This window comes from Ziziphus jujuba, chromosome 5, assembly GCF_031755915.1.
Source record: "Ziziphus jujuba cultivar Dongzao chromosome 5, ASM3175591v1".
Taxonomy (NCBI): Eukaryota; Viridiplantae; Streptophyta; class Magnoliopsida; order Rosales; family Rhamnaceae; genus Ziziphus; species Ziziphus jujuba.
Window position 1 is genome coordinate 28,146,249 of NC_083383.1, and position 115,512 is coordinate 28,261,760.

Genomic DNA, 115,512 nt, shown 5'->3' on the forward strand with positions numbered 1-115,512 from the left:
GTAAAAGTATCACAACTATATAAAATCGTATCTCTAAAAGTCGAATATGAAGAAGGCAACGAACATAGCAAAATCAACCCTAAATCCTCATTCTCGTACTTAACCTCCATGGCCTCTAAATCAGCAATAATTTCCTTAAAGACAATTAAGTGATCAACCAAAGACATACCTTCAGACATACGATGAGAATACAATCGTTGCTTCAGATGCAATTTGCTAGTCAAAGTTTTTGTCATGCACAATTGCTCCAATTTCAGCCATAATGCAGTGGCAGTTTTCTCCTTCAAAACGTCCTGCAGAATCTGATTAGAGAGATGAAGTTGAATTTGAGTTAGGGCTTTACGATCCTTCCGTTGTTTCTTTTCCGCTGTCCAAGACGAGGGCATTTTATCAAACCCTAATAGCACATCTTCCAAATCTATCTGCGCAAGAACAGCCCGCATCTTAACTTGCCATAACGCAAATCTAGTGTCGCGATCCAATAGCAAAATATCATACTTCACGGATGCCATTGTCAAAAAGAACAAGCCTGGCTCTGATACCACTTTTTACGAAAAATAAAATAAAAACAATAGCAATAGAAGAATAAAATAAAACACACAGATTTACATGGAAAACCCTTAACGGAAAAAAAAACCACGAGCAAAGAGAGGCAAGCTTTTTTTTAATGAAGATTAGTACAAAAGGTGAGCAAAATAAAGAAATTAAAACCCTCAAAAATACAACCGAAAAACCCCCCAAAAATATATATATATATATATATATATATATATATATATATATATTGTACAGACGGAATAAACCAAAAAATTGGAAAGGCCCTTGACCTCTGCTACCACCATAGAGTCCATTTTTTCTCTCAAAATAGATTTCATCAAGCAAGTTGCACCGCGAGCTTTTCGGATCGGGTCAACAATAATTCGGATCACCAACTCTAATAATCCGCTTCAAGCACTGAGTTCCACCCCCAGTGAGTCACGAACCCTCCCACCAATTATTTCTTCAGAACTTCCACCTGCGGTGCCCAAGACTTCACCACCATGCCTCTGTCTCATGTCCTCTCCAAGAACCCTTCTGGCATCAAACCTTCCAAATCGAAATTGGCAACAACTTTTTCGTTCTGCTTCGTTTTCTCGTCGGCCGGAGGCTCTTTCACCACCCATAGAAACCTTTGGCCGCTGTTTTGTAACCCTTTTGCTATCTCTTTCACCTGCAATGCGCTAAACAATCCCCGGCTTCCGAAACACAAGAACATCACACTTCGAACCCGTTGCTTATCGGGCCATAACAAATAGGAAGCAGTTTCTTTAGGTTCTTGAAGATGATCTTCTCCATGAGTCTCTGCAATTAAAGGACCGATGTAGTGCACAGAGGGACGATGATTATCAGGAAAACAAACACCATCAAATATTGCCTTCATTGCAACTGGTTCAAGACCATCAAACGTGTTCGAAATAATCCCATTTGCTAATGGTAGATTAGAACAGAAGTAAAGCAAATCCCACTAAGCAGGGTCATCTCTGTCGAGCATCGGTTCCGGCATGAAAGTATCCTTTAATGGAGACAACCCGGGGAAATGGAAAAAGGTATCTTTGAGATCCTTGAAGCTTTTATCTGTTTGTTCATGGATTTTAGGGAAATAGAGAAAAGAAGTGAGAGCTACAACACCCGAGGTGAAGAAATAGTATGTTGGCATTTGAAGTTGTTTACCTATGGAAAATGCAGAGGTGCAGAAAAGGTCGATGATGAAAGCGCGTACGGTTGATGTTTTTGAGATTTCTTGGAGAGCACTGCGGATGTTACGATGGTTGAGACGGTTGAACTCGAAGGCCATGGCTGCTCGGCTTCTAGTGGGTGTCATATCGAAGAAGGTGAAAGGAAATCTGCAGGAAAAGATGGAAGGGTTGGATTTGGAAATGGTTTGGATGTAAGTGGATATGGCTGGGGTGTCCAAGAAACCTGTGGTGTGGAGGATGATGATGGAGAATGAGCTTGCCAAGCTCCACCATGGAGATTAAATGGCCCACTGAAGAAGATGGATATAGAACAATTGTTTCCTGCATATTGCTTTTTATTTTTTGCCCCCTCTCCCTTCAACTCTTCTTGGCTTTTGTGTGTGTGTATGTGTGTGTGTGTGTGTGTGTGTGTGTTTGAGATGATGATCAACTTAAAAGTAATATATATTTGAGGTTTTATAACAAAATAAGAAATCAATTCGATGGATCAAAGATTTACATGAAATGACATGCTAACACAATTCGATGCCGTATTAAATTTTGGGAACCTAGAGCATTAATTATTAATTAATCAATTAATTAGTGAGCGTTTTTTTAAAAACTGCCCAGGCTATGCCTGGGACACATCTTTAGGTGAGGAATGGCAAAAATGCTTTGAGGTTTAAAATTTGGGATATTAGGCATACGATATTCCAGGAGATAATGCATACGGCTCGGACACAAATATGTTTTTTTTTTTTTTACTCCTTCGACACTAAGGCATAAGCCTTACAGGTATAAATAAATCTATTTTTTATTTTGTAAAAAATTATTTTACCTTTATAAATTAGAAGTTGATATTTTATTGTATATTTATTTATAATTTGTTAATTTCATATTTATGTACACTTTAATTGATTTATTTTTCAGTTCAAAAAATTTATTTTATATTTCTATATTTTAATTTCATATTAATTAAAATATAACTATGTATAATTTTTAATATTAAAATTTAATTTTCAAAAAGCTTCCGCAGTTCAAAAAATTTATTTTATATTTCTATATTTTAATTTCATATTAATTTAAATATAACTATTTATAATTTTTAATATTAAAATTTAATTTTCAAAAAGCTTCCGTCCCAATGCCTTAGAGATTATGCCTCACCTCATAACAATGAAAATGCCCCTCTTGCGTTTTCGCCTTTTAAAACTTTGTTAGTGAGTGAGCTTAATCGATGTTGGATTTGCATTTTTTTTTTTCTTTTTACAAAATTGATAAGAAATTTTTTGTGTTAAAAAGTACTGATTTGAATAAGAGACTATTTATGCGAAAAATATCAACAAAAACACAAGTTGTACTAGTAGGTTATGTCCAACAGTAAAACCGCCAGAGCAGCACATTTCTATCTTAAAATCATGACTGATAAAAATCTCTCTCCCCAAAGCTGTAAAAAATAAATAAATAAATAAATAAAAGACAAGTTATTTAGTTCTATACATAATTAAATAAGGATTAATTGAATTTTAACACAAAGTTTTGCAATTTAAATCTTTAAATTTTTTATTCAACAAGTTAAACTCTCATTTTTTTTCTACTTAATACAATTTAAACCTTTGGACTATGATGAACGAGGTTTAACAACAAAAAGTTTATGGTTGAATTTTGGGAGCTATTATTGGAGGCTTAATGCTTCATGACTTCTGCATTTTTAATTTCTTTGCTTTTTCTATATGTCAATAACTTTGGGCTTTGTATTAGATGGGGACTAAGTATTTCACAGTTGGCTAAGAGCATCACAATATTGCTCCTTATTGGGGAAAAAAAAAAAAACATTTTTTTTATTAATGAACATTTTAAAGAATTTTCAAATGTAAAAAGTGATATTTACAAAAACATTTCAACAATGCCCCTTAAATTAACATATAAGAATAATGATGCGTAGAAATATATAAAATAATAAATGAACATGTAAAATAGCATGCATAAGAAAATATTCTAATCAAAAGCATGCATAAGAAAATATAAAGTAATAAATGAAAAAATATAAAATTTAACTTTTTATATTTAGAAAATCCAATTAATTCTCTATGTTACTTTTTGAATTTATAAAACGTGTTGCAAAATTTTAAAATAAAATAAAATAAATTATTAAAAAAAATATCGGAAATGATATCATGTGACAGAGTTAAAAAAAAAAAAAGAAGTATATATTGACTTTTTTGTCCCTGAAAATGATATGAGGTGACAGAGCTAACAGAAACTTGTATTGACTTTTTTGTCCCTTTAATTGACTGTTCAAGACATATTGGACCCTCGATTTTGAGGATGATGATGTTGATTTCGTATGTTCGATACGTCATTTCAATTTATGTCATGACATCATAAAATAAAATAAATTATTTCATCTATTTATTATACAGATTTCAGAAAAAAAAAAAATAGTTATATATATTAATTTTTTCTGGCTTTTACATGGAAACATATAAAACTAAATACAGAAACGTCAATATATTATCCAATATAAAATAATATATGTCAGATTTTATAACAAAATAAAATTAATTCAATAGTCCAAAAGAATCTCATGAAATGACATGCTAACATAATTTGGTGCCATATTAAAGCTGTGGTTTTTTGTTTTTTTAGACAAAATTGACAAGTAATTTTTTTAGTTAAAAAGTACAGATATTTGGGAAAAAAAGACCATCCACACAAAAAATATCGCCTAACAGTCAATTTAGTAAGATCCACATGCGATTAATTATGTCATTTGACACCAAGCAAAAAGTAAAAGAAAAAGGGATGCTAATGAACATGATTTCCTTTAGATTTCGTAGAATATGTCGACATGATAGAAATGTGCTTGGCTGTAGAGCAAAGGTTTGGTTTTTTTTTTTTTCTTTTTTTTTTCTTTTTCTTTTTTTTCAAGAAATGTAGCAAAGTTCTGCATTGAGCTTAATTATATGGAACTTTACTGTAATTTTTTTTTTTTTTGGTGAAATAATTCTAAGAAGGAAAGCCTGTGTACATGTTTGGAAAATGACCTCTATCAAAGTAATTAATTAAATATGTAGTCGGTGGTGTTTGTTTAGATGCCTTTTTCTTTTTTTCTTTTTTTTTTTTGGTTGTTTAGATGTCATATATCAAATTAATTTGAGACTGACACTTCTAATATTGAGTATTTTAACGTTCTACTACGTATCTATCTGTACCTATCTGCACCGTTTTAAATCGAGTTTGTAGATGCAAAAATGTATTTCAACTTGTTTGTATCAAAATTTTGGGCGTAGACATAGGGAGGTAAAAAGATTAAAAGAAAAAAAAAATTAAAGATTGGTTTGAGAGAAAAACTAAAAATAAAAGATTTGTGATTAGGTTCTATGATTCTATCGACATAAATAGTAGAAAATGACGTAAAGAATTGTGATTAGGCTTTATCGACAATTCCGAAATGTAACAACTATAGATTTAGGACGATTAGTAGAAAATGACAAACTCCAACACCCACACCAACATACCCATCCTAAAATTCAAGAAAAAAAAAATAAATTAATGTTGAAGATTGAGATAAACTTATGAAATTGAGAGAAACCATATGATTGCTCAGTTTCGTATTCAGGAACTCTGTAAAATAGCCAACGGTTAAAGGAAAAAGGAAAGCAGATGGTGCTGCTGGTTAGATGGTTCGGAGAAGAAAAGGAATAGGCGGTATTTTTTTTTTTCTTTTTTTCTTTTTCCCCTTTTTGAGTAGATTATGTTTTAAAAATACTATAAAACATAAAAATTAAAAACTAATTGATTAGTTAGGAAAGTTGTTAGTGATGTGGCATTATTAATTGGAATGCCATGTCAAATATCATATTATTTGGGTTATAATTTTAGTTAAAGATTTGGTACCCATGGCATTATTGCTATTGTTAAATACTTAAGTCGTAAAATAATGCCATACCATTTAATAATTAATTTGGTAAATATATTTTTTTTTTTTGTGTCTCTAACATTATTGATTTTTAATTACTTCCTTTCTTATAGGATTAACCAAAGCCGTTTAATAATATGGTGTAATTTGCTTATTTCAAATTAGTTAATTGTAGTTAAGAGTTAGGCATCTAAGTTATAAAATTGAGAGACGAAAAATAGAAACATAAAACCCAAATTAAGCACAATTTCAAATTGTAGTAGTTTTCGGTTTTTTCATTTTCTTTTTGTTCTTTCTTTCTTTCTTTTTTTGGAAGTTTATAGTTTTTAAAGATATCTTATAAACTAAAATTACTACTAATTAACGTTGGAGATAAGTCAATTATTCATGATTAAGTAAAAAATAAAAAAACAAAAACTAAAGGCATGTTTGGTATATAAAATCATTCAAAAAAATGTGAAGAGGAAAAAGGAAAAGTTATTATTATTAATATGTTTAGCTCTTATATTGAATTAAATTAAACATTTAACATGTATAAACATTTTTTCTTTTTAAAAATGTCAAATTTTATACATAAACACCTCTTTATAGTCTACTGTTAGAATCAAACTAATTTTATAACTAAGAGGAGGTTATAACCTAAAGGAGATTTAGTTAAAAATTTATTGTCTAATGTTGTGGTTCTCTGACCACTTTAGAGAAGAAATATGAAAAGAAAATAAAAGAATTCTATTAATCTCTTAAAAATAGAATACAAAAATAAAAACTTCTCTCATGGAGGATTCTCTCTTGGAACCTCTCTCTTCACTCTCCAATTCTCTCTGGAATTGCTCACTCTTCTCTCAAGTTCTCTCTGGAACTTAAACAACTCTCTCTCTTGGAGTTTTCTCTTGCTCTCTTGGCTTGGTTTTCATGAAATGGTAAGGAGCCTATTTATAGGCTTACAAGGCCACACTTTTCAACATCTTAGCCCACAATTGTTGATCAACAATGGTGGCTGTCAACAATGGTGGCTGTGGTTGGTGAGGCTGTGGTTGGTGAGGTTGTGTGGTTGGTGCGGTTGGTTGGTGCGGCTGGACTTCACAATTCTCCCCCTCCAGTCGCATTTAAAACTGATGGTCATCTGCCATCTATTCCAGCTATGTCTCTGCATAGCTTCAGCTTCTCTTGAGCAACAACTTTTGTTAGCATATCTGCTGGATTCTCTTTTGTGTGAATCTTCAACAGTTTCAGCAACTGTTGACCTATTACTTCGCGTATCCAATGATAGCGAATGTCAATGTGCTTTGTACGGGAATGATACATTGAGTTTTTGCTCAAATCCATGGCACTTTGGTTATCACAATGTATCTTGTAGTCTTCTTGCTTGATGCCCAATTCTGTGAGAAAACGCTTTAACCACAACATTTCCTTACCCGCTTCCGCTGCGGCAATGTACTCTGCTTCAGTAGTGGATAAAGCAACACACTTCTGCAATCTTGACTGCCATGACACAGCTCCCCCTGCAAAAGTGTAGAGATAACCTGATGTAGACTTTCTATTATCAGGGTCTCCGGCCATATCTGCATCTGTATAGCCTTCTAAGATTGGGTCACCTCCCCCGTAGCACAAGCACAGCTTCGATGTACCTTTAAGATACCTGAGAATCCATTTGACTGCTTCCCAGTGTTTCTTTCCAGGATTTGAAAGAAATCTGCTCACAACACCTACTGCATGAGCAATGTCTGGTCTGGTACACACCATTGCATACATCAGACTTCCTACCGCTGAAGAATATGGTACTGAAGCCATCTCCTCTATCTCTTCTTTGGATGAGGGGCACATTCTCTTACTCAACTTAAAATGATTTGCAAGTGGAATGCTGACCGGTTTGGCTTTATCCATGTTGAATCTCTTTATCACCCGTTCAACATACTTCTCTTGAGATAGCCATAACCTTCTCTTCTTCCTGTCTCGGATTATTTGCATTCCCAAAATTTGTTGAGCTGGTCCTAAGTCTTTCATATCAAAAGACTTAGACAATTCTTTCTTCAGCTTACTAATCTTCATTGCATCTTGTCCAACGATCAACATGTCGTCCACATATAGCAAAAGTGCAATGAAGTTTCCACCTGAAAATTTTTGAATGTAAACACACTGGTCTGCTGCAGTCCTTTTATAGCCTTGACTCACCATAAACGAGTCAAACTTCTTATACCATTGTCTTGGTGCTTGCTTGAGGCCATACAAGCTCTTCTTTAGCTTGCATACGAGGTTTTCTTTCCCTGAAACCTCAAATCCTTCTGGCTGCTCCATGTAGATTTCTTCATGTAAATCACCGTGAAGAAATGCTGTCTTCACATCCATCTGCTCAAGCTCTAGGTTTAGACTTGCTACTAAACCAAAAATGACTCGAATTGAAGTCATTTTTACCACTGGTGAAAAAATCTCATCAAAGTCAATTCCTTTCTTCTGAAGAAATCCTTTGACCACCATTCGGGCTTTGTGTTTCACCACCTTTCCGCTGCCATCTTTCTTGAGCTTGAACACCCATTTATTCTTTAGTGCCTTCTTTCCTGTTGGAAGCTTAACCAACTCATAAGTATGATTTTTCTGCAAGGATTCCATCTCATCTTGCATTGCTTGCAGCCACTTTTCCTTCTCTTGAAGAGAAACAGCTTCCTGGAAACTCTCTGGCTCCCCCTCTTCAGTAAGCAGAATATACTCAGATTCTGGAAATCTCTTTGATGGAATTCGGCCTCGCTCAGATCTCCGAACTTGTAAACCACTGGTTTCAGGAGGTGTACCATCATCTGACCGCTGTGATGGCCCTGCAGCTGCTTGAGAGGATTGAGTCTCCCCCTGCTCATTATCCCCTTCTTCCTCCTGGTCTGCTTCTGGTATATCTTCATGCACCTCATTATCCTCTGTGGCTATTTGTGCTGGTGCTGGATTAGGACAAAAATTCTCGGCACTAGAACTATAATTAGGAGACATTCTGGGCTTTTCAATGTCTTCCATTTTCTGGTTTTCTTGGAATACTACATCCCTGCTTCTAATAACCTTCTTGGTTTTCGGGTCCCAAAACCTGTATCCAAATTCTTCGTCTCCATATCCTATAAAGATGCATGGAGTAGATCTTGCATCGAGCTTCTGTCTGAGCTCCTTGGATACATGTACATAAGCTATACAACCAAACACTCTTAAATGAGAGTAGGAGGGAATCTTACCCGACCACACTTTCTCCGGAATTTCAAAATTCAACGGTACTGACGGTGATCTGTTGATTAAGTAACAGGCGGCACGAACAGCTTCTCCCCAGAATGGCTTTGGCAGCTTAGCCATACTGAGCATACTTCTGACCTTTTCCATAATGGTTCGGTTCATTCTTTCTGCTATTCCATTATGTTGTGGGGTGCGAGGGACCGTCTTCTCATGTCGAATGCCGTGTCTTCTGCAGTAGGCATCGAACTCCTTGGAAGTATATTCGCCTCCATTATCTGAGCGGAGACATTTCAGCTTCTTTCCTGTTTCACGCTCTACCATGGTATGAAACAGTTTGAAGTAATCCAGTACCTGGTCCTTTGTCTTCAAGAAATATACCCACACCTTCCGTGAAGCATCATCAATGAAGGTCAGGAAATACTTGTTGCCACCTAATGATTCCACCTCCATGGGACCACAAACATCAGAGTGCACCAGACTAAGCAACTCTGATTTTCTCGATGCAGAGAAACTGAAGGAGACTCTATGTTGCTTACCAAACAAGCAGTGATTACAAGGATCTAGCGCAGCATCCTTGCAAACAGTGATAAGCTTCTTCCTTGCCAAAGTGGTCAATCCTTTTTCACTCATGTGACCGAGTCTCTGGTGCCACAGATTTTGAGACGCCTCTCCTTCTGCAATATTGAGGCTGTCTGCACATATCTTCACATGAGTCTTGTACAACGTTCCACAAATATGTCCTCGGGCGACAACTATGGCACCTTTCGTCATTTTCCATGTGCCTTTGCTGAAGTAGTTGTCATAGCCTTGCTTGTCTAAAGCTACTCCCGAAAGTAGATTAAGCCGAAGATCTGGAACATGACGGACATCCTTCAAAATGATTGTACAACCAACATTCGTTTTTATCTGAATATCACCAGTTCCCATAATCTTTGCGAAACTGGAATTTCCCATCTTTACCGTACCAAAGTCTCCTGCTTTGTACGTTTTAAAGAAATCTCTGTGTGGAGTGACATGGTAGGATGCTGCAGTATCGACTACCCACTCAACATCTTGGGTTGATATATGAAGGCATGTCTCTTCTTCGGTGGAGCAGAGCGCCACTTCTCCTGTACAAGTGACTAGTGTCTCTCCATCCTTCTTCGGCTGATTACCTTGGAGTCTCTGCTCTCTCAACAACTTTCTGCAGTTCTTCTTCATGTGACCCTCCAGGCCACAATGATAGCACTTATACGATGATTTTCTGCCATCTGTAGATCTGCCTCTGCTCTTGCTCCTGCCTCTCCCCCTATCTCGACCACCTCTTTGCTGTCTTCCTCTCTCTGTGACGAGGGCATGTGACTGATCCATGCCAATGTCCTTTCTCCTGGCCTCTTCATTAAATAGGGCATCCTTAACCATAGCCATAGTAAGTTTGCCATTCGGGGCCGAATTGCTGAGAGAGACTACCAATGTCTCCCAACTGTCTGGAAGAGAGCTTAGAAGTAGGAGGGCCTGATCCTCATCCCCTAGTTGGTAATCCACAGCAGATAGTTGATTTACCAAGCTCTGGAACTCACTGGTATGCTCGGCTACAGAAGTTCCACTCTGTAATGTGAGATGTACCAATCGCTTAAGCAACAGGGCTTTGTTCCGAGCAGTCTTGGCCTGGTACATGTCCTCCAATTTTGTCCAGAGGGCATATGCATCCGTTTCCTTCGCTACATGATGGAAGACACTGTGGTCGATCCATTGCCTGATCTGACCGATCGTTTTCTTGTTTAATTTCTTCCATTCTGCTACTTTGCTGGGATCGGGGTTTTCGCCTTTAGCTTCTATAGGATCAAACAGATCCTTACAATTGAGGAGATCTTCCATCCGAGGTCTCCAAAGTGTATAATTTGTGGCAGTGAGCTTAACCATAGCTCCCGAAGATGATTCTTCCATTGACATTATGGCTTGACCAAAACTGGAGCTGAATTTGGCAAAACGGAGTTAACCGTTGCGTCCGGAACGGCCGAAAATGGTGGACTTGACTCTTCCGGGGTCAAAATATAATTACCAGAAATTTTGGGGCAAAAATGTAATTTCACAAAATTTCTGGGTCAACCTGCAAATACAGAAACTATAGGGGTCAATCTGTAATTTCTAATAGTTCAGGGGCTGCACCGTAATTTCAGAAAACTACAGGGGTCAATCTGTAATTTTCAATAACTCAGGGGCTGTTCCGTAATTTCCGAAACTTCAGGGGCTGTTCCATAATTTCAGAAAATATTGCTGACGTGGCAGATGGTGCTGACGTGGCACCACGTGGCAGATGACGTGTCAGATGACGTGGCGACACGTGGCAGATGACGTGTCGGCTGGCGTGGCAGATGACGTGGCAGGTGTGCTGACGTGGCTGCTGACGTGGCTGATGACGTGGCTGCTGACGTGGTCGTCTTCAACCTCCAGACGGCGCGTGCGGCGCGTGGGCGCGTGAACAGTTGCAGAAAAATTTCAGGCGGCGCGTGCGGGCGCGTGGGACGTCCGTTTTCTCTCCGGCGAACTTCGTTGTTCTCCTCTCGTCGGGTACTTTCACCTGGGATTGTCAAATTAATTATTTGAACAACTTTCCGAAACACCAACTTGAAGAATAATGGCTTTGTTTCTTCAAATTTTGGACCCAAGCTCTCAACCAGGAGCTCTGATACCACTTGTTGTGGTTCTCTGACCACTTTAGAGAAGAAATATGAAAAGAAAATAAAAGAATTCTATTAATCTCTTAAAAATAGAATACAAAAATAAAAACTTCTCTCATGGAGGATTCTCTCTTGGAACCTCTCTCTTCACTCTCCAATTCTCTCTGGAATTGCTCACTCTTCTCTCAAGTTCTCTCTGGAACTTAAACAACTCTCTCTCTTGGAGTTTTCTCTTGCTCTCTTGGCTTGGTTTTCATGAAATGGTAAGGAGCCTATTTATAGGCTTACAAGGCCACACTTTTCAACATCTTAGCCCACAATTGTTGATCAACAATGGTGGCTGTCAACAATGGTGGCTGTGGTTGGTGAGGCTGTGGTTGGTGAGGTTGTGTGGTTGGTGCGGTTGGTTGGTGCGGCTGGACTTCACATCTAACACATCCCATCCAATCCTCAATTAATCAAGTTATACATTTTTCTATTAGGAAAGAATTTGCAAATAATTTAATTTAATATTTAAATATAAATGAAAATGATTGTACAAAATACAAGAAGTTTCATGCAAATAAACTCTAAATCTGCTTGAGAAGTAAAAAATATTTTGGCTTCAATAAAAAGGTATCCATGCTGACGGGTTATTATATGTCCGCAAGTTTATTAATGTTATAAGCTATAACAACTCTAAAAAATAAATTAATATCCCAAACAACTTTACATAAATATTTTACATCATCTTAAAACTTTAATATAACATACCATATATTTTTTTGCATTATAAAAATAAAAAAAAAGCATATAATTTTTGTAATATATAGATAATGATGGGATTTTAAAAATTAATAATTTATTATGATGTGGAGTTTATTTTTATTTATAATTAGTCCAAATTGAGATTTAGAATTTTTATAACCAAAGAGAGGTTATTTCATTATAAATATTATTATAAGGAGATTTTACCGTAGTGAAAAAACCTTAAACTAGAGCAAAATAACTAATTAATGAATGATTGCTAATTTAAGATGACTTTTATGTGGCATATAATATTTGTTATGCTTGTGGTTCTTGGAGAATTAGGCCTTTCTTTAAGTAGTATTACTATTATGGTCCAGTGGGTTGCACGGTGACTGTACGGTTAACGTTGCCGGTTTCTTTCAAGTAAGAAACTGGTTATAATGCCATTTAATCAATTTCTCACCGGTACAAAATTGGCCATTCCACCATATGGTGGGCTCACGTATCAAATTCCAGGTTCTACTAGTCTGCTGAACATTTTATTTATTTATTTTTTTTTCAGAAAAAGGAAAATCAAAATTTTATTCATTTGTATTATTGTTAAAAGTTAAAATTAGACCTGATAACAAGTGTTGCATTCTTATTCAAATTCCTTTATCCAAAGATGGCCGGTTAAACTTGTTTTCTTAAAATATATCACCCAAATCATCCATACTATCTGTTTACATTCCATTAACCAGTTAGGCTCAATTGTAAATTTTTATTTTTAAATAAAATTAAATGAATTATATAAAAAAAATTTTGAATGAAAATAATCGATACAAAGTTATACTAAATTAAGTATTGGTTCGTAGTAAAAAATAATAAAAATAGAATAATTTATATTTATAAAATTTAATATTAAATAGATGAATTAAAATATTATATATATATATATATATAAAATGATATTTAATAATATCAATAAATAATTAAAATATTTATATTTAATTTAATTTACCTTATCAAATACATTGCTTAGCGTGTTAACACGTTATTTTCGTGTTTCACTATTGACAATATGTTAGTTAATATGTTTTATCGTACTAAGGATTCGTTTGGTATGCAATATTAGATTTATTGATATGAGTTGGATTGTATTGTAATATATTATACTATATTTATGCTGTGTTTAGTGCTAGATTGTATAAAATAATACAGTATTTAATATGTTTTGATATTGTACTGTATTATTTTATATTATTTTTTATTTTTTAAATTATTTCTATTAAAAAAATAAACATAGCAAAAATATGTTATATTTCTCTTTTCATATTATTTCCATTTTAGAAAAAATAAAATAAAACTTTGAAAGAACTAAATAATTACTAAATTGGCAATTAAATAAAAAAAAAACCTTTCCTCATATTTAATGACTAATATCTCCAATACATATTACATATTAAACAACATAGCATTAATTTAATATTTTTGTAATTATGCTAATATAATTTTAATATAATTTTATGGCAATGGATTAAAATTATAATTTTATTGCGATAATTTTGTAAATTATGGTGATAGATTAAAATTTCTAATATAATTTTATCAAATGGAAAAAAAAAATAGATTTAACTGGTCTAAAAGATAAAAAATAAAAATAAAAAATTCACAATTACAAATACCTTATCAATTCTTCTAAAATATCACAACCATATACAAAACAGAGACCAACCCATTTGAAATTTGCTCATACAAAACCCATGTTTTTCATCACTATCATTATCATAAATACAAACTTTAAGACCGGCCCATTTGTAGTATTCCAAGAAAAAGCTCAAACATGAGAGATATACAATCCAAAGACAAGCGATTCTGCAACCAAAAAAAGAAAAAAGAGAAAAAAGAAAGAGCATTAACAAAAATAATAACAATACAATACATTTTTCTTCTTTTCTGCAAATCCTTGTGGGAAAGGCAAAAAGAATGAAAGACCCAACAAGGGTCTCTTAATAATTTTTTTTGGGCAGAGAAAGTTGAGTGTTTTTGCGTTGTTTGTATTTTTTTATGCCTTTTGGGAAATTTTGAGCTTTGCAGTTTTGCAAAAATAGAAAGGCGGAGACAGAAGGTTCCAAGGTTCTAAAAATGAAAAAAAAAAATGACACAAGAAAAGGACCCCACCCAAAAAAGCGGATGCTTTCGTTAGGAAATCTAAATCCAATTCGAGGAACCATTGCTTTAACCCACCCTTTAAAGGTAGGCATAAACTGATATACATTGATCAAATCGATGCAGTTCAATTTTGGGTCGGTTTTTGTGTTTCAAGCAGTATGATTTTATTTCAATAATTGTTAAAAAAGATTTATGATACAGATAATTAGAGAAGACTTACGAGAGACAGAGACTAGGACAGGAGAAGTAGGGTTGGCGGAGATGGGTTGTATTAGTTTATACAGGGAAAAAACAGTGTATTAGGTAATACACCATCACCTATATAAAAACCACAGAAGGTTATTATATAATACAATACCCTTCAAGTGTCTGCAAATGCTAAACATCATATTACATAATACAATCCAAGATAGTACTTCCTAATACATCATACCAAATAAGGCCTAACATTACTAAATACAAACACTATTAAAGTAATCTCAAACACTATTTAATATCATATGGGATTATGCCAGATTGTGATATAGTGTAGAATTCAATCAAGCCTAGTAAAAATGTTTGTCAAAAAAGTTTGAGGAGCTAGCCTACTAAGTAATTGGGTACTTTTCATTAATGTTGATAATTTAAAAATTAACAACATTTGTTCACGCTTGCGAAAAAGAAAATATATTGATGAGTATATCTCATATATATTCTCTCTGACAAATCTCTTATCATGATAAGTCCAAAGAAATCCCAAGATGAAACAACGTATGTGCTAACATAATTTAGTGTCATTGTCGGAGATAAAAGTTGGAAGGAAAGGAGATGATCAGCTTGATTTATTTTTAAATATAGGTAGAATCAAGGTTTAAAATATTCGATATTTCTTCGATATTTTTATTTTTTGAAAGGGTCGAAATAAAATTTAGATTCGAAATGGAAATGGATAAAACTTTTATAATATCCATTGAAATTTCTGAAATTTCACTAAAATTTCTATGAAATTTTCCGTAAAATATCCACATCAAATCCTTACCGATTTGGTTAAAAAATCTATAATTTTCATGAAAATTTCTACTAAAATTTAGAAAATATCTATGGAATTTTTTAATTTTTTTAAAAAAATTCATAAATATTATTTATATCTAGTAAAAAAAATTATCAAATTAACTTCATTGATAATTTTTTTTTTATCCTTTAATTGCTTTTTAGATATTTAGTGATATAAGCAAAATATAATGAATTGAATTGAATAACATTAATAAGTTATACTTATTGAATATCGATAAAACAAAAATACAAAGATGGTGAATTATATTTTTGAACCTGATAAATCTTATTATCGGAAATATCTATTTTATAAATGTGGATAAATAGATGATGAAATATATACATGTGAAATAATAATGTTTGTTTGAAAAATAAAAAAATTCCTAACAATTCAGAATTTTTTTTTTAACATTTTTGAAGAAGAAAATTGTTCAAAATATATTCCTTAAAACATGTTTTATTTTTCATTTTCTTTTAAGAAGAAGACAATATATCATTTACTGGTGAACAATATTACACACATGCGACATAAGATGAAGATCATAGGAGTAAAGATATAGGTTAAGGATTTGGTGTTGTTAGAAAAGACTATATACATAAAGAAAAATCTATAATGAAGATGTTACAACAAGAATAAGATTCGATTTCTATGAATTTTGGATCTATGAAAGTTGGAAGTCATTTTCATAACCCTTATTCAATGGATATTTATGGAATGTCATCAAGTAGCAATTCATGAGTATCATCTCAAACTCAACTATCAGAGAATAGTAGTTATGCACATAGTCAATCAATAATGCAAGATGCATAGAGTTGGCATATTAATAATTATATGCAAAATTATCAGGAAGTTATATCTTTTTATAATTACTACTCATATTTCATATTTCAAAATCAAAATGAGGAAGAAATTAATGATTTTCAACCATCAGAAGTTCTATGTGGTATTAAGATGACATTTATGAACTACAATGTAATTGTAATAATCATTTTATATATTTTAATTAATAAATAATTTTATCATATATGTATTTTTTGATATATTTTTATTAATAATAATTCATCTATAGTCATTAATGCTTATTATAAATCAATTCATTAATAAGAATACAACATCCATTCAATATTTTAGTAAGTTTTATAATCAATTTGATAATTGATGGATTAAATAAGCTAATTCTAAAGTTTTAATAAAAAATTCTATTTTTAAAAATAAATTTCCATCATTTTATAATTTTTTATCGATATTCAATATTTTTTGATATTTCGATGAAAGTTTCTATATTTTAAACTCTCGATATTTCCATCAATATCAATTTTTTAAACACCGGGTAGAATATATTCTCATGATGAAAGAAAAGCTTATTATTATTATTGTTATTATTATTATTTTGAAAGAAGAATAATGGAGCCAAGTAGGACCAATTTTCAGCCACACACGAATTATCTAGATATATTTAAAGCTTCGCCGTGACCATATTGCCTAGTTAAGCAACCAGAATAAAACTTTCTACCACAAGTCCAGAAAACGATTTCATACTATAACCGCTTGAAAAGCTTCTTATTTTTATTTATTATTTTAAAAAGATATCTCATGAAAAGGATGGTTTCAATGGTTGAACATCTCTATCTGTACCATAAAAATATGGATTCGAATCATAAAAATAATAGGAATTTGGTATCTAAAAAGCATATAGACTATGGTATCTCAAGGAAATATGACCCTTCACAGAAAATAAAATAAATATATATATATATATAGATGTATTTGATTATAAATTAATTATAAGAATATACATTTACTAATTTATCCTTTTTCAGTTAAATATAACAAATTTTGACTGATGTATGGGTAATTGAATTGTTTTAAAATGCATGGGTTAAAACTAATTTAAGTTAAACCTTAGTTGAAATTAACCCTTATAAAAACCAAGAAGAAAAATAATACAATAATAAAATTCATCTCAAAATTGCGGTTTCTTTTCCCTCTCGTATTGGCAACGCCACAAACTGCTGTTGGAGTCACTTTATCTGGGGTTTCTAACTCTAACCCACTAGTCATCGGTTCTAGTATTCATTCAATCAATCAACGAAATTTAGCAGCCAATAGCTCCCAAAAAAATGGGTCAGAAGAACCAGATGACGAAGTAGAACCAAAAAAATAAAAAAATGAGCGAGCAATAACTAATGTTGTTGGTTTGGTCTTATACTTGAGCTTAAATCTTTATAACTATACTAAAAAAATATCTATATAATTTTTAAGGTTAATTGCTGATTAGTACTTTAAAATTTTGGAAGAACAGGAATAGAATCTTTTAAATTTTAAATTATTTGAATTAAATTATGAAGTTTTAAATTTATTACAAATCAGTCTAATTTAATAACAGTGTTAATTTTACTGTCAAATGACATCAACATGATGTCATACCTATGCCATAATTCATATTTCCAAAAAATTGAATGTCACACCCCAAGTCTATATACTTAGAATGTGATAAAAGTCATACTTAACTTATAATGTGGAACATAAAAAAAACTCTCCAAACATCATTAATAAATAATATCTAAAAATATCTCCGAAGAAAATGAACAAAAATAAATTCCAACATCCAAAAAGTCTTTCAAGCTAACTAATATAAAAATTAAACAACTAAACACCATTATCATATGTCAAATCCAGCTATCTTGAAACTATGGTATATCTGAAACCATAACAATAAATAATGAGTATAACACTCAGCAAGCTACTGGGTTTTTCATAAATACAAAAATAAAAAAAATACTTAAAATGATAATAAATAAATATTTAAAAATAATCTTTAACAACGTAAACATAATTTTTTTATAAACTCTAATTATTAACTACCTAGTAGGACTTGGCATAACATAATATTATCCATCGGTAATCCATAGAAACTCAAGTGTGAAGCATGTAACAAGTGGGGAAACATAAATTTTAAAAACAAGCACTCAGACCCAAAGATATAAGTCATACCCCTATTGTGATCATTAGTAAATCCTCTCGCATGAAACAATATGTCTAAATCCGAAGGTAAAAAAATCATAAATCACTAGAGAAAATACCCTTATATGATTCATATCAACACCCGAAAATATATCATAACGTATCACATAAATGCCTACTAAGTACCAACAACTAAAGCAAAAATACATATATCAATAATCCAATAATTTCTTTGTACAATACATATATATTTCATAAAACATAAATTTACAGAAAAACATAAATAAATCAATAACATAAGTACATATTTGCTATGGTTTCAATTAAAAAGCCCAGCAACTTACCTTGATTAGCAAACTTTACAAAAGATTAACAACCTGTGGATAATACCAACAATCTCTCATAAGTGTAAAGCAGAACTATCATATACCATAATTATCTTACGTATAAATCCTAAATCAAGCTCTTAAATCCAAACTAAATGAATAAAAGTTGATACCATAAGATCATCATAGCTTAACCCTCAAATCTTAAAATCATAAGCCTAAAATAAGATCAAATCACAAAAAGCCAAATAAAAATCTATTAATCCATAAACAGTCTCTAAACAAGAAATTAATTCATTATTCAAATGATATCATCTGAGTCTAAAAAATTATGAGGGTACTGTACATATCCATAAGTAACTGTGATTAAAACAATTTTATAAAATAATAATGAAAAAAAAACTATTCAAAACTGATTGAAAACTTAACAAATAAATATTAAAACTATTAGATTTTCAGAAACCTTTATTTAATATGCAATTTTTTTCTCTTTCAAGAAATTTTGTATTCATTTGAAATTTTACAAATTCAAACTAAACATTTATATATACTCCTATAAAATTTTAAAAGCCAAATAAGGGTCGAAAACATGGTCAAATTAAATTTAGTAACTAATTGACAGAAACTGAAAATCAGTATTTCACAGGGAGTCCAGTCTACATAAAAATTCATTAAAAATAAAATAAAAATCCAAAAGCAGTAATATTTTACAGAGTTTAACTATATATAGTAATAATTTTATATAAAAATTATTAGGTCAAATAAAGATCAAAAGCTATTTTAAATCGAATTTTATTCTTTGTTAAACAGACCAGAAAATAAATTTAGATAGCTGTGTATAGGTAACCTAGAAAATCACCACGGCCAAAATATCACGAATTTGAAAGTAATTTTTTTTATAATAATATTAGACATATACAGGATAAATTATACAAATTTTCAGATAAAAAAAATTTCATTTGGATCTATTTTTAAATTTTTACATATAAACAATATTGTATTCGTATAGAAAAACTAGACAGAATGTATAAATTCAAAATTTCGTAATAAATTGAAAACAGATTCAAATCATCCCAAATAAATTTCTACTGATTTATAACATATCTATTTTCATCCATAAAAATTTTAGTTCCAAAAGAAACTTTTAAATATTTTGAATAAATTCAAACAGTCACTCTATAATGATCTCCATATAAGTTCCACATAAGGGTTTCAACAATAACTTCTCAATTTAACCTTAATCATTACTTCTAGAACTCCAAAACATCTCAAATAATATCATATAACATAAAAAGATCAGAAAAACCAATCTTGATCAACTTCAAAGATTCAAGATCTTCCTATATTCTGAAACTTGATCAAAAATTTCAAAATCTACAAAAATACTGGATCCCTAACAATCTAAAATGGATACCAAAACCGTAAACTAAGATAGGAAGCCCTTAATATTAACTCTAATAGATTTTAGGGTTAGAATAAAAAGAAAAAAAAAATAAGAAGACTTACCTAATACCCTAGCATCGCAAAGTTTAAAACAACGTAAAAGTAAAATAAACGTATTTTTCCTACTTTTTTATAAAACCAAAATAGAATAAACACCCTTTAGTATTATTTTTTTTAGTTTCCTAATAAAATTGAAATATACTTATATCCAAACCTATTAGGATAAAAACTCTTTTTTTGTCTTTTTTTTTTTTAAAAATAGTTGTAAAACCTTTTTAAAATATATATATATATACACACATATATATCCACAGTATATTACATTAAAAAATAATTTTTTATTTTTCTATTTTATAAATATGATTTTTTATTTTAAAAATTGTATCCATTTCTATTTTATTTAAACTCCAAACAAATTAAATATTTTTGAACTTAAAATTAGATTAAAATTAAAAATTAAAAATAAAATTGAAATTTTGGTCTAATAAAAATATTTTTATTAAACAGAAAATTAAATAAAATTATTTTAATGGACCTAAAATTAATAACATTTTTTTTTTCACCCACACCACAAAAAAAATCAGTCCAAAATTAAAAATAAAAATTAGACCGAAAATAAAAATAAATTTTAATTTTTATATCTTTTATTTTGATATGAGAAGAAAATAATGGTAGATTTATCTATACTTACTTATGAATCACTAAATTATATAAAGAATGAATAACCCTAGAAAAATTAGAAATAAAATGAGCCATTTTTGCTTAAAAAATAAGGGTCTAAAAATAATAAAAATAAATTATTAGACCAAATAAAAATAAGAATAAAAATTAAAATCAATAATAATAATTTATTGGACCAGGAAAAGCATAAAAATTACTTTATATTTTGGTCTAATTTTATATACAAAAATATTTAATTTTTTTGAAATTTTAATTTAAATAAAATAGGAAAATATTTATTTTTGAATTTATTTAAAACATTTAAAAGTTTCTTATGATAGCTGCATGCTGACATTATCTAATTATAAAATTAACATTGCTAGTCAATTGGACTGATTTGTAAAAATTTAAAATTTTAAAGTTTAATTTAAGCAATTCCAAACTGTAGAATTCGATTCGTATAAATATAAAATTTTAAGGTACTACTAAGCAACTAACCTCAATTTTTATTTCAAAGTATTCCATGTTAAAGTGTACTCTTATTATCAAAGTTTTTTGTTTCTTTATAAGTATAAAATGTTAAATATTCAACGTTTTTTATAAGTTAAAAATTTTTATTAGATAATTATTTTTGTGAACATTATTATTACATTTTTTTGAAAAGAGATTCATGATTATTTTTATTTTTATTTTTATCCATATGAGTATAAAAAAAGAATTCCATTAAAGACTAAATTTGCGCATTTATTACAAAGTGTCCTTATTTGGAAGTTTTAAAAACTAAAATGAAATAGAAATAATCTTGACTATATAATAGATTAATAGCCACATGTTTTTACATCTTTAAAAGCTTAGGTCAAGTTTAGATTAAGAGAGAATCCATATTATTTCAATATACTTTTTTTTCATTGTCAAAAAAAAAAAAAAAAAGTTATGCCCCTTTTTAATATCCTAGAATTGTAAATAGGCTAGAGTAGCTCGTGATTTGGTTGAGCTCAGCTTGATTTTAGCACTCAAATTTGACTCGTAAATAAAATGAGCAAGTTTAAATACAAAATGAAGCTCATGAGTCAATCTTTAGTAATAAATCAAACTCATGAATAGTTTGGGATTAGCTCATATTTGTTATTTATTCATATTTATATAACAATTATATCATGAATTTAAGCATATTTCATACTTATAATACAAAAAAATATATTTTTATATTTTAAATTTTTAAATATTTTTAAAAATAAATTCATTTTATAATAAAATTAATAGAATAAATTAAATTGATTGATAACAAATGTTAACATTTTTACTTTGAAAAAAAAAATATTCAAATTTTTAAAGTTTTTATGTTGTGACAAGTTGAATTGAGCTAAACTCGAGTTTTTTAATGAATGAGTTGAGTAGAGCTTGATCAAGTTATTTCAAAATTTTGTGAGATTAGGCTGAGCTTGAGTACTCATAAAATTAGAGGTGGCAATTCATGTCACTGTATTGGATTCGTGTCAACCAGTTTATTAATTATATCGAAATTATTCAACCCAAACATGATCCGTTTATTATCGTGTCAGAACTCTTTAATCTAAACACAACGCATTTAATAAATAGGTAACCTAACTCGACCGATGTAACTCGCTTATTAAATGGGTCAATACGACCCATTTACATGACATTGACCTGTTTATATGAAATTGATCTATTTATACGAACTTAATCTATTTACATGAAATTGATCTGCTTATATGAAATTTACCAAATTAAATAAATTAACTTATTTAAATTAATTATTTCATACAAAATAAAAATAATTTAGTCATTAACAAACCCTAAATTAAACTATATATGTAAAACCATATAATTATAATTATAAATTTATACTAATATAATATATAATATGATAATATAACAATCTTATATAATAGTTAAACATATATGTATATACATAATAAACTTAATACTACTTCTCCAAAAATAATATAAAAGAACTTTATTAATAATCATGCTTTTAATTTTTTACATTTCAAATACTTTTAGACATATTAATTTTATTTTTTCGATATCCATAAATCCATATATATATATATATATTAAACATATTATATTTAAGTAAATAAATATTATTTTAATAGTTTTATTCTTTATTTTTAATTAATAAAAAATTAAAAATAAGTTTGTAGTTTAGTAATAAAAAAGTATTAGTTAAAATTTTATTAATGGTAAATTAATACATTAAATTTATAATTTAAATGGATTATAATCATGTTAGGTTAAATTGACATGTCTAGTTAAACGGGTCAATTTGAATCAATTTCGAATTAAACGGGTCAATTTGAAATTAATATGTTTAGTTAAAAGGATCAATTAAATTTCGGATTAACCGAATCAACCTGAAATTGACATGTTTAATACTCGTGTTAAATATGTTGATTCAAATTTGATCCAAACACATTTATAAAAAATTCCAATCGTTAATTCTGTATTATTTTTGAGTCGTGCTATTGTATTATGATCTAAATTACTATCCCTACATAAAATCATATAAGTAGAGCTTGAGAAGTGTAATATTCGGTTCAACTTGACTTATTTACACCCTTAAATATTCCCATATACAAAATTATTATATTCAAATATAAATTAATTATGAAAACTTTATATTTACCAATCTACTCTTTTTCAATTAAATGTAATAGATTTTACTTATGCAGTGCTCCAGTTGAACCGTTTTAAAATGTAAGGCTTAAAATTAATTTAAACCATATCTCAAGAAATACAATTAAAATTAACCCTTAATTAGAATTTTTATTGACTTTTGTTGATTTTTATGAAATTAAAAAATGATGTGATATTTAATATAAACTTTTACAGATTTCATTAAAATATAAAAGTATTTAATATATATTTTAAATGCCTATAAAAGTCATATAATATTTACAACGTTAATAATTTTTATTGACTTTTTAAATTTATGATATTTATTAATTTTTAAATAAAAATAAAAAGATTTATTTAGAAAATTCTTCACTTATTTACTCAACAACTTTTGAAAACTTATATATTAAATAAAATTAAATTATTCCACAAATTATTTTTGCAGCCCTTTCTATTTGAAAAAAGCTCTAGCCACTAAAATCCTATAAGGCTGGTAAAATGACCTCATTACACCGACTCCCAGAGGGACCTGCCTCCATGGGCCAAGATATAATATCGGGGTGGGGATGAAATGGGACCGGGGAATGTAATACTGTCATGTATAATATTTTTATTTTTATTTATTTATACATTTATAAGTATAATTATATATTTTCTTTTATTTGAATGTATTTATATTTATATATATTGTTATTGCTTATAAACTTATCAGTAGAAATATATGTTTTATTTTGTTTTATATTAGTAAAATAATATTTTTTAAAATAAATCGAATATTGTTATTTAGAAAACAAAAAAAGTGGGAATCGGTTTTTTTCATCTGGCCTTATTTCCCTTTTTAGTGAATTCCCTTCCTGTCCTAGTTCGTTGCCGTTTCTATACCCTTGGAATACCCATTGGTTATTGTTCACTCCTTCTAATTAAAAAATTGAAAAGAATTATTATAGATTGCATATAAAAATCAAAAGAAAAAATATAAAATATGAAATTCATAAATTGTCATTTCTATTTTTTAATTAATCTTTCCTTTCTAAAGTGATTCTTATGTATTTTTTTTTATTGACATGTAAAATGTAATTTTGTTAATATAAAATTAACAGTAATATTTAAAAATCAATAATAATTTATAAATATTTATAAAAAAAAGTTGACTCATCTCTACTAAAACCTTTTACAAACTTCACAAAACCCAATAAAAGTATATGAATTCTGAAAAAGATAATCACTAAAAAAAAAAAATCTAGGAAAATCAATTAAATACACCACTTCAATAAAATTTAAGAAGAAAAAAAATACAATAATAAAATTCACTATCAAAACTGAAGATTCTTTGCCAATTATGTGAATTATCAGTATGTTGAAACTTGAAAGTGACTAGACTAAATGATGAGTCTGCCAACCACTGCATCTAGTGCCCAGTACAGAGGAGTTCATTAAATTTACAACTCAAAATCTCCAGTCCTACAAAGTAGACATGACCTTTTCCAACCTCTCCCTCTCATACTGCCTACTGGCAACCCCACAAACTGCCTTTGGAGTCGCTTTATTTGGGTTTCCAACTCTAACCCACCATCCACCAGTACGAATTCAATCAATCAACAAAATTTAGCAGCCAACCAAAATAGCAAGAACTCTAACGAAGTCTCCGACTTCACTAATCAACATATGTACTCCACAGCACAGCTTAAGGAGTATTTGTCCGTTTCTCCTGTACACTATGCTTTGCTCCACAGCACAGCACAGCTTGACGAGATTGTGACTAAAAAAAGGAAGAGACAGCACAGCACAGCACAGCATGATGAGATTGTGACTCAAAAGGAAGAGATGATAAGGCTCCACCACAATCCCTAACTTGTAGTTGCCTATAATTTTTCAGATTTCATCTCCAAACGATTTTCCCCGATTTTTATACTATATTGGTTCAAGTAGGGAAGCAAAAATCGTCGAGACGGTGGAAATATCGGTAACAGTTTCCGTTGTCGACCCTGTCCGACACCGATAGGGGGGGGAAGAAGTTTCTTGCACGCGTGTCATCGACTTGTTGCCGGAATCGATGGAAGTCGACGGAATCGTCCGTTGTCGGTGAAGATTTCGGGTTTTGGGTGGATAAGGTGGAAAGATAGGCCGGTTGTCAACGGAAGAAGGTGGAAATTTCTAGGATATGTTGGCCGGACTGGTTGGGTATATTTGTGTTGATTTGTATGTGTGTTTGGTTTGTGGTAATCGGCCGGGAGAAGAAAGGGGGAAGAGATGGGGGATACACAGAGAGAAGAGAAGAGAAGAGAAGAGAAAGAGGAGAGAAGAGATCGGCCGTGAATTGAGAAGTTTGTGTTAGATTTTATGGATCTAAATATACATAATAAATTTCATAAATCATAAACTACTAACCTCCAAACGCAGTCATTGATAAATTAGATCTTTAATCCTGCAAAATAGAAACAACGTAAAGTAGTACCTATGGACACACTACTCTCAAACCACTCTCAGATTTCTGAAAACCCTAATTTCCAAAATACCGTATGGCATATGTTTGTTTGCTTGCCCTAGACCTTTAAATAGTCTCTGCAAGTCAGACTTATCCATTAATTTTGACACATATAAAATAATAATAATTTGATAATATAATTATACTAGGAAAAATATGGATAAGTCAATGGGCTTATAAAGAGAGTTGGTCCTCCAGTCTAATGGGCCAACTAGAGTCTTATAGAGAGTGTGTGACCAAGGGCCCTACTACAAAATAATAAAATAAGCCAGTCCCATTAATGGCATAAATAGGCCCTGTAAGTGAGTAATTGATTATGCCAAGTCCACAAATATTAATTTAATTCAACATTCTCCCACTTGGACTGCATAATCATCATCATATAAAATCCAAACTCACTTACTATAGAATCTCCCGAACCATAATGCCATTTCATCCAAATATATAGTATACCGATAGGGCACAACAATATACTAGACTAGGCAGTAGAGATTCTCTCAGTAAATCTCCCAAAACATTATACCATTTCAACCGAGTACTTTGCATGCCATAACCTCAGTCTAGGTAGTAGAGATTTACCTAACCATGTGCAATCCCCCAACACACAAAACCATTTCATTCAAGCACATTGCGTATCGACAGGATACAACAATATACCCAAACTAGGTAGTAGGGATTCACCATGGCACCTGTGGATCAACATACACATATACATAGACTAATAGTCTTAACAGGCCTGTAAATATAAGGAGCAATAATATGTGTAATAAATCATCTCATAAATAAATAATGATCCACATACATCAATGTATTAAAATATTCAAAGAAATAAATAATTCTCAACATGGATATTACTACAGAAAACATAACAACCTCCCACTGACCCACAGCAGTCTCAACTGCCTAACAATCCCATACGGGACACATGCTCCTCAAATATGCCTACCGGTAAAGCCTTGGTCAGTGGATCTGCCACCATGCTATAAGTCGGCGTGTGAACAACAGTAATGAGGCCCTCTTCAACTTTCTCCTTTACCACAAAATATTTCACATCAATGTACTTCGCACCAGGAGTACCTTTTAAATTATTAGAGAAAGACACCGCTGCAGTATTATCACAATACATCATAATAGGCCTCTCAATGGAGTCAACCACTCCTAAATCACGGATAAAATTCCGTAGCCAAACTGCATGACGGGTAGCCTCATAACACGCCACATATTCTGCCTCCATAGTCGAGGATGCTGTCACTGACTGCTTGGCACTCCTCCAAGACACAGCACCTCCTGCCATAATAAATATATAACCAGTGGTAGATTTCTTATCATCCACACAATCTTTATAGTCTGCATCACTATAACCCACTCCTTCAAGAGAGTTGGTGCGACGATATGTCAACATATGATCTTTAGTACCCTGAAGATACCTAAAGACCTTCTTAACTGCTTGGTAATGAATAGGACCAGGATTGCTCATAAATCTACCAAGCACACCCACAGCAAAGGCTATATCAGGCCGTGTACAAACTTGAGCATACATCAAACTACCTACTGCTGAAGAATAGCGAACATTCTTCATTGCCATCCTTTCTCTATCATTCTTGGGACACTGATCTTTAGAAAACTTTTCACCTTTCGCAACCGGTACACTTCTAGGAGAACAATTATGCATATCAAATCTCTTAAGAATTCTATCAATATAAGCTCTCTGAAACAATTACAACACATAATTAGTCCTATCTCGAACAATCTTGATGCCCAAAACAAAAGAAGCCTCATCAAGATCTTTCACATCAAAATGGTTGCACAACATCTGCTTTGTCTCAGCTAATAGGTCAGTGTCATTAGTAGCCAAAAGTATGTCATCAACATACAACACCAGAAATATAAAACTACTCCCACTGATCTTCATATATATGCATCTATCAACAACATTTTCCTTAAAGCCATTTTGAATGACAACTTCATCAAACTTAAGATACCATTGTCTTGAAGCTTGCTTAAGACCATAAATAGATTTCTTAAGCTTACAAACCAAATTACCATTCCCTGTTTGTTGGAAACCAACTGGTTGAACCATATATACATCCTCATATAAATCACCATTCAGAAAAGCAGTTCTGACATCCATCTGATGCAACTCCAGGTCATAATACGCCATAATCGCCATAATGATTCTAAAAGAATCCTTTGTGGATACAGGAGAGAAAGTCTCTGTATAATCAATTCCTTCCTTCTGGTTAAACCCTTTAGCTACAAGTCTAGCCTTATACCTCTCCACTTGACCATTGGAGTCTTTTTTAGTCTTAAAGACCCATTTGCACCCAATAGGCTTGTTACCCTCTGGTAACTCAACTAAATCCCAAACTCCATTTGATGCCATGGATTTTATTTCATCTTCCATTGCATCCAACCAAAAATTTGAATTTGAACTGCTTATGGCTTCCTCATAAGTGACTGGATCTAAATCATCACTTATGTCAAACTCATGCTCCTGCAAGTAAACCTCATAGTCATCAAGAATAGCTGATCTCCTAGTCCTTTGTGACCTCCTCAAGGGTACATCAGCATCTGCAATAGCTGGAATATCCTGCTCTTCAACAATGAGTTCATTCTGACCGACTACTGGTTCATCAACTACTGGATCAACAATATCTCTATCAGGAACAACTATACTGGGAATGAAAACACTTTCTTCTCTAAATTGAGATTCTCTTGGACCATTACTATCACCAAACTCAAAATCATCTTCAAAATAAATAGCCCTGTTTGATTCCACGATCCTGGTGATGTGAGAAGGACGAAAGAATCTTGAACCCCTAGATCCTATGCAACAGCCAACAAAATATCCACTAATGGTTTTAGGATCCAACTTCTTAATTTGGGGATTATAAATCCTTACTTCAGCTTTGCAACCCCATATTCGAAAATGATGCAAATTAGGCTTTCTTCCTGACCACAACTCAAAAGGTGTCTTAGGAACGGACTTACTTGGAACTTGATTCAAAATATAAGCCGCCGTCCTTAAAGCCTCTCCCCATAAATAATCTGGCAACATAGAATTTGCCAACATAGACCGCACCATATCCAACAAAGTTCTATTCCTTCTCTCAGCTATGCCATTTTGCTGAGGTGTACCAGACATCGTATATTGCGCATCAATGCCACACTCACACAAATAAATAGCAAAAGGCCCTGGGTTCCTTCCAGTCTCATCATATCTACCATAAAACTCACCACCTCTATCAGACCTTACAGCTTTTATTTTCTTATTCTTTTGAAGCTCCATCTTTACCTTAAACTCTTTAAAGGCAACTAAAGAATCTGACTTCTCACGAATAAGCTCAACATGTCCATAACAAGAGTAATCATCAATGAAAGTAATAAAATATCTATAACCACCCAAAGCAGTTGGTGTAAAAGGTCCACATATGTCAGTGTGGATTAACTCTAAAACATCTCCACACCTATCGAACTTATCCTTTATTACCTTGGCAGTTAACTTCCCTTTCACACATTCAACACAAGTCAATAGATCAGAGAAATTAAGATTAGGAAGTATCCCATCCTTTACTAACCTTTCCATTCTGTGCCTAGAAATATGTCCCAAACGGTTATGCCACAACATTGAGGAATTATCATTAACTCTTAAACGTTTAGAAGCAACAATCATTAAAATATTATCTTTCTTCTCTTGCTTTCCCTTTAAATTCCAACACTCTATCTTCTTGTGTCCAACTTCATTACAGTAGCCACACCTTCCATTGAAGTACTCTTTTATTTCTCCTATCTAATAAGCATCATCATACTAAGTATTATTTTAAAAGGTCCAAATAATAATACTTCTTATTCATATAAAACTTTATAAATTTCTTTCCTATCTTTTTTTTCAAAAAAGTTCCTTTGCTACATCAACCTTAGGAATATTAGTATATATAGCTTCATTCATATAATTCTCCATCATCATCATGCAGCACTTATTAGAATGTTTCCAATCCTCATAAAGTTTCCTAATTACTGCATTACTATCATTAGTTAGTATCTTGGGTGAATCTATCTCCAAAGGCAAATCCAACTTCATAAATGTCAAATTCATAACCAAGGCCCTTTTTTTTTTTTTTTTTTTACTTCTGATAATTTATCACATCCAATTTCATCATGGCAGTCATAGGCAGAACATTCGGGGTGCTACTAACCGTGAAAATAGTAAACACAACAAAGCATTTAATATATATATAAAACAACAACTATTTTCCAGCCCCTTAACACAAACCATAAAATATCAATATCGCTAGGGTCTTTGTAGCACTAAAGATACCCTTACGCGGGCCAGGGACAGTCAACCAAATAACCACAATCAAATGCATTGAACTGAATCACCGACAGGGTAACTCAGAACTTGCAATACATGGCATTTAATTAACTTCCACTGCCATTCCAAGCGTCATACAAAGCAACTAAAACTACCGACAGGGTAGCCTAGTTACCTGTATAGACCCTGGTTAATAAGTGGGAGATAATTAACAAATTGGCAATTTCATGATATAGGTAAATAAAAGATAACCCATCCACTATGCCAACACATATTACATTGGTACACATAATGCAGACAAAATAAGTCTCACGACAGGTGAGTACCTAAAATTCCACACTACTATACCAACAAGGCACAAAGCCTCTTTGGGTAAGCTCACACAATCCAATTTTCCAATCACAAATATTTAATTTAATTTAATAAAATTTGAAATAAAATAAATAAACAAATGAACTAATTACCAATAAACAAATAAATAAATAAAGAAATAACATTTTTTTTAAATAATAATAAAACAATAGATGAATAAATAATCAACAATAAATAAGTGATAAAATGATATAAAGATATATCAAATAAAATAAAATAAAGGTGTTTTTTTTTTTAATTATTAACAATAAACAATAGATAGATAAATAAATCATCAACAAATAAATAAACAAAACAAAACAAATAAATTTTTTTTTTTTTTAAATTTCGGGGTGCTGACGTCAGCAAGATGGCTGCTGACGTCAGCCTTCTCCTCCTTCAGCCGGGTCAAGGATGACCCGGTTTCCTGGTTAACGGGTCGCACGACCCGCTTCCCCAACCCGGCCGGAAAACCACAAAATGCCCACCGTTTTCTTCAATTCCGGTGTCTATAGATTCCTTTCAGTGTGGAGAATATTATTCATGGATCAATTTGGCCTAAATACCCAGAAATTTTAACACCCAATCATCATGAAATTCGGCCGTCGAACTCCTCTCTTTTTTTTTTTTTTTCTTTTTAATAACCCAAATTAACTCAATATATTCCATTCGATCCAAAAAGAAATTCCACAAAGAACCCAGGTCAAAATTTGAACTAAAAAAGACAAGGTTTATATACTTTGCACAAATTTGATTCAAAAACCCGATTACCACATCACAATTTTTTTTTTAAATTTTTTATTTTAAGATTTTCATATCCAATTAAAAATAATAAACAATATAAAACACAATAAAGAAGAATTTTTCACGATACTCAGATCTTAATTCGAACTAAAACAAAAAATCACATAATTTGCACAAACTCAATATAAACCCGTATTGCACAAGAGAAGAGAAATTATTCAATAAAATTTCATCCTTAAAATTTGGATCTCCAAACAAGCCGCATATCAATATAACAACAAATTTCAAAATAATGTATTATGTATATTAACCATGCTCTGATACCAATTGTTAGATTTTATGGATCTAAATATACATAATAAATTTCATAAATCATAAACTACTAACCTCCAAACGCAGCCATTAATAAATTAGATCTTTAATCCTGCAAAATAGAAACAACGTAAAGTAGTACCTATGGACACACTACTCTCAAACCACTTTCAGATTTCTGAAAACCCTAATGTCCAAAATACCGTATGGCATATGTTTGTTTGCTTGCCCTAGACCTTTAAATAGTCTCTGCAAGTCAGACTTATTCATTAATTTTGACACACATAAAATAATAATAATTTGATAATATAATTATACTAGGAAAAATATGGATAAGTCAATGGGCTTATAAAGAGAGTTGGTCCTCCAGTCCAATGGGCCAACTAGAGTCTTATAGAGAGTGTGTGACCAAGGGCCCTACTACAAAATAATAAAATAAGCCAGTCTCATTAATGGCATAAATAGGCCCTGTAAGTGAGTAATTGATTATGCCAAGTCCACAAATATTAATTTAATTCAACAGTTTGAAGAGAAGAGAAGAGAAGGGAGAGGGCCGAAATTAAAAATTTTTTTTTTTTTTTTTTTTGGTTGTTAACTGATCTGGCGCAGAGAAGAGAGGGAGGAAGAAGATGAAGGGAAAGATAGAATTCTTTCTTCCACTTGGGGGAAGGAAAGAGAAGGAAAAAAAGAAAAAAATAAATAAAATATGATAATATTTTATAATAAAATAATAATATGATAATATTATATTATATAAAAGATAATACATGATTTTTTTATATGTAGTATTTTAATACATATTTTTTTATTTTTTTTATTTTTTTATCTTAGTGTTTAATTTAATTTAATTTATTTATTTTTAATAAATTTGATTTTATCTATTTAAAAATAAATACATAATATTATTAGTTTTTTTATATAATATATAAGATTTTAGTGTATATGTTTAATTGGATGAGTATTTTATTATATTTTATTATTATGATACTTTAATTATTGAATTTTTATATTATTTTATTATATTAATTATTTTATATTTCAAAATTTGTATTTTAAATTAAAAATTTACAGTTTCCGTAATCTTATGGATATTTCTATCGATATCGATATTTTCATCGATATTTCTATAAATTCATATCTTCGATATTTTCATCGACATCGATATTTTCTTCACTGGGTTCAACAATGAAGTAATTAGAAAAGACAGACTACCTTAACTGATGGTAGAGAAAAAAAAAATTAATATATATATATATATATATATATATATATATATATATATATATATATATATATATCATATGCGCAACTTGTGACACTTACTTCAGGGAAATAATGGTAGTGTGTAAAAGTAACAACAATAATAATTTAGAGGGTTTAATGTGGAAAAAGAAAAATAATTTTTGATAAACTCCTATCACTCAAAATCTCCACTTCTACAAACCATTTCTAATCTCGTTGAAGTTGATGGGGTTGTTTAATTGAACTCTAACTAAAAGCTTGATTTTGTAAAATTGCCTAAAAGGTTGATTTTATAAAATTACCCGGTCCCTTAATAAGGGACTGTACATTTTTTACGGTAATGCTACAATAGTTAGGTACCATTTTTTTTTTTTCTTGAGAAAAATAATCAGGTACCTTATATTAAGTAGGAGCCCCTCATGAAAAATGCTACGAGGAAAATGCTATGAATATATATTATAATATTTGGTACTTGCTTTGCGCAATGGACTACATAAATGATAATTTAAAGTAATCAACATCTCATAGATTAGTTAGATAATTTAATTAATTAATATTAGTTATATTATAAACAATTTGAATCATTTGAAATACATGCAGAATTATTTTAAGCTTTTGATTGGACCACATTTTAAATAGACCGGTTTAATCCAATCCCATATTCCTAACAAGCCCAAAAGATTAACATGGTTACAAGACTTTAGTAATCAAGTAATTGTGAATCCGATAAAATTATTAATTATCAAAAGCCAAACAAAGCTGGTCAAGAACACCAAAATACGACCCCCTCTATTGCTTACATAAACATTACTTGTGGAATAACAAATTTGTATTCCTATCAAGAACTAGGAGTACAATATTAACAAGCAGAGAAATCAAATATTCAAGACATTAACTAAAATACTTCCTATCTCATGTCTCAAATCTAACGTACATATCTCATAAGCCTGTATATTTTACAGCACAAAATCTTTAGCAAGCCAAATATAGCAACATATAGATCAAAAAGAGAGAGACTTTTGATCGCCAAGCATGCAAAACCGTATTGTTCATGTATGTGGATCGGAAAAATAAAGCACCACTACACTACGCTGTCCAAAATGAACAAGATGACAATTGAGAGCCATCAAAGTTAGTATGTTTAGAATGAAGAAGCATGTATTTAGCTTCTTCAGCCTCTCATTCAACTTCTTAAGCCTATCCCTAACTTCAAGATCCAGTCCTTCTGGTAATCTGATGGTGATGATGCTGAGAAAGCTGAGGCATACTTGCCAGTGCTCGTTGAGGGTGCCGGTCCGGTGACTGGCACTTGATCAATTGTGTTGCTCCACTGGGGGGCTCCGCCATAAGTTCTTGTCTTCCTCTTCCTTCTTCCTTCTCTAGCTTCATTCTCTCAAACATCACAAGCATGAAAAAAAATTAAAAAAAAAAAACAAAAAAAAAAACAAAAGTCCAATTTGAGAAGCTGGTCTTTCGAAGAATTTCATGTTCATGACCAATTTCAACACCATTTAGTGAAATTGGGTTGGGTTCGGAAATGGGAATGTAATGGGCCTTGAATTCACACAATTACAAACCTAACACAATAATAGCAGTTTCCAAAAATGAATGGTAAAAAAATAATTATATAAAAATCTAAAAAAAACTTTTTTAGAGGGCAATCTTCTTCATGTGACTGTCTTACTCAGTCATGGTTTGGGAAAAAAAAAAAAAAAAAACCCACAGAATGGACTTTTAATCGTGACTTTTGGATAAGTTTGGCAGCCATCATAAGTTAAAATTGTAGGAGAAAAGGTCGACGATGAGACCAACCCACGCCATTATTTATGGACATGTCCAAATTAATTGGTCCCCCAGCTTAGTTAGTGGACTTTATAATAAGGGCTTTTAACACATCACCCCCCCAATTATTTCTGAAATTAAGACCAACAATTATAAACCTTAAACCCCCTTCTTACCTTTGTAGCTTCCCGTTCCAAGTAGAACAAATTGACAAAAAATCAAAAGTGAGGACAAAAGACAATAAGTTTGGAACATTTCAACTTTGCTCCAGAACGACCTTCATCTATGTATAAAGCCAACCCAATTGTCCAAGCTATAGCTTTGAAATAAACTGGGTAGATTTTGCTCTGTACCACTCCAAATTGCTGTCTGGGCAGAGCATTTGGCTAAGGCACAGCTCGACATAAACATAACCCACATTGAAAGGAAAATAGAGTATGAAAAATAAGGAGAACTTGACCATCTTTGTATTGATATTATGTATAAAGACAAGAGAGTGGACTATATCGTAACCCTGTACACACCTATCTAATACTATAGCAATTATCTCTACAGTGATAAAGCTAAGCTTATCACTTGTAGATTTACACAACATAAGAGGCCTTTATCTAGTAGGATTACAATATCAGCAAGAGTGACTGTTACTCTATCATCCCCCCACAAGCTAAAGGTTGGTGGAGCAACATTTAGCTTGGCCCAAAGTCGATGAAAATGAGCAGAGAGTAAGGGCTTGGTTAAGATATCAGCTACTTAATCAATTGTAGGAATGTATCAAACCGTTAAATCACGTTTAACAACTTTGTCACAGACGAAGTTGACATCAACCTCGATATGTTTGGTATGCAGATGGAATACGGGATTGGCAGCAAGAGACCAACTCCCATATTATCTCACCAAATAACCGGAATAGAAGGAGAGTAAATTTTGAGCTCACTTAGTAACTACTGTAACTAGGTGACTTCAGCGGCACCATGTGCAACCACCCGATATTCGGAATCCGTGCTTGAGCAAGCAACAACACTTTGTTTTTTTGAAGACCAAGAAACCAGGAAGTCACCAAGATACATGCAATAACCCCTAGTTGATTTTTTGTCATGTATGTTAGATGCTCAGTCGGCATCTATAAAAAGCCAGTGATTCGAAGATGCTTGGAAGGGCAATGTACAAGGCCAAAATTTTTGGATCTTTGCAAATAACGAAGGATCTGTTTACAAGTTGACCAATGGGCACCAATTGCTTTGTGCACAAATTGACTTAATTTATTTATAATGAAGGAAATTTATGGTCTTGTAGTAGTTAAGTATTGTAACATACCAATAGTTTTTCGATATAAAAACACATCAGAAAAAGGATTTCTGACAACAGTACCAAGCTAGACTAAGGAACTTGCAAGGGAGGGACTAATTTTGCATTCAAGCATATTGGTTCGACTCAACAATTCATTGATGTAGGCCGCTTAAGACATATGCATCCTCAACCTAGTATGGTGCACTTCTATGCCAAAGAAATAGTTTACGAACCTAAACCTTTTAGAGAAAAGACTTTGTCCATTTTAGCAACAAATTGATTAAGATGCTATGAATTGTTCCCTGTGATAAGTATATCATCAACATAGATTAAAATCCAACTAACACCAAGAGAGTAGTAAAGTAGAAATAAAGAGAAAACCATTTTAGAATTAGAGATGCCCTAGTAAGACAAGGCTTGGCGTTATTGATCATACCATGCTCTTAGTGCCTGACAAAAACCATATAATGAACAATGTAATTTGCACACAGCCATAGGATTAGTAGGATCCATAAATCCCTCGGGTTGTTTCATATATACCTCTTCATGAAGGATACCCTCAAGAAAAACATTATTCACGTCAATTTGACGAATGTCCCAATGGCAAGAAACGACAATAGAAAGCACGACCTATAGTTTGATGATCGGACTAAAAGTATTTTTGAAATCCAAACTGGGCTTTTTATGAAAACCCTTAGCTACAAGCCGAGCTTCATGACAATAGATCCATATGGATTTCTCTTTAGCTCAAACACCTATTTGTTACAACTAATCTTTGAGAAGGATGAGAAGGCACCAGAGTCCAGGTATGGTTGTCCATTAACCAGCAAATTCAGTCTCCATGGCTCGTTTCCATTTGGGACAAAGACATGTTGAAGAAATAGATGAGGGTTCTATATATGGAGAGGCAGTTTGACTATTGTCATGAAAATCCCATCTTTAGCCCGAGCGATCATAGGATGTGTTGGTTATAATAAGCGAGACTTGCATAAAGACAAAAAGACAACAGGACTAGTTTTAGAACCAGTATTGGGTGACATAAGAGAAGAAGATTGTCTATGCTCAGGGGATGGAGAAGTTTGACCTACTGTATTTCAAAGTATGCGCAAAGCCCATTGTATAGAATCTATCATACTAGGCAACGTTGAACCACAGTTGTCTTAAGTTGATTGTGGAGGTGTTGGACATAGAGTAGAAGGACAATCTTCATATTGTAATAATGAGGGAGAAGGCATGTTGGAGTGGGATTCAATCACAGCAGTTGTCAAGTCTCTAGACAAGGTTGAAGAGTTTCTACCTAAAGACCTTAAAGACAGCTCCAAAGTTACTGAAACCCCATGAAGCTTGTCCTACAAGAAAGGTTGTGAGATAAGGACTAAAGTAGGGTTAACAAAATGGGTCAAATTATTTTTGTGAAGATTAAGGCAAGCCCTTTTAAAAAAAGGATAACAATGCTTATTAAAAATAACATTTGAAGAGATGTAGATTTTACTAGTTAAAAAACTTTGACTATAACCAATAAATGCACATCTTTCATAACGAAAACTAAATTTTTTTAAACGATAGGGATGAAGGAAAGGAAAGGACTCACACCCAAAGCATTTCAAAAAAGAGTAATCAAGGTTTTTATTAAATGGTTTTGGTAGAGGAGTTTGAAAATTTAATATTTTTGTGGTAAGTCTGTTAATTAGAAAGGTGGCAGTAGAACATGCATTTCCACCAATGGTGAAATGGCATGGAGCTTTGAGCAACAGTGAGAGAGCGATTTTAGCTATATGACAATGTTTATGCTATACCCATCTGTTTTGATTCTGAGTATAAGGACATGTGTCAGGATCCGTCCAAGATCCCTTACCAGAACCCCAGACAAATCCTGATCCCAGAGAAACCCTACTAGACCCTCCAATGGAAAATCCAGTAGAACCTCCTCTAAGGGTTGAACTTACCACAATTTTCCTGCACTGAAAATACACTTCTATATATACCACCTTATTTCTCCCACCTTACTACAATTTACTTCCACAAGTTTGCAGGACTTCAAATAAATAACAGAGAACCAGTGCAGAATTAAATAAATAATCATTCAAATAGTATACAAAGCGTTATTAGTATAATTGAATATGAAATTTAATACAATACAAGATAAAAAGAAATAATACAAGATAGAAAGGAAAGGAAAAGCCTCTTGGACTTTTAGCAACGAACCAAGACGTCAAGCTTGCTCCCGGACGATCAACGTCAACTAACCTGGGCCTAAGCGAATGGAATTTAAAAACGTGAGATGCTAATCATCTCAGTGAGTGACCCAATCTACTATACAATAATAAAAATAAAAGGGTAAATAACTTAGTTAATTGATTAATAAGAAATAAGTAAATAAATAATAGGTAGTTAAAAATAATATTTTCCCTCAAAATCCTCATAATTCACTCAGTTGGAAAAGTTTCCTTTTTAAAACATTTTCGCAAAACCCAATATTTTATGCCCCAAAAATCTAGAAAATATTTAATTAATAATTTACAAATAAAAGACAATAAATTAATAATCCAAAAATTTTAGTGAGAAATAATTATAAAAAATAAGACTAATGACAAATATTAAATTGGGAATAAAGTATTGTAAACAATTAATACAAAAATATAATAAAATTTACATTAACAAAAATGATCCAAGAAATATTTAAATAAAAAAAAACCAAATAATTAACAATAGAACTCAATTTTGAATACCAAAATAATTTAATTTATAAAATAGTATTAAAAACATTTTAATTTAAATAAAATTCTAAAATATTGCATAACTAAAATCATGTCGTGAAAACCATACAATGCACCTACTATATACCAGTGGCGTCAACGGTACCCAGTGTCCCAAGCATCACCAGACAGGAGGTTAAAGAGAGAAACCAGCATACGGTTGCGTGGCGTCCCACAGCGCCGCTATAAACAGGCCTCCCGGCCATGGAGGGGCAGCCTACCCTCATCCGATGGCAACCACAGGACAACCCCATAATCACCTATGTGCTACTCACACCCACCTGCGCACTTACCACATCCACCTAAGCGCTAATCATATCCATGTATACAGAACACCAGTACGTGTATGGTGGATCTAAAAATCATAAAAGCAATATATTTATTTTCAAATCTCATAAATACCACCGGATTTATTCCATCCAATTAAACCCGTAAATTTTTCACAATTTCTTTATAAATCATCGTCATAAATCCATCGCATAAATTCCATCAATTTTAAATCTATCAATGAAATTAACAATAATTTAAAATAAATATTCCTTCAATACCTCAAAACTCAAAATATAATTAAATCACATCAAAATTCCAAAATTCGTAAATCCATATAAGTGCATTTTTATTGCTTGAAATAAACTCACAATAATTTCAACAATAAATCAAAAATGTTAAAATCATACTTGCTTTAAATATCAAATTTTCATAAAATGAATTTTTATAATTTATCAAAATCAAAATATGCTTTAATGCACATATACATTTCAATTTATTCAAATTATGCGATCAAATTTCAAATATAATTTTACTAAACAATTAACACATGAAATATCATATTTTCAAATAATTAATTATCACAAAATATATATAATTAAACACCCAAAATTAAGTTTGAAGGTGGGTCACTCACCTCGAGCACGCAATCCAACCAAGATCCTCCATAGGATCAATTCTACGACTCACACGTGCTCCTAGAATAACAATATTATACCGGGTTAAATAAATTAATATTTTATTTGGATAAATAATACCCGATACCCCAGGGGTTTAACATAAACGGTGTCCAAAATTCGTAAATAAGGTGTCTATGGAAAGCTAATGAAACGAGGATCATATTACTGACCTCCATTAGACTCAACTCGACCGGAGGTGGCTGGAAAGTGGACGGAAGGTTTCGGCCAAATTTCCATTTCTTCTATCCCACAAACGGCTAGGAATTTAGGCAAATGGAGGTTATTTTTGGAATCAGGGGTCAAAATCTAGGAGGAAGGACCAACCACGGGATCGATGGTCGTCGAAAAACCGAACAACCAACACCTCACTGACCACTGGCTTTGGGCGTCGATCCCGATGCATCCATCGGCCAACCGACTGGCGACTCGGCGCCCGGAATCTTCTAGCCGTGGGCCACCATGTTGTCCGACACGTGTAGCCGTGCAGCGGCAGGAATAGATGCAGCAGGGAGAGAGAGGGAGATTGACGGGAAGAAGAAATGAATAGAGAAGGAGAAGATGGAAGAAGAAGAAGAAGAAAGCAAGAAGAAGCCCGTGGGGGCATTTTCCCAACTGGGGGAAAAGGAAAAAAAAAAGAAAAATAAAATAAAAATAAATAAATAAATATATATATATATAAAATAATATTAAAATAATATAGTATTAAAAAAAACTTTGCAGATCCATAACTTGTAAACCATATATCTGTTTTGGGCGTGGCACGAGTCTATGAACTCGTATCGATGAGTACTTCACAACCGTGCATGAGTCAAAACTCAACTTTGCACGAACAAAAAGTCAACTCCAGCACCCCTTGAGCAGTTTGGACCTCAACTTGTTTTGCCCATATCTTTCAAACGGTAGCTCCATTTTCAACGTGCTACTAGTCTATGGACTCAGGTCAATGCATACTTTGCAACAATACCTCGGTCAAAGAGAAATTCCATCTAGATAAAAAGTCAAATTTTGACCTTTCTCGGCCAACGATAGTCAAACCCGGTCAACGTGTAAAAATTCCAATGTACTTTGGGATGGGGTGTTACAACATGGGTGTTGAAAAATAATACAGAATTGTTGTAAAATTGGTTGGAAGGAACGAAATTCATCCCCCCAATTTGATTGAAAAATCTTTATTTTTTTGTTGATTAAATTTTCAACCATTTTTTTAAAATATAAGAATATGGTAGTAACTTTAGATTTTAACTTCATTGGAAAAATCCAAGAGAATAGAGAAAATTTATCAACAAATAATAAATAATATTTGTAACCGTCGGGTGATTCAACTGGAGCAAATCCCCACACATTAGAAAATATTAATTCTAGGGGTTCTTTATTGATATTTTATGATGGTGGTGCATACATCATTTTATTTTCTGCTAATTGACATGAAGTGCAAAAAGAGTCACATGAGTTACTAACAAAGAAATATTTGTTGCATTCAGATGCAACTTTATTCATAATAAGAGAATTATGATGGCCTAAAAGATAGTGTCATAATTTATGCAAAGGAAACTGAGAACAAAAACATTTAAAAGGTCCAGAAATATTATTGAAATGATAAATAAAATTTTTAGGATAAGCATTCAAATTTTTTGATAGCAGAACTTGATGGAGTCCTTGTTTAAGTAAGCCTTTCAGAAGAATCTTCTTTGTGTCATTGTCTTTCAAAAAAAAAAAAATTAGTTATCAAATTTCACTATAACATTGTTATCACTAGTTAATCTAGATATACTCAATAATTTTTTTTGTGATTTGTGGAACATAAAGCATTTGTTTAATTTAATTTTTCCAGCATTGGTATTAAGAAAAGAACATCTAGTATGAGAAATTTGCAAACCTTGTCAATTACCAACTACAAGCTGGTCATTGCCGAAATATTCATTTCTTTTGGTTATGTTGGATGGATCGATGGTAATATAATTTGTAGTACCACTATCAAGTAATCAGTCTGGATTAGTAATAGCATCAAGGGACACATAAAATGCATTTGTGTTATTTGGGCTTTTGTAGGTATCATCAATCTATACAAGCATCGATCTACAAAATGACCAGCAATCTCACATATTTGGCAAAAAATACGTGTATCAGAGTTACCAGATCTCCCACGGCCTCTACCACGTCCCTTGGTAGAATTTGCACCTCGGTTAGGTTGCTGTCCAAATGTATTTATACTATGATTTTGACCAATGTTCTGGCCAGAATTGTGGTAATGATTGGACTCAAGTTTCTTCGACTGGTTGTTAGCTACATGGGTAGAAAGAATGTCAAGTGGTGTAACATATTGAATTCGAACCTCTAGAGTCAAAAGTAGTGAGTGTACTTCCTATATCTCATGGTTGTATGGTTGGAGTTTATATTTGCGATAACGACATCATAATCAAGAGGTAAACCTCCAAGTAACTGCATAATGAAATCATCATCTGAGATAAACAAACCTGCCATTGCTAGAGAATCAACAATATTTTTCATCTTTAAGAAATTAGAGTTGATCGATAAAGAGTTTTTTTTTTTTTTTTTTTTTTTGTTGATTGAAATTGAATTTTTAATTGCATTATTTTGGCCTTTGATTCAATGCCAAAAAGATGCTCCAATGAGCTTCAAAGTTGATGGGAAGTAAAAGAGTTAAAGACTTTAGTTATCTGTGTTTTTATATCGGGTGAGATGGAAGGTAGAATCTATCCAACTAAGGCCTAATCAATTCTACACCACTAATGGTAAGCTAAATCATGTAAAATTGTCAGGACCCATCTAAAATCCCTCACAGGAATCCTAGATAAGTCCTGATCATAGGAAAACACTATCGAATTCTCTGCACAGACTTCAATATGCACCACCTTATTTCTCCCACCTTACTACAATTTATTTTCACAAGTTTGCAGCACTTCAAATAAATAACAGGGAATCAATGCATAATTAAATAAATACATCCAACATGGTATACAAAGCAATCATAAAATTCTAAGTATGATAGTTATTACAACATGAAGTAGAAAGAAATATTACAATATAGGAAATGAAGAAATGAAGGCTTTTCGAACTTTTAGAAACAAACAAGTCAACGAAATTACCTTGGTTGATCAATGCCTACAACCTGAGCCTAAGGGAATGAAATTTAAAAACATGATATGCTAATCATGTCAGTGAATGACCCAATCTACTATACAATGATAATAATAATATGATAGTAAAATAAACATGATGTAATTAATAATAAATAAGTAAATAAATAATAATTAGTTGAAAATAATATTTTTCTCTCAAAACCATCACCGTTCACTCAGTTGGAAATATTCCTCTTTTAAAACATTTTTTACAAAACCCAATATTTGCATACCTTAAAAACAAGAAATAATTACTTAAATATATTACAAATAAAATGCAATAATTTAAAGATCTAAATTTATAATGAAAAATAAAAATAATTTTAATAACAATTAACAATTATTAAGTTGTAACACATTGTCATAAATAGGATAAAACAAATCACAATAAAATTTGTGTAAAAAATAATCAAAGAAATATTAAATAAATAAGTTGCAATAAATTTAGAATAAGATAAAATAAAATAAAATCATAAATAAGCTTGTATTAAAGAAATTTGGCACAAAACAAAAATAAACTCAATATATAAATTATAAAATTTATTACTTAAATTAATGAAATAATCAAAGAAACATTTTAATTAATTTTAAACTTCAACTTGAATAGAAAATGAAATATAAATAAAATTCATGTTAAAACCTGGATTTAAAATAAATAATAAAAGCATGAATAAAATACATTTAAACAATCAATCTAAAATAAGTAGAATAAATCATTTAATTGATAAAAGAAATACTTAAATCAATTTAAATATCTATTTGAAATAAATGGTAAAAAATATAACAAAATCCCTTTTAAATCATCAATTCAATTTAAATAGTAAAATCATGGTAAAATGCATTTTTAAAATATCAATTGAAATAAATGATAAAAACATCATTAAATATATTTTAATTTTCAATACTCCTTTAAAACATCCTTATTTTGAAAATCATATCGAAAAAACCATTTGATGCACAAATTATTTACCAGTGGTATCCGATGGTATCCAGCGTCCCAAGTACTGCCTAACAGGGAGGTTAAAAAGAGAAACCGGCATACGGCCGCATAACGTCCCACAGCACCGCTGCTAACAAGCGTCCTGGCCATGGAGGGAGACGGCTATGGCCAATATCAAACTTGCCTATTTTCAGTCCGATGGCAACCATAGGACAGCCCTATAAATAAACCTACGCACTAATCATATCCACTTGCGTGCTAATCACATCCACCTGCACGCTAATCATATTAATATATACTGTACAGACTAAAAACTCGTAAATTATAAAATCAATATTTACTTCAAATACTACCGGGTTTATTTTATCCATTTAACCCATAATTTTCCACATTCCTTTTTGAATCATCATCAAAAATCCATCGTTTAATTTCCATCAATTGCACCATAAATAAATCAAATCCGCAATATTCAAATACATAAATATATTCTTAAGCAAAATTTTAAAACAATATCCTTAAATCCTCAAAATTCAAGATAAACAGATTTTCATTAAAATCACATATAAATTCACAAATGCATAAGTTTATATAAATACATTTTATTGATAATAATAAATTCACAATTAAATTAAACAATAATTCAAATAAAATTAAATTCACAATTTCTTTAAAATTGAATTTCATAAAAATAAATTTTCCATAATTTATCAAAATCAAAATATGCTTTTATGCACATATATATTTCAATTTATTCAAACTGTGGCATCAAAAATTCAATTAGCAATTCATTTAATATTGAACATACAATAAGACTTTCAAATATTAAAATATCCCAAAAATATAATTAATTTAAACACTTGAAAATAATTTTTAAAGGTGGATCACTCATCTTGAGCACACGTATCAATCAAGATCCTCCACACACAGGATCAGTCCCACCACTCACACGTGCTCCTAAAATATCAATATTACACAAGATCAATTAAATTAATATTTTATTCGGATATATTATACACAGGTACCCGGGGGAGCCAACATAAACGTTGTCCAAAATTCACAAACAATATACCAAATCAAAGCTTACAACGTAAGGATTACAGATCAAGTCTTACCTTCAGGAGATCGAACCTATAGTGGCCGGAATCTTGCCGGAAATGTTTCAGATTTAATGTCCTTGGATCTCATAAACCGCCATGAATTGAAGAAAATCGACCTCGGATTTGGACTTAGGGAGGTCTAATTGGTGGAAAAGGGTAGGTGGGATCACCAGGAACTCACCGGAATTGTGTTTTCCGATGAGCTGCAGTGGCCACCGGTAAAGCCCACCGCGAATGGCGCATTCGGTGGCCAATGGCCGTAAAATTTGGTAAAGAGGTAGATCGGAGGATGAGTGTCTCAATAGAACTGGCAGTGTCAAAAATGGATGGTTGATTTGGGAAATATCAACTGAAAATATAATCAGCACCATCGATCGAAAAAACTCCGATCCGGGCGTGTGGGTGGCCGGTTGGCATTGGATTTTGGGTGACTGGTCGAAAATGGAAGGGTGGTGAGGGTGGTCAGGTGCACTTGGAAGAAAAATGGCCGGAGGTGGGTTAAACGGCAGTGGCTCTCTCTCTCCTTTTTCTCTCTCTTCTCTCACATGCTCCACATGCCTCCTTGTCCAGTTAAAAAGCCACCCATGGGTGACACTGTGCACTCACGAGATTGGCTGAGAAAATGACATGTGGCACACACTATGCACACATTTTACACACGCACAAAATAATATAAAATAATATGGTATTAGAAAAACGTTACAGGTCCATAACTTTTTAATCAAATGTCCAAATTAGGTGTGTCGCTAGTCTATGAACTCGTATCGATGAGTACTTTACAATCATATAAGAGTCAAAATAAAATTATACAAAAAGCAAAAAGTCAAACTTGACACCCTCGGACAATTTGGACCGCAACTTGTCTTACTTTTTGACATGCTACTAATCTACAAACTCAGGATGACATTTACTTTGCAACGATGTTTGGTCAATGCAAAATTCCATCTAGATTAAAAAGTCAAAATTTACCCCTCCTCGATCAATGGCGGTCAAACCCCATCAATCTTGGTCAACATAAAAAAAATTCTAGTGTGCTTTGGAACGGGATATTATAACAATGGTTTATATTGTTTCATCATTATATGTAATGCTTGTAATAGTCATGAGTGACAAAATCGGAAGACTTCCATCAATGAAATTTTCAAGATTACACCCAACATTCATTGGTAAAATTTGTGAACACCAGATAATATATTTATGTTGTTCCAATTTGTAGAGAACAGAGAAATTAGCAGGGGTAATATCAGAAAAGGAAGGAATGATTGATGAAAGAATCACTGCAAAGGAGTTAGATGATGAAGTGCTATTTGGATCGAAAAAGAACTCATTAGAGTATCCTATAGGATAAGCTCTAATACCATAAAAGGAAAACAGAGTATGAAAAATAAGGACTTTACCAGCTTTATATTGATATTACGTATAAATACAAAAGAGTGGGTTATATCATAACCCTATATACATCTATCTGATATTACAACATCTCTATAATGATAAAGGTTAGCTTATCACATATAGATTTACACAACATAAAAGGTCTTTCTTTGGTAGGATTACAATATCATTCAGCCTAGGACTAGGACTTATAAGGAGACTTATCAGCAAGAGTGATCGTTACTCTATCATATATAGACATCCCAAAAGTTGTCACCAAAGCCACCAAATCCATCACCCCCATCATATTATTCATCAAAGTATCGAACCCCCAATTCAGTATTCTATCAAACATTTTATAAAAGCTCTATTTGCCCTCTATTTTAAGATTTTCATCACTAAATTTAACTTTTATCAGTTGTTTGCTCTATATGATCTATCTGAGACTTCACTTGGGCTTTATCATATGCTTCGTGCATGGTTTTCTTGGAGATGGCGTCTTTGGTCTTCTCCATTGCAGTTGCGATCTTGTGCTTGCATTTTATACGGCCATCGTAGATAAGCTCTTTGGGACTTTTCCCATTTTCGTAACGACCAAGTTTTAGAAGAATAGAGGAAGAAGAAGAAGAAGAAGTAGGTGAATATGGCAAGGGTGTCCTAGAAAACTGTGGTGTAGACATAAACCAATATTCATATTCCTCCAAAAATGGTCAGCCTTACAATTTGTTTAGTCTCTATAGATATTTACCTCTTTGTGTGTATCACGTACTCTGTGTGTCTTGATCATTTGCATCATCATTCTTGATAATATTTCCTCAGCTAATTCACTTTACTTCCATGTAACCCATTTTTTGGGCAACAAAATAGACGTCTTGTATATGGGAGATGCAGAACCTAATTCAAATGGATCCATGGAATTGATTAAGAAAGTTTATTACCCATCTCATGTTGGTTAGGTTCTCTACTAAAAGGATGTGGATTTGGGATGCTTATAGTAACAGCGTCTCTAACTTCACAAACCACTTCTTCTTCATCATTAACATTCTTGGTATGACTACTTATGGTCATGGTCTTGCTTTCTTCCTTGCTCTTGTTGGATTTCAGACTCCATTATTCAACTCAGCAGGTGGTTTTCTAAACTTATTCAATACAACAACATCAGACTCATTGAGTAACCAAATTATACTAATTAAATTTGATACTTTCTCCAATCTAAAATAAGATCCTCCATATACTCATGTTGGCATTAACAGTAATTTAATTGCTTCCACGCTCGTCACACCTTGGAATGCTAGCTTCCATAGCTATGATGTTGCTCATGTATGGATTAACTACAGCTCAAGTACTAAGAATGGGTCATAGTTTGGATTTCTACTTCGACTAGTCAGTTTAGAGAAAGAAACATGCTTAATTCATGGGAGTTCAATTCAACAATAACGGATACAAAATGACGGAAAACATGGAAAGAGGAGGAGATCGCTAATAATGGGTGTAATAGTTTCAGACGATGCTATGGTAGCATGTGTAGTAGTTATTGCATTTTCAATATTGCTATGTTAATGCTGGTATAACAAAAATAATTAAAAGTTTATCAATTGCAGCACTATAAATTTAGAATCCATACACATATATATATATATATATATATATATATATATATATATATATATATATATATATATATATATATATATATTGTATTTGATATACTAACCTTTTATATGCAGCCATTGAATCAATATAAAGTTTCTTCAATTTGCAAAATAGATAACAAGGTGACAGAAGCAGTGCTTAATGGACACACTGCTCTCTAACTTTTCACTCTCAAGTTTATATTAAATAGACAAGATAGATGCGTTAAAAATCTCAATGCTATATGCATTGTATTAATATGTTAATGATTTATTCCCAATTTATTTATATATATACAAAATAATTAACAAAATAATAACAATAATAATAATAATATAATATAATATATAATGAATAATAATAATAATAATAATATAATAAAACAGGGAATAAGTCAACTGGGATTTTAAAGAAAATAGATCCTTTAGTCTAATGGGTCAACTGAAATGTTACAGAGAATGTGCAGAAGGGCTCTATTGAAAACAAATAAATATAGAAGTCTCTTTCATTATTGGTATAAACAAGCCCTATAAATGAGTTATATGATTATGACTAATCTACATAAAATATCTAACATGCCATTCAGACGGAGGCAAAGTAGAAGGAAATTCGATGATGATGGGTCCGTTGAGACGTTGAATTTGACATTAGGATCAGTAGGTCCTAGAAGGTTTTCTTACGGAGAGCTTGCATCAGCTACCAGCAACTTCTCAAACGAAAGCAAACTCTGTCAAGGTGGCTTTGGTGCCCTTTACAAGGGATATCTAATGGACTTGGATATTCTAGTCGTTGTGAAGAAAATCTCGAAGGGTTCCAAATAAGGAAGAAAGGAGTACATAACTGAAGTGAAGGTCATCAGCAGCTTGAGACATCGGAATCTTGTGTAACTCATAGGATGGTGCCACCATCGAGATGAGTTCCTGCTGGTTTACAAGTTCATGCCAAATGGCAGCCTCGATGCACAACTCTTCAGAAAAAGGAGTACTAGTCCTTTAACATGTGCTGTGAGATGCAGAATATCACTTGGAATAGCCTTTGCTTTGCTCTATCTTCATGAAGAGTGGGAACAATGTGTAGTGCACCGGGATATAAAATCTAGCAATGTTATGGTAGATTCTAGTTTCAATGTCAAACTTGGAGATTTTGGACTTGCCAGATTGATGGACCATGAGCTAGGTCCCCAAACAATTGGGTTAGCTGGGACGTTAGGCTACTTGGCTCCTGAATATATAAGCATAGGCAGGGCTGGTAAGGAATTTGATGTTTATAGTTTTGGAGTGGTTGCCTTTGAAATGGCTGGTGGAAAAAGGTCATTCGATCGTATGGGAAAGGATTGTGAGATGGGATTGGTAGAGTGGGTTTAGGATCTTTATGGAAAAGGAAAGCTTTTTTTGGCAATGGATGAGAAACTGCAGGGTAAGGATTTTGATCATAAACAGGTTGAGTGTGATGATTGTTGGACTTTGGTGTGCTCATCCTGACCGAACTCTGCGGCCTTCAATGACGCAAGCAATTTGTGTTGTAAACTTTGAAACGACATTGCCTAATCTTCCAATGAAAGTGCCTGTTCCTATTTTTCATGTACCAAGACCATCAGTTAGCTCAAATCGACCTTTAACAACCAATAGCCTAGAAGCGGGTCGGTGAACTAGAAATCAAACTGTTCTGTATATTGTATACGTACACAATTTTATGTCAGCATATGAATTCGGAATGCCAAAAATGCCAATTTGTTCTTTTTCTCTTTCATTCTTACTGTTGTGGATTTTATTAATTGTATTGTCGCACATGTTGAGTTGAAATAACTTTCAAAAATTATGGAATCGAAGTTTTGGGTCGTAAATGAGGAAAGGACAAATTAAATTCCTATATGGTGCTTTGTATCAAGAGTAGAGACGTAAAAACACTTTTCTCACTAATTAATTCTTTGAGTTGTTTTTGGCCCAAAAATTGATAGTTTTGCAAACTAGTTTGTAAACAATTTTCAAAGACAAAAAACAAAGAAGCATGTTCGAGTAAATGAAAATTATATATATATATATATATATATATATATATATATATATATTAAATACAAAAAAGCATAACTTTAAATCATGTCCGGTTTAGTAATCAATTAATATTCACTACAATCCGATCAAATTTATTAATCAAAAACCAAAAAAAGCTGGTCAAGGACACCAATACATGATCCTCTCTATTAGTTACATTGCTTGTGGAACAACAAATTTGAATTCCTACAAAGGACTAGGAGTTCAATTAACATGCAGAGAAATAAATATTCAAGACATTAACTAAAATACTTCCTATCTCAAATCTAACGTATACATCTTATAAGCGTACGTATATTTTACAGCACAAAATATTTAGCAAGCCAAATATTACAGACATATAGATCAAAAAGGAAGACTTTTGATCGCCGACCATGCAGAACCATATTGTTCATGTATGTGGATCAGAGGAATCAAAGCACCAACATTACACGCCGTCCCAAATGAACAAGATGACAACTAAGAGCCATTAAAGTTAGTATGTTGAGAATTGAAGAGCATGTATTTAGTTTCTTTAGCCTGTTATTCAACTTCATAACCCTATTCCTAACTTCAGGATCCACTCCTGGTAGTGATGATGCTGAGGGAGCTGAGGCATCCTTGCCATTGGTAGTTAAGGGTGACGGTCCGTTGACCGGCCTGTGCTCGGTTGTTGCTCCGCCCGGCGGATCTGCCGTAAGTTCTTGTTTTCCTCTTCCCTCTTCCTTCTCTAGCCTCATCTTCTCAAACATTACCTACACAAAAACGAAACAAAGTTCAATTTGAGAACTTGGCCGTCCAAAGGATTTCATGTTCATGACCAATTTCAATAGCATTTAGTGAAATTGGGTTGGGTTGAGAATATAATAGGCCTAGAAGTTGAGAAAATCTCCAGTGCATCGGTGAGCTGGTACCACTTTCAATGCATTGTTGACACGAATTGAAAAAGAATCCATTATTATTTTTTATATTTTACATTTTTTTTTCATATTTAATGTTTTAATATTTAATATTTTAAATGATGATAAAAAATAATAATAAAATTTTTTAATACGTGTCAACAATGCATTGGAAATGGTACCAACGCAATTGGTACTAACTATGCACGAAGATTTTCTCCTAAAACTCACACCGCACCAAGTCTTAACACATTTTTGTTAGCAATTTCCAAAATAAATGAATATAAAAAAAATACAAAAAATAAAAAAGACCTAGAAATCTAAGAAACTTTTTAAAGGGCTTAGTCAATGTTCTTCAAGCGAATGTCTTAATCAGTCATTGTTTGAAAAAATACCCCACATAATGCACAATTAAATTGTGCTTTTGGATAAGTTTTTCAGCCACCACAAGTTCATATTGTAGGACAAAAGGTCGACAATGAGACAAACCCACACCATTATTAATAGGCATGTCCAATGGGCATCCTATCTTATTTAGTGGACCTTTTTAACACATCAACCCCCATTATATCCAAAATTAAGACCAACAACTATAAACATTAAATCCCTACTCACCTTAGTAGCTCGAGGTTCCACGTAGAACAAATTGGCCAAATCCATCAAAAGCGAGGACATAAGACAATAAGTATGAAACATTTCAATCTTGCTGGAAAACAACCTTCCTTTATGGGACAATAAATGACCCAACAAAGCCAACCCAATACTCCAAGCCATAGCCTTAAAATAAACAGGGTATATCTTGCTCTGTACGACTCCAAATTGATGTCTAGGCAGGGCATTGGCTAAGACATAGCTCGAGATAAACGTAACCCACGTAGACATCCCGAAAGCTGCAGCCAAACCCACGAAATTCATCACCCCAAATACATTGCTCATCAAATTACCGAACCCATAACTTGGCTTTTCATAAAATCTCTTTTTGCTCTTTGTTTTAATCTTTTCAGCACCATCTCTAACTTTAGCACCGGCATGCTCAGTAATATTATGTGTAGCCTCACCTACCTGTCCTGAAACGTTATCAACCACATCGTTAGCGATGGTCTTCCCTACATCCTTTGCGGCTTTCATGGTTTCTTTAGCTTTCTCCGCCGATTCTTTAGCCCGGTGTTCTATTCTCTGTGCTTTATCTGAAACGGTCTCTTTGGCTTTGTCATAGGCTTCCTCTACTGCTTCTCCGACGTCGTGTGCTTTATGAGAAACTCTCTCTTTGGCTTTATCATATGCTTCGTGGGTTTTCTCAGAGACTGCGTCTTTCGTCTTCTCCATTGCAGTTGCTATCTTGTGCTTGCATTTTCCATATGCATCGCAGATGAGCTCTTTGGGACTTTTTCCATCTTCGTAACGACCGAGATTCGGAACGAGAGAAGAAGAAGAAGAAGCTTCTTTGATCTTATCCTTTGCATTTCCTAATGCATCCATGGTTTCTGTAGAAAATTTCTGATAAGTATGGGAAATTCCATCGCCATCATAGTCAGGTGAGATTGAGATTTTTGTGTTTGGATGTTGTTTTTGATCGTCGTATTCAACGACAACGACTCGGTGGCCCTTTTTTACTATCACTTCCTCCTGATTCTTCTTCTTCTCCGATAGTGGTGGTGATGGAGACCAAACTCCTGCTGCGAATAGTGAAGTGAGAACTAGGCAAAGGGAAACAAGATTCATCATTTTTTTTTTTTTTCTGCTTTGCTTTGTGGATGTTCTTCAATGGAGATTTATTAGTGCAAAAATGGTGACTTTGTAGTTTTGGAGGGCTTTAGGCAAGGTCAGTTGAGTGGTCGACACGTAGTATGTTGAGGGTTGAATCGAAACCGACACGATTGCAATTTGAATGCCACGTCGGTTTCCACGTGTCGAAATCGTAGGTGATCATGCGAAAAGCTATTGCCGTTCGGTGTTTTCTTTGGATGGAGTTTCTCTCTCGGTGCAAAGCTGATGATCAAATCCTTATCCATTCTTCTACTATTGAGTACTGTTTATTAACTATCTAATATTTTATTTAAACCTTTTTTTTTTTTTTTAACTTTTTGTCATTGCTTTTTATTTTGTTTTTATGTTTTATTTTAAGTTTTCTATTTTTTTAAACATTAGGTCAGATTTTAATTTTTCTTTTTTACTTTCTGTAGGAATAAAGACTTTAACACCTTTTTTCTTTTCTGTTTTTTTTTCTCCTTTGATCTGGAAAAGACTTTATCAGTTTTGATGTCTGAAACATTTCTTAAATAGGATTCCATTTGGTAATATATTCCTAGAAACGAACAAATAACAAGCTCATTTGGTAGTATAAAAAGTTATTCCATAATTATTATGACTGGTTATTGTTTCAATATGCAACTAATTATGCCATATTACTTTTTAATATATAACAGGTAACTTTTCAAAAGGATAAGCAATTTGTCACCTTGGCCAGCGGTGCGATTTATGTTAATATAACTGTAATTAATTCGTCTCATTTAAATGTTTTTTTAAAATATTTAATAATAAAAATCTATCTATAAAAATCATATCATTTCATATGGCCCATTGGATCACGGCAATAACAAATGATATTTTCCTTTTAAAATGATATGCATTCTTTACTTTATATTTTATGTTTTTTGATTTTCTTTCTTACTTGGTTTCTAGCCTTAAAGGTTTTCTTTTAAATGTTTTTTCATTATTATGATGTATATTGGAATGAATAAATTTGAATTTAAGATTAAAGTATTTCCATGATAAACACTCTCATTCTTCCACTATATTAAATTTCAATAATCTTATACATTATATCTTTTATCTATTATATTTTGTTTATCTGTCAAAATTTTATTTGGTACCATATTTTACTTTCTACAATTCTAACATTATATATACTTCACTTTTTCCCCCATCAACCATTCTTCAAATTAATGTGTCGTTCAGGTAGATTGATTTTCCAAATATTTTACCCTTAAAATGTGGAAGAGTGGTGAACAAGATATGCATAGGTGAAGAAAGCAAATACATAAAGTTGAAAACAAAAAAAAAAAAACAAAAAAAAACAAAAAAACAAAAAAAAGTTGAACATGATAAAATAAAAAATTGAAATTGTTCTTTTAAAAATTTTCCTACAAGCGAACCGTATGAAAATGCAATAGGAGACTGCAGTAGCGGCGAGAGTGCACATAGGCCTAAGGGTGTCGGATCTATATTTAAATATTCTGTTAACCAATCAATAAAAAAGGAAAAAAAAAATCAATAAATATGTGAATCCCATCAAAGATATTTACCACTAAATTTCGAAAATCATATAGACAGTGTTTGTCATTCCCTATTAAAATGCAAATTATTCAATAAAGTAATAATTTTATCATTACATTAATTTCGTTAAAACAAATTTATAATTTGAATTGTCCACTAATTGAAAATTTAAATTGTTTATCCTTAAAAAAAAAAAAAAAAAAAAACACCCACACATACAAAGGTCATGCAAACATCAACAACCTGAAAAAACCAAAAAAAAAAAAAAAGGAAAAAGAAATAATGTTTTTTTAAGCCTAATTTTATTTTTGTCATTTTGAAAAAATTATAATTGTATTTTCATACCACCCTTCTAAAGTTTGCATCAATTATGATTTAACTTTTCAAGTTTTAAAATTATAATCAGCACTTTATAGGATCTCTTGATAATGAATTATCAATCCAATGAGATTTTAAAATTTTAGGTTCTAAATAAGTTTGCAAAAATTAAAAAAAAAAAGAGGAAAATTAAGAGAAAAATTATAATTGAAATGTGAAATTCTATTTTGATTGGAATTTTTTGAAAAAACTAATAGGGATTGTCTCTCACGATCACCAGCGAAGCCAGTGCAGAGGCAACAGGGGCACTTTCCCACGCTAATTTTCATAATTTCCACAATAGTATTAATGATTTATAATTTTTTTTAAAAAAATAATTTTATCATTTTAACCTCATAATTAAGAATGCATGTGGTTTTAGCAAAGGCTAATAATGAAGTATGATTAGATCCATGATTAGATCCATTTGATTCTCTCCCTCCATTATCTCATATGATAAAGGAAAAGTAAATATTTAGCATTCATCAAACAATTATCCTCTATTATCACGATTTATGAAACAATTACCTCTCTCAATCAAAGTCTTTTTCATTAATTTTTTTTTTCCAAAAAACCTATTTTTTTATCATTCCATGTTCATTCAAATATTATCAAAATTCTTCTTCTACTAATCTTTTTTTTTTCCTTTTTTTTTTTGGCAATATTCTCCTACTAATTTTTTCCAAAAATTGATTAAAAAAAAATACTCTTTATCACATAAAAACGACAACAAAAGATTTGCACTCGTTTATTATAAAAAAAGTACTCTTCAATAATTTTTTGAAGTTATTTATTTGATCTAATTATATTTCTTTTGAATCTTAATTTGTACAGTATTTTTTTCCAAAAAAAATCTTGTATATTTAGTTATTATTTATTTGAGCTAGTTATAATTTGCATCCTTTTTTATTAAATTCTACAAATTTTATAATTTTTTTTTGTTTTATTTTATCCTTCCTTACATTTTCTCCACTTCTAAAAATCTTGATTCCGCCCTTGCTCACTATCTCTCAACCATAGTTTAAAATATTGAAACCTTTTAATGAAATTTTCTGTTTTTAAACATATTGAAAAAATTTTTACCTTTTAAGTAGACATATATATAATTTTTGTAATATCCATTGAAATTTTTAATATCTCCATAACTTTTATGAAAATTTTTATCATAATATCTATATTAAATATTCACAATTTGGTTAAAAAATTTATAATTTTCTTGAAAATTTTTGAAATTTTCATGAAATTTTAGAAATATTTATGATTTTTTTGTTAAATTTTTTTATCAAAAATTTTTATAAATATTATTAATGTTTAACAAAGTTTTTTTCTAAATTAATATTATTGATATATATTTTTTTTTACTTTAAATTGTCCTAAGATAATTAGGCAAATAAAAATAAAAATTCATATCTAACAAATAATATTCAAAATTACATTAGATAATTCTACCTATCATATTTTTATAAAAAATTAATATTAAAAGTTACAAATTTACCTATTTATTATTATTTTCTTACAATAATAAATTTAATATTTTTAAAATATTTTAAAGTTGATAAAAATTAAAACATAGACAAAAATTGAAAGACATGTAGGAAATATATTTTTTACAAATTAAGGTTTAAAATTTCAATATTGATAGCATTTGATACATGCGAATTTAACTTTCAAACTTTATATTGATGGTATATTAACAATTACATATAAAATTATCAATGAAATATGTTTTTTAACAAGAACAGAAAGATACAAATAATTCATAAAATATAATATAATAATAATAATTGTTTTGTATATTTTAATTAATAAATGATTATATTAAATATTATTTTTTTATTAATAATAATATATTTTAAACTATTAATATGTATTATAAATTGTTTAATTAAGAGATATAATATACATTTAATATTTTTACAATTTTAATCATTAATTTAATAATTAAATAAATTAATTATAAAATTTTAATAAAAAAAATTTAGTTTTTAAATAAATTTTCATCAATTTTTATTATTTTTTTATCAACATTTGATAATTTTAATAATTTTATAGATATTTTTATATTTTAAATTTTTAATATTCTTATTCGTATCGAAATTTTAAGCTTTGCTCCCAACTTCCTAAATCTCTCTAGCAAATTTTAACTGTAGAAACTCCACTGATTTTAACCATCTTAATTTGTTGAAGAGGAGGACAATAGGAAGGAGGCTTTCTTGATGATGCCATGATTGCTTAGGTTTTTTCTTTTTTTTTCTTTTAATAAATTTGTGTTTCTCTTTTTGCTTCCAAAAAAATATAAAAAAGAAATACCTAAATTGGGGAATTTCTTGGAGTTCTTAACTCCAAAAAAGAATTTCAGTATAATAAAAATAAAATAAAAATGAAAAGAGAATTTTTATTTGTTATGTCCAAATTATATAAATTATAAAATTCAAAATTTATTTGTTTTGGATAGGGAAAAAAAATTGAAAATAAGACAGAAAATTTGTTTCCTTGTGATTTTCGTCAACATCCAAACAAACAAGAGAAAAAAATTGATAAGGAAAATGATTTTTTTCTTATGCATTTTCTCCCCTTTATCCTTCAACCCACTTTTTCTTTTTCTTTTTTTCTTTTTTGTAATACCCACATTTTCTGAACTTCCAACACAACCTTAAGATAATATATATGAACAAGAGAATATTTATATATATATTTATTTATTTTGATAGAAAAATGAATAGGAGAAGATGAATGATGTTAATATGAATGGGTTGTAACGACAACCTCACTGCAAAAGGTGTATTAACGGTTACATATGTAATATGCTGTGGTAATTGATGATGAGTAGTAGGCATACATGTTGATTTAGTATATAAATAAATGATGATGAGGTATGTGACGGCAAACTTTTTGTATTAATGGTTACATCTACTATTGAATCCCCAATTTATTATTATTTTTTTTTTTTTGTTAAAAAAAAAGAAAAAGCAATACTAATGAATCCATCCATAATGATTCCGTTGATATGTACGTGTCCTTTTTTTTTTTTTTTTTTTGACAGCTAACAAGGTGTCGATGGTGTTAATCATAATGAAAAAACCCACAAATATCTATAGCATCTAGAAACAAAAATTCTAAAATTGCTTTCAAGCTTCAAAGTCATTAATAACACAAACAAAATTTGGAACCCGTCCCACGAATCATCATCAATTTATTGAACACCGTAAAATACATATCATAAAAATATTGCTAATTAATCTTCAAATTTATTTCCTGTACAACTTTTTCTTTTCTCTGTCTTAAGCACTTCAAAATACCGATATCAATTTCAATAGTATAAAATTAATGCACAATATATATATATATATATATACACCTACACATTATAATCTATAAATAAAAAAATCCATGATGTTCCCAAAAACAAAAATAAATAAATAAAAAACTTATCCTTGATCCTCTACCTATAAAAGTGAAATCTAAAATTTAAAATTGTTAACCAACTATAACCTTTTTAGACCCAACTTCATAAATTGAACAATCATGATTAGCATCTTAATTAAACAAAGAAAGAAAGAAAAAAAAAAATCTTTGAAATATCTTTGTTTGGATTTGGTAGCAAACATGACAAAAGAATAAAAAAGAAAAGAAAAATGAAGAGGGTGTAGTAGGCCGGTTGCACAGGGGGTAGGGCTGTATCCCCCCGGAGAAGGCAATTATTTGATGATTCCCACGAACGTGTTGGAAAAGGCATGGGGCCCCATTTTGCAAGCCGAAAAAACACCACCCAATATATATATATATATTTTTAATATTTTATTATTTATTACTTTTATCAGAAGGAGAGGCAACTGGGTCCCACACGAGGAAAAATGGGACCCAGTTATAATGGGACCCATCCCATGCACCCTGCAAACTGGCACTCACTGCATGACTGCAATTTTTTTTTGGCTTTCCTCGCTTTCATTTCACATCATCTTCTTATTACTGTCTCTCTGTCTCTCTGACGCACTCATTTTCTCGGTGTTTACCCCACAACCAAACACATTTTATCTCTCTTTCTATAAAACCCATTTTTTATTTTTACTTTTTTTTATTATTATTATTTTTTCTCTCCCATGTTTTGTGTCTCCGTCACTTCCGCTTTCACTTTCTCTCTCCCTCTTGGAGGAGAGAAAAGGGGAGGATCTGTTTGGTTGGTTGGTTGGACTTTTAGTGAGAAACTTTAGAGAGAGATAGATAGACTAGACCTTCGAGGGTATCTGTCTATCTCCATTTTTTTTTTTTTCTTTTTGGCTGCGCTTCTCTTCAAAACCCTAGTAGCAGTGGGTTAACACCACCACAAAAAGCTTCGGTCGCGATCCATATTTGGACCCAGGATCCAGGTCCATTTCTTTTCGTAATTCTTGATCTTTGTAATTTTTCCGAGCTGGGTTTTTTATCCTTTTTCGTGTTTTTATGTGTTTAATTGGATTTTTCTGTTTTTGGGTCATATGTTGTTTTGTGGGTTGGAAAGTATTCGGTTTTTTGTTTGAATCTGAATGATTTTCAGAAGCACAGTTTTTTTTTTTTTTTTTTTTGGTTGGGTGCTGGATTTCTGTAATTTCAAGTTCTATCTTTGCGTTTCGTTGCTTAAAAAGATTTGAGGGAATTCAAAGTTGAATGAAATCTTAGAGCCTTAATATAGCAAGTCTCTGACTTCTTAAATATAATCTCTATAATTTTCCTGCATTTTCTTGGGGAACGAATGGGCTTCTCTTTTGAGGCGAAATTAATATATATATATATATATATATATATAAAGTTACAGCTCCACCTCAAAAAAGAAAGAAATTGTGCTTCGAGAATTGATCTTTGTTGACAGATTTATAGTAGTTTGGATTTTTGGAAATTGTGCTTGTAAATTTTATTGACTTCTTGCTGTATGTGCTTCGAGAATTGATCTTTGTTGCGATTGAGGAACTAATTTTCAACAACTAAACAAGGTGTGGGATTTGTTCCATTTGTATATCCATCAAAATGGTGAATAGATAAACCATATATCAAATTTGCATTTTGTCCAATTTGTCAATTTCAAAAGTCTGAGCATAATGGCCGCAATTGATTCAGTGCATCTTAACCTTGTTATGTTGTTACCCGCATAATTTTGAGATTCAGCATTCATGTAATTTGTGTTTCGAATAGCAAGTTACTCTAAGAAGAAGAAAAGAGTATTCAGTGATATAAAATTCCTCTATTTTGATTATCAAACATGCCCCGCTGCTTGGACCAAGGTTATAAACTATAAATTTATATTTCTGATTCAGACATTTAAAGTGGGAAAGAAGCATGATGTATTGTTTTTGTTTTTCAACTTGTTTAACCTAAGAAACTTGGGAATAGCAATTAGCCCGGTTGAAAAGTTGTGTAATTTTGAACAATGGTATTCTTGAATAAAATCGTCAATGCATTATGCTACATTATTACTTAACAGAGAATTATCTCATGTTAGTTAAGAGGTGTTTCCTACTTATGAATAAAGCTTCTTTGTCATTATTCCAGCTTTGTTACCTCGAAACCTAGTTGATCAAATATGGTAGATCCTGATTTTTGATACTATGTATTGCTTGATTTTGTACTCCCATATGTATGCACATTGTCATCTTTCAAGGAGAATCTTCCTTTTTGCAGAGTTTGGAGTCTTTAAGGATCATATAAACAAAGCACTTTTGGAAATTCAAGGAATTCTTTTAAAATTTGTTCTCTTTAGTTCATGAAGAAGTAAGATCTGCTTTATCTAGTATGTTGAAAGATCATTCAATGATGAATCTTTAGTTGATATAAAGTTTTTCAATTTTCTAAGTCAATAATATTCACCCCAATCCTGTGAATTGTAAGAATAAATTTTAGGTGTTTTGTAGTAAATATGTATTTTCTATTAAATGTTTTTAAAATATTATCATTTATTTATTCTTAAGTGACTTCTTCTCCTCTGTTTTCTTATTATGAAATACCCTTCAAGTTAGAAATATTATTATCTACTTCCGGTTCCATTGTTTTAAGGTCCTTAGAGGGGGTCATATGGATATGATCCTAATCATCAGTATTTTTTAATGAAATGGATGCTCTCTAGGTTTGCAGTATGTCCTCATGCATGGTTGCATCAGGCATTTCTTTCATGAAATGGAGATCTAAATATGAATCTCTGTGCACATGAGCTTTGGAAGAGGAAAAAGAAAGGAAAAAGTAAAGGTTTTATGTATTTTCATTTATGAATTGAATTTATGCCATTTCTCCTCAGCAGAGGACATTTACCATCTGTACTGAAAACTTGCCCTCGCCAATGTAAGAAGTCATTGACTCTTTATATGGCAGAAAATGATACCTGAATTTATCTGTCTACCATCGGTTAGTCCTAGAGGATTCATTGCACTTATGAAGATATGGAAATGCTGTTGTTTTTAGATCTCTAACTTTCAGTTACTAGGTTTCCATAGCTGTACGTTGTTATTTTGTTACAGATAATTTTGATTAAGGACTGCCTTTTCTTTGGTTATTGTTTATAGAATTTTGGCATGCTATAGCAAATTGATTTAATTTTTATGTTGGTAGTTTATAGTCAGGATGCTTTGCCCTTATATTTCTTTCCAATCGTACTCATTAATAATTAGGTTAACTTTGGAGGTTTAATGTATGAAAAGGCTTCTTATCTGTGCTTTGGATGATGCTAATTGTTTAATGGAATATAATTTCATTGCCTTTTTTGGACGATGTGGGTATTTACTGCTTCTGTTCTATTTTATCCTTTTACTTCTTATTCTTCTTGTAGTTTCTTCTATTGTTCACTGATCACTGGTTTGAGCTACAAACACATTAAACCATGAAACCATCCTTACACCCTCATTCTATAAATGCCCAAAACTGTCATGCACATCCAAGCTGCAGTCCCTAGTCACTGCTCTCCTTAAATCTGTTTTCTTCTTATATTGAAAACTCTTATCTTCAAATCTTGAAACCTTTGTTTCGTTACCAAGCACGCTCACAATCTGCTTCTACAATGTTAAATTACACAACTAAACCTTGAACAATATCTAATTATGGTTTGTGTCCTGCCACCTTTCTTTCAAGATATTCTGTTAGCTGCAGGATGGAAATGCTCTACCATTGTCAGTTCAATTTTCTTTTGATGAATATGAATTTTTTATGCCTGGGACATGTTTTGCATTTTTCTACATACATAATTGTTATTTATTGCTAAGATCCTGAATTAAGAATTCAGAATATTGATTAATAGTATCCACACAGTATCCAAAGTTCCCTAGATGCAAATGGGAGGGTAGAATAATATATTTTTCCAAGATATTAGAAAAATGATGGTTATACATTGGGTATATGATATCGATGTAGGTAGACAAAGGTTCAAATAAATCTTTTACTTGTTACGTTTTGCTATTCTTTTTTTTTTTTTTTTTAAAGAAAATAAGAAAAAAGAAGCTACCCTTCCCTTGTTTTCAGTTTTTAGTCAGGACAAACTGAGTTCTAGTTTTAGTACAAGTGAGATTACTGATAAAGGATGGACATTATCTTTTTGCAGAATTATGGCTGTTGATATCTAGATCCATCAGAACTGCATGGCTTTTGTTAGAGTTGCTCTGTATTCAGTCGTCCTGCTGCAATGATCACACAGTCATAAGTGTGCATATTTAATAGATATGCAATTAACATTCTTCACTCTATATATCTGTAACTTGGTTGCTTTAGCAGCCTGCAGATTTTGGTGGATGGAACTATTTCTTCAATACTTGGCTGTCATTAGATTCTGTTTTTGAGGTCCTATCGACTACCTATGGATCACCATGATTTGAAGGCAAGTGAAATAGAAATTAATGCTGGGAACCACTGTTCTCCTAGAAAACACAGTCTATTGGAGAAGACAAATAGCTTGCCTGATTTCTGTGTAGGATTAACTGATGCAAATGTTGGACTACAAAAACAGGGGCATGAATTTGACTGTGAAACAAGTGATTGTAAGGCAGAAAAGCTGCCAGAAATTGAAAGGAATGATCATATCTCTTCCACAGATTGTGCACAGAGAAATATGGATGATCTTTGTTCAGAGGGTGGTCAACCCCTTGACAAAAACATACATGACAAAATGAATGGGTATTGGCTGAATCAGCGTGAAAATGGACTGAAGTTTGTGATGCAAGCAGTGTTCCCTGATAAGCAATGCAAAACCGAGTCTTCTTCTTCTAATTCAACCCAGGTTATTCTTCCGGCTTCTTCTAATGATAGCTGTCAGGAAACTAATGCAAGCATAGCAAGCAAGCATAGCAAAACTAATGGAATGGACACTTCCACTTGCACTGACTTCAGGAGTAATCTCAAAGAGTCTGCATTTAGAAGCTCACCACCTGGTATAGCAATTTATGCTCCCAAAGCTGAGCCAGAAACTAGCAAAATTTTACCTGGAAAAATTTACAATTTGGTTGAAGCTTCTGAAACCCCTGAGAGTTTTAGAGCAAGGAATGCTGGTAAGGTGCTAGGAATGAGTTCAGACAATAACTATGGTAATATGGAGGATGCTGATCTTCTGAAACCTGATTTGTTTAAGAAGCAAAATGTGAGGCTTGTTAATCAAGGTAAACCAGATGTTCTTTATGAGATGGATGATGCTGTGGATGTCGCACGAAGAGTGGCTAGGGAAGTTGAGCAAGAGGTTGAGGCTTCAGGAAGCACCTCTTCTGTACAAGGGAGAAATAGTGAGACAATTCACCAGAGTTTTGTTGATTCTGCAGATTCCAGAAGAAAAAGCTGCTTAACCGAAAACGGATCTGTAATCCAGCAAGGCAATGGACAAGACAAATCTATCAGTGTCTGTTCTACAAAAGACATGGATACTGAAGTGGCTCACAAAGGTAATGATGGTCACCACAAGCAGGAGTTATCTTATCTAACCAGGAAAGCTGAAAGTTTAACCTCAAATGAACATACCAGTCATCATTCTAATCTTGATCTTAATGAAGATATTTTGCAATATGAAGTTGAATACCCTGAACAGTCGGTTAAAGAAGTAGTATTTAATCCTGCAGAAAGTGTGTCAAAGCCAATACCTGTAGTGGCCAAATCTGGAGTTTCATTGTGCTTACCCATGTCCCAAGTACTGAAAGAAGGGGAACTAGGTTGGAGGGGATCTGCTGCAACCAGTGCCTTTCGGCCAACTGCTGTTTCCAAGAGTTGGATAGGAAGTAAGGCATGTTCTGGTAATGATAGTGCAAAACATTCACCCTTTAAAGGGATTGACCTCAATGTTGCTGCTATAGGAGTTGAATTTGGAAGTGAATTATGTCAAGAGAAATCCACTCCAGAAAAGTCTAGTTTCCCCCCAAATGGGTCTTCTATGGAAGAAAGTTCTAGTCAAGCAAGAAGATTCAGTTTCGATCTCAATTGTGTTAGTGAAATTGACAACTGTCAGGAATTGTCTCCGCCAACTTCATTATCAAGGAATTGTGCAAGGGATTTTGATTTGAACAACAACCCAGCTTCTGCAGATGCATCTGTTTCTGCTTCTCAGCCTGGTGAAGGCACCAAATCCTTGAGAAATAGCGGATTAGATTGTCCTGCAGTTTTTTCAGTGGAGAATCAAGAACAACCAGAATTTAGGAGCTTCAAATCTGCTTTTTCTGCAGTCAATCCGTTTCAGGTTAGCCATGGTCATGCCCAACCCTTCCTGCTAGATGCATCCAATGTGCTCAAATCAAATGAGCAATTGCAGAGAGTAACTGTCCTGCAACCAAAGTTAAACTATACGCAACAACCTCCTCATGCTTTCCTCTACAGTAATGGATTCTGCATCGACCCAAAGAACAGCCTACCTCCTACTCTTTACGCGCAAGGTGTCATGCCATACTTAACAGATCCACATGCAACCACCATCTTCCCACAAGTATTAGGTTCTGCTGCTCTTTCTGCCTTTTCCAGGTCCCAACATGTTGTCCAGGTTCCTGATGGATCAGGTCCAAGCGATGTTGCAACCGCAAGGCCAAATGTTGATCGTTACAATGGGATGAATGCTATGGATAGTGGAAGCAGAGGTGCAAATGCTAGACAACTAAGTATTCCTTTAAGTAGTTCAACAGTTGAAGAACAAATGAAGACTTTCCAGCAAGTTTCCGTCTCTGCTCCACCGGCAAAGAGGAGGGAACCAGAAGGGGGATGGGATTCTCATCAGGTTTGCTTTAGACAAGTGGCTTCTTGGAAGTAGGTTGTCCACGTTTATCACCATCATCTGATTAAAGAATTGCATGCGAGTCAGAAACTACTATAAGTGAAGGTATACAGCTGTTTTGCTATCGTAGTTCAATTGTTTAACCTGACTACTTGAGTTACAGAGTCAGAGAACTGGCATTCATAATATGGGTTAAGATTATATGTTTTCCATGTATTATTCTTTGCCATTTTGAATCTAGACGTCATTTTTATGCTGTGCTTAGTTCTTCCAGAAGCTTCTGTACATGTTAATTCTATTTATTTCAACGAATATAACTCAGTAACGATAAGGTTATGTTGGAGAAATATGATTCCTACTGTTTCTAATGAATGAATGTTCTTGTACATTGAAGTTGACTCTGGTTCTAGTGATCATTTTTCTTTCCTTCAATGTTTCTATATATATATATATATATATATTTTTTTTTTTTTGTAACCCAGTGCTTCTTTTATTTTCCAAGTTCATATGCCATACTTGACCAGACTTTTTCTTGAAATCTTTTCATCTGCAGCATTGCCTTTCGCTTTCCTTCTTAGTTAGGGCAATGAATGAAACTTGTCTTCATCAAAATAACGAATTTATATGTTTGAAACATGTTTTTTTGTATGGGTGAAGTTCATGGTGATTGCAAAGTGTTAAACATCAATTCTAATGGCCTAAAATATCCATTAGTAGAACTATGTTCTGTCTCATTCAATTTTCCATGTGAAATGGGATTTTATTTTTATTTTTTATTTTTGATGATTTCTTGTTTGCTTTGCAATTAATCTATGATAGAAGCGTTCTATTTAAAGTGGTTGTTATTATTAGTTCATCAGTTTTAATTTTTTATTTGGAACTATGCTAATAATATTTTGATTGGTAAAGGTAGAAGTTGAAAACTAATTTATTGAGTAATTAGGGAAACTAATAAATGGGCTGTCAATGCTGAGTGAAATAAACTAGTGAATAAAATAAATTAATTGAGAGATGAGCCTTCAAAAAAGTGAAACAGCATTTTGGTGATATTTGTTCCTAGAAAATATCTATTTCGTAATTGCGGTGGAAGAAACAACAATCAAAAGGATCTTTTTGGATGATTTATAGAAATCATTCTCAACTTCCATCTTCTAAATGCATCATATGGGGGAGTGTACTCTTAAGATTGCTTGGAAAATGATTAATCATATGAGCATAAACTTGTATGGACACAACCTAACAGCCAATACAGAAATAAAAACTAAAAAGTAAAATGAAAGTTAGGTGTTATGAAAATCACTACGGAGGAAAGGACCAATTGATAAATAATTGCGGGAATGGCAACAAACAAACAAACAAACAAATAATCATGATAGAGCGCTAGCATAAGTGGAGCACATTTTTAGAGCCATACGAAAAAGTTTGAGGAAGTATCAGATTGATATTTCTTTTTTTTTTTTTTTGGATGTTTGGACCTACAAACTCTAATCATGATTGTGGTTTTTGATGTTTGGACCTACAAATTCTAATCATGATTGTGCCGATCATACATATTGTGATTGAGACAATAATATGTATAAGGAATCAATGTACTTTTGATTGTTTAAAACAATAAAATTTGGAGTTAATTATAGTTAAACAAATAATTAATTATCAAATGTAATCTTGTGGTGAAGATGTAATTCACTGCTTAAATTATTTTAGAGATAATTAACTATTTTTATATTGATAATTACCTATATAATCACTTGATGGATTTGTAGTCGAAAATCCTATAGAGGAATGCACCATCTTTAACAAATAATCATATATTTAATTAATTTTACAAAAAAACAATTATGGCTTTTTTAAAACAAAAATAAACTGAGTTATTAAAACTCTTTTTTTTTTTTTTGGGTTATTGCTAAATCAGAGATATTAAATTTATTTGAAAAAGAAAATGCTTTCTTGGAAATTAGAACAAAAAGATTACTATTCATTTGAAGCCCAAAAAAAAAAAAAATGGGATTACTATTTGATTTTTTTTTTAACATTTTTTCTCAAAAAAAGCAAATACTAGTAGATTCATCGATTTTCCCATAGGTGTCGCTATCAGAAAAGCAATTTATTCTTTCTTTTCCTGTTTATCAAAAGATATATATATATATATATAAAAAGATTGTGGTCCGGTCTGTTCCTATATAAATCTGCATTAAAGCATTAAAGCTATGCTTTTTAAAAAAATATCATTTTGTTATATATAATGGTGTACATATATATATCAAAATTGATATTTTAAAAAAAAATATATGAATTTTAATGGAAATTTACATACAAACAACCCCAATATAACCTCTTATATATATATATATATATATAACTTAATAAAAAATCTCATGACGTCATTTTCATAGGTGTCAAGCATTTGTTTTGTCGTTCCCCTAGTTGGACAGCTAAGTACATCGAATTAGAAGCCGAAATTTATAATATCAAAATAACAATAAGTATATATATATCAAAATAACAAAAAAAAAAAAAAAAACTTTTATAATTTTAAAAGCCTTAAATTTTGTAACAAGGTGGTTAATTTTTTGAAAAAAAAAATCCTGGAAAACGCCCATTTACTATACAATTCGAAAACAGTTTGTAACAGTTTCTACAACTTTTTCACAGAGAATTTGGCTAATATATTTTTATCATAAAGACATAATTAACTTTGTTATATATATATATATATATCACTAGAAAATAATCCAAATTCGTTGTGTGGGAATGTTTGGTGCAACTACGCATGCCAATCTTTTTTCTACAGTTTTCAGCATCTGGAAGGCAGACATGGCCATGTGATTAAACACATTCCAGTACTCATTTCAAGCTTTGAAGGTGACCATGGAAAATTCTGAATTCATATTTTCTGAGCAGCCAACCAGCTAGGCAGTAGAGGCAGAAGGAAGCTTGTCTATTTGCCACTATTCTATCGTTTATATATTCAATTGAAGCAGCATTATTAATTGTCATTTATATATTTTCTAATATAAAAAAAAATGTCTAACAAGATATAATTCAACAAAGCCAACTACCGGTCTGCTTCACTTACTGTTCTCTTTTGTCCATATACTGAGCTACTCCTTTGTAAACATATATTGACGCGTGTGTTTGCACTTCATCAATGTAGAATAAATACTTAATTTGGTACGGACCAATTAATTATTAGCAGTAAAAATATAACATTTTTTTAAAAAAATTTATATAATAATCATCATGATATAAAAACATATTACACAGTTGTCAGCTCATTAATTTTTGTACATATATATATATATATATATATATGCTAGTCCTAATTACTCAACTTTAGAAAAATCAAAAGTGGTCCACTAACCTTACAAACTCCTAAAATTGTTGTTTATGTTGGTGTTATATTAATTGTTATCTTAATCAATGTTAAGGATTAATTAAATTATTTGTACATGTTAATGTAGATATCTACACTTCAAAAAGTGGAGTTCACCAAAAAAGTTCAATATTAACTCCATTCATTAAAAAAAAGTCAATATTAAATTCACTTTTGAGAATGAGCTAAGCTATATTTACAGTTACATATACCTGAATATGGTGGCCAAGACTCTATTTATACTTTCCCTTGTGGTATTTTTGAGCTTCATTTCAAATGGTTTTATTCCAATTGGGTCTTATAATGTGCCAAAATTACGAGTTATATGTATGTTGTCGTTAATTACTTGTTAAACACTTTATGTACTAATATATATATATATATATAGTACTATTGATCAATATATAGGAATTTTTCTCCTTAGTCTTTATCATTTTTAATCAGGCGGGTGGAGTCTGGTGTGTAACATATAAATAAAGAGTGTTTTTCTGTTCTTACTTTTTTTTATTTTAAATAGAGATTTAATGAAAATAACATTGACTTGAATAAATAGAGATATAAACAGTGGAAGACAACAGGCTTACATTTTAAGAAATATAGAGGAATCTCATATTCGTTGGTCCAGACTAGTTTGATTGGAGTATGAAAATAAAATATGATGAACACAATGATAATGTAAACGAAATTAGCATATATATATAAGAATATATAAGTGGTGAAAACTGACATCCCAAATTACTTAAATCGTTTCGTTTTTAATCAAATCCAATGATTTTCAGATCCAACATTCTTATTGGAGGAGCATTTTTTTTTTTGTTTTTTTGGTTGAATTCTTATTGGGGGAACGTATATATTACTGAATATTAATTAATTAATTAATTAAATCCAATCAATGGATTTGGACACCACCCATGTGTAAAGATCCATTACCATTTTTTTTTATTTCTTATTTTTAAGAATTAAAATAATTTTCAAATTTAAAGGAGGAAGGATGTGAGTAGAACCCATAATGAATACTGTGATATATATATATATATATATATATATATATTTCTAATTTTGCCTTTCGTTAAATTATAAATTATTTGCATTTGTTTTGTCTTGTGCATATACAAATGGACACGGAGGAAAAAAAAAAAGCAGCCAATGAGGAAAGTAAAAATGGGAAAGGTCAACGAATTGGAAAGTTCTGAATTTTGTTTTTAAGGCTATTAATTATTCTTTAAAAAAAAAATAAATAAAACTTAATTTTTTTTCCTAGAACAAAGGTCTTCATCCTTGGCGGCTTCTCAGTTTGCCATTATTTGTTATATGTTTTTTACACCGACAATGAAGCAAATATTTTACACTGTTGGGGGTTTTGTCTCTGTCGCCATTGTCTCCTAAAGGATAACTTTTATAATTAAATACCAACCATGATTTCATAAAATATACATTTAAAAATTTATATAATGTCATTGACACAAAAAAATCTAATAAAAAAATTATGTAAATTAATATTAGCCGTGCTGAAATATATTGCGTCTGTTATGGGATAAATTATTGTACATCTTTTAGACTACATTTATTTTCCCTTATATATATATATATACTAATAAAAAAATTATATAAATTAATATTAGCTGTGCTGAAATATATTGCGTCTGTTATGAGATAAATTATTGTAGATCTTTTAGACTACATTTATTTTCCCTTATATATATATATATATATATATATTTCATTTGACAACGCTTACACCAAAAAAAAAAAAAAAAAAAATGGCATTGAATTTCCTTGCTAATTTGTCATATTAAATTATTAAGAAGTTAGACAAGTAAATATTCTTTGTTGAACATTGTTTAACGATCTTTTAATTGGGGGCAGCAATTTATATTATTATATGAAATCCAAATTAAAAAAATGACTCGTTTAGATTATTCGAAATTAATATGAATTGACATGAATAAGTTAAATTAATGTGTAAATATTAAAAAATAACAAATACATTTATATTTTAATATATTATAATGTAAAAATAATAAAATAGTATAAATAGTAATATTATTTTATTTAAATAGGTTAAATAGGTCAACTTGGTGTCAAATGGGTATAATCCACCTACATGAATTATCACTCCTATTTTTAACCCTTAAACAATCTTCTATTTGAAGTTATAATTTTCACACAAATACTTGTAAAGCTTAATATGCATTATTATTGAAAAACAAATTTTCAAGAAAATCTTTTTATTTATTCTGTTCATTATTGATGTTTACCATCTTACATCTTTATCTTTCTAATTACTTCAATAAATTTATAATAATTTCATGGATTTCAATATAAGAGTTTACTCCATATTTTTCATACAGGCTCACATAGGATAATCCATATCAAAATGACTCTTAGTGATATGTCTAAATTCTAGATCAATTTGGCTTGTAGCTAAAAATATAAATCTCCTCCACTATTAATTTGACCTTAAATTAGTTTATAGTGCATTTGAAATTATGGATTTGAACTACGTCTTTTCCTTTCTAGATTAGAAAACTATTGTAGATCTGATAAAAGAAAAATGAACGAGGAATGTAAGTCTTCTAATCCTATTGGTATTATTCAACTAAGATAGGTATACAAGCCATTCAACCCTATTAACTTTTAGATTAGAGTCATTAGTATTGTAACTTTAAGTACAAACAGTATTCAGAATAAATTTTGAAAGATTTTTATGGATTTTTTAAATGGTTGACTTTTACAAATTTTATAAATTTTTATGGACTTTTATAGAATTTATAAAATATGACAAATTTTTTATAAACTTTTTATAGATTTTCATGTTAAAATATTTTTATGGAATTTTTTAGAGTTTCAGAATTACGAAAAACTTTCATAGATTTATATATATTTTCATTTCAAAAGAATTTAATAAACTTTTATTAACTTTTAAATATAATAACTTCATAGTAATATAAATATATTTCTTATTTCAATAAAAATATTCATAAAAATCAAAATATAAGTTACCTTGATAAAGAAAATTTATTTACAAAAAAATTGTAATGGAATTCATAATTATTTTATATTAAGCAAAAGTAAATGATCATAAAAAATTAAGGATTATAGTTATTGGAGACATTTCTAAACCAAATCGTAGGTTTATTGCACTTTGATACAATTATATATTAAAAAGTTGAATTTTTATTAAAAAAAAGAAAAAAAATAATTGTTTGATTGAGAACATATAGGAAAAAAATCAAATCCTAAAACCTCTTTTTTTTTTTTGGTTGAGCTTCGGTTTTGTGGTAGAAAAAGGAGTGGCGCGTGAGAAGAAGAGAGGGGAGGAGGGAGGGGCTCCAAAAATAAAGTATAACATAAATGCACTTTGGGCCATTCAAAAAGTTTTCAAAAGTATACAAAAGTTTTGAAGGAATGTAGGAAAGTAATTAGAGTAATTGTAAGCTAAATTTTTTCATTTTAACTAAAAGGTCAATAAAAATCTATGACTTATAAAAGTTTGTAAAATTCATTAACAAATTAAATGTCTTAACTTTTATAAACTCTTAAAAAATTTTAATTAAATACATCTTAATTTTAATAAATTTTTAAAAATTTTTTAAAAATTCATATTAAATATTCCATAACTTTCGTAGAGTTTTTAAAGATTTATATTAAATATAATTAAATTTGTAAATTCAATTCTATAAAAATTTTTGAATTGAATATATAGTTTTCACTTTACTTTTGACTATACATATATATATATATATATATATATATCTTTCATCAAAAGTTCAACATCCTCTTAATTAACTGTCACATCCATTTTCCATGTAAATGTGATTAGCCTTCATTTTTATTAGGAGAGCTACAGTTAGGTTTAGCTATGTTAAATATTATGGCTGATAGCCAACTCAACTGCATATTTATGTATGTGTATATACGTGATAAATTCTTTGTTGGCTGTAACAAGGAGTACCATTCTGATCTCCATTATTCAAAAAATAATTTCCCAAACTTTGTCCTGCTAATATATATGGGTGGGACAGTAGAATTGTTAGAACCCAACTCCCAAAATAATTTATAGTGCTGGGGTCCAACTATACTATATATATATATATACATATATAGCATACAAATCCTCTAAGAATCTAATATTTTAGTTTCATTATTTTTTTCGTTAATTAATGAATGATTGGGTTAGATGGATGGATATAGAAATCCAACATGACTATACACCACGCGAGTCTTAAATATCAAACTATGGTGAGAAACAATATTTCGAATACTTTCATTGAAAAAAAAAAAAAAACCCAATATTTCGAATAATAATTATAACAATCATAATAATATAATAAAAAGAAGAGGGGAAAAAAAAAAAAAAAAAGATAAATATATGGGTGGAGTCCATAATGGGTTTGTGAATTCGAATGTGTGTGTTTCTCTTTTGTAGTTTTGTTTGTAGCGTTGTGGCCACATGCAAAAGCACATGCTAGATTTTGGCTTCTTCTTCTAGTTGCATAATTTGTATGCATATGTTTTATTAAAAAGAATATGCTAAAAAGAAGACCATTAAAATTGCTTTGCTTTTATTCTTTTGATCCTTTTTCCCCCCTCCATTGTACTCTCTGTCTCTCTGTCTCTCTCTCTCTCTTTCTTTTTCTCTCTCCATAGGTCGATCCATGCTTGCATGTGTTCATTTTTAATATTTTTCCAGGGTTCTTTTTATGATTATTTTTAAGTTTTTTTTTTTTTTTTTTGGCTCAAAATGATTATTTTTAAGTTGCTTCTTATTAATTACGAGCCTGCATACTGAACAACATAGAAATAAGAAGGAAAAATGTTACATATACATACCATAAATGTAAATAACGAATATTTGAAAAGACCAATTCACCCTATCAAATAGTGTTTTCTTTATCAATTATTTGTTTTTGTTTTTTCATTAACAACTTATGTAAGTTTATGTTATAAAGATCCCTAAAACTGATGAAACAGAAAATGGATGAAATTTACATAAACACGTTTTAGAGCCAACAAAAAAAATAATAATAATAAATTAAGTTGAAGAAATTTTTATGTATACAAAAAAAAAATTAAAAAAAAAATTCAACAAAAACTTTTTAGTTCATGCACAAATAATTTAGCAGCTCTTTCCTCACGTGAACAAGTGGCCTAAAATGTGGCTATACAAAATGAAGATCTAAAATGAATTACATAAATTAATATATTGTCACATAAACTATAGGTTATAGTTAATAAAAATTAAAAATGGTAAATCACATGAGGGTACGCAAATATGAAAATAAAACTTTTTGCAGCTTTCAGATGGAGACCTGAGTTATTAATTCATAAAAAAATAAAAAAGTAAAAACCAAGATATTAATACAAGTGAAGTGAGTGAGATGTATAATATAGTCTTTAGAGAGAAAGGAAGGACGGGGACAGTTCTTAAATCTTCCCCGTACGGGGTACGGTTTCTCGTGCCCACATCCACATGCAGCTGCTGTTTTCTTATTTATTTGATAGATTCGCAATCTAACGCCTTTTTAAGCCTATTTGGATAAAATGAATGGAAAAAAAAAATAATTTTAAAAAATTAAATTTTTATTAATATAAAAAATTATTTCTATTTATAAATATATTATTTTAAAAATTTATATTTATTTTTAATTTATTATATAATATTAAATTTAATTATTTATAAATTTTAATTTTTTTATTATTCATCAAATATATTAAAAAAATTAATTTTCAAAAAATTAAATTTTAAAAATCATTTTTTTTTCAATTTTAACATTTTTCAAACGGATTTATTAAGTACACAAATTTTCTTCCTATTTTTTAATTTTTTTCAAATTATTTATTTATTTTTTTTGTTTTTCTTTTTGTATGTGAAGAATTTATTAGCAGCTAAACGGTGACAATTTTTCAAATAAAAAATTTTAAAAATTGTGTGTATAAACTTTAATTCTTGAAAGATGAAGACAAAAATTAATGAAAGTTACAAGAGAGTAGAAAAAATAAATTGCTTTATCATTGTTATTTTTCTAAACATTTTTGATATATCTTGATTAATTTTATGATAATGTTTGAAAAATTTTGGATTTTAAATGACCCTTTTTTCTCAAAAAAAAAAAAAAGAAAAGAAAAAGAAAAAATAGTGTCCTAAAAGGATAACATCGCAGTTTTATATTTCCACTTCATTATCTAGATTTTTAAGCTAGTTTGGGAAAAATGACTCTGTGATTGCTTCATTGGATCATAAAAATAATCATCGTTACCATTTGTAACGATCAACTTGTTTATTAGGTTTTTATCTCCAAAAAGAAAAAAAAAAAAAAAGCCTAGTTTATTAGGTATCTATCAAAAATATTAAATTGCCTTTAAGGATCTAAATTTGCATTTATACACCACACCAAGATGTAATTTGTGACTAATATAGGATTTTAACCTTTGATTATTTTTCAAATTGGGGCTCTATACACAACTTGATCAACTAACAGTGGAGATATCAAAACTTAAATTTATTTGTGTAGATAATGTATTACCCATTAACAATCCATTTAACCAATTGATAAAAAAGATTAAAAATATAATTAAATGTATAATAAAGTATATTTACAAACGCATTCATAATATATAGCCCTAAAAACAAAATTGTTGAAAATCATATAACAATAATATAATACAAAACAAATAATATATTTTTTAACCCCAAAACTCTTCTAAATATCATAGATTTATTGTAAAAGATATAATTATTTTTCTGTATATAATAAAATTATCAAAATTACCCTTCTAAACAGGTTAAACGAGTTTGTTTCATGTTAACTGATCATGCAAACTTTTGTTAGGTTTACTATTTATCATATAAAAAATGCAATTTATCATTACTGTAATGTCTAAAAAAGTTCACGATTGTATATTGAATATTGAATTTTTAATATAAAATGTCTGAAAATAATTATTTTTGTTTTGAATAAATCTAAACAGAATTAAATAAACCTAATTAGTATTCATCATTTCAAAAATAAATTTTATTTTCATTTATTATAATAATAACAAATAGTAAAACTTTCCGTAGCTAGCGTTGATATGTATGGAAGTTTCAAGAAACATTCAATTCAATCTACCAAATTTTGTTGGTAAGTCAAGAAATTTTCAAAGCCATAATAAATACAATTTAAAGCCATTTAAGGAATTTATTGTGTTTTGAGTCCTTCTCATTTCCTTTTCTTTATCCCAAATAAAATTTTAAAATTCAAGGGGAAGAAAAAAAAAAAAAAAAAACTTTTTTTGGCCTTTTGCTTTATAAAAAATCGTCACTGCTATTAAAGGTCAAAAGCTGTCACGAAATCCTGATAGCGACCCTCGTAGCCAAGTGACCTCTGACGAGGACCTTCCTGGCCCCACCGCATATTCTCCTACAAATTTTAGGACCATCCATTTGAATTTACTAAAATACCCTTGATCCAGCCCACTGATTGAAAAAAAAATGTTTCCTCGTTCTTGACCCACACCTTTTTTTAACAGATTCTACTTCTTAAACGCTCCCATTAGGTTCTTTCCAAATCCAATTTGAAAGAAGCCCCAAATTGACCTAACACAGAAGGAAAATAAAAAAGAAAAAGAAAAAGAAATTATTTTTAGAATAAGTGGTCACCTTTGATTTAGTTAAATAAACTAGGCTTACGCGTTAAAAATTTAATCATTAGATAAAATAATTAATATTTAAATTTAAATTTAAAAATCTAAATGAAATATGTTAACCTTACTACTTGCCATATTATAATTCTTTAGTTATTTAAAGTTAAAAAAATTATTTATATAATTATTAAATATATATATGTATAATCATGTTAACATTGAAGCGATGATTTTAGCATTAAATATTTTATTATTAGCTTTTAAATTATATAAAAAAAATTCAAAATTTAATTATTGATTAAATATAGGTTTGTTAATATAAAATCCTAATTTATGGGAAAAAAATTTTAGTTTGGCAAAATGAATCTGTAAGAAATTAGATGATCATAAATAAATTTTTAAATATTTTTAAAAGGAAGTCTTGAAATTCAGTAGGTCGACTGGAAAAGGAATCTAATATATATATATATATATATATACAGTCCGTTTATAGTGCGGATCACAGTATTGGTGACGGTTTTCTAAGAAATCGTCGTTAATACTATAAAAAATCGTTACTAATACTGCGATTCTCATATGGACCGTCTTCACCATAAAATTTTTATATATATATATATATATCTGTATATATATATATGGAGAGAGAGAGAGAGAGAGGTCAACATTTTTATCACTCTTGGACAGGGAGCAATTATCCATATATTTGTTCTAGTGGAATCTCATATGATTACACATAATTAGTCAAATAATATCATTTATATTACTAAATTGAGATATGAAATTCCAATAATAAAATTTATAGAGCAGGTACTACTCTAATGGCTATGCCATATCATTTTTGTATTAAATCTAATTATTACATATAAAATAAACCGAATATTTATATCTATATATAATATTAAAATAAAACAAATAGATCCTACTAAATAATTTTTGAATATTGGATTATGTGAGTGATTTGTCATAACACATCATATGTATCACCAAGTAATAAAACAAAGTTTTTCGGATTTTTAATTGTCATTATGACCTTCACGATTTTATGGTACACATGATTATTTGATTGGTCCATGTATACCAAATTAATTACCACTTTTGCACGTTAGATAATTTTTCATTGAGTCTAATTGATGTTGTAACCTCTATCCTTTGCTTCATAGCGGAAACTTTCAAAAAGGTCACCCCATTTTGACAAGTCTGCCAAACAGGTCCTTAACATTGTGCAATCAAACAAAGAAAGAAATAAAAAGAGGAAAAAGTGAGAAAGATCTTCCATGCTATGCTTTTTCCCAATTACAACATCATCAAGCAGGCAATTTCCCTTTTGGGTCTTGACGTGGCACAATGCTTAGCCATGAAGTTTGATTGAATTATGTGAAATAGTTTTCCTTCGTGCTTTCTTTCCAATTATTATTATTATTATTTTTTTTTTCTAATTTGTTAATTTTTATACCCTCTTTCTTTTCACCCACCAAACCTTCTTCGAGATATGTGACATGGATTCTATCTTTAATTACTATTTTTATATTAGTAATTTTATCTTATTAACTATTAATTTACCATTGTAAATATTAAAAAGTTTTAAGTAATTAAAAGTACCATTTTTGCTTTTTGAAAACTTACATGGTTTAATTAAGCATATGTAAAAATGTCCTTCCTTTTATTAAGCGGATTGAATATAAAAATAAAATGCATCTAATTGTCATACTTGAACACCAAAATGAGAATACAATACAATAATACTTGCAAACAAACGAGGAACACCTTGCCTTGTTCAATGGTTTAGAGTATGCGAATTTCAGCTTTGGAATTCTAATTGAACCGACATATTTGAACATTTTACAAAAGCAAAAAAGACCAACTCGGCTGAGTTGACTCATCTGAACTCTAAAAAGCATGATGCAATATCCATATAATTTTCTCTAATCGTTTGCTTTTTCCTTTTTACATTATAATATTACATATATAATTAAGCCTAATCAATTACTTTTAATTTATCAAGCTAAAATAAGAATGCAGACAGACTTTATTAGCAGACGAAGAGAAAATTATGAAATTGCTGACCTTTTAGGGCCAAGGATTTGACAACCTGCACAGTTTGAAATAATAGTATTATGCGTATATAATTCCTTGAAAGAGAGATATCCTATTGGAAAGGCAAGTTTGCTTTTTGAGAAAAAAAACTTTTGAGTTTTCCCAATGAATGTGATCCACTTTTTCTTCTCCTTTCTATTCAATTTTCTAGCATTCAATTTCTAAGCATTATCTCCACCAAAAACCCCACAATTATAATTACATTGCGACCGTAATCACACTCTGTACATTCATCTCTATCAAAAACATGCACAGATGTAAGCACCAGAATCTCTCTATCAAGCTAAATGGGGTCCACTTTCCTCACCACCTAACAAGCCCTTATTTACTCTCTCTCTCTCTCTCTCTCTCTCTCTCTCCAACAAATGGTTTCTGGCTTCTTACTCCAATGTGAAAAACATTTCATCATCTCCATGAACCGCCTACTCTTCTTCTCCCTTCTCTCCACCTTTCCCTCTGTCTCTTTCTCTTTCTCTCCATTTTCTGTCTTCTTCTTCTTATTCTTTACTCTTACTCTTTCAAGATCCGCTTTCTTTTTCTCTTCCTTTATAGACAAAGAAACTCACTTTCTCTCCTCTATATAGTAGCTCAGCTGTATACAATCATCAAAATTCCGACATGACCAAACTTGTTGTTGAAGTTCATGATGCGAGTGATCTAATGCCCAAAGATGGGCAAGGCTCGGCTAGTCCTTTTGTTGAAGTAAATTTCGATGATCAGATACAGAGAACTCAGACAAAGCAGAAAGATCTCAATCCTTACTGGAATGAGAAGCTAGTTTTCAATATCAATGATCCAAAACATCTTCCACACAAGACCATCGATGTCGTAGTTCGCAACGATCGAAAAGGTGGTCACCATAACTTCCTCGGACGTGTCAGCATCTATGGCGTCTCTGTTCCTTTTTCGGAATCCGAAGCAAGTGTTCAAAGATACCCTCTTGATAAAAGAGGTCTCTTTTCTCAAGTCAAAGGAGATATAGCTCTCAGAATCTACGCACTTCACGGTAATGATTCTTATCCTTCTCAAATTCCACAGCAACAACCAGCAGCAGCTGAAGAAAGTAAAAGCAAAACCACCACCGTAGAGACTCCTCTTCAAGAAATCCCAACAAACACCATTATTGATGAGGAGCTACCGAGCATGCCTGTTGACAAGAAGTTGAAGAAAAAGAAGGAGAAGGAAGTGAGAACTTTTCACTCCGTTGGAGCTGCCGGACACGGCCACGGCCACGGCGGCGGCGGCGGCGGAGGGGGTGGCGGTGGCGGTGCTCCTCCACCAGCGGTGTCGGCGGGGTTCGAATTCATGAAGGAAAAAGCACCAACAGTTGAAACAAGGACGGATTTTGCCCGTGCGGCCGGACCGGGTCCGGCCACCGTATCGCAAATGCAGTTTCAGAAGACCAACCCGGAATTCGGGTTGGTGGAGACCAGTCCGAGAGTGGCGGCTCGAATGCGGTACCGGGGAGGCGACAAGACGTCAACAACTTATGATCTGGTGGAGCAGATGCATTTCTTGTTTGTGAGTGTTGTGAAAGCAAGAGATCTTCCTGTTATGGATGTTTCAGGGAGTCTTGATCCTTACGTGGAAGTGAAGCTTGGGAACTACAAAGGGGTTACAAAACACTTGGAGAAGAATCAGAACCCGGTATGGAAGCAGATTTTCGCCTTCTCGAAAGAGAAACTGCAGAGCAACCTGCTGGAAGTTATAGTGAAAGATAAGGATATTGGGAAGGATGATTTCGTTGGGAGAGTTTTCTTTGATCTCACTGAAGTCCCACTTAGATTGCCGCCTGATAGTCCCTTAGCTCCTCAATGGTATAAATTGGAAGACAAGCACGGGAACAAGTTCAAAGGGGAGATTATGCTTGCTGTTTGGATGGGAACTCAGGCTGATGAATCATTCCCTGAAGCTTGGCATTCTGATGCTCACAACATTAGCCATGTCAACCTTACTAATACTCGATCCAAAGTGTATTTTTCTCCTAAACTTTACTACCTTAGAGTTCTTGTTATTGAGGCTCAAGATCTTGTGCCTTCGGAAAAAGGCCGTGGTCCGGATGCATATGTTAGGGTTCAACTTGGGAATCAGCTCAGGCCCACTAGGCCTTCACAAATGAGGGTCAACAACCCTGTTTGGAACGAAGAGCTTATGTTTGTGGCTTCGGAGCCTTTTGAGGATTTCGTCGTTGTTACTGTTGAGGACAGAATTGGACCTGGAAAAGATGAGATTCTGGGGAGGGTGTTTATCTCACTTAGAGAAATTCCACAGAGAGTTGAGTCTAAGTTCCCAGATACTCGGTGGTATAACCTCCATAGGCCATCTCTGGCGGCCAAGGATGAAACGGAGAAGACGAAGGAGAAGTTTTCGAGTAAGATCCATCTTCGTCTCAGCTTAGACTCTGGTTATCATGTTCTTGATGAGTCCACCCATTTTAGTAGTGATTTGCAACCTTCTTCCAAGCACCTGAGGAAGAGAAATATTGGGATTCTTGAGCTCGGGATTTTGAGTGCCAAGAATTTGCTGCCATTGAAGAGCAAAGATGGAAGGTTAACTGATGCATACTGTGTGGCTAAGTATGGGAATAAATGGATTCGAACTCGAACACTACTAGACACTCTGACTCCTAAATGGAATGAGCAGTATACTTGGGAAGTTTATGATCCTTGTACTGTAATCACCATTGGAGTTTTCGACAATTGTCATATCAATGGCAAAGATGATGCAAGGGACCAGAGGATTGGGAAGGTGAGAATTCGGCTATCGACGTTAGAGACTAATCGAATCTATACCCATTACTATCCCCTTCTAGTTCTTACACCCTCTGGTTTGAAGAAGCATGGAGAACTTCATTTGGCAGTCAGGTTCACTTGCACAGCATGGGTTAACATGATGGCCCAGTATGGAAGGCCGCCGCTTCCGAAGATGCATTATATCCATCCGATATCGGTAAGGCATATCGATTGGCTCCGGCACCAGGCAATGCAGATTGTGGCGGCAAGGCTGACACGAGCAGAGCCACCGCTGAGGCGGGAGATCGTGGAGTACATGTTGGATGTGGATTACCATATGTGGAGTTTGAGAAGAAGCAAAGCCAACTTTAATCGAATAATGTCTCTTATATCTGGTGTTGCGGCTGTCTGTAGATGGTTTGACGATATTTGCCACTGGAGAAACCCCATCACAACATGCCTTGTTCATATCCTGTTCTTGATTCTTGTTTGCTACCCTGAATTGATATTGTCCACAATATTTCTCTACCTCTTTGTGATAGGCATATGGAACTACCGGTTCAGGCCTAGGCATCCACCCCACATGGATGCTCGGCTTTCACATGCTGAGTTTGCTCACCCTGATGAACTCGATGAGGAATTCGACACGTTTCCTACCAGTCGATCTGCAGATATTGTGAGGATGAGGTATGACAGGCTGCGGAGTGTAGGGGGTAGGGTTCAAACCGTGGTCGGAGATTTAGCATCCCAAGGTGAAAGAGCTCAAGCCTTACTTAGCTGGCGGGATCCAAGAGGCACAGCTATCTTCATCATCTTCTCGTTGATCTGGGCCGTTTTCATTTACGTTACTCCATTTCAAGTGGTGGCGGTGCTGGTTGGACTCTACATGCTGCGACATCCCCGTTTCAGGAGCAGGATGCCTTCTGTGCCTGTTAATTTCTTCAAGAGGCTGCCAGCAAAGTCAGATATGCTTCTATGAAATGGAAGAAGATATTTTCAGTTTCTCAACTTTCTAGTTCAGAGGGAGGGGAAAACTTTTATCCCCATCTACGCAATTCTTATGAACAAACAGATATTATGGTAAATAAAATGCGTCAATATTTTATTACAGCAGCATGAGGTGTTGCTTATGCTGCTAGCTCTACCCAAGAAGAATCTCAACTTTTAGAAAGTGTGTATATCCTTGTATTGATTCTTATTTATAAATAAAACAAGCAATAGTTTTTTCTTTTTTTTTTTCTGTGTTTTGATTTTTGTTTTTTTAGAGTTCAAGTTCGAGTTCAAATGGATTAGCTATCAGAAACAATAAAGAATTCAACACATTAAGCCAACCTCAAGGAGCTTTGACCACTAAAAGATTACATCAAGCTTTCGACAGCAAACCCAAAAGAAGCTCTACTATTCAAAAATACAGAATTACCAACCCGTACACAACAAGATAATCCGTTGTTACAATGATATTAAAAATTCCGCGTTGAAAGGGAAATGCATTTTGCATATGGAACTCTTGAATCGAAAATAATTGACAAAAATTGGAAGTAAAGACCAACATCTTTCAATTAGTTGCAGTCCTAAAGCCAAGATGCACTAATAGAGCTATAATTGTCAGGAAGCTCATAAGCACTCCACCCAGGAGAACCCTATCAACAATTCCCCATCTATCCACGCTTCCTTTGGTCAACTCTTGCTTGTTCGTGGATTTGGATGCATTTTCAATTTCCTTTTTCTGCACATGGTTCTTTCGCTTCCTAAGCAACCATCCAATCAAATTTCTGCTGTTACGATCTTCTGGCCGATTCAATGATACAACATTTTCTTCCGGAGTGGTTTGTCCACAGCTTTCAGGTCCACAAGCACAATATTCTGGCTCTTCTGAAGAGACACAACCCCCACAAGTGTTTGTGCAGGGACTGCACTCGTTCTCAGTTGACATTCCCTTGCTTTGAGCAGTGTGGTTATGTGTGAGCTGGATAGTCTCTAACACTTCTCCAAAGACTGACCACCTTCCCACAGATGTTATTCTCACCATAGCTGAAGTTCCCAACATACTCTCTGGTGCAACCACGAGCACCTGCACATATCCCTTGGTATGGCCAACCTAGTGCAAAGAAGGGACATCAAGTTATAAAAGATGATATATCAACATTTATTGGCATATGATATCTTCAAGATACTTGAAAAAGACAGGCAAACTCTAGGGGGACGCTTAAGTGCTAGTTACAACACCAATTAATTAGAACTCGTGTATTTTCCGAAATTAAGATTAAAACAAATATTGAAATGAAAAACTTGCAGCTCGTCCGTCATCCTTGAACTTGAGAAAATAAGCAAGTTGCTCCAGCAAATGTCAATCCAAGTCCAAAGATGCTTCCTAATGGAAATTGCAAGAAATATAAAAAATCTGAATAACAGTATTGTTAATTATTTTATCATCAAACACAGCGTCCAGAGACCGTGTATAATTCTTCACGCAATATATTGCAAATTGGGTAAAAGGCCCCAAATAATTGTTCATTCTGACATGATACATAGGTTATTGCCTTCTATTTTTTTTTTTTTTTCAAATTGTTTTCCAAAATATAACTAGTTTCAATGGGGAGTAGTCCCTCACTTAAATATGTCTGTAGAACAACTCCTGGCCATACAACAATTAAAAGAATATGGACATCAACATGGAATCTAAACATTAACTACTACGAGCTTTATTTTTCAAAATAACGAGCTTTATTTTTCAAAATAGTGAGCAGAAAAGGTGATGGATGATAGACAACAGCACAATAAGTATTAATTTGCAAACGTGTACAAAAACTTACCAAGTGAACACGGTCAGTGGCAATTTCAGTTATCCAAATTCTTTCCACTCTGCCCTCCATTCCATTATAAGGTGTGAATGCTTCAAAAACAGAAGTCAGCTCACGGCTACGTTTCTTCACCACAGTACTAGGAACTTTTTTCATTCTTGCAGCAGGTGTCCCTAAATTTAGAAAGAACCTGAATCAAGCAAGAGTTTTGAATTTTGTTTAACCCTACTTAATTTCCATACGACAGCATGACATCTAACTCACTCCACATTGTTAAAATAGATACTATCCTGATAATATTGCTTCTTATCACCAAAATAGATTTGATCTTTAATTAAATGTATGTGTGCAGTTTGACACTCTTAACATGTGTAAACATTATGAGACAGTAGAATTAAAAAAAAAAAAAAAAAAAAATCAATCCAACACTTGAGCACTGGGAAAGATCATCCCTGTGCATATGAGGTTAAATAAGTCGGGGAGAGGAAGCACAATTTGAAGGCGGTCTTATTTACTCGACATGCCTACTTTTCAGCAAAACTGTTTTAAGCATGCTAAATCATTCTACTTTATATATGTGATTGGGTCCACTACCTATTAGTTCAAGCTTTCAGGACTTAGAGAGTATGATCAAGGATCAAGTTGGAAACTTCAATGCAACCATGGTATCACCTCTCATAGGCAGAAATTCAGTGAAGCAGAAGACAAGCTGTAAGTATGGTAACTAAATTTGCTTTTTGAGGTTGGTCTAATATTTGGGATTGATTACTTTAGAGTTATATTTGTTTATTAGAAGTCTTATATTATATCAACATTGTTCCTTCACACCATGTTTGCTTTCTATTCATAAGCAAACATTTTGGACACCATCAACCTATGAAAATCTCTCTCTAAAAGTCCCAAACAAACACATAATTAGCCAGCAGCATTGAATTCCGAAAAAATTTAATCCAGTTCGTTTTGCCCTCCAAAGCTAGAAAGTATCCTTCTAAACAAAAACCTTCAATTCTGAACCCTTGGTTGGGACCTAATCGATATGCAGCCTTCTTAATTGTTTTTGGGGATATCCTATATTATATGGGCATTAGAACAAGTAACAACAAAAATTTTGTGGCACTTAGGTCTATAGAAGTTACTTCAGCAACTTGCATCGCTTACTTTTTACTTGGCTTGCTTAAAAAGACACTACTTTTACAAAGCATTTTAGTTATACATTTATAATGAACTTGCCTGGTCGAGGATAGAATTGTGATATATGAACTTGAGGGAACTTGTAATCCTTAATGAGGTTAACAGTTTCAGCAAAATCTTCATCTGTTTCACCTGAAAACCCCATCTATCGAGTGTCAATTCCAAGAAATTTATTCCTTAAACTGTTAATGCTGTTAGAATCAGTACATGCAAATAAAAATTGAACATTTCAGAAAACAAAAGAAAAAAGGATAAAAAGAAGATAAAGAGGGCAAGGCCGTTATGGGGAAAAGGAATGAAAATTCAAGAAGAAGAGCAATAATGTTTCATTACATTCAAATCTATATAAGAAATGGCTGCAGTGGGACATCATATAAAAGTATGATACCATATGGAGGAGAGTCCAAAGTATTTGGGCTTTCCAGCATGTACTATGAGGTCATTCCAAAAAACGTCTAGAATGCATCAAACTAATTCCCTACTCGCTTAACTACTTATATGAAATCATGATTTCGTACATTATCAGCGTTCGTGCCATTTCATACTCTCTTGAATAAAAGATACAAAACAATTATACCATTTCAATAGTTATATATCCTTTAATTGTTCTGAAGTGTCACAAAGTTTTGCAACTTTCTAGTTTTGACTTGAAACTGCTACAATGTAAATTGCAGCTTTTTGTTGAATACACACATCAATTAACCATATTCACCCAAAAAAATACATCAATTAACCATTTAAATGGCATTAGCAGCAGTTTAATTTATTTTACTCTTAATTTAAAAGACAAAAATTGGACATAAAACTTGAAATCAATAAGAGATTATTACAAGTCATCATGTGGAACACTAGTACCAGGAAATCCACATATTATATCGGTTGCAATCTGCATCCCTGGAACAAGCTCAGTCAAGGTATCTACAACTGTCCTGAACTCGCCAACAGAATATTCTCGATTCATTGCCTGAGACAATAATAGCCATTGGAATAAGAAGCATCAACACCATAGGAATTAGAAGTCTCTACCTCTAACACAAGACATTGATAAATTTATATGTTAACATAAAATCAAAATCAACAGAAATAGGAAATTTAGCAATTTTGTGGACATGAAAGCTTATCCGATGTACTTACACTCAAGACCCTGTCACTCCCAGACTGTACAGGTACATGCAAAAACGAGTATACACATGGGTGGCACAACACATCTGCAATCTCTTTCAAGTGCTCTAGAATATAGGGAGGATTTGTCATCCCTATACGAAGCATTGTGCTTTTATCAGAGGGAAGTTCTGCAACAATGGCATTCAACAATGTAGGAAGGTTGACCCCAATGTCACGGCCTACAAGGGTTAAGGGCATCATCAATATTCAACTCGTATAAAAGCAACAAAGTAACATGGCGATAGTGCACAGAGGTTGAACATGAACTCGACTGTTTACTTGTGAAGGCTCTAATGAACTGGTGTTGGGCTTAAAGCTAAGGCTTTTAAAATGAAGTAAATGCCTGAGCTATGTGATTATGTTAGACTTTTAATTTCAAACTTGAAATTTCCAACGATGCTGATATTGTTATGCTTGGCTAAGATCATTTCACATTCACTAAAACTCAACCAAAATTTATCCAAGAAAAAAAGCACAACTTCCCATAAAAATGTAAATTATAGTAACTTTTTTTTGGCATTGTTTATGTGAATATTATTTTAACAAAAGAACTTATAATATTAACAAAAGAACTTAGAAAAAAAATCTTTTAATTTCAAGTGTCAAGAATTTAATTTTGGCAGATCATATAAAGTTACCATATGCTCCAGTATCTTCACTACTCAGCCATATTTCCTTTACCCCATCAGCTATGACAGTTCTTACACGCCCTACCTGCAGCGTGAATTTCAATGAGATTCAAACCAAATTTAGCAAAATAACAAAAACTGACGTCCAACCACTTACAAGGCTATCAATAGTATAACTCCCTAAGTGCCCACGAGCATGCTTAGTTTTGCAATAAGTGCAGGCACCTAGACAACCAACATTGATTGGAAGAATCTCAACAAACTTGTTCTTTCTCACCTGCAGGGAGAATTCAATTTATATTCCATCTATAGACTACATGACAATTTATGAGAATTTTTGTTCAAGTGGAAGAAATGAAAAATATGTGCAAAGAAGAGAACAACGTGGTAAATAAAGCCAAAAACCCAAAAAAAAAAAAAAAAAAATCTTGAATTTTGATGCAACAGAAATATATAAAAAGCACCTTTGGGAGGTCAAGTGCAGGTAATGTCCTGCGGTTCAAAAGGCGAACTTCATGACCTTTTAGAGTCTCTTCAACAACTTCAACCACACGGTCAATTTGCTGGACTCCAACTATACTGACCCCTTCTAGTTCTTTCAGATCTCGACTTCCTTGAGGCACACAACCAGCCACCACCAGTGGCTTTCTTGCAATTTTGCATTTTGATATTAAAGTGTCCATTGCAGACTGACTTGGTGATTTAACCGTACAGCTGCATCAGGTAATATGAATCAATAAACTGATAATTCAAAGTGAAAGAGAATTTAACTTAGAACACAGGAACTATCAACTAATATATATGTACATATGCAAACATGATGGCATAAAGATGGAAAAACTTTAGAAAGAACATTTGGCACTTCTTATAAACGCAGATGCATCCAATCAGAAAAGAAGAGCCAATTTTCGACAATCTGATGAATTCTCCAATCATTTTGCTACTTTGATAAGTGCTCCTGCATTCCTAAAATCTTAAAGTATACCAATCAGCAATAGGTAGGAATACAGGGCGCTTTAAGGAGATTTTGAGGAGGATTCCCAATTAACAAGTAGTGGAAGACCCTAATTCAAATACTTTGGCTCAAACATTCAAAATGAGAAGCTTAGCCCATCTTTCCAGCCTTAGAAACTTTTTTCCTGCAATCCATAATTCTTGAAATTTTCCATAAAGGTCTGATAGCATGAAAAATTAGGAAAATAATTAATGGGGTCTTTTGAATCTTTGATGCACAGCTTTTGCATCTTGCAAGTCAATAACTTTGTTGAGACAATCCAAATGCTAGTGGACTTATACTTCCATTATTCTAAATGATTTTACACGGAGTATAAACAGTGAAGTATAATGCAATAGGAGAAATAGCGCTGGGGTAGAAAATTACCATGCAAGTATATCAAATTATCATCATATCAGAGATCAATGACAACTGACCAACACCAGTTATCTCGTCAACCAGAAATAACTTCGTCATAACTAGAATAACCCATAGACTCATAGTCTGCTCACTCGTCAAATAGAGAAGGAAAACTTATATGAAAATCATGTCAAACAACTAAGACAAATGACTGATGATGATGCCCCAAATATTGAAATATTGCTAAATGATTAGTAGGAAAACCGACCGAGATTTTTTTGATTTACAGTTGCTTATGAGCCAAGTATCTGAAAACAATTAACTTAGAAAAGAGACAATTACTTACGTGTTTATGAGCCACAGATCTGCTTCCTCAGGATTGTCACTTAATGAATAACCAAATGTTGAAAGCTGACCAGCCATGTATTCACTATCACTCTGACAAAAGTGTAGTGGAGACAAACTTTAATTTAATTGAGAAACCGACACAGCAAAGCTCGGTAAAAGAATAAGAAACATGCTGGATCTTATTTACATAGAAAGCTTTAACAGATGGCTTATGAGCCATTTGGAAAACCACTGAACTTAGCTCAAACATAAAAAGGCTCAGGCCTTAGTTGGGAACTATTATCAGATTGAAGTTAGGATTTTCTCATTACTATTACAATATTAAGCTAACCAATTATTATAACCACATAAATCAACAATACCAGCTCGAAAATTCATACATTTTTGCTCTTTGAGATTGGAATGACATCTCAATCATTTTGGAAGTCTATTATTTATTGATTACGTTACAGTAAACCCTAGAAACCATGGCGGCAAATATTTAATAATTATGTCACAGTAAACTCAAGAAAGTATGGCGGAAAATATTAAACAAGCACAGAACATATAATATTTTTTCATTTTCTAATTTTATTACTTGAATGATACCTTACAGAAAAAAAAAAAAAAAAATGATATATATAATAAATTTATTGCACACTACACCTATATTCTAATGAATTGCTTTGTCAAAATATACATGTATAACAAAAGTATGTGAGGAATTTACATAAAACTAACACTTAATTCTTTCGAAATTTAACAACTTCATGAACACAAATATTTGAATCGAAAATTTAACGATTTGTGAAAATCAGACAAGTTTTAATTAAAAATGCAAACTAATATTGAAAATCTTCCTAGAACATAATGAATATAAATCACATATGAGTATAGCATTCAATAGTAAACAAACGATGAATTTCCGTACATAGCAAGCTTAAAGAACTTGCCTGATTGTGTGAGCATCCAAAAGTCTTGATATAAATCGTCTGCAAAAAATATCAAACAAACCAAAAAATAAATAAATAAGGAAAAAAAGTCTTGTCTCGGGAAAATGAAACAGTGAGAAAGGGAGAGAAACCTGAGTGCCAGGAATTTTGGAGGAGAGGTTATTATTGTCAAAATCATTGAGAACAACAGGTTTGCTCTTGTTCTTCTTCGGCTTCAGTCCAACTGAAGTGACTGGCAAGCGAAAACCAGGAGGAGCTCCACCATTACTTCCAACCAACAAATCCTCTATGTCCTCCATTCTCTCTCTCTCTCTCTCTCTCTCTCTCTCTAAACCACCGCAAAACACACGCAGCGAAGAAGAAGAGTTATGGCGTCGTCTTCGTCTTGCAGGAGCAGCTTCAGAGAGAAGGAGAGAAGCGGGCCGATAATAAGATTGATTGATCTATTTTTGTGGGCCACTTTGGGCTCCTTGGTTAAGCCCATATATACTTCGTCCTTATGATATAAGAACATAAAATATAACAAAAGCTTAATTACATTTTACCACGAACTACTATATTTTTTTTACCCTTTGCCCAAGAATCAAATAGTCAATTGTCCCCAAACAATGTTTCTTTCTTTCTTTTTTTTTTTTTTTTTTTTTTTTTTTTTTTTTGGTTGTATTAAATTTGGTAACATTAAACATATACACCCATCGAAAATGAAATAAAACAGTTTCCCAATAAAATTACTTAATATTATATAAATTCCACACTTAATTTATGGTTTATTTTATTCTTGCATCGTCATTTCTCTACTTTCTATTTCTACTGTCTTAACTTTTGTCAATCCTCTATCATGATCTTATTACTCTTTCTCATTCCCCTTTTCTATGTGTACTCTCTTATCTCTCTCTCATCTATATGACAATGGTATCAATTGATTGATGATGATCATGAGTGAATATACACTTTAAAATTAAATTTTTTTTATCATTTATAATAATTCCTCATAATTTCTCTTCTTTTTTTAACCCACAATCACACCTCCAGCAGCTAAAGCAGAAAATGATGATGATGATGATGATGATGATGAAGTAATTGACGCAATGCCGATGTCTTATTGCCTACCAGCTGATTCAGTCGTCAGTGAAAAGAAGAACAAAAAGGTATAATTCTCTGTGTTAAATATAGTATGAAATTTTACATTCATAAGCTTTTCATTTTTACAATTTATTCCTAACATAAGGTCTCGTATAAAAATTTCTTTTCTAGATTGTTATATACTTCCATTCCTAGTACGCAGTCTTAATTATTATTATTATTTTTTTTGATGAAATAAAAAGTCCTAAAATTAATCACAATTTATGAGTATACTTTCTAAATGTTGGGTACTTCATCAATTAAAGTCCACATACAATGCATGTTTTGTAATTATAAATACATACACATATGCTTGTAATATAATTATAACAACTTGAATTTTGGATTTTTACAAGAGATTTTGCACATTGTAAGAAATTTAGACTTTTTACAAGGCATTCATATGTACAAGATACCAATGTCTCTTGTAAATAGAAATTAACAACCGTTTTTGCCTCTTCTAAATAATGTTTTTCTTGTAGTAGACATGTTACCATGCATTCATAGTGTTATAAAACATATATTGCAAGGAAAAAAAAAAAAAAAGGAAGAAGAAGAAAAAAAAATGGTGTTATAAAGAATAATTTTCTAGAAAATAATTTCTTTTATAAAATATACAACCCATTTAATTTTGGGACAAGATTATTATTTAGTATTTGATCTCTACTGTTCATTTTTGTTCTTTTTCTCTTATTAATAATACTTCACCTTTCTCTGTAAATTTCAAAAAAAAAAAAATTATGAAGATTTTGAAAATATCTACAAATTTTTTTTTAAAACTTAAAAATATTATTGATGTTTAATAAATTATTTTACCATGTTAACTTTAGTAATAGTTTTTTTTAATTTTTTAATTATTTTTTAAGTATTTAATGATATAAATAAAATAAAATAAATTTAATTCAATAACCTTAATAAGTTCTATTCAATGATAAAATATATATATATATATATATATATATATATTTATTATACATTTGTATAAGATGGATTCATTAGAATCCTATAATTACAAATTAATAATTAATTATATAAAAATAAAAAATAATAACATAAAATAATAACATGAAAATAAAATATTATCTAAAATTAAATTGATAGCATTTAAATAAAAATAAAAAGATAATATAATAGATTATACTAAACATCAAGGATAACTATATTTAATACAAGATTTTTGTGATTGACATATTAATAATTACATGAAAAATTATTAAGAAGATATATCTTTTAATAATTACTGTTTACATTTTACATTTCAAAATAAAAACGAGAAATATACTAATAATTTTCAATTATCTAAGAGTTTTATAAATATTACAATAATATTTATGAAATATAATATAATTGTAATAATTGTTTTATCTTAACTAATATACAGTTTATCAAATATATACTTTTTTTTGGACATATTTTTATCAATAACAGTTTATTTATAATCGTTACTGTTTACTATAAATTAAATTGATTAAGAGAAATATAATATCTATTCAATATTTTTGTAATTTTTATAATCAATTTGATAATTGATTGTTCAAATAAGCTAATGCTAAAGATTAAACAAAAAAATTGATTTTTTAAAATAAATTTTCATAATTTTTTGTGAATTTTTATCGATATTCAATACTTTCCGATATTTTTATAGAAATTTTTATATTTTAAACCTACAATACTTCCACTGATATTGAAATTTTAAACCTTGAACCTAATTAATATTTTATTTAAAATGTTTGATGTTCCTTCTCTTGTTGGGTTTTATTTCAAAAAATAATAATAATAATAATAATAAGATGATCATGAAATAAATTTTTTTATTTTTCAATTAAACTTGAGATAAATTAATTTTTTCTTTTCAAAAAAGTTTTATTATTATGTTATCTTCAGTTAGAAGAGCAACACTCAATGGAAATGACAAAGGTTGATGAAGCAATGACACCTCCAACAGCTAAAGAAGAAAATGATGACGATGAAGTAATTGATGCAACGCCAATATCTTATAGCCTACCTGCTGATTCAGTCCTTAATAAAGTGAAGAAGAAGGTGCAATTCTCTAGGTACAATTCTCCATGTGTTAAGCACATCTTTATAATAATTAATTTCAATTGGTTAGTTTGTATGACATGAAATTTTGTTTTTCATTTTTACAATATGTTCCTATTCCTAACATAAAAGGTTGGGTACAGAATTTTCTTTCAAGATAGTTATTTAATACCGTGTGGTATAATATTATACACCCTTAATTTAATCATTAAATTATGTTCTAATAGGATATATTAGCAAGTCTAGCTATGAGACTAAAAGATTAGTTTAGCTAGCATTTTTGTACAAAGATTTGTTGAACCGCTAGGTTAAATTAAAAAAATTGTGCCCCTCTCTCCCCAAAACCATAAAGAGCAATTTTTTTTATTACTAATTATGTTTAGTGACAAATTACAACATGTCTATGCAGTCATGTTGTAAATTATAATTCCACAACTATAGGTCTAAATTATATCCAAGACATAATTTTTATTCTTACCATAAAATGACAATTTTTTACTATTACTATTATTATATAGTTCATTTAACATCATTTGATTTTTCACAAGAAAAAAGTACCATTAACAAGACCAAACTAATAAAAGAATTGACACTTTTACTGCTGAGGTAAAATAATAATAATAATAATAATAAATAAATAAATACATGTGATATCTCATACATGTTTATGGGTATATGCAACATATATATTTATATTTATGCATGTTTGTAGACCATGCAGGTAGCAAAAAATCCCGATCAAGGGAAGAGGAAAAGGCATGCACCTGCGTTTGAAAATGTTGAAGTTGACAAAACTGATGGATTATTGAGACCAGACAACGCATAAGTGGAAAATTTGACAGGGTAATTAATTTTAATTTCTATTTAAACTCACCTAAGTAATTTTATTCAGCATTATTCATTTTATTTATATACTTTTATGTTTAATTTCCTCGAAAAAGTTGTTGTCCTAATCTAGTTTAAAACAGAGTTGATTTTATCAATTAGAATAATCTCTGGTCTTTCATGTTGTTTACTTTTGATTAAATTTCAATCGTAAAATATTATGCCTATTTATCTAAATTAAATTGTCATGACGGGGGATTGTACAGTACTATTACCATAAGACATTGAAAGTGGAGTGCTGCTCTAAGGTTGAGGTAAAAAATTTTGAAGAGGTGTGCTTCCGAAGCGTGAAAAGAAATATGAAGCAAATTTGAGAATCAATAATATGGTGAGTCATTAATTCTATAATACTTAAAAATTATACAATTATTATCAATAAAAATATCTTTGACTTTTTAAGTTTAAAATAATTAAATAAATTCAATCATCTAGAATTTTTGAATTTGATGTGACATATTAATACTTATTAAATATAAACACGTTAAATTATTGAACCATTTATCTTCAACTTATAAAGTTAAGAATATTTTAATTGAAGCTTTATTATTATTTTATATATCCTAGATTGCAATATACATACATACAATTCATCACTTGACCTATATATATAATTTTGTGTTATAATATATATATATATATATATACACACACACACATATGCAGGAAGAAGATAATATGAAACCATCAATACAAACTCCACCAGAGATGTCAACTAAGAGTTTTGATAACATTAACGATTTAGAGGAAGATACATCTTTCTCTTATGACGATGACTGCAATAAATTTGAATCTACTGAAGATTTTCTAAGAGATGCATACAATAACCTCCTCAACAGCTGTCCTCATCTCATGACAAATGATTCAGCACAAGGTAATATGCACATGCACAAACACGTGTGAATATCTATATCTATATATATATATATATATATGTTTGCATGTGCATAGTTAAATAATGCTTGTATATAAACGTACATGACACCTATATCCAAGAATGTGTTTGTAAAATGTGACTATAGCAATGTATATATATATATATATATATAGATATGAGAAAAATATGAAAGAAAAAAAAATTTACTAAAACAAGTTAAAATTATCGTCATTAATTTACAGCGTAAACTTAAAAACGTTGTTTAGCTGACAGTTTTGATAATGTTAACAGATTTAGAAGAAGAAACATCTTCTTCATGCGCCGATGACTGCAATGAATTTGAATCTGTTGAAGACTTTCTTGGAGATGCCTACAATAATTTTCTCAATAGCTGTCTTCATCCTATGCCAAATGTGTCAACACAAGGTTATTACATTTGCACACACAAAAATGCATGTCTAATGCCAAATGTGTCAACACAAGGTAATTACATATGCACACATAAAAATGCATGTCTATATACATATATATATATATATATATATGGTTACATTACATATGCATAGTTACATTATGCATTTATAAAAAGTACATGGAACCTACTTTTAATTTTATTTGTATTGTTTGTTTATATGTTTCCACTTGATTATCACCTATATGCAAGAATGTGTTTGTAAAATGTGGCTATAGCGAGAAGGTAAGAGGGAAAAAAAACAAAAAAGAAAAGAAAAAAAAAAACTACTAATATAAGTTAAAATCATTGTCATTAATTTAGCGTAAACTGATATACTGTTGCTCAGTACAAGCTTAATTTGTACTATTGCAATAATTAAAAGGGGAGTATTTGTGAATTTATCTGTATTTGTTTGCCTTAAAATTACAGAACAGTGGTTTTTATTATTTTTTTATTTTTTATTTTTATGTGTGGAATTTGATTTATGAAGGAAACAATAAGAGGAAAATTTTGGGGTCGAGATTGAAATGGATATTGAAGTTGAGGATAAGATTAAGTTGACAGGAGATAGATTTTCATTATATTTTTATCATCTTAACAATGCATACATGTTAAATGTCTTTGAAAAATTTAATTGTCCTATATTGTTTTTTATTTTTGGAATTTGATATTTGAAAGGAAATGAAAATAGAAGAGTTGAGGTCAAAGTTGAGGAGGATAAGGAGGAGGCTGAGGCAGAGGCTGAAGCGCAGGCTAAAGTTGAGACAACTCCAGAAGAGAAAGCTGGTGAAGAAAAAAGCATTATTGATGTCCCTCCAAAAGATGGTATTCATGCCAAATCCAACTTACAGGAAGAGGATATTTTTGATGATACATTTTTGGATTTGGATATCCCAAAACATTTTTAACTTTTAAACTTTTTAAACAGTTATAAAAGATATTTTACTCCGACCTCTAGTTTTAGCTTTTGTTGGTAACTTGTTTGGAAATTCATGCTGTGACTTAGAAAACAGTGGATTCTTGGGAGTTTTAAGTAAACAAATTATCATCTTTGAATCTTAAAAAATGAACCACATCATATGACTTTGACAATGTATGAAAATCAAAAACCCACTTTTCCGGTATAACGTGAAATTTTTTATTTTTTATTTTTGGTAAATTAATACGAATATAAACACCTAACCGCCCAAACATTATTGTAATATTTCATTTTTATTGGCAGACCTGTCACTTTGTTGATATTGTCTCTAATTTAACCACCGTCGAGTTCATAGGCATAGTTGCGTCTACTTAATTTCATTTATATTAAACGGATCAAATCCTCAGTAAGCTCCCGCTAGACCTGATTGGGATTTGGAATGCTTTGAATTGGGAGTAATCGCTAGTGACTCGTCATGGTAGAGATCAATATGGGATTTTTTTATTCAGAACTTTCCATGAGATCACCCATTCTAATATTGTTTTCATCCGAGCATGCTTAACTTTAGGATAAAAATCATTTGATTTGATTCATCATGGTAGAGATCAGTATGGGATTTTTTTAATCAGAACTTCCCAAGAGACCATTCATCCTAGTATTGTTCTCACCCAAGCAAGCTTAACTTCAAAATTTTTTAGAATCCTGAACCAACCACTCTGAAAAGGCTTCAGTGTTATAAGAATGACTATTATTACATTTGAATAATCTCCTGATTTACACCCGAATAATGTGGGATTGGACAACAAATAGCTTGCCAATGTCTCGTACCTGCCCATACTGGTCATCACAATCCACCCACCTTGGGTCCAACATCCTCACTAGGAAATTTCCAACTTCAAAATTTTTTCAAAAAGAATCCTGAAACCAACCGCTCATTAAAGGCTTTAACGTTATGAGAGTGACTATTATTACATTTGAATTATTTCCTAAGCTACGCCCAGGCATTAGTGGGATTGGACACCAAATAACTTGACAATGCGCCGCACCCGTCCACAGTGGTCATCACAATCCACCCCTTGGAGCCCAATGTTCTCACTAGGACACTTTCGGCCAGGTACCAAACCTGTCATTCTCGATATTGGGCACTCGGATCCCTGGGCGATGTAGGATTGGACAATAAATAGCGTACTAATGCCTCACACTCGTCTTCATTGGTCATCATAATCCACTCCCTTTAGGACCCAACGTCCTCACTAGGACACTCCCAGCTCATCACAATCCATCTCATCTGGAGCCCAACGTCCTCGCTAGGACACTTTCAGCCGAATGCCAGACTTATCACCTTTTGTTGATATTGTCTTAAATTTGTCCATAATTTAACCACTGTATTCGATATAAGAATCTTTTTATTCAAAATTTTCCAGTAGATCATCCATCCTAAAATTGTTCTCCTCAGAACATGCTTAACTTCAAAGTTAAAAAAAAACCTCAATATGATAAGAGTAACTATTATTATATTATAAAAATGACTATTATTATATTTGAATTATTTCCTGATCTACACCTGGACAATATAGAATTAGACACCAAATAACTTGTCAATGCCCCACACTTGTTCACATTGGTTATCATATTTTGCTTCGTTTAAAATCTATATGGTTTTAAAACTAGTAATTGTTTTCCATAAGTAATCTAGTTTGAATATATATTCAAGTAAGACTTTTAAGTAACCCCTCCCAACTTTAGGTCATCAATAGCGAAGTTTCCATGTATGACAACTAACATTCAAGAAATTATATTATTACCCAAAAAAAAAAAAAAAAAAGCATTCAAGAAATTCTATTTACCCGAGAAAACATAAAACATTCAAGGAATCCTGGAATAATCACACGACACAGACACAAGGAGTCTGAAGCATAGGACTTGTACATGTATACTAGTAATATGTACAAAATACAGCAGGAAGCGGTGTTACATGCCACCGCTAAAACTCAAAATCAAAATGGTTAGCACAATAAAACTTGCCTCTACTACTTCCCTTTTTTTTTTTTCTTTTTTCTTTTTTCGGTTGTGGTTGGATGGGAATGTTCACTTAAAGAATAAGTCGGATGTTAGAGAAACATTGGTAATATAAACAAAGGAAAACAGCTTTGCTTCTTTTCTCAAACCCTTTGCACCTTCTCCTCCCCAATGATCCACCTCGTCAACCAACTTGGATCTTCTGCAAGAGATTTGCAAGATGTAGGGATAATCCCCAGATCAGAACCAATTTGATTGTACTCCTGGAGAGCTGCTTCCATTTCTTCTTCAACAACAGGATCATCTACAATATCAATTGTGCCCATCTGAAGAACCTCAGCATAGTGCTTCTCTTTTTCCGTATCATTTTGGAAAGGCTCCATGGCAGGTCCCTGCACATTACAACCTTCATTTACTCCGAATGAAAATAAATTATACAACCAAAGAACCAATATCACCTAGTAAGAAAATTAACCGCTGTCACAGCATGTATTTTTATAAAACAATATGTAGACCCACTACATTGTGGAATTTCTTCTCATATAGTGTATTTACAATGAACACAAGCTAAAGTAATACTTAAAATAGATCACCCATCCCATCCACAAAACATGCAACACTCCTAGGGAAATGAAGGCAGGCAGCTGGTACTTCTTACTAATGCATATGGTGCTAATGTTAACTATCCAACATGGAAAATGAGTACGGAAAAGAATCATAATTAGCTTGGTCCATATGTTCAAGATGGTGAGAAATGAAATGCATATATGTGTTTTCCATTTATATATTACTCATTGGTAGAAACAACTAAAGTATACAATAATCAATTGCCTGACCATTACCAGAAGGGACTTTAATTACCTGGCATAACTCAGCATAGTGCTTATAAATCTCACTGCTTTCATCTTGATCACCAAGTAGTGTTCCACCATACCAACCATTAGCTTCATCTACAGATGTCATTGCAAGGTACCTTCCAGCTCAAAATAAATGTATTAATCAAACTATTAAAAAAACACCATAGGTCCATAGGCATTTTGGACATACAAAAAAGAAGGCTCTTTCGTTCATAATGTATGTGTTTTCTAGTGATACCTGTGGAAGACATCCTCTTCATTTTCTTCACCACCAGATGGAAGCCAATCCAAGTTACATAAACAATCAACTCCTGTCTCATCCCCAGATACTCCATTTGTGATTTCCCCTGTAGCAGCTTTCGGTGCAGAACCACTTTCTTCATACTTTCTCTGACCAAATAGCCAATTTGGACTTCTGAGCTGTATTTCACTGCATGAGTTGCTTGAGTTTAGTTACTGTTATGATTTGCTTAAGCTTCTAAGAAACATAAGACAATTTTATGAAGCATAGTAGCAAATTAGCATCCAACTTGGTCGCAGAAAAAATAAATAAATAAATAAAATGAAAAAAACTAGCATCCAACAAAATCCACATTGTTTTGCTCTAAATCCACCTAAATAGTTAAATTTTCAGAAAAGTAGAACAGAATGCCAAGCCGATAAGTTTATCTAAAGGAACCAAATGGTTATGAAAGTAATTACGCTGCATCAGGTGCCACACCAGTACTTCCTGTACCAAAAGCTGGTCTTTGATCAGGTTCACTGCAAAGCCTTACATTCTTTATTGAACTACATGTTCTCTCAATCAATTTATCAAATGATGTTAACTTCATTCGAAAGAAGTCTTCTCTGCAAGCTGGAATAGGGGCAAGAGTGATTCCAGCCCACCCTTCATGCGTAGCATTATCATTTGAACTGCAAAGTTGAGAAACAAGTATTTTTTGTTAAAAAACATACATAGATTGAGATGTTAAACTCTCGCCCTGCCTCTATATGAATATGCACAAAATGTCTTGTAATTGGAACCAGAAGCTTTTACCACTTTTCAAGAAAAAGGTCTTCTCCAATCCCAGATACATGAAGATAGTAATCAGAATCAAGCTCCCATAGGGCAGGTTTCCCTTCCTGTGGTCGGAAGTAACCCAAAAATCTGGTGAAATCACCATATTTCAACTTTAGAATATATTTTATGAAAAGGGAAGGGAGTAATAAGACAAACAAAGAACAAAGAAATAAATTTCATTATGTAGATTTAGTAACCATGCATGCTACTATAAGAATAGTGGAAGTACTGAACATATCTAGAGATTGCTATTTATGTATCTGTCCTTATCCCTTCCTCAAGGAGACACCAACGGATATAGAAATAAGTCATGAACCTCATACACAAGGCTAAGATAAGAACAATATAATATAATACTAAAATCCACTAGGAACTGTATCAGGGAAGAATAATTACAAATTTATAGCATCTTGCTTTTCACCATCTGTGTAAGTATTACTGTAGTATCGCTTAATAGACTTTATAAATTCTCTAGACTGGGCAGTGGCTTTCCATCTTCCCTGCCTCTCAGGAAATACCTGGCATAAGTGGCAAAAAGATAATTTAGGAAGTGAAAAATGTATTTTTGAAGATATAAGTGTCTTTAGATCAAAGAAAAAATAAAAATGAACATTGAAGCATTTCTTCGCAAAATTTTAAACAAATAAAAATGTAGATTCAAGTAGGAGTATAAGACAGAACAGTACATACAGTGTTATGAGCTGCAGAGCCACCATATTGCTGTGCAAGAGCATCCCCCATGCTTTGGTACATATCCATAAGAGCAGCAGCAATGCTACTATCAGGATCCACCTTGGGCACATCTGTTAAACCCATTGCATGGAGTTGGCGGCCTAAAGCTGCAAGGCCATAAGCATACTGGGCAACATTTGTACGATCCAAGCAATCAATGCAGTTAGTTCGCAGAACCCCACTCTGATATCGTGGTGCTTCACCACTAAAATTATCATTTCTGTTAACATCAGTCAGTCTCTCTCTATTGACTGCTGAATTTAGGGTTTCATTGGCACTCCCAAATCTTGCAACCTCCCCAGAATTAGCTGTCAGATCTCTTAATGAAGGATCCCTGCATGAAATGTAAAGTATGAAAAGTACATGTTAGGACAACATCAATTCCAAAGCTAAGATATTAGGATTGAAAATCAAGCTAACATAATAGACACTTTAACACTCACCCTCATGTCTAGACCCTTCTCAAAACAAGACAAAAAATTGAACTTTACACAGCAAAATAAAATTAATAAGAGTGGTTAGCAAGTTTTGAAAGCAAGACCAATTAAACTAGGCTTTGATACCATGTTAAGTTATCATCAATTCCAAAATTCGTAAAGCAGGCCCAACACTTTGTAAATTAAGCTAATGCAACAGACAATTAAAGATACAAATTTAAAAAAAGATTTTAACAGTCTAATCTAGCGTAGTTTAGTAAGTAATGAAATGATTATTTGAAAAAATGTCAGTAACAAGCGACATGTTTATTTCAAAATAAACCTCCATGCAGAGCCCCCAACATATCTACTAGGTACCTTGACTGTAAACCATACCAGGTTTCATATACTATGCTTCACCTACATATATCCACATAAGAAGAATGCCACCACGAGCAGTTTTCCCCACGGCAATTTCACAGATAGACAAACATGTATGAAAAACTTTTGGCAACAGTAAATTCGGAATAAACAAAAAGACACACCTTACCTACAAGATAAAGCAAAATTATTGCTACTATATGGGTTTCAACTTCGAAGGAATTTAAGATATCCCTTTTTTATCGCTTGGATTAAGTTGGAAGGCTGCCTTATAATCGGTTCAAGGATATTTATGTTTCAGTTTTTCTTAAGAAGTTTTCTCATCCTTTCAAGATGTATTTCATTTACTTTATTAAAGTTATCCTTAAGAGGGAGAAGAGGGAGGAGGAGGAGGAGAGAGAGGGGGGGGTGAATAGTACACAAACATGCGCATGTATCTGCAATTAAAGATATTTAGATAGGCTTTTTTTCCCCCTAAAAAGTAACTGATTATGCCTTACATTACATCCTCAAACATATGGAAGCATTTAGACAAGAAATGACATGTTCAATGTATATAACCAATCAAACAACACTAATCTAGAAATTCCTGCAAAAGCTTAAAAGGATAAGCATCGGTAACTCAAAAGTAGATGCATACCTCCCAGTGCTTGTTCGACTTAATTGATTGGCTCTTCGTTTAACAATGTTAGGTTTACCACTGTAGTAAAAACCAGTCAAATCAAGTGCTTGAGTTGCCACACCACCCAAAACTGCTAAAACGTTGGCAGACTTGCTTTGAAGACAGCAGAGTTATGAAACAGTTAGGTCAAATTTCGATACACACGAACATACTTATACATGAAAACACACACACAGAGTGAATAAATTACATATCCTGTCTTATTGAGTATTTAAAAAAAAATAGAGGGCTCTATCATCAAAAGCAAAATGCCTGGTTACCTTTTTGCGAACTTGTGGAAGTCCCAATGAATAAATTTAAGATGATTTTCTTCTGAAAGAATTTGATTCAGATATCCAACTGCGTTTGCAAACTCACGCCTTAGCATCATTTCTCGAGGCCTTTTTTCAACAGTCTGCATTTTCACAATTTTATGAGATAGAAGAAACAAATTCTTAAATTACTATCAAATCCCCAAAATCTAAGGAGTTGGGAAGTAATCCAAACCACATATGTAAATCTAGTACAGCACACACCCTCAGCAGTTTTCCCAAACATCTAAGCAAGCATTTTTCTTGGAACTTTTAGTACATTCTCTATTATAAGAATGTAGCACTAACAATTTTGTTGTAATCAGTTTTTAACTTGAATAATCAATTTTTACCAGTATAATTTGACAGATTTACTTCAAAAAAAAAATTGTTATTGAAACCTCTTTTTCTCTGTGTAAAGCAATTTTTCAAAAACAAATGATCTCCAAAGGTGCCTTAGAAGTTTCAAACAAATTAAGATCTAATTATGTTGTCATAGAGATTACAGATATTGATCTAACAAGCCACAATCACAAGTTTCCAAATATCGATGAGCAACATAAGAAGCACATGTATCCACTCTCTCTTTCCCAAGCTGAAAAGTAAAGCCATGAGTTATTTAATAAGTAAACCTTTTTCTAGATGTATAATTTTGCATACGCATTTAAGCCACTTCTTACAAGCTATTTCTAATGTATATAGCATTGAAAAATGTAATTTCTTATTTATCACATGCAATGAAAATGCACAGTACCAGTAAGTAAATTTAAATCATGTTCATATTGCTAGCAGCACTATAAATGCCATTTAAATCATGTTCATATTGCTAGCAGCACTAAAATGCCTTCAAGAAAAGACCTTGATCAAATTGAGCACAATAATTGGATTTCCATATCTATTCGCAAGGTCTTCAAAATGCAATTTGGTTGCCTGATATGTAGGATCATATCTCTGTACTGAAGTCAAAAAGGAAAACATGTGACAGAAGATAAATTTAAATGAAGCCTAGGATAGTGCATAAAGGATTCAATATGAGAATATTCTCACAGATAATATCAGGTTTTGGACTAAATCGCGAAGCTTCTTGAGACCAGAAGAGGGGAATTGAACCACGCATCTGCACGATGGAACTCATCTTTCCTTTGCATGACCCAGCTTCTTCATCAAGGACAATCTGCTCCGTCTCCACATCATTTGCAACCCTGCCTCGATCATTGACCCCCCTTTTCAAGTAACTGCAATCCATAAAAGACAAAAGACATAATAAAACCAATAACAAGCAATCTTTTCAACAAATCTCTCACAATATTACTAAGGTTCATAAATTAAATATGCAGACACAAAAAATGTAGCTAGATTAAACTCCATATTCACCAGCAGCAAATCTCATGAATCAAACCTAATACAAATACAAGCAAAGATTCTATTTATTATATTCATTCTTTATATTTACAGTCATACAATATTTTGATACAATCTAAGGCAACCACATCAAACAAATCTCTAACCACTAATTTCAATATGTGACATACAATAAAAAATCTAAATTTAAGTGAAATAGTCCAGGGTGCTTCTTTACAAAATATTATTAAAATAGCAAGCTCACCATATCTCGTAGAATATTAATCCATGCATAACATTTGCAAAGAAAAAAATAAAGAAATTTGCAAAAAAAAAAATGAAGAAATAAAACATCAGAAAGGACCTATTTAGACACTGACTTTAATTGGTTTAAATGATCAAAAGCTGCACTAAAACAAAAATATAACAGAATTAAATTCCATTTCCAATCTGAAGGGAACAATAATCAAACATTAATAAAATTTTCCCCACCTACCTGATACTTGATTACTGCTATCCAAACCAAACTATAAAGAACTACAAAAATTTCAAACAAATGGATAGTTTCCCAAAAAACATATTACTTTAATAAAACATACACGCAATATTGGCTTTGTTGTGGATAATATAGTTGAAAAGAAATCAAAAGCATTTTGAGTATAAAGTTAAGAGGTGGTGAAATTAAGGGATTATATTGCATTTCATGCTTTAAGGGAATGTACTTAAAAAGAGATTAAAGGACATTTCAGTTCCTTTGATTCTCTTGAGTTGGAAGGATGTAATTTAGTTTCAATAACTTAGTTATTTACAATGTATGCAAGGATTCATAATTCTCTTTAAGAATTCCATATGGATATAAAAATTCGACAGTGGCAGGGAAGGACAGAGAATAGATTAAAAGAAGATGTGAATTCAAATAAAAATAGTACGGGTCACTACGTGTAACTTTGGGGCCAACAAGAGTTTGTTTGTGTATCACCACTCACCACAAGTACGACTGACAGGATAAGAATTGTAGATAAAGAAAAAAATAAAATGAACAAATGATTAAAAAAAAAAAAAAAGAAAAAAAAAAAAAGAGAGAAGCAGACGTTTTCTTGACCATTACCAAGAGAGAGTAGATGAGATAAAAAATCAGAAGTCATTTGAGAAAAATATAAAAATGGAGAAACAAATCTTCTGCTATAATCCTTCACAAAAGGATTGCATTAAGAAACAATCCAATGTGCAGAAAAAACAAAAAGAAGCTAACCTGGTCTGTTGCTCGTCTTCCTTTGGTCCTTCCCTGAACAAACCACAAGAAGTAATCGCTTTGTGGGGAAACTAAACATAAATCGTTTATGGTCTCCAAAACATTTGTTCATCAAATATGAACACAATTGCACATTACGCATATTAATTTATAAAACTATGAGGAAGGGATATTTTAAGCAGTGATTAAGAAGTTCTCGCTTCTGGAAACACTTGTATCTGAACATCCAAGAAATTGCACATCAATTCAAATTGGCACTCATTGCACTTTCACCTAAATCATTCCATGAAGTACATTACGAATTAAAGTGTCAATGCCCTTAAAAATCTATAGCTACCAAAATAAGATGGAAAGTCCAATACCGACTAACAATAGAAGTACTTAACAATTTACAAGCAATCCTGGAAGACTTTTGTGTGACCATTTCACAAACCATGTCGAAATTGGCATCTCTATTGCCCCCTCAACTAACAAAATTGTATCAGCTATGGTAACATAATTCAAAAACCAACGCACTTAAATCTCCACAGCCACCAAAACTTAATAGAAGAGAATGGAAGACCAATATGATAGAGAATGAAAGTAGAAAAACAAATATCACCAGCCACCTAGAAGATTATTATCTAGCTATTTCATAAACCAATTAACTAAGATCAAATCGGCATTTATCGCCCTCAATCACCAACATACTTGTATCAAGTATGTAACATCAAAATTCCAAAGACCAAGGTGCTTAGAAATCTCTATAGCCACCACCACTTATTAGATGAAGAAACTGGAAAGACCATAAATAGATTTATATGTACCAGCCACCCAGGTGATTATATTGTCAGATATTATCAATACAACCATATAAAGCAGATACCCTCTCTACAAGTCCCTTAATTTTACATTACTAAAGGAACCTCGTTAAACTATAAAAATTGAAAAAATGAGATTAGAAAGGTCTTTTAATATTTTTCTATCACTTGAACTATCATTCTCTCAGCACCAATCCACATTTCAATTGAAACGAAAAATGATTGGTATAAGTAAGTGTTACATATCATAACGAAAACATGATATAACAACTAATACTGCAGATTCAGAGTTGTACAGAGGATAGATGAGAACAAAACACATTGACTTCTTCATTTAGTCAGCATACACAAATGATGAACATGCAAGGTACAGAGAGACACACATGCACACACAGATCACTTAAAAAATCTGTATAAAAAACATAACATAATTTTATATTAAAAGTATAACATACCGTGTCCCTGCAAAATGCCGAGAGCGTCTAGACACCAGAGAAACACTGAAGTCCCTCCCATATATTGATAATCTAGTCTGTCATCATCAAGGAAATAAAATGTTCAACTGAAGAAAATATTTTACTTAATTAAAACACATTACATAAACATGCAGACTATGCAGTCAAATGCAATAGAAATGTTCTTACCAGTAGAGCACACTCAGAAATACAAATGCCAGTGCATAATCGATAGGACTTTTTTTTTTTTTTTTTTTTAACAGCTAAAAGAACTTCCAAGAGAAATGGCATATTACAAAGCGCTTAGTAAGAAAATAAGTGTTTTCCTGAAGAAGCTCCTGATCTATTAGGTGAATAAGTGTTTTCCTGAAGAAGCTCCTGATCTATTAGGTGAAGTGCTATCAGAAGCACACTTAACTACTTTTCCTCTGAAGTGCTTTAACAAAAGTGCTACAACTGAAATGCACTAAAACATAGAAGCCACTAATCTAAGAAAAAAGACAGGATTTTGCATATAAAACTAAATCAATGACATATTTATCATATTCAAGTCATCAGATACAATGAGAATCAACAGAAGAGAAGAAATTGCTTACCTGCTTAAAATGTCCGTGCACTAATGCTATAGTCCAAATAGTGTTATTGCATCTTGATCGAATTGCTTGCGTTAGATATGCATTCCATACAAATATATTATCATACGGCATCCTTTCTTTACCCATTGACAACACATTCTTTTGCAAACTTTGCATTATTGGATATGTGTAACTATAGAAAAAATCTTTAGTCAAATCAACACTCGATAGGAGCTTCTTGTACCTACAGGTGAGGGAAAATAAACATTAAGCTAGAAATGCTATAAAAGTTTAATGTAGTAGCGATGGGAACAAGGTATGCAGATATGGAACTGCAGAAAAACATCCAAATATACCGTTTTCCTAGTCTGAATTTGTTCTTATTTCTTCTCAAATCAAGGAAAGGAAAATAAATTAATATTGAGGAGTTTGTTGTCCATCCAGACAATCAAAGTCACTTCCTAAGGGGGTAAGGACCCAAATTTCTAGTGTGTGTGTATATATAATGCTATATATCGTGTGTGTCTATATATATATATATATAAAATTCATATCCAAAGCAGTAATGTTGCTAAAATGGCATCTATATCTATAGAAAGGTATAATCTTCCACCAGAAGTTTTCATGGAAAATAAATGTTGCTAATTCCCATTAACCAACCAAAAGAATCCTGAACACAAATGAAGGCGCACCTTCAGTTAGAAATTGGCAAATTGCAATTGTACGTCCATGTATTCTTGACAGAAAATTTGATCGAAATCAGGAACAACAGTTTGTTTTTTAATAATATATAGGTTAACTTATTCTTGATTTGGGCACCTAACAGGAATAGTTGAACTCCCTAAGTAAAAATTCTCTCCTTGCAATTTGAATATAGGAATGCATGATAGGGAGAGATATAATTGGGTTAATTACTAAAAAAGTAGCTCAAGAGGCCCCCAACACCTATTCATCTCCCCCCCCCCCCAAAAAAAAAAAAATCTATTAATATTAAAGCCAAGGAGATAAACTGTTGGCAAAAATGGGTGCGACATAGGGATTTCTCAAAACATTTTTCTTTTAGCATTCTTGTTATCTAACCTCCCGTACTCATTATGAATGCAACTTAACAATAGTTACATATCTGAACGGCAGGTAAATACGCAGAGAACCATTTTGTGCACATTCTAATCATGTCTTTTAAAAAGCTGTTGCAAGAACATATTACCGGAAAATGAAATTAACCATCAGGGTGTTGGAAAAAAAAAAAAATTTGCAATAATATGCATTTATCCTAATCAATTAAATTGATGGAAATACACATAGAACCATTCGACAAAACCCAATTGCATGGAGATGACAGACATAGAGAACTAAGTACCGTAGCTCAGTCTTAGAATGGGCAACATCACTTTGAATGGAGACATGAGGGATGGGAATCAACTGGGTCTCATCTATAGCATAAACTGCATGACCACATAGGCTTCCAATTTGCCGGCGTTTGGTAACCAGAATCAAATAATACGATTCAAGAAACTTAATGCAACCTAATAAAAAAAAATAAAAATAAAAAACAAAAACAAAAGAACAGAAATTTTTTTTTTTAATACATGTAAACCAGCATGAGAAAGAAATTTTGAAAAATTTGGAATTTTATAAATAAAACCCTAACCCGCAATGCCATGGACCTTGGCGACGAAGTTTAAGCCTCCGGTGGAACGATTTCCCTCCAAGATACGTTGAAGCAGGTTCTTTATCTCCTGAGGCGAGTACACAACAGGGTCTTCGCTGAGATTGAGATCGGACGGCTCCGAGCGATCGATCTTCAAAACCCGGAACCATTTCTTGTTCCGATCACTCCCAATCAGGTAGAACCTCTGCCAAAAACGAACCCCAAAACTATCAAACTATTCCAAATAAACATTCAAAAAAAAAAAAAAACCCTAAGAATTAAATTTAAAAAAAAAAAAAAACTATTGGGAGGGTGTTTTATTCTGTTAGTTTTTTCCGTACCGCTCTGGTCTCGTAGAGCTTGAATTTCTCGAGGGAATAGGAAGAGGGATCAATCTCGGGGTCGTTGGAAGGGTGGACTTTGGCGGAGGAGGAGGAGGAGGAGGAGGAGGTATGCAAATTGGGTTTCGAATTCTCTGTGGATTTCGCCATTTGCAGTTTCTGAATTTTTATTTATTTTTTTTAGTGAATTTTCTACATCTATAAATTCTCGAACTTTTTTTCTTTTCTTTTTTTGGGAGAAGAAATTCAAAATAAAAAAGATGGAACGCAACGGAATTGGAATCTATAGGTTTTTAGGTTTGGAAACTCTTTAACATGTTTTTAGTCACTGGTTTCGAAGCATTCACCAAAAAAAAAAACAAAGAAATTACTGGTTGTGAAGCTGAGTTAACTGATTTATTTTTTTATTAATTGGCTGAGTAACTCAGTTGTTAATAGATAAATAATTAAAATAATTAAGTATTTCATTATTGAAAAAAAATAATAATAATAAAAACTAAAATATTCTTGTAAATGGTTTATAATTTTAATAAAATAAAAAAGAAATTAGAAATACCCATTCTCATTATAGGTTTTAAAAATGTAGTGACTTTTTATTTGCAGTTATTCTCTAATTTAAATTGAAATATAATATTCTATTTATAATTTACATTTAATTTTGATTAACAATAATTACTACTTTAATGTACAAACTTTTTTTCTTCATTTTTTTCTTTATATTGGAGGTGATATAAAGTAAAGCAATGTAATTTCAGAAAACTATCGTTTTATCATTGAATTATTCCTAAAAATGTGTACCAACTTTTTTCATACAAACTAAGCGATGAATATCACAACCAATATGGAAAAAAATGTATATATATTCTAATATCAAGTAAGCTTTCATGAATGAAATTTTCTCTCCCTCTAAAAGCAATGGATCCAAATGGGTACCCATTTTTTATGCATAGTGACCGTGTAAGGTAATGATAAAAGACATGGAGCCCACCACACAAGAATTTGTGAGGGTGAGGTGGGTTTCTCGTTATCCAAAACTACTTGGGTGTTTGGCTCAAGAGAAAAAAACCAGCTTCTTTTTCCTTTTTTTTTTTTTTTTTTTTTTTTTGCCTCTTCATAGCAAAATACAGAGTCAGGAAAAATGGCCAGCCGGCTCACGCTCTCTTTACCAACTCTTTCTCATACCCAATTTCCATGCATACTGAAAAACAGCACAGACCAAAGACACAAAACAACCCAAGCTTTTGCTGCAAAACCTGGTGGATTCTCACTCAACTCTGTAGGCTTCCTCTCTCTTTTTTAATTTTTATCATTAATTTATCAATCTTTTTTTTTTTTTTTTTTTTGAAATATTGCTTTGGCATATCGGCCAAATTGTTCTAATCCACAGTCAAGCTAATTATAAGGATATGCACCCTCTAAATATTCAATAAATCACTCTCTACACAATTCCTTGATACAAATATTTCATTTTCAACAGTCAAATTTGTAATTTTTTTATTTTTATTTTTCTTTTTCTTCCACATCCTCATATCATTGTGCAGATCCTGAACTCATGTAAAAACTGTGGAGGCAAAGGTGCAATTGAGTGCCCAGGATGTAAGGTGCTTTAATTTTCCATTTCACTGTCTTCAATTAGTGCCTAATTTTTTTTCCTTTTCAGAACAATATTTCTGTTAGAATTTGACGAAATTGACTATACTAAGATACACAATATATAGGATATCTAACATCTGACTCTGAAACACATTTTAATAAAACTTTTATACAACAATGATTTTCTTAATTTAAAAATTAAACAATAAATTCTCCATAATACTCTGACCAATATATGCCTGTGTTATAATACCAGGGAACAGGAAAAAATAAGAAGAATGGAAACATATTTGAGCGGTGGAAGTAAGTCTTTATTTCCTCTTTTGGTTAATCACCTTTTTTTTTCTGTGAATTTATCAGCATATACTTATAATATCTTAAAAACTTTATGGAATAATATAATTCTGATGTAGTTGTATTTAGATGTTTTGATTGCCAAGGATTTGGATTGAAGAGTTGCCCCAGCTGTGGAAAAGGAGGGCTAACACCTGAGCAAAGAGGAGAAAGATGAAAAAATAATAATAATAAATAAATAAATATATATATATATATATATATATATATATATATATATGCTTCCTTATACAAAAGGTAATTATAATCAATAGTTGTTGGTTTGTGATTAAAGCTGGACAATGGAATTTCTTCAGCAGCCATTATTTGATATCAAAGCCCTGTATACCTGTTTCTGTAGTGAAGTTTCCTTTTTCTTTTTTTTTTCTTTTTTTTCAGTTTATTATCTTTTAAGGGGTATATTCAATTTAGAGTTTAAATAATTTTAAAATTATTTAAAAATTTAAAGGTATTCAATTTAAATTTTAGAAAAATCTATACAAGTCAAATGATATAAATTCAAATTTTAATTGATTTTATAAAAATCTATTAAAATTCAGGTTTATTCAATTAGAACTTTATAGAATTTTTTTAAAATCTATAATTATTTATAAAATTATTGATTTTAAAAGATTTTAAAAAATAATGGATTTTAATAGATTTAAAAAAATTTTAAAAGTAAAATTATAAAAAAAATTATCAATATAAAATTAATTCTAAAAATTTTATTGGATTCTTATAAATTTTTTATAGAATCTATGCAATTTTATAACAACCTATTAAATTCTTTAAAATCTAGAATTCATTTTAAATCTATAATTTACTTTAAAAACGAAATTTATAAACATTTTTAGTGACTTTTTTTAAAAGTATGTCGATAAAAACCTAAACAATAGCCGATTTTTTTTGGAAAAACATTGACTTTCCTCTATTTTGGAGATGGTTTTTCAAAAAACCGTTGTCTTTTCTCCTTCTTTTTTTTTTTTTTTTTTTTTTGGTTCATTATCAAGAGCAGTTGTGAATTTAATTAAGATTTCCTAAGCAGCTTTAGAAGTAGTTGCATCTATTACTTACACCTCTATATAAGATGCAAGGCCATTGCATCTTTTTTCCTCTTCTCTTTTTGATCTTGTGCTTTCAGGAGCAAACCATATCCTTTCAGCTTACCCTAATTCCACTATCTCTCATAAATCGAAAGCTACAAGTATGGTTTCAATTGGGATGCTCTAACATATAGGAAATATCTATAATATCAAGGATTGGTACAGTGATAGAGGAGATGTGAAATTGGTTTTACTGCTACTTGTTGCCATTGCCTGTGGAACCAAGGGAAAAATAAATAAATAAATAAAGAAAGAAAAACAAGAAGTTGTAGATTTGGCACCTCCGATGTTGATTCGAGTGATCCGGTGGCCAGATTTAGTATTGACATCTTCAATCCTTGTTCTCCATCGACAAGCGATACAATCCTTCAATTTCAGAAATTCACATTTTTGTACTTTTTTTTCTTCAAATCTGATGTGCTGATTTAATCGAACGGATCACGATATGCCCAACATTTTTAATACATTTTTAATTCATGAGCATCCGGATATATATATATATATATATGAAATTTAATAGTTTGTCATCAATTGAAAAATAAAGGAAAATAATAAAAAATAATTTCTCTTTTAATAAGTCTACTGTGTAAGGTTTAATAAAATGCAACGCATTTAAAATAAATAAAATAGTTTTTAAAAATTATTTCCCTTTGTTTTTCTTTTTCTTTTTTTTTTGCCAAAAAAAAAAACAGCCTCACAATGGGATTCATAAGCTCAGAAACTATATGGGTCAATACCTTTACTAGCATGTCTTTACAACCCTGTAGAAATCCAAAACTAAAAATTCAATGCCTTTATAGCGCCCACTTCCATAGCAATTTGTGCATATTGGAATGCACCACGAAGCATAAATAGATTTACAAAGATTGAACCCACAATCTCACGACCCATTAGTAGATGGAATAATCGGCTTTCTACCATTTGGTCCATCCTCTCGGGTGTAAAATCATTAATGAACAAAACAAGAAAAAGGTATGTGTGTAACATACCAAACAGAAGAAGGATCACAACACCATTTCTGTCACCATGCCATGGCTTTCCTTAAGACAAGTAATGTTGAGGGATTAAAGTGGCATATTAATAGTAATTCTTGAAATTGAAATAATAATATTAAAATGGCTTTATCTCCATCCTATTTACCAAATCATATTGTTGTCTGAAATGATTTTGGAATATGTGCTTCATTTCATGTGTTTTGACTTTAATAGTGGCATATAAATCATAAGGATAACTATAATAACTATGACTTCAGTGTGTGTGTGTATATGTATAAATACACTTTAAACAAGATAAGTATGCGTATCTCATTTGAGGTATGACTAAAAGAATGGAGATATGAAATAAAATTTTGAAAATTATTTAGTTTGCTAAATGGAGTTTAAAAGTCAGCAATGGGGCGATTATGTTGTACCATATTAACTGATGTTCAAACTTGGAATCATTAATTGAATTGCAAGATCATCATATGCATCTTCTTAGAGGAATTATTAAATTTGACTAAGTTATTGCTTTTTTTTTTTTTTTTTTTGGTGAAGGGTTGACTAAGTTATTGCTTGTTCATTAATTTAAATAAGGAAATAATTCTACTTGAAGAACCCTGGGATTAATATGAGGTATTAAGTTAAAGTCCAAAATTGAGTCTAAAGCAGTATTCTAAAAGGCGGGAAGAGGAACTCTTTAGTTGCGCTTAAGCATGATACTTTTAGATAATGTCTAGCATAATAGCAAAGCTTAGAAAAAAGTGGTCAACGCTGTGTTGATCGTCTAATATGCACCTAGGTGCTAAAAGGTGCCAGCTTTTTTGTTCAAAATTTCTTTTTCTGAGATTATTTTTTAAAAAATATTAAAAAACAATTCATAAGAAATTAAAAAATAAAAATATTGTTAAAAAATGGAAACTATTTTAAGATTAAGTTTTTTTTTTCTTAAACAAAAAAAATGAAAATGATGAATAAGAAAAAAAAAATAAATTAAAGACTTTACTAGCAAGTGATGCTAGTAATGTACAATCATGGATTGCTGAAGGTTGTGATGATGATGAAAATGATGATGAGATGGAGAATGATATGTTAACACCTAAAAAAAGTTCTAGAAATGCTCAAGTTGAAATTAAGAAGCCCGAGGAAAATGATTTTGTATCGGATGGCATGGAAGATGAGTTAGATGAAGATGTAGATATTGAATTGGAATTCGATAATTATTAGACAAGAGTTAAATTATCGTAATAACTAAAGTATGTATTAATCTATGAATTATTAGGTACTTGTAGGTTTGTAATATATATGTTTTGAAATCAATTTGTTGTTGGAAACTTAAAAAACATGGATTTCCATAAATCTATTATGATTAATTACATGTTAATTAATGTTTATTGCACATATAAAAGTAATATAGACTTATATATATTTTAACATTTAAAATATGAATTATTTTATTTATTTAGTAATCTTATAATAATTAAAATAATAATATAATTATGAAAATATCTATATTTTACCTAGATATATCTAGGCTCATAAGACTTAAGGCTTAACTTTATTGTCTTGTTATGCTTTATACCTTTTAAAACATTGATCTAAAGTATAATGTAATTTGGTATATAAGAATGGGCTTAGTATCTCAAAAACAATTTGGCTAGTATTTTGAGAAAGACACAACAAACCAGTGGGCGGTTTTACGGACTGGCCAACTACAATCCAAGGATACCAACGTTAAGGTCCAAGGGCGGATTAAAGATCTTAAATAAAATAAAATAAAAATTGAAAAAACCTTAGCTGGCCTCTCCCTCTACTCTTCAATTAAAATAGCATGGTGAACAAAACTCAAATTTTTCTTTTCTAAAAATATATAAAATAAAGTATCTCCAAATAACAATTTTCGTTTTGAAAAGTGCTTTTAATTGAAATAAAAAAAAAATTAAACGTTATTTGAAATAATTTCATGATATTAGTTACTTCTAATATATTTCATTGTTTTAGGTTACATATACATGGTGCATAATTAACTAAATGAACATTAATGTGTATCCTTATTTAGATTTGAACAATATATGCACATATATATATATATATATATATATATATATATATATATATTACAAAAGTAATTCAAATAGAACATGGGAAATTTTTTTTTTCTTGAACACAGATTTCTATTGTGCAAACAACTTTAGTAACACCATCCAATCCATAAAAGACTAATAAAATTGGATTATTGATGTTGGCTGCTAATTAATCATGCTTATCACTTATTCGTATAGAAATATATATATTATATAATTAATACATTTTATGAGACATAATTAAATAGCAGCAGATATACATCAACCACATAGTTTTGTTCCGTCTGCTTCGTAAAGAGTGCAACCCGTTGGAGCCAAGCAACAATTGCAGGATGGAGAAAGGTGGTCATCTCCTGAAGATGGGCAGGTCATATATGCTGCTGCTTCGATGCAGTAATTTGGGCAAATTTTTGCTACAATCATGCTCTTCGGATAGACTCCAATTAGAATTAAACCTAGAGATCACCAACATATACAAAAATCAACAAAATTAAAATTAAAAAATATACCTGCGATTCTTTTCTTATTGTTATATATTTAGAAATAATCAATAATTATATCTATATATATATATATATATGCAATAATGACACTATAAATTAAAACAAAGAAAGCCAAGAAAAGAAAAGATAAGAAAGGGACAAAATTTGAGAACTTCAAGACAGAATAATTTAGAAAGTGTGTTTGACATACCAAGCAGAAGAAGAATCACAAAATTGGTTGTGGCTCTTTTACCAGCCATGGTTTTTCTCAACATAGGTTTTGAGGGGCTTTAGAGACTTCAAACTGTCAGATATTTATAGTTATTTCAAACTGGCAAAGAAGAATATTCAAGTTTTTTTGGTGAAAAATAATTCATTGCAAGAAGCACAAAAAACCTCCCCAAAGGAAGGGAATTATGCAGAGGAACCACTTCTAAGCATATCAACAGCCAACAAGTCCAAATTTGATTATATTTCCTTGCAGCATGGATCATCCACCAAATTTAATATACATATACATATATATATATATATATATATATATATATATATATATATATATATATATCAACAGCCAACAAGTCCGAATTTGATTATATTTCCTTGCAGCATGGATCATCCACCAAATTTAATATATATATATATATATATATATCAACAGCCAACAAGTCCAAATTTGATTATATTTCCTTGCAGCATGGATCATCCACCAAATTTTATATATATATATATATATATAATTGTTAGTCTTCTATTAAAATACTCTAATGGTTTTTACATCAATACCTTTATTATTATCTTTTAGATTATTTGAAAAACTAATATTTAAAGATTTTTGATAGACTATATATAAGTTTGATGACATATTAAAATTTTAAAAGATAAAATAATCCTATTGGGTATCGTTTAAGCCCCATTACATTTTCAAATTTTGGCTTTTAAAGTAATTTA

At 31.4% G+C, this 115,512-nt stretch overlaps 6 protein-coding genes and 2 pseudogenes across 12 annotated transcripts; 4 read left to right on the forward strand and 4 right to left on the reverse strand.

Moving 5' to 3' along the window:
* Positions 1-2,063, reverse strand: part of LOC107404925 (UDP-glycosyltransferase 88F3-like) — a 6,330-nt pseudogene extending 4,267 nt beyond the window's left edge.
* A 44,856-nt stretch (positions 2,064-46,919) lies between these two features.
* On the forward strand, positions 46,920-49,492 carry LOC107404926 (L-type lectin-domain containing receptor kinase IX.1-like; annotated as a pseudogene).
* A 529-nt stretch (positions 49,493-50,021) lies between these two features.
* LOC107404927 (uncharacterized) lies at positions 50,022-52,539 on the reverse strand. Its single transcript, XM_016011930.4, has 2 exons — positions 51,390-52,539; positions 50,022-50,630 (listed from the first exon to the last, which is right to left on the reverse strand). The coding sequence occupies exons 1-2, from the start codon at positions 52,497-52,499 to the stop codon at positions 50,310-50,312; spliced, it is 1,431 nt and encodes a 476-aa protein (XP_015867416.3). The 5' UTR covers positions 52,500-52,539; the 3' UTR covers positions 50,022-50,309.
* A 5,921-nt stretch (positions 52,540-58,460) lies between these two features.
* On the forward strand, positions 58,461-64,982 carry LOC107404929 (uncharacterized). Of its 3 annotated transcripts, XM_048475507.2 has the most exons (3): positions 58,461-58,774; positions 60,060-60,149; positions 61,963-64,982. In XM_048475507.2, exon 3 carries the CDS (start codon positions 62,215-62,217, stop codon positions 64,630-64,632), a length of 2,418 nt encoding a protein of 805 aa, XP_048331464.2. In that variant the 5' UTR covers positions 58,461-58,774; positions 60,060-60,149; positions 61,963-62,214; the 3' UTR covers positions 64,633-64,982. The 3 variants fall into 3 exon arrangements, with proteins under 3 accessions (XP_048331464.2, XP_048331463.2, XP_048331465.2); XM_048475506.2 differs by lacking the exon at positions 60,060-60,149; XM_048475508.2 differs by lacking the exons at positions 58,461-58,774; positions 60,060-60,149 and adding an exon at positions 59,351-59,374.
* A 12,914-nt stretch (positions 64,983-77,896) lies between these two features.
* On the forward strand, positions 77,897-81,654 carry LOC107404928 (multiple C2 domain and transmembrane region protein 6). Its single transcript, XM_016011931.4, has one exon. It carries the CDS (start codon positions 78,308-78,310, stop codon positions 81,398-81,400), a length of 3,093 nt encoding a protein of 1,030 aa, XP_015867417.2. The 5' UTR covers positions 77,897-78,307; the 3' UTR covers positions 81,401-81,654.
* Positions 81,655-81,743: 89 nt separating this feature from the next.
* On the reverse strand, positions 81,744-89,297 carry LOC125423073 (uncharacterized). 3 transcript variants are annotated; one of them, XM_048476307.2, is made up of 11 exons: positions 88,972-89,297; positions 88,841-88,879; positions 87,907-87,998; positions 86,671-86,920; positions 86,364-86,483; positions 86,216-86,291; positions 85,548-85,756; positions 85,269-85,377; positions 84,453-84,545; positions 83,235-83,395; positions 81,744-82,519 (listed from the first exon to the last, which is right to left on the reverse strand). In XM_048476307.2, exons 1-11 carry the CDS (start codon positions 89,137-89,139, stop codon positions 81,977-81,979), a joined length of 1,860 nt encoding a protein of 619 aa, XP_048332264.2. In that variant the 5' UTR covers positions 89,140-89,297; the 3' UTR covers positions 81,744-81,976. The 3 variants fall into 3 exon arrangements, with proteins under 3 accessions (XP_048332264.2, XP_048332266.2, XP_048332265.2); XM_048476309.2 differs by lacking the exon at positions 86,364-86,483; XM_048476308.2 differs by lacking the exon at positions 84,453-84,545.
* Positions 89,298-96,952: 7,655 nt separating this feature from the next.
* LOC125422889 (phosphatidylinositol-3-phosphatase SAC1) lies at positions 96,953-108,351 on the reverse strand. 2 transcript variants are annotated; one of them, XM_048475333.2, is made up of 17 exons: positions 107,990-108,351; positions 107,649-107,853; positions 107,358-107,523; positions 106,019-106,241; positions 105,423-105,499; positions 104,168-104,200; positions 102,622-102,809; positions 102,433-102,530; positions 101,545-101,678; positions 101,243-101,377; positions 99,764-100,139; positions 99,470-99,591; positions 99,050-99,160; positions 98,713-98,925; positions 98,249-98,440; positions 98,015-98,126; positions 96,953-97,545 (listed from the first exon to the last, which is right to left on the reverse strand). In XM_048475333.2, the coding sequence occupies exons 1-17, from the start codon at positions 108,137-108,139 to the stop codon at positions 97,297-97,299; spliced, it is 2,784 nt and encodes a 927-aa protein (XP_048331290.2). In that variant the 5' UTR covers positions 108,140-108,351; the 3' UTR covers positions 96,953-97,296. The 2 variants fall into 2 exon arrangements, with proteins under 2 accessions (XP_048331290.2, XP_048331291.2); XM_048475334.2 differs by lacking the exon at positions 104,168-104,200 and having other exon boundaries at positions 107,990-108,350.
* A 700-nt stretch (positions 108,352-109,051) lies between these two features.
* LOC112489845 (protein PHOTOSYSTEM I ASSEMBLY 2, chloroplastic) lies at positions 109,052-110,280 on the forward strand. 2 transcript variants are annotated; one of them, XM_048476054.2, is made up of 4 exons: positions 109,052-109,265; positions 109,531-109,590; positions 109,839-109,885; positions 109,996-110,280. In XM_048476054.2, exons 1-4 carry the CDS (start codon positions 109,128-109,130, stop codon positions 110,003-110,005), a joined length of 255 nt encoding a protein of 84 aa, XP_048332011.1. In that variant the 5' UTR covers positions 109,052-109,127; the 3' UTR covers positions 110,006-110,280. The 2 variants fall into 2 exon arrangements, with proteins under 2 accessions (XP_048332011.1, XP_048332010.1); XM_048476053.2 differs by having other exon boundaries at positions 109,055-109,265; positions 110,006-110,280.
* The last annotated feature ends 5,232 nt before the right edge of the window (positions 110,281-115,512 follow it).

Excerpts from the sequence above, each read along its gene's own strand:
- LOC107404929 (XM_048475507.2), top strand. The coding sequence starts at position 62,215 with ATGGATCACCATGATTTGAAGGCAAGTGAAATAGAAATTAATGCTGGG.
- LOC125423073 (XM_048476307.2), bottom strand. The coding sequence starts at position 89,139 with ATGGAGGACATAGAGGATTTGTTGGTTGGAAGTAATGGTGGAGCTCCT. Across the intron at positions 86,484-86,670 it reads CTGCACTTGACCTCCCAAAG|GTGAGAAAGAACAAGTTTGT; the intron begins GTGCTTTTTATA and ends TTCTCCCTGCAG. Across the intron at positions 86,292-86,363 it reads GTTATACTATTGATAGCCTT|GTAGGGCGTGTAAGAACTGT; the intron begins GTAAGTGGTTGG and ends TTCACGCTGCAG.
- LOC125422889 (XM_048475333.2), bottom strand. The coding sequence starts at position 108,139 with ATGGCGAAATCCACAGAGAATTCGAAACCCAATTTGCATACCTCCTCC. Across the intron at positions 104,201-105,422 it reads CGGCATTTTGCAGGGACACG|GGAAGGACCAAAGGAAGACG; the intron begins GTATGTTATACT and ends TGGTTTGTTCAG. Across the intron at positions 98,926-99,049 it reads GACCTTTTTCTTGAAAAGTG|TTCAAATGATAATGCTACGC; the intron begins GTAAAAGCTTCT and ends TCAACTTTGCAG.
- LOC107404927 (XM_016011930.4), bottom strand. The coding sequence starts at position 52,499 with ATGATGAATCTTGTTTCCCTTTGCCTAGTTCTCACTTCACTATTCGCA. Across the intron at positions 50,631-51,389 it reads TGGAACCTCGAGCTACTAAG|GTAATGTTTGAGAAGATGAG; the intron begins GTGAGTAGGGAT and ends GTTTTTGTGTAG.
- LOC107404928 (XM_016011931.4), top strand. The coding sequence starts at position 78,308 with ATGACCAAACTTGTTGTTGAAGTTCATGATGCGAGTGATCTAATGCCC.
- LOC112489845 (XM_048476053.2), top strand. The coding sequence starts at position 109,128 with ATGGCCAGCCGGCTCACGCTCTCTTTACCAACTCTTTCTCATACCCAA. Across the intron at positions 109,266-109,530 it reads GTGGATTCTCACTCAACTCT|ATCCTGAACTCATGTAAAAA; the intron begins GTAGGCTTCCTC and ends ATCATTGTGCAG. Across the intron at positions 109,591-109,838 it reads TTGAGTGCCCAGGATGTAAG|GGAACAGGAAAAAATAAGAA; the intron begins GTGCTTTAATTT and ends TTATAATACCAG.